This window comes from Oryza sativa, chromosome 2 (assembly GCF_034140825.1).
Source record: "Oryza sativa Japonica Group chromosome 2, ASM3414082v1".
Lineage (NCBI taxonomy): Eukaryota > Viridiplantae > Streptophyta > Magnoliopsida > Poales > Poaceae > Oryza > Oryza sativa.
In genome coordinates, this window is record NC_089036.1 from 35,180,306 (window position 1) to 35,302,500 (window position 122,195).

Below are 122,195 nucleotides of genomic sequence, written 5' to 3' on the forward strand. Positions count from 1 at the left end.
GTAGTGGAGTACACATACACGACTGCAGTATACTGTACGTTAGGATCGGAGTAAATGAAGGGAGAGCGGGGTAGGTACAGTACGGTGGAAATGAATTGAATGACATCGCCAACAGTGGCCCTTTGTCCTGGACACAAACGCCACAGATCTATCCCGCGGCTAAATTTTTCTGATCCATGGACGATTACTCTCATGGAGTTTTCTACGATCGATCGAGCAGCAGCTAGCTAGCAGTGTAGTAGTATTTTTTCTACACTCTCTTTCTTCTTCTTCTTCTTCCTCCTTCGCATTGCTGATCAGAGCGATTCAGAGCTAGGGTGTGTTTCGTTCACACGTCAAAATTAAAAGTTTTGTTGAAATTGGAACGATGTGACGGAAAAGTTGGAAATTTGTGTGTATAGACAAGTTTTGATGTGATGGAAAAGTTGAAAGTTTGAAGAAAAAATTTGAAACTAAACTCGTCCCTAGTTGATGCCTCTCACCTATCAGTCTCAGCTGCATGCATCAGAAGCTGCAAAGGAGCCTGCAAACTGAGTTGCTGCTGCTGCTGCTAGATATACATTTCTCCTCTCAGATTACGACACATCAGCGTACGTGCGAGTTTGTTCTTCTGTGCGATTGGGCCACCTTAATTTCAGTAGCCTCTTCGGCCCTGCACTAGCTAGACGTACTCTTCGTCAATCATGGGTACATGCAAAGTAGTATCAGTAGAGCAGGCAACATGAACCAATAGAACGCGAGCCAGGGATTTTTCATTTATTAGGGGGGAATTTGTTTCGCCAAATTTTGGCGCCCACCCGTTCCAGTTTCTATCTACTTCTTTCAATGAACAGATCCCCATGCTTAAATACTTCTACTCCCTGCCTCCCATTTTAAACGCAGCTGTGTGTATCTGTATCCAACGTTTGATTATTGTCCGTCTTATTTGAAGTAGAAGCCAAAGTAGTATAATGCATATATAGCTCTATCGCTATATGCAATGTAAGAATAAATCCCTGTTAATTGCTCCAAGGTGTGTGTTAATTTGGTCAGCATCGATCGTGTGTGTGTATATATATATATACCCCGCAAAATATAAGATATGAATAACTAGAATGACTAGTAGAGGTTTCAGGTACCTTCATTTTTCATGTACAATTCATGCACATGGATATATATGCTTGTATTAGATCTATTCTTATATTTCATTTTCTATAATAATGTGGACAAGAGATGTGCCATGGCCAATATTCACTTCAACAGAAGATATGGGAATTAAAGGCCAAAATTAAGCATACATGCATCCAAGGGAGGACTAAAGATCGCTTTAAACCCTATACTAGTTACAACAAGGTATACCGAGATGATTAATTGATCAAGAAGTTCATGGAGGCATAGTAAGGAATTTAATTGAGGGACAACAAAACACTTGTCGTTGATCAGGTTCCCATGCATTAATCCAAGGAGTTTCAGCAACAACAATCTAAACTACAATTAAGAAAATGTTCCATCGCCATGATCTGCTAAATTTATTTGTGGATGCTAATCTATGCATGGATAACATGTCTTTTATGTCATATATATAGTTCTTTTGTGATAATTAATCCTGGTGTGTACGTCATGATTAACGCTAGCTATGATAAACATCTATCTCTCAATACCTCCCAAAATGACGGTAAAAAAACATCCATACGTGTTGTGAGTGTGATGCGTGTCGAAAGTGTGAAATTAAACTAGCCTTTACATTTAAATACCACCTTTATCTATCAAGTGTTGTATTAAATTAGTTGATTACTTGACTTGTAGCAAAAAAAATGAACGAAATAATTTTCTAATTTATAATAAATGTATTAGATGTCTTGTTGATTGACATTTTTTAAGACACTATGTTGGGAGGAAGTGTCCATGCTTATGTTTAGTTAAGAAATTTGACATAATTCTATGGGTTGTTAGCTGCTGAAAATTAAGAAAACCATGGATAGATAAAAGCATGAGTGCCCCCTTTTATTTTCAGGAAACCTACATGAATGGTTTTTGTGATGTATAATGCAGTTTTGGGATAAAATTAAAGGTGCATGTAATCAACATATTTTTTTAACATTTATTGTTGCTATAGTTAAATGGGTTATGATTGTTTGAGCTATATGGCTGATAAATCACGAAAAAAAATAAATGAAGTAAGAAAAAAAATTCATGGACAAGTTTTCATATCTATGAGCGGTTTAAGGGCAAATGCTGGAAAATAGAATATAATGAAAAAACATAAAATTAAGCTTAAGAAAATAAACAATGATGAAAAACACACACCTAATATGGTGTTTTATGGTGAGTAACTGTTTACCATTGATATTGATATTATTTTTTTCAATAGACATTATGTGGATAACTATATTTGCATTTAGACAACACAATGTTTAGTATTTGTTATTACCTATATATTTGGAATCAAAGAAACAAAAAACAATCATATTGCATTAAAAGAGCATAAATTTTATCACACACATATATAAGCTAAAACATATTTTTATACACCTTTGCAGAAACCAAATGTATAAAATTAGAGCCAATATTGTGGCTTGTTTTCATGAATATAAGCACTCATAAAAATGTATTGATCAAACTAAGTGGAGCGCACATATATATAGGCAATGCAACGAAGGAAATTTAGTAATTGTCGTATTCCAAAGGAGGCCTAGGGGTCAAATAAAACACTGACGATACTGTGATACCTAATCAATATACAGTATATATACTAGCTCAATTAGGTAGAAAAACTCATCACGCATGCATGCAAGGTATGCAACCACAATCAAGCAAGCTGTGGCTACAGAGAGTCAGTCAGTACATATATATCAATCAGACATATCACTCACATAAAGATTGAAGCCGGCCATGTGCTAAAAATTCTTTTGAATCCCCCAAAAAAGAGAAGCAGATTGAGTTGCACGCAAAGTTGTCGAATAAATTAAATAGAAGCAATACATAGAACAGTCGACTTTAATTTGTCTGTTCCATATATATATGAAAGAAAAAGTTTTCTCAACTACACATATATATGCATTGAAAGGACAAGCAAAATCTAAGATAGTGATAGATGCATCAACTGTGTGAAAACAGGAACTTGAATGCCCTCCTGCTAAGCTGGTAGCAATGCCATATCATATAGTATACATATATATACATGGGGACAGCAGAGATGAAGTGAAAGAACATGTGTGTGGCACTGTTGCATTGATAGGGACACAAAAGACTTTAGAAGTGAATAGTTTTCATGCAAAAAGAATGATCTGATCAGGTTCTAACAAAGGTGGTAAACTAACTTTAACCACAAAGAGAATTGTAGTTTTACTGCTGTCTGCTAGCTACCTGAACATGCATTCTCCCTTCTTTCTCTTTTTTTGAAAAAACCTCTGATCATTGATCATTTGAGTTGTTACAGAAACATATATATATGTGCAGGTCAGTTCTACTATATATACTCATCATCAGGAATAATAAACAAGTGAAGACAAATTAAATCAAGTCAAATCCAGCAATTCAAACTTGAACAAGGAAAGGAATCAGAAGCATCAAAGCATGGGCAAAAATAGGGATCACCCAATCGTACTAGTGCACACCCAATTGAACCCTTTATATATTTTTGGTGCCTGGCTGCCTTCTTTTCTCTCCTTTTTTGAAAAGACTCCTATCTTTCTTTCTTCTTTTGTTTGGTTTGTTTGTTTCTTCATCTGTTACCACTTTGCACATATTGTAAAAGTGAAAGAAGGTAGTATCCAGTACTGTAAACCATTCAAAAACTGGCACTACACAACAAAACATTGTTCAAAGCAAAGAACAAAAGCAACATATTTTTGTATAAAGTCTAGCTACCAGCACACACATGATGACCAAAGGGAGCACTTGATCATGAATATATCAAGAACATTGCATTGCACACAGATCATAGCCCAAATTAAAGCATTTGGCATATATATGGAATCTGTTCCCAGGACAAGTACACATAACACATGTTGTTTCTGTCTTAATTAAGCTACCAATTGAAATCACTCATCATCTCATCAGCTAGTCGATCTCTCCCTTTTTGCCCTTTTGCTCAACCAAGAAAGGAAGACCAAGACATCATCACTAGTACATGATAGATAGAAGGAAGCATTGCTGACGCCACTGCACTTGGCTAGCTTGGCGACAAGCTATTACAAGAACAAATTCTACAGATACTAACACTAGCTAGCTTGCTATGCCTACAGCTTCTGCTACTTTTGTTCTTGCAAATCCCCCAGACTAAAACAAATATTACAACTCCTAATTAGGCTAGCTAGCTTGAGATTCTCATCAAATTTACTCCAGTTCTTGCATCAAAATAATTAAACCAAACGGGACGAGATCGATCGAAGACAGCAGCTACCAATTAATTGACGTCCCAAAGCTAAGGAAAAAAACAAGAATTAAACTAAGTACTCACTCATGCATGACCTTCGTCCTAGCTTAGAAAGCGAGACAGAGATGAAATTAAAAAGAGGAGAAATCTTTTTTTGCAAAATGGGAGAGATCGAAACCAATTCAGGAGGAAAGAAGAGATATGATGCCTTGTACTGGCAAAGCAAGATGGCATTTCTGCCAAGGAGATTGGAATTTCTTGCTGCGAGGCTCGATCGATCAATGGAGATGCGGAGATGGCGATGGGGATCGAGAAGAACTCACGGGATGATGAACTGCGGCGACGCCGACGTGTCGCCGCCGCCGCTGGCCGAGCCGCCGGGTGGCGGCGGGCTCCCCTCGGACGAGGGCCCGGCTCCGGCGCCGGCGGACGAGGGCTTCTTGCGCTTCTTCTTCTCGTAGCTGATCCCCCTCGCCCTGGCCTGCGTCTCGCGCACCTCGCGCAGGTAGAGGCGGACGGCGCGGGCGCCGAAGGGGTTCATCTCCGGCGTGCCGCCGTTCTCCTCGTAGGCGGCGCGGAGGCGGCCGATGAGCGCGTCGAGGGAGCCCCAGGCTTGGCGGAGCGGGCACGGGCATGGCGCCGGCGGGTTGGGGTGGCCGTAGAAGGGGCACACCGGCGTGTGCACCTTCGTCTTCCCGAACTGGTCCATGTACTTGAGGAACTCCAGCACGTGCGCGCCGCTGCACCGCGACAGGGACAGCGGCGGCCGGTGGTTCCGCAGGTACTGCCCGAACGTGTTCCAGTCCCGCCGCTTCTGCGACTCGTACCGGCTCAGCGACGGCGACGAGCTGGACGGCGATGGCCCGCCGCCGCCGCCTCCCGCCGACGTCCCCGCGCCCGACGACGACGACCCGGCGCCGGAGAACATGGCGGCCGCGGCCGGGCCGAGGAAGAAGCTGTCCTGCGTGGCGCCGCCGGCGCCGCCGTCCCCCGCCGCCGGGTCTTGCCCGCCGCCCGACATCATGTGATGGTGGTGGTGGTGGTGGTGGTGATGGTGACGATCCATCCTCGCCCTCGCCTCGCCGCCGTAATGCAACCTGAATCACAAGAAGCAAGCATCATTTCTTGCTCCGACGAAATCAAACAAGAAGAGAAGAACCTAAGCAACGATCTATATCTATATATAACATGTACCGGATGAATCTGCTTCCCGATCTAGGTCAGGTAGCAGCCGATCTCCTCCTCCACTGCTCCACTCGCAGCAGCAGCTGGGATCGATCGATCTTGGCATGCACGAGCACGAGACGAGGAGAGGTGTCCGTGGATCCGGGCGACCTAGCTAGCGATCCTCCAATCATCCATGAGGAATTGAACAGCAGCTAGCCAAGTACTACGCTATGCTCTCCTCGCTCTCAGGTGGTCAAGCCATGCTTGACAGCAAGCAAGGCAGCAGCAGCAGCAGCAAGAACCTGCAGGGATCGATGGAGAGAGAGAGAGAGAGAGAGAGAGAGAGAGATGGAGTGGATGAACAGTGGATGATGGCGATGCTGGAGGAGTGGGGGGAAGAGATGGATAGGTCTAGCCTTTTAGGCAGGCAGCCTGGGAGGAGTAGTGTGGGTGTGGAGTGAGAGAGCCTACTTGCTAGCTAGGTGTGTGAGGTAGAAATGGGTGTAGTAGAGCCTAGTAGGGTATAGGAAGGCTAGACAGCTTGGTGCTAGCTACTCAGGGGGTGAGAAAATGACAGGAAAGTTAATTAAAGAGAAATTAATATTCGAAATACAATACAGATGCACACGTCGTCGTCTGTACATACTCTGTGACTTCGGCAATTTCAGACATGTTAGCCATAATTTCTGTAAAGTGTGTATGGTGGGTGTGTGCATATTTATAGCTAGCTTTCTGGGAGGTGTAATATACAAACTCACCATACACACTTACCAGAAATTACAGCTAATATGTCTTGAGATTGCTGAAGTCACAAAGTGTCTCACTATTGGTGATGTCACCTACCAGTTAAAGATGTTTCTTTTTTGTTTTATCCCATTTACCTTTCACTCTCTTAATTCCAAAGTTTGAACAATATAAAGTTAGGATGTTTGTATAAATATATTTCATTTTCAAGTATATATTCCATCCATGTACTAGCAATAATATTATCTTTGCAATTCCTTCCATGCCTTGAGGCCTGCAGGGAGGGGAGAAGCATGACATGACTGCAGGATAATCTGGAGGGGATGGCCTCTTGTTTCTCTCCTGCTGCTGCTTTTCTTGTCGATTTTTGACCGACCCTAACTTGTTTTTTGTGTTTTTAAATTCTATCATTTTGCAGATTTGCAGTGTGGCCGCCGGATAGGATCATATGATGGGATGGATGGGTGCATCGGTGTTGCACGGGCACACAACTGATAGAAAAATATGCACACTATGTAGCTAGAGTGAACAGGCCACTTATGTTACTACTGTAGACGACATGAAATATGGTATGTGGTGCACAAATATATTGTTGGATGCTTATTATATATGTGCATCCCTTATATGTACACGTATTGTAGGTGTAGTGTTTTGCTGTAGACCATTGACTGGTGTGGTCAGGGCTGCATGTTCCCATCCACCTGAATGCTGAATCATCCTCTCTCTCTCTCTCTCTCTCTCTCTCTCTCTCTCTCTCATGCATGATATGCCCCTGCCCTTAATTATTTTTCATATATACCGTATAAATTGTTTCCTAGATTATCTATATCTGCTTAATTCGGGAAACTATGTCGTATCTGAATTTTATTTTTTCCCGCAAATACTAGCGTTTAATAAGTATTAAAAAATGAGAAACATATCAAGGGAAAATTTATTATTTGAGAAACTATATCGTATCTGACTTTTTTTTGCAAATATATCGTGTTTAGGTATTGAAATAAAAATGAGATACATGCAGGGGAAATTTATTATATATTGCCTGCAATATGTGTGCAGTCAAAATGTGCTCTAACCAAAACTTGCCTAGAAAGTATGTTTGGCTATATGAAAATGATAGGAGTAAACTCTTCATAAAATGCTTTAATTAATCTCTCAATATTATAATTTGATAGCTAGTATACTGATACATAATATTAAAAATATAGTGATCAAATTAAGTTATGGATGCATGTTAACCATAAAAGATCAATTTTTTTTTCAAAATTTATGACTAGCTAGTTTAGCCAATATCAAAAATTACGTTTTCTCCTATATTTTGTCTGGATATGACCAATAAACATATATATAAGTTAGATCTGCTTATTGTTATTCTAAAAAAGATTTATAAGAGATATATAGCCGAACATATCTTGTGGCAGAATCGAGTCCATTTGTGTGCATCGATCTGGCCAAAAAAATGGGGGATCGAATAGTAAATTAGCTTTGAGCACATACATGCAGGAGACAAGCGCATATGAATGCTCAGTACTGATTGAGCATGTACAGTACAGACATGCATGCCCAATAATACTAAGCTAGAATGTACACAACTAGAAAATAGCTAGCCAATTAATCTTCGACAACTAATCTCTAACGATTCTCACAGAAACCGTTTGAAATCAAGTGATATATAACGATTCCATAAGATATATGCAACCGTTACTGGGTTTGTACTTCATGCTAATCCCTAATGGGGTGATCCAGAACTATTAGAGGACATATACGACATGAAACTAGTTATCATAAAATGTGTGGACCCCCGATATGGTAGCTGGTCTTGTACAAAGCTCCTGAGGGCTCCTTTAAAACGTAGGAATTGAGAAACATAGGAATAATAACAATATAGGAATTGGAGTGGCATGCCAATGTGATCCCAAGGAATTGCTCAATTGTATTGTTTGGATACTTCATATAAAAACAATATATGAATTTAGAGAGAGGATGGCATAAAGTTAATTTTCCAAGAGCTTAATTAGAGCTCATGTTAGATTTCCTCCAAAATCCTTATGAACTTGGCCATATTCCAGGAATTTGAAAGGGTCCATTCCATTTATCCAAAGGAGCATATATATAGGAAAATATTCCAAAGGATTCATATCTACAAAATTCCTTTAATAAAACCTTTGTTTCAAAGGATCCCACAGAGATTACAAGTCATCATGCCACGTGAGCCGCTGCCATCCCGTGGGCCGAATTTGGCCACTCCTAGCTCGGGGTCACTGGATCTAGACCCCACCTCGCCAGCTGTCTCCTATCCTCCTCACTTACCACACCAGCTGCCTACGACATGGGAGAGGGAGGGAAGATAGACCTCAACCTGGACTTGGGAGAGAGAAAGGGAGAGAAGGGGGAGGGGGAGAGGGCTCGATATAGGGAAGGGAGAGGTACACAGGGAGGAAGAGAGCTAGCGTGGTGCGGTTGGCACCATGGTCAGATTAGGAGGGAAGGAAGAAGAGGGAAACTATGAGAGAAGAAGAGGGGATTTTGTTGACGTGGGGTGGGGTGGGGTGGGTGGCGACTGATAGGCTACCAACAACTTATGTTTTCAGCCGTGGAGCCTTAGGAAATTTTTAACCTCTCCTAGCTCTGGTCAAATGTTGGTCAACCAGTTTTCTCTATCGGTTCATGGCATAAGCTGGCAATGATACAAACACTATCAGTTTGTGATAAAAGCCGACAATAATACTCAGTATAACTGCTGGATTATGTGATCAGTTTGGACCATAAATCACGGTGGATCGACAATGATACGCTATCGCTGTCGGTTCACACTGAACCGACAATGATGAGGCGACATGGATGATCATTTATGTGGCAATGTTAAGTGGATAATACTGAGAGGTATCACACTCTTTGAAATCTAAATTTTGATAGATAGCTCTCAAGTATCTCAGATACTATAAGATACCAATTATTTTTATCTCTTATAGATAGTAAAATTTCTTTACCGCAGTGTCCTTAAATGAACGATTAGATATTACTATTTTGAATTATCAATGATTAGGCTCCGTGTAGCCGTGCATGGTTGCAGAACATAAAAGAAATTTATACCAGGCAAGGAAATTAATTGAACAGGTCGCTGGCTGCTTCACAACGGCCACCGTCTCTCTTCGATTCGGCACAGTAGGGCCATGAATGTACGCGCCCACAACCCATGTACAAACACACGAACTTTTTAGAGAGAGTGAAGGGGTGTAGCATGCATGAACAGTGCCTTTTCAGAAGGAAGAGTTTGAAATTAAAGTTGTTTGGAGCGACGATGGAGAAGGAGCTGAGGTAGGAGGACGACAGTGACAAGTAGTGAAAGTTAGTTTGCATATGGTAATTTTTTTTTCTTTTCGGAAATCAACACAACGCAGAGTACAGGGCGCTCTAGTACTTGCAAACATATATATAAGCCTATGAGGAGATAGATCATAGATCTGGCATCCCACTCATTGCAATTTACGAAACCCTAATCCTTTCTTCAAGCACCCCCTTAATGCTCCATGCAGCTACTTACCCACAAGCTAATTAATTAATTCGACACAATTCATATATGGCATTGGCGCCTACCAGGGTTTACAAAACCGCCGGTAACCGCGGTTACCACGCTTACTGTGGGGGTACGGTAAAAAGAAAACCACGGTAACCTCCTTAAATTCAAATAAATTTAAAAAGTAATTTGAAATTTTGATAAATTTTACACGGTTTCGTACGGTTTGCCACGGTTACCGTGGTTACCGCGCGGTAACCGTGCTTACCGCCGGGGCGCGATAACTCCGGCCCCAGTGGTTTGGGATACCTTGGCGCCTACTCCCTCCGTCCCAAATAAAACAAATCTAGAACACAAATCTGAATAAAGATATATCTAGATTCATAGTACTAGCTAGGATGTGTCACATCCAGTATCCTATATAGATCTATAAAGTTCATCCCGAGTAAGTGTAGTTAATGCTAATTCTCTCCTCTCTCATAAAGCCACATCACCTTAATTGTTTTTAGCCTTTGGATGATTCATCAAGGGTATAAATTGCATCTTTTCCCCCAAAAGGCATACCATACAACCCAATTATTTATAACATTTGAATAATTGATAAAAGTATAAAAAATAGATAAACACATGAAAAAAACCGTATAGTAGATAAGGAAGAAAATTTTAGAACTCATATATACTACCTCCATTCCATAATATAAGGTACAACCACTTTTTTTTATGTTCAATAATATAAGTCATGCATGCATGCATACCATTAACTATGATATATTTTCCATTAAATTACTACTTTTTTAAATCCTCCACTCTCACATTCTCTAACTCGGATGATTCAAACTACAAGATGATAATAATTATTTCTTGGTGTTTGTGTTAAGGGTGGTTGTGCCTTCTATTATCACACAATTCTCCTGCAACATTGTGCGGGGTATTTATCTAGTTAGATTGGTTTTTTATGGGACGGGGAAAGTAAATCACATGCAGTGACAGTAATCAGTGTTGCAGATTGCATGTATTAATTGCAGTACGGCACGATTTACTAGCAAGAACAGTCTTAAAATAAATACTAGAAATAATAAACATCTAATTAATTCATGCCGTGCAAGAATAGCTACTTGATCGCCCTAGCTAGAGGTCTTAACAAAAATTATAAAAATATATCTGCTATCAGCATATTTGTAACTTTGGATAAATTTATTACAATCGGAATGCAGAAAATATAGTTTAATACTACCTTCATTTCAGGTTATAATTAAGACTTTCTAGCATTGCTAACATTTATATAGATATTAATGAATCTAGCCACACATATATGTCTAGATTCATTAGCATATATATGAATGTGGGCAATGCTAGAAAGTCTTATAATATGAAACGGAGGAAGTACACAAATATTTTGTGGATCGATAAATTTTATAAATACATCAACGTCCACCTTTAAAAAAATTCTAGAATTGTTCAAAGCCATTTATTAATTTTCTAAATTCAAATAATGCTTTTGAGTTATAAAACTTATTAAGTGCACTCAAGAAATTGCTAAAGAAAAGTTACATATATATAGCAGTATCAACAGGCTAGATAAATTATATATAGTGTTGAATGGATTGCAATTATTCCACTAAAGATTATTTTGTTTAATTTGAAACATTGTTTTTTGTGGTGCAAACGAGAAAACTTGCAAAATCTTGTAAGTTATCAATTGAACTAAAATTGTTTTTCGGTTTGAGCCACATAATTAAATTGCCAATTGACACAAAAAAACTCAAAATATAGGTGAATTTGGGAGTGACGGATTTCTTTGTTTACGTTATTGAATAGTATCCGGTTTCAAATTTTGAGGGGTTTTTAGACTCAAAAGTTTAAAGTAGAAAAATGGACTCTCTCTCTCTCTCTCTCTCTCTCCTTCTTCTAAATAAGTAGAATCCAGGTGAGATTTTACCCATACACAGATGTTCCACATGGGTGTTTAGACATTGTGTGGATTTTATTGTCGCGCGGTGTACCACAATTGACACGATCAGTGTGGATTATTTTTGGTTGTCGCATGGTGTGTTACAAGTGGTAACAGAGTATCGACTCTTGCTAAATGGGCACCATTTACTGTACGTGGCCCTATAGCGCGGCACACGACACAAGACGTTCATGGCCTACCCATGTCTTGGCTTGCATCGACCTTTGAGGCCATATGTTTCACTACAAATGGTACTAGCATAGCATCAACATTCGAGCACATCGTTTAAACGATAACACTCCAAGTTTAAACACCACATTCGCAGTGTGCAGACCATATAATCGTTCACGTCTCAAAGCATAAAGTTTCTAGAGTCAAAACCTTGTAGAAAAAAGCAAGAACAAAACCTCAGGTTAGCTTCTATGCATGATGCATATGCATATGTGCATGGCTCGTCCCATCTGGAGGGGCTAAGCATTTAGGGGAACTTTCAAAGAATGTACATATGCATTTATAATACCCGGGCCCATTAGTGGTTGCCAACTGTAAGACCCATGTGTAGTAGCTAATTTGTCCGAAATATAATGGAGATTTTGAATAGGTTGGACAGGTAAACCATACATTTAAACCACGGTAACTACATGTTAAACCTTTTACACAGATCAATCGTCAAAATTTAGGACCGCTTTTTGGTAAAAAAAAAGGGTTTACGGCTGCTATATGCACATATATATCGCCATGCTTCTATGAAACATCATGCCATAATACGGGTTATGAAGGTGGAGTGTAATTTTTTTTTTATAATAGCATTATTTTTTCCCATTACTCCATAGAAGTTACAACCAACTATTATAGAGTCTACACGATGAATAATTATGAATTACAATTATGGCTTGATTAGAAACAACAATAGCACCCTAAAAAGGTCCAAGTATAAATAACCGTTGTTTCTACCAACGGCTTGTATTAGTTCATGTCTTTATCAAACCATAAAAACAACATCATTTGTTGATTGAATTTCGCTCCCATCGCTATCAGCAAACTAACGTCAAACCAAAGAGGAAGTCAACATCAAAGAGTAGTTAACAATCATCCGCCCAGATTACCACCACAATTACCATCGTATACGAATCGACGGGGACACCATCATAAGGACATCACACTAACAAGAAACCTCCAATGCTATGACTTCAAGAAGGTTGCGACATCTTAAATATCACCATCGCTATTTCAGACATCTAGAACATCATCTCCACCGGGACAGTTCATCGCATAGCATGGATGTCCACCGGGAAGGGCATCGCGGCAACGCTTATAGGAAGGTGTGACTCCCATAGGCGTCACCGATATTAGTACTTGAAAGACAACACAACTGCAACGGTAACAACCACCTACACCCACCGCTACTACCAAAAAGTGAGTGGAAGACTTGGTGGCCAGTGTCGAGCGGCGACCGGTAGCAAAGTGCGGCTGGCGGACAGCACAACGTTCGTCCCACCACTACCACGTCCGTCACTGCCGCACGCCACCTCCCAGGCCCTATGAGATTTCGGGACGATGTGCTACTACCGTGATCCCCATCGCTACCACCTCAAGGAATGCCGAAATCCGACACTTCCCTCTGCCTTATGCCTCACTATACCTCCCGCTTCTATTTCGTCGCCTCCTACTATGCCATAGCTTGCGGTACGCCGCCGCCAACATATCACAATCTCATGTTGCTGCCTCCCTCAAGGACCATCGGATTTTCGATACTCCCCCTCCAACGAAGTTCGCCTTTTTTCTCTTCTCTTCCTCAGATCCATAAAATACAGATCGCTAGTTTCTATGAATGTGGAGCGTAATACTATTGGTGAACTGTTTGTTTGTTGGATCTACTTTTGACCTATAAGTCCTGGTGCACACACATGATTCACCTTTTGAAGTAAAAAAGCGAGCATGTAGCATATTACGGTAAGGAACTGATCGATTGTATATTAATGTCATTTTCAGAGCGTCGCCATCGATCAAATTAATCATGGGTGGAAGACGCAGAACCAAACAATAATATACAGAAAAATGACTTTTCCCTCCATCCTAAAAAATAGCAATTTGTATTGTCTAAAATTTGTTCCATGATATAGCAACTTCTCCATCTACCTTTTCATTACAAACGATCGTAATCATCTCTCATCTTAATCTAACCGTCTAAGCATAATTAATTTAATTTTATCTACTTTTATAATTACTTATAAAACTCAGAAATCCTTATATTTTAGGATGGGTAGTGTACTTCACTGCAATTCTTATGCAGCCATGAGAGGGAGCAATCGATGGCACTGTTGCGCCCGCACGAGGGGCCCGCGAGCGCGAGATGCTCGGATGATCAATCGATCGATAACGCAGTGCAACGACGGCGACGACACGTCCTAATCAGTCAAAAAGCCCTGCAGATCGCTGAGGAAAATCATTAGTTCCCATCGACCGGCTATTGGCTACTGATGAGAATTCGAGAGTGGCAATATTTAAGCTAGATGGGTAGAGATGGACAAGATAATGTGATACTACAACTTGCACATAGCTGCTCTAGAAAGAAAGAGAAAGTGATCGATCGAGAGCAAGCATGGGCAACGTTCGTCTCAATCCTATATTTCTTACTACCTTACCCATACACGCGTTTTGGTACATAAATAGTATACATACAACTCCAACCATTAAGATTCAAACTATTACAAAGGGGATTGAATTCTTCTCTGTTCACCACCTCTCGAGCTTGCTACTAGCTAGCTTTGTCCCTAGCTGCCCTCTTTTTTTTCAGGCACGATATATTACAAGGTAACTTATAAGAAAAAAGTCCAAACCTAAATAAATAGGCAAATTTTTCGTTTAGCTTTTATAAAGGCACAAGTCACCCTTATACTGTTAAGCTAAAACTAAGTTGGAGTAACTTTTTTTTCGCTTGTATAAAGTGGAAAAGTGACACCACCACAATGCTATAGATTTGATTTTTGCGGACAATGCCCTTTCCAGGCTACAGACAGGCCGTAACTGCCTCCGCATGTAAAAATCACTTTATCGGGGTAGTTTAAGGCCCGTCTGTGGTAACACATTATCACAGGGCCCCCCTTAAGAGACCCGCCTGCGATAATGGGTGCATTATCACATGAGGGCATCTTAAAGGGCCGCTTGCGATAATGCGGTTATTGCAAGCGGGCCCTTAAGAGTCCTGCCCGCGATGATATGCCCATATATTTGATCCCAACCCGAGCTAACCCCATTTCAACCAAAAGTTTATCTCTTCAAAACAAGCAACAAATAGGGTGGGGGAGGTTTTGAACTTTAAATTGATATACAAGGTTATATACTTCCTTACCTCCTCCATTTGCCGCCATTTTTTTAAAAAATATTTCATCGGTGCAATGCGGAGAATTTTGCAGTTTTAGAAGACGACTCTTATGAGCTATTTTTGCAAATTTTAACTATAATAGAATATTTAGATGAGCAAAATTACTATTGTAAGCACTAGTTTTCATGCTAGTTCAATGTAATGGTGCATTATTTTCGAGGAGATGCGTGTATTTTTCATGTTTTGGTGGAAAACACCTATAGTTTAATTTTATTCGTGTCGTGATTATTTACAGATGGATCAGACATGGATGTACGAGATGCGAAGAATTCATTCATCATATTGATGATTATTTACAGATGGACGAGAACAGTTCTACTCGTATTGATGATTTTAAAGCTCTTTCTGGTCTGGGGGATATGCCACGTCACGCTAAACCAAAGGTGCTAATGGGTTCAGCGAGAGGATTAGATAATTAGGAGACGTTAGTTTAGTCAGCGAAGGATCTTCTTTACGACGAATCCAAGGGATGTGAGAAAGATTTTACGATATTGCCTTCGATGCTTGAACTTCTCAGATTGAAGACCAGACACAAATGATCCGATAGTAGCTTCAATGGTTTGTTGGGTCTCTTAAGTGTTTTGCTTCCTAAACCTAACTAATTGCCATCTAACACGTATCAAGCGAAGAAACTCATATGTCCAAAAGATACATACATGTGTAAATCATTGTGTATTGTACTACAAGGAATATGTAGACTTGAACAGTTACCTAACCTGTGGGGCTAGTCGGTACAGAACAGGTAATGGGTCCTCTAATAGAGAGGTTGTCGACCTTGATTCATCGGTGCATACAAAGAAAAATATTCCGACCATGGTGATATGGTATCTGCCAGTGAAAGATGTCATGAAGCGCTTGTTCTCAAATCCTAATGACGATGAGTTGATGAGATAGTATCGAGAAAACCGCAAGACATATGGTATGATTCGACAATCCACCAATGCTCTTTAGTGGAAGACCTTTGATACACTATATCAAGAATTTGCTAAGGAGCTGAGAAATGTAATATTTACATTTAAGAATGAACACTTCAGTGACTTAACCAGCTCACATAGCTCATCGGCCTGCAACAATGAATCTCCCCAAGCAGTTGGGCCTCCCGCATGCGAAAATGCTGATTTCCGCAGACATTTGCGTGCATGCGGTCCGCCAGCCACTTGCGAAGATCAATTCTGACCACATACAAAAATCTTTTTTTAAGTAGCGCCATTACACTTGAGGGCTTAAAAGCCACCAGCTCATAAACCATATAAGAAAAAATAGTTGCTTACGAGTTTAATCCAATAAACCTAAGCCCGAATATAGGTTCTCCTCATCTTATTGGCTTATCGACAGTCAAAATTTAAATTTTAAAACTTAAATTTATACTTATGTATTAACTTTGGTTGCTTTCTTCATAATTTGACTTGTCAAACGTAGCAGCTCGACTGCTCGACCGATCAGAGCCGTATATAACTCCATATACAAATTATTGACACAATGACAAGGCCTACATCACTATCCAAAGGGATGAAGTAGACACCTCGAGTAGATATGATGTATGCGAGGCTGCAAGCGCTTGTACGTGACTACGTACGTACATACACACATTCAATCAGTGTATATGGCTGATTCGGACGGTTCGTGTAGTGCTACCTACCATCAATATCTCCGTGCATACGTCAGCTCATAAACAGAAACTGCTTGCTAATCTCTCCATCTCCAGTGCAACATCCAACACTCAACTATAACCAGCTGACCGATTACTATCAAGGCCGGTGGGCAAACAATTAAATGTCAGAACGATCGACATGGATGCACGACAGTCGCCTCGGCCAAAGAGGCGCGCGCACCGGTCGATCATGATTGTACTCGTCCTTGCCTCAGAACATAAATGTACTAAAATTTGCCTGAGTGCTACTAGAGAATAATCAATACTACCCCTGGTCATAATAAATTAATCTAATAGCGAGCGTGACACATTTTAATACTATGAATTTGAAGTTATCCAAATTCATAGTAAAATTAATGTGTCATATCCAGTATAGATTAACTTATTTCTCCTATTTAGATTTATGGTACTATCTACTAGATTAACTTATTTTGGGACGGAGAGAGTACTCGCGTAGCTTGGACTGCAGTACAGGTGATGATATATGTACATTTCGTTTGTCCTTTTTCTTAAAAGAAAGTGTTGGGTTAAAATTTAGTTTTCAGCTACATATATCTATAGAATTAATATTAATAAAAGCTATTTGTAACACACCATCATGGGACAACCAAATCTGCATAATGCATGCTACATTAGTACACGACCTTGTACGGGTGAAAACGGAACAGATTCGGATGGATAGTGGTCATACCAAATCCTAAAGCATTTTTTAAGCGAATTTGGAGTGGATGCGGATGCAGAGCTGATTGTTTCGGATGTCCAAAATGGTGCGGAGTTGGTGTGGACTCGGTTTGGAAACAGATTAAATTTATCGGATGTTATGTGTGTATGCAAAAAATACACCATCGAGTTAGTAATGCAAGGGACAACAATGCAATAATCAATGAACGACCCATCTTAATAATTATGTACTTAAGTACCAAACAATATGAATACATGATATTCATAATATAAAAATACAACTAAACAAGTGTGATATAGATGGTGAAAGCCTCAAACTAAGAAATTTAGGTTAATTGGTAAATTAGGCCATTAGATGCGCCATCTCATGTTATATGCAACAGATAGAGTGGTTATATGGGTTAATAATTTCGAATTATCCGGGAAACGACCTATCGGATAATCTAGCAGAAATGTTGGACAATCCACGTCCGTAGGATTTTAGAGATATCATATCCGCAACCGCATCCATATTCACTAGATTTCTAAAAACCTATACCATATCCGATCAAATTCAGAGCGGATCAGATAATATCCGATCAGTTTTCACTCCTACGACCATGTGACTATGGCAAAAATTTTAACGGGAAATTTTTTAAGTCTAAACTAGATGCCAACTGCTAGCTCCCTTCAATTCGTTCACAAATAAGTGTCGTTCTAGAATCTGTATAGTCAAAATAAGTTAACTTTGCCAAAATTATTATTAGAATATATGTTTTGGGCATACGAAAATGACATAGAAATGAGGAACTAACTAGAAATTAGATGGATGAGCATACACATGGATCGGTGGCTGCTAGCTAGCTATAAGATGAACATGGGCATGCAGAGGGATCGAGGAGAGGATGATGATAAATGAGCAGTGGAGTTAGGGGAGCCATAGAATGTCTGTCCAAATAAAGGAAGGCAGCTAAAGTGCGAGACTGAGAAGAAGACTGTAGACTAAAGGGGGTTGCTAGTTACCCTTGCCTGCTGTGTGTGGTCTTGCTAGCTAGCTATATCATGCATCATCTGCAAGCATACGAACCAATGGTCATTCGCAAAATTTTGGAGTTTTGGCTGGTGCATTGCCTGAAGTAAAGCTTGGGCACACTGAACCGTGATCTAACATGTACTGCTCCTGTATATTGTGATCACCACGAATCCTGTGCACTGCATGCGCATTTTCTCGATCGATCTGCATTTGCATTGTATTGCATGCATGCAACACTGCATGTCTATATATTAACAGTAACAGCTAGCTGGTTCTTGGCTGCATTTTGTGTGTGATGGGTTAGATGGAGGCTTCTAATTGGTGATAATATTAATTAGTACTCCTAGCTATAGCACAAATGCATGCATATGGTGCGGAAAGAAGGAGGATTGTATATGTGCATCTACAGTTTATGCCCTGGGCACATTGACCAGCACCCATCAACTACATACAATAAATCTCTATGGCTACATGGAAATGGGGCGCAGTGCGCTAGTACAAAGTAGGCTTCCCAATCGTCGTTCCGTGGGCTGGGAGCAGGGTAAAGTACCCTCAGAACCTATGCACATTGGTGAATATATGCAAGTACGCTGCCCCCCTCATCGCTGCCGCTGCAACGACGAAAACGAGGGAGCTGTACGCCTCTGGTACTACGTTACTGCATGCCCGAGGACCGAGAGGCAGTCAGGCACACATAAGGTAGGCAGAAGGGCCAGCTGATTGACACTGTGTGGACACATGTACGTACAGCGATCAGCTAGCTAAGCTTAGCTAGCAGCACTGCATATGTGCAGCTGCTGCTGCCTGGTTCATGGCATGCAACAGCACCATCTCTGATTCAGATTCTGATTCTCATGACTTGACAGCAATTGCACGGTCTATCTCATCACTAGATCGAACGACACACATACTATACTGCCACTACTACTAGATCGCTCGATCGATCGATCGAGACAGGCGGGCATGATATGATGGTTTATATGCTACATGCTCATATATAGCTAGGGCGGTCAAAAGGCCGTGGTTTTGGTCGAGACCATGATCAAATATGCACATTAACTAAGCATGCAATGCGTGCAAACACTGTACTAGCTAGCACATACTCCCTCCATCCGTCCCTAAATATTTGACGCTATTGACTTTTTTAAACATATTTGACCGTTTGTCTTATTTAAAAATTTAAATAATTATTAATTATTTGATTCATGGTTAAATATACTTTTATGTATATATATAGTTTTACATATTTTATAAAAGTTTTTGAATAAGACAAACGGACAAATATGTTTAGAAAAGTTAACGGCGTAAAACATTTAGAGAATGGAGTATATGCTTACATATGTACATCGGGGCCGAGGCCGGGGCCATGCATGCACACACACCGGTGATGGTCGGTCGGTGTATGTGGGGGAAGGCACGCGGGCGCGCGGCCGGGTGCCCCACCGGCGATACGCCGGCCGGCGGGGCCCAGGATTAAGGCAGCGGCCGGGAATCCGGCATGCCGGCCGCCGGTCAGCAACGAGGGAGCGGCCCTGTACATGGACTGGTTGCTCCCTGCATACGATGCACGCAACGTGGGACTAGCCAGCTGCACCTGCACATCTCATCTATATGCATTCCAGTAGTAATGCAACTAGCTAGCTAGCTAAGCTTTTGTCCTAGCTTGAGAAAGAGATCGATAGGTACAGCGTACGTACCTGTGTATTTCTACATCCACTGATAGTGGAATCTTGACGGCGACCTCAGCTCCCAGATAGACGCCCTCCCCATCTTCTAGCTTCTTTTCCTGTTCGATCCACACCGGCCGTCAATCTTGTTCAGTTTTACCATCTCACAGTACAATGTTTGGAACTTTCTAGCTTGGATTGCATGTAAAAACTACACGTGACTACATATCGTAGGACGTGCATGTGTGTGTGCTCCCGGAATGAAAACATGCATGTCGTTTGTTATGATATATCAATACTTACTTCCACAAACATTATGATTGCATCCTATTTTATGAGTCGCAATCTACTACATGATCGAGTTCTAAGCCCTGATTCTAAAATTATAATCTAGCAACTAACAGAAGAAGAGAGCATGCTCGTTAGGATGGGAGAAGATTATGAGCATGGCACAACATTTTGGAACAAGTTTAATACTCCCTACCTTCTGTATTATAAATCTCTTTGACTTTTCTAAAGTCAAACTTCTTAAAAATTTAACCAAATTTATAGAAAAATACAGCAACATTTGTAGCACCAAATTAATTTTATTAAATCTAAAAATGAATATATTTTGATAGTTGTTATGTTTTATGTTGAAAATATTGTCATATTTTTCTATAAATTTAGTCAAAACTAAATAAATTTAACTTAGAAAAAATCAAAGTGACTTATAATATGAAATAGATATAGTAAATCGATATATCAACTAGTAGCTATATGTAATCACATATATAGCTATAATCCACTCACTTTACCATTTTGTCTTTATAATATTAAAATATACCTATGATATCTACTTAACTTTTTGGAGCTACAAGGTGTATACACACTTTACCATTTTGTCTTAATCTCACATATCTATTTAATTTGTTTTTCTAAGAGCACATGCTAAGATAGCTCTTGCATGATAGCCAGCTCTTATATTTTCATGTTATCTCTCTCCGTCACATGTGCAAAGTGTGATGTAAGCAGGAAATAAGCTCACCAAAAATTCACAAACTCCATGTGTATGGTCTAAGGTCCACGTACATATATATGCACGGGCGCTGTATGATGTGGACTGGTCATCCTCAGTTTTGAACTGTCTGTATGCATGCAAGCCATTGGCATGCGACGACGACGCCATGGCAGCATGGCTGACTCGTGCACTGGCACTGACCTATACGAACAGTATTGGCCGGGTTCCAGTAACCCAGCTAGAAGCTAGCTTGCTAGCCTGGCCTCGTCGTGCTTTAATTCCAACTTCCAAGCCGAGTTCGAACAGTTCACTTCTTCATCTCCATGCATATACATGGACCAGCTGCGCTTCTACTATCCCTACGGAGTACATGCCAACAGCCATGCACCTACATTTGTATCTTGCTTCTGTTCTAGACTTCTAATCGTGTGACTCGTGCCTACGGCATGTGCATATGATCAGTATTCATGTTTATTAAGGGCTCATTTGGTTTGATGCCCTACCAAATCATTAGTAGTGCTAAATCATGGATAATATTTGGCACTACCAATATTTTGGTAAAGTTGGTTTATAGGAATTATATTACCGTTGGTAAATTTTGGCATCAAACCAAATATCTACAAGGTACTATTTAAAGTGCCAACTATTTGGTAGGGAAAATTTTGGCATCAAACCAAAACAGCCCTAATTAACAATCTATTTAATTAGGCCTTCCTTTGGAAGGCCATGAATTTGCGCAAAAAAAAGAATTACTAGAAGTTTAATTAATTACTAGTGATGACGGAAAGCAAAAGAAAGAAAGCAAGCTATGCATAAAAGTTATATAGGTATGCATGCTGATCGAGTGGCTGCAAAAGTGAGGCGACCAGACAAAGAAAGTAGTTCTACACAAGTTCGAGAGGAGAGGAGTAGAGGATTACCTTTATTTTTTCTTTTTACTTCTCTCTAGTGATTGATGACTGAATCCTTTTTCTTTTTCTGAAAGAGTCGCGACTGGAAATTTGTTGCTAGTACTGATCTGCAATCGTATCAAAACGAACGAGGGGATGCAGCTTTAATCAGGGTTCCAACAGACAATATACAGGCAGGCAAAGAGGGCCAGGGGAGGAGGACAGCAGGGGCAGAGGCACGTGAGACGGGGGAACTAACCGTCCAATCGCTCAGATCTGACGGCTCCCAGAAATCAAGAGGGGAGGGCCCCGGCCACGGCCAAGAGACGCCGCGTGCGTGGATCACGAGAGATTGATTAGCAGCAGGATGCAACACACAAGCAAAGCTCTTGGACTGGACGAGAAGACAGAGGCCGAACAATAATGCAGCCAGGAATTCTGCCGTCTGCAATCCACTGGGCCGCTTTCATTCTTCGCTTCACGAGCAAAGCTGCAGCCGCAGTCAATAACAGAACTGTATAGATACACCTTTATTTGCCTGCATTATAGAAAAAGAATATTAGGCGATACCATTCATATATCTTTTTGTATTGGTAAAGAAAATGGCGCAAACCTGACAGATAGAGCACCAACAGATCAGAACAATGTAAGCAGGACCTCCCAGGTTAATAGAGCTAGCTTTACAAGTTCGCCAAGTAAAACAATGCAATCAAGGGTCAACAGCACTACAGTAGAGGGAAGACAAGAAATGCAGCTGTTTCATTAAGAAGCTTAAATTGGTAGAAAAAAGTAGGTCTGCACATGATCAACACAGAACAGCGTAAAGTTGTTAAACTTACTAATTTACATTGTTAATCTATCTAAATGGATTGGTATTGACAAAACAAACGTGGCACACATGTCCAGGACATAGTTGAGCAGAATGGCTCAAATACAAGGTCAGACTCTGTCGTTAATGGATCAGAAGCAGACCATGTTGCTCAACAGTTCAACCAATTTATTTTTACTCGTTTTTTAATAGCCCTTGATTCCTCAAGATTTCGCAAGTTCTCTTAGCTCCAGAACCTTGAAAGAGCTTATTTATATCAGAGCTTCTGCACAAGAAAATTCCATGATCTTATCATGAGATACATTGCTACCAGTAACATCAGAAAGTTCCATCGTAAGGTTTAGTATCCGAAGAATCAGATTAATCATCATCTGGAATAATGCCAAAGTCATCCAAAGACATGTTTTCTGGTCATATTTCGTATGGAAAAACATGCCTGGTGATATCTTACCTTTTAGATCAGCATCAACCATGCTATCTGTGATTTTCAATCATTGCCATTGTCAATCAACCATTGCAATAATCAATCATGCTATCTGCGACAGACTTGTCATTATCAACCATGCTATCTGTGATAGACTTGGCATCTGCAACTGCATATCGCCATTGGTAACAACAGGCTGGAACCTCACTCCACGAACAAGAGACCTTCGCCTGCAATTTGGAGTTGGCCTTGTATGCAGTAGGACGTTCGCTCTTCCTAAATGTCATTTTTCACACCAAAGATCCTTGAGTTCTGTTAATTCCCAGAATCATTGCCTCTCCACGTTTCATCAGAACTCAGTTCTTTCCCATCGTTGATCTTCCTTTTGAGTTCCATGAGTGTTTCCTTAGCAAATTAAGGATTGGATCAACACTGCCCCTCTCCCACTGATCTTCTGTAGGTTCAGGCCTTTTGTGCTCCGGATGTTGACCTCGCTCACAGTTGTGCCTGGATCATTTCAAATAGCTCTACAATCTTCTACCTTATCCCTGGAGTTGATGTTGCCAGCGGGCGTGAATTGCTTGCCCCAGAGGACAGAGATGGCTGGACCACCTTTGGAGAACACTATATAACAATCAAAATCATAAATGTTCTCACAGTCATATATATTTCTTGGTAAAGCTTTTTTTTTCCCAAAAAGCAGGCCATCTTTTTGTTGCCTCGATATATCTGAATTCCTTGGCCTATTATTGCTTGGGTTGGCACAACATACCAAAGATGCATTCATTGAACCCAGCATTGGTGATTTACTCAGGAAACAAGCTTCTGGAGGGAACCTGCAATATCTATGATGTTGGTGTGTATTGCTCAGCCAGAAACACCTGGACAGAAAAATCACTGTACATTAGTTATTACTTTCTATGAAGCTTGTTGGGTAATGGAAAATACACATAATACTGGTAAATTGAACAGAAAATTGCATGCTTACAAAGAAAACTTTGGATCAAACTGGTCAAAAGTTCAGGTCAAGGTTTGCATGCAAAAAAAGACCAAATTGATGCACGCACAAAAGCAACTTGTGATAATTCAATGTAATAACTGGGCCATTTGATAGTAGAAGGAAAAAGAAAGTCTAGTATAGAGTTATCTCGTACAAGTCAAATTACCACACATGCCCTCAATTACCTTCAATTCAGACAAGTCGCAAGTGAGAAAGAAACATACTACGAAATGAACTCCACCCGACAAGGTAGTGGTGGATCCTGAATAGACGCATGTGATGGGCTTAAAGATTACAAGACAATCAATGTTGCCCATCTGTTCATCTGCAATATATGTACAGTATAACGTATATAGTTCTGCATGTATTCATGATTCAGCGAGTAAATGATCCCAATTCAAGACAACACATTTACTGACAAGAAGAAGAAATGGGTGAACAACAATTAAATTTCACATGAGAAAATCAGGACTGAAAATGGCTGACAGTTCCACTATGCAAAGCCAGCTTTGGTATCACATAAATTGCAAAACATAAAGCTGGCAGGGTTCTAACAGATCCAAAAAATGTGGATTGAGGGAAATTAAACAGTACATGGCATCAAAAGGATAAGAGAAATGGACTAGCTCACCAAAAACAGAGGCAGTAAAATGGTATGGCAGATGAGATTAGCGTGCCATGAATTGCATACATACTCGGATGTGATAGTTTGCGAAACTGATCCATTTAACAAATTTGCTGTTGAATACAAACCACGATGTTAAACGCATGGGGATACAATTCTCTGTTGTTAAGGACTACAATGCAACATTGTCATTAAACTGCTCAGTTGAAAGGCACAAGCTGGAATAGTGGCAGATCCAATAGTTTTGTGAGGTAGACCAAGCTTAACTACAGTGATTTTTTCGGCGAAATCTCTGTCATCAACCACCTATGGCCCTATGGTAGCACAAAAGAAGAGACCAAGCTGCTGCAACACAGTTCTTCCTCTACGAAAGCCCAATTATAGCCCTTACTAAGTAAGGAACACAGGGTCCCTTCAAAATTTCACAATCTACAGAACTATTGACTAGTGCTACTAAACAGGCGCCTACCAGGGATTGAAATTTCGAAAACCTAACTAAAATTGGACACCGCCGCGGCCCCTCCGCATTTGTATGTTCCTAACCGCAAACAGCAGCGAAGGAGAGGGGGGAGAAGGTGGAGCTGGCGACGCCGTACCATGGCAATGGACGAGGATGTGGAGGTCGTCGCGCCGGCGGCCGAGGCGGTGACCCCCCCGCACTTCCGCAGCTGCGTCCCCGCCGCCGCGCGAATAGGCGGAGGCGGCGATTTTGGCGAGGGTTTTGGGATTCCGGCATGGGAGGGGAGCAATTTCGCCGTGCGCCGCGGGGACGTGGGCTGGCAGCCGAGCAGTTCTCGAGTTGGGCCGGGACGGGATTGCGTGCGCGTCTAGTTGGGCCGTATACGTATGTACGTACGCGAGTAGTTGGGCCGAGCTCCCGCATTTGCGGGCCGGCCGGTATAGCGCGAGTTCGTGCGGTCGTCATCGTCAACGCAGCTTTGTGTTTGGTCTTCTCTAACCTAATCTAGCGGATCCTTTGCTCTACATTTTGTCTTCGTCCGATAGTCCTCAATACACAACACAACTTGCCATGTCAATTTACGCAAGGTAGGTTTTCGGTAGGACAATAAAAAAATTTCATTTTTGGGGTGAACACGAATTTTCATCGCTGCTGAAACATTGGAACGAAACAATAGCTTACAAGGACACAAGCATTACTGCACTAACCGAAGACCGCGCTTGTATAATCTTCTGGCTTTCATCTTTCAACCACGAAACCGTCAATCCATCCAGAGAGCAACGTTGCTTTACATGGTACTCCCTCTCCCCTAAATATTTTGACAACATTATTTTTTAAGCATATGTTTGACCATAAATCTTATTCAAAAATTTTATGAAATATGTAAAACTATATGTATACATAAAAGTATATTTATCAATGAATCAAATGATAGGAAAAGAATTAATGATTACTTAATTTTTTAAAATAAAATAAACGGTAAAACATGTTTAAAAAAGTCAACGGTGTCAAATATTTAGAGACGGAGGGAGTACATATGTTGTTGGATGAAGCTTAATTCAACTCGAGGAGCGAGGAAAAGTGAAAGCCTGTTGCAAAGACTTCTTTGGTTTGTAGGATTTTCAAAACGTAGAAATAGGGAAAATGGAGGAATAGTATGGGAATACATGTGTAACCTAAGGATTGAAAACATAGGAAACTTCCCTATGGTTGTGTAGCAAACAATCCAAAGGATTGAAAACATTGAATTGGAGTGGATTATTCTTTCCTTTGTTTTCCCTCTAAAAGTGGAGGGATAAAAATTTTTTTCTTAGGAACATATCCTATGCATACAAGCTTTATATGCACACTCCGTGCACATCAACTAGCAAATATCATAAAAAAAATTCTAGAAAAAATTAGAGATGTACTCCTAATAGTATTACACTATCTACAAAGTCTCATATTCAAATTCATTATATTTTAGCCGTAACAAATAAGTGAAAATCTGACAGTTTTAAGGCCCTCTTAGTTTAGGCTTATAAGCCAAAAAATCTAAGCCTAAACAAACAAGCAGCTTTTTCGTTTGGCTTTTTGAAGCCATAAACCACTCTAACACTATTAAGCCAAAAGCTATATTGGAGAAGCTTTAATTTTTGACTTATATGAGATAGATGTATGACTCCACCACTAAATTTAGGACATTAAATCCACCGGCTTATAAATTATATAAGCCAATAAGTTGACTTAAAAGTCTAAGCCAATAAAACTTAAACCTAAATAAAGAAGGCCTAAGAGATAAAATTTGTCAGAATTTTGTCTTTTTTGTCACGGCTAAAATATAATAAATTTAAATATGAGAGTTTGTAGATATGTGTAATACTATTAAGAGTACATCTTTAGTTTTTTTTTCTAGAATTTTTTGTGACATTTGCTAGTTGGTGTGCACGAAAATTTTTTTATGTGCTTAGGATATGTTCCCTTTTTTCTTTGGTGCATTTCTTTGAAACAAATGTCAATACAGTGTTCATTTCAAAGGATTGCATAGTCCTGCACTTTTCCTTTACAATTCGTTTGAAACGAATAAGCCTTTTGAAAGGAACCGAGGCCCTGATGACCTTCCACCAGAGAAACTAGTACGAAGCGTGTACGATTTTGTACAGTACTAGTTTGGGTTTTTTTGTTTACGTAAAAAAAAATTTGACGCAATTTTTTTGGAATAATCACAGGAGGGAGAGGTTCCCACCTGAATTTCCATTACCATTTGAAGAGGTTTACAAGTATAGAGTTCAGACGTAACCAGCGGCACGCATTACATGTGTAGAGAATTAATTGCGATGTTGAAAATACATTTCCAGGTTATAGCAACTAGGCGATCGTCGCGCAGAAGAAGTCGTTCTGTCCACAGAGTAGTCTCATCCTTACAGCGGAGAAGAAGCCGATGTAAGGATGATTGCTGGTCAGAGAAGACAACTTCTTGTCGGTGATTCCAAATACTCCCTCCGTCTCAAAAAAAAAAGACAAACCATGGGTTTCCGTATCCAACTTTGACTGTCCGTCTTATATGAAATTTTTTATAATTCGTATTTTTATTGTTGTTAGATGATAAAACATGATTAATATTTTATGCGTGACTTGTCTTTTTAATTTTTTTCATATTTTTTTCAAATAAGACGGACAGTCAAACGTTGGGCACGGAAACCAGGGTTTGTCTTTTTTTTTTTTAAGGACGGAGAGAGTACTCCATAGGCAAAGCAGATAGAAGGTTTTGAAATGTGCCTGCGGCAGATTGTTTGGTAGAGCAATCAAGTGCAGGTCATGAGTGTGCACGCCTCCAGGATATCTGTGGATTGAATTCCAGAAGCTGACCACAAACGGGCATAGGAAGCAAAGGTGGCTTGAAGTTTCATCAGCAGACTGACAAATAGCGCACAACGGCAATTGGATGATTGTTTTCTTGTGAAGGTTCTTGCATGTGGGTAGCCTATCCTTTGTCAGTAGCCAAGCAAAAAATTGGACCTTGGGGAGTGCCGAGTTTTTCCATATAAATTGTTCGTTGATGTCCATCTGTAGAGGCTGATGTAGAGCAGACTAGTTTGGTTTTGAAAGGCTCAAAGGTTGATTTCTTCCGTTGACTGTGGACACCGGGTTGTGAAGTACGTATGCTTTATAGGAAGTCTTGTATGTGTGCTTGTTTTGTTATTCTGATGTTCGTGTTGCTGTATGCTGTGTGCTATAAGATTGTTTTGTGCTATAAGATCGATCTGTTGATGACTGATACAAACAGTGCCCAGCACGCAACTTTTATTGGAAAACTAAGCATCAGGGTTCACAATTCCAACGAAAACCGGTCGAATTCTACGAAATTTCGACGTTTTGACATGGCTCGGAATTAATTTTCGATTGGAATTTCGAAGGGTAAACAGTAAATTTGGTCGAAATTCAGTCAAAATTTATCAAAAACCGGTCGAAATTTGTCGAAAACTGTGTTATCAATGGAACTCAAAATTTAGTAGTCAACCAATAGTATACACCCTGCTAAGCATCTTATTTGTCGACGAAGCGCGTGCGTCAAAACTCAAACAAACAACCTCTTCAACGAAAGCACCTAGCATGCAATTTTTAACCCCCCTCCCCCCTCCCAAAGAAAAATCTCCAATCAATTAATTAATTATGAGCGTGTACAAATCTAGATACGTCATTTTCATTTTGAGAAAAAAAATCCTAGATATTTCACCTGCCAGCTATAGTCTATTTATAAAATGAGTAAATTACACTAGCGGTACTTAAACTTGTAACGAAGTTTCACTTAGGTCCACGAACTTGCAAAACGTGCATCGAGATCTCTAAACTTGGTTTAATATGTGTCACGCCCAGAAATTTAGCCCAAATTTCCAGACTATTTTGTGTATTAAATCCCTGTCCAGGACCAGCCAGGGTACACAAAACGACAAGTAATATACAGTTCCAAACGTAAATAAAGCGTAAAATACTTACAGAAGAGGCGCTTAGTCCTCACACCGAAACAAAAGCAGCAGCAGCGGGGCTTCAGCTCCACTCCACAGGCAAAACTCAACTGGGGTCTGAGCCTTGGTCCTCTAACTTCGTCTTCAGCCCAGAAGCACTACGCTTCTGAAAAAGGGGGAATAATAGCAAGATTGAGTACAACCACCGTACTCAGCAAGCCACACCAACGATGCAGACGTGCAAGGGGATCCAAGGATGGTTTGTGGCTATTTGCATAAAGGCGGTTGTAAAACATTTTATTGAGCAAAACAGTAAAACTGTTGAGTAATTAAAGTAACATTAAATCTCCACTGATCAACGCTACACCACGTTGAACAGGCCCAACCAACCCACCTGAACTACAGTGCATTGGGTCGATTTATTAGGGGTGAGACTAATCACGGTGAATCTGGTCGATCGCCCATAACCGCGGGCACGGCTATTCGAATAGTTTTACTCTGGCCAGAGGTGCACAACTGTACCCACAAGACACAACCCACCGACATGTCACCGCGTCATCATGTGCCCATGATGCACACGTCACCATGTCGAGTGATTGTGACGAGACCCTTCGCATAACCCTCCCCTAACCATCCACACCACGCTAAGGTTTCACCCCCACCCCTCAAAAGGCAGTGGGCGGTCCCCTCTTGCGCCGCGGTGAATCCGGCAGCTGGACAACCGGACACCCCGGCCGACCCAACTCCATCACGCCCACCCTCGCCACCGGTGCCTAGGAAAGGGTCGAGCTATACTTCAGATCAAGCAGTTACCCATTCCCGCTTGTGGTAAGCACTGTAAGTCTTCCAGGGTTTCCCGTGAACCGGTCCTTAATTGCCATGGGTGCGACTCACAAAACCATGCACCCACAGCCCACCATTCAGTCGCATTTTAGTTGGATAATTACGACCATAAAACATGGCCAGATGTCTCGAGCACGCGGCTCAACAAGATACTAGAATGTCTAATACTGCAATTATCCCATCGACTGAGCTAGTGGTAATTAAGCATGGCTAAGCATATAGTTCTAGCTAGGTCACATAAGTAACACAAGCTAGTCAATTTATTACCCAAGGTTGACAAAGGATAGATATCAAGTAAACATGGCACAAGCGAGCAGATAGGTAATACCCGGATCCCATGTAATTAGCAAAACATGCATATTTATTTGTAAACGGTAAAACATTTATAAATTGGGATCAACATGCTCAAGGGGAATGTGTGACTTGCCTTGCTTCTTCACTTTGATCTTCCGAACTCTTTTCCTCGCGACCGCGGACTTCCGAAACGACGGAAACTACACGCTGGCACGCAAAACGAGGAAAAACTCTAATAAAAACCAAGGAAACAGTACATAAAAAGTAAACAAACATGTAGAGCTCAATTTTAGATGAATTTTGCAAGTTGAATGGCTCAATTCGGAGTTCGAATGAATTAGATATGAATTTTAGAAGTTTTGAGCCATTTAAATGAATTTCTAGAATTAAACTCGATTTATTGCGCAATTATTAATTATTTTTACAAAGGAAAAAGGACCTCGCTGACGTCAGCAAGGGGCAGCCGGCGCCGACACGCGGGCCCCACACGTCAGCGGGTCAAGGAGCTCGGTGCACCGTGGACCGGGACCACAAGGACGGTCCACCGCCGGTCCACGGGATGGACGGCCCAGATCGGGCCAAGCCGATCGGGCAGCTGAGGGGAGTGGTGGCAGGGCACGGGCACAGCCAGGGCTGGCCCGACCGACCACAGAGGGCGGCGGCTAGAGGCGACCGGAGCTCGCCGGAGAGCGGCGGCGCGCGGGAGCGGCGTGGGGAGAGCGGGAGAAGGCGAGGGAAGCGCCGGCGAGGAGGGGAAACGAGAGAAGGGAGCCCGGGGATGGATTTTATAAGCTCGGGGAGGGAAAACCGTTGCCGGGCGTGGCGGATTTGGGGCGGCAATGACCCGCGACGTGGGTGACATCGTGGGCGAAGTGGAGCTCGATCCCGGCACAATTTTTGGGGGAAACATGGGGAGAGTGTAGAGGAGGTGGATGGGAACCGATTTCATGCGGTTTGGGCGCGAGGGCGCGAGCGGAAGAGGCCGGAATCGTGGGCGACGTGGGCGGCAATGGCGGCACAGCGGTTTGGATGAGGGAGGCTGGAGGTAGAGGAAGGGTCTGACAAGCGGGTCCCACGGCCCCACTTGTCGGCCTGAGGGGAGGGAGGAGGCGCGCAGGGACGCAAAGCAGACTTGGGGAGGGGAGGCGCGCTGGGCCGGCGGCCCGAGGAGAGAAGGAAGGAGGGGGAGGAATTTGGGCCGAGCCCGAAAGGGAGGAAGGGGAAGAAAGGAGAATTAAATTTGTTTTCTTTTTATTTAATTGGTTAAATGATCTTTGTGACTTTAAAACTATTTCTCGAGCTCCGAAAATTCACGGAAAATTCCGGAGAGTATTTTAGGGCACAAAGAATATTGCAAAATATTCCCGGCCAATGATTTTTAAGGGAAAATTTTAATTCTCCCATTATTTCACTTGGATAAATTGATTTAACTTTTATTTAATTTCTAGAAAATGCATTATTTAATGATTTTTAATCCCGAACGAAAATCGGGGCGTTACAAATCTACCCCCCTTACAGGAATCTCGTCCCGAGATTCTGGGATGGCTAGAAAGAAAGCTGGTGCTGGTCGGCGGTCTGACTGATCTGCACATTGAACTGCCACATCCTGCTTCGAACTGATTGATTGACTGGTTGATCAAACCTGCACGATTGAACTGGCTGGATTCGACCTTTCTGTTCCTTTGCTTTGCCAAAACTGGACCGACTGGTTCTGCTTGAACTGACCCAGACTAGGACTGCGGATGCTCCTGAAACTTACTTATCTTGGACTGAACTGTTGAGGTTGGCAATTTTGGTAGAATTCACCACGCTGGCTATAAGAGGATGAAAATTGAATCTGGCATTTGTAAATCATTTACCCTATGTCCGCTTCGACTGGTCCCAATTCAAATGACAAGTAATTCCAGGAAAACCTGCTTGACCTGCCTTTCGTCTGTACTACAACTGTCCTCGCTGTTGCTTTTCTAAGCTAAACTGTTGACATGCTTCACAGGTGTACCTTAGAATCGAACCTGTCGACCTGAGATTGGGGTGACTCTGCTGACACCTTGCAACTGGCTTCTTCAAGTACTACCCGGATTGTTGCACTGGGTTGAACCTTCAACTAAAACAGCGACGAAGTGAGCCAAAACTCATCTCCGAGACCTACCCCCTTACAGGGAGTAGTCTTACTTTCTCCTGACTAGGAACAATTGGACTATTGTCCTTGAAAAATAACCAACACTTCTCTTGCTTACAAAGGCCCTCACTTTGAAAACTGAAACTTCACCGATTCATCAAAATAGAGTAATGACGGCGCACTTTCATCCCAGCAAGATTTGGAACTTAATCCTCAGTTGCTGATGGGAGATTCCACATAAAAGTGACTCTCATTTAGCTCAGGGACACATTGACTCTTGACTAACTTTCCCATAAGTTCTAACTACTGGCATGACTGTCCTGCTTCTAGCTTGACTTCGGTGTCGAGTTGCATAGTTGATTCCTCAAAACTGAACTGATCGACTCTGCATTGGAACTGACACAACTTGAGGAGTTAGGGATGTGATGACGCTGACGTCTTACCGGGGAACAACCCTCTAAGATGTGCCCTGTCATACATCTTCCATGGACACTTTGCAAAAACTGCGCTTGAAAACCATAACCACAATAGGTAGCATATATTACTCCTGGGATTGGTGGTGGCTTAGCTGTGCTGATTTGCTGAGGACTTGGTGGCGTACTATCTGAGGTTGCGGGTGCTTCCTCTTTGAAAACAAACTGACTATCGCTCTGATCCTGATTCCGGCTTGCATCTGAGCTTGTACTTGTTGTTGGAGACACTGTTGTTGCATCTGTTGCATCGGACTTTGCATCTCCCGCATCAATACATCCATCATCTAATCTTGGACACCAAATGTTGATCACGAGCAGGGTTCTTCTGGCACTGGGATACCTTGTAGCTTTCAACTGAACCATTGATTGGTGACTTTAATACACCGTCGTTGCTCTTCTCTCTAACACTGACTATCTTCTGCCAGGGCGGAAGAGAGGAGGAAGAGAGGGGTTGCTAAAGATAAGGTACTAAACCACTTGCCTACTGATCTGTCGTGAGTAGACTTTTATTCTTCAAGTTGCTTAAGCAAACAACCTAGTATGGTCGCATCCCCACCAATGATGCAAACCATACCCCTACACACAAGCAAACAACACACGATCTAGAAAGCTAACGGAACTACTCTTCTGGGAAAGATTGGGTTTAGGTCATCTCCGAGAAAACATCACTTGATCTTCGCAGAACGACGACTCTGAACTGATCTTCTCGCTCCTTGCACGAAGCTTGAGGCTCGAATTGACTTGACTTCCGAACAGACATGAAGCTGACAGCTGGTCCTCTAGGTTTGACAACTAAAAGAATTGGAGAGACTGGGAGGAGAATTTTGAAAAACTGTTTGACAAAGAATTGCCGAAGGGCGAGAGGAGACAATTTGCAAATAGGGTTTTCAGAAAACTTGTCCTTAGGGTTTGACCATTTGGCTCAACCTACAGTCGAGTTGGCTCTGATACCACTTTGTCACGCCCAGAAATTTAGCCCAAATTTCCAGACTATTTTGTGTATTAAATCCCTGTCCAGGACCAGCCAGGGTACACAAAACAACAAGTATCTCGCCGCGCCGCCGTCCGCCGTCCATCTCGGCCTCCCCTTCTTCCTCCTCCCGCCGGCCCGCGTGGCTGCCACGAAGGCGCCACGTCGGCGCCAGCTCGGCCGGACCGGGTCAAGCTGACCCCGGTAAGCCGCTCCCTCCGTCTCCCGCTCGCGCGCGCGGTCCACCGCGAGCCGTGAGGCTGCGCGTGGGCCCGACGCGTCTCGGTCCATCCGGCGCACCGCCCGTGCGCCATCCCCACCGAACCCTAGCGCCGCCCTCACGTGCGCCCATCCCACCGTGGGCCGTGTCACCGACAAGCGGGCCCCACCTGGGACCCGCGAGGTGCACTCGGTCCACCGGACCGCTCCCTCTCTCTTCCGCGCGCCCTAATGGGCCGCCTTCCCCGCGCCCACGCCGGCCCAAATGGCTCGGCCGAGCCTCCTTCAACACTCGGGCTGCGCCCTTGCCGCCCGAAAAAGTCTAATATACATCCCTCGTCCATTTCCTTTTCCATAAATCAATTCCTTATTATTCCGAAATTCCATAAATCAATTCCTTTGGTCCCACACATCAGTGAATGTCAATAATATTCTTGAGAATATTATTTCTATAAATTCCATAAACCATTCCTTACATTCCAGAAAATTCTGATAAATCATTTCCTAGTCTGGAAAATCCCATTCGAGCTTCCAAAATTCATATCTCTCAATCCGTAGCTCCGATTGACTCCGTTCAACTTCCGGTACTGCCGTAAAATTGAGATATATTTAATGGCACTATTAATTAGTCTAAATAGGGTCTTTCTTTTGGTCTTTCGTTTAGGTTTTGATTGTTTGCGTATAGCCGCGGTTACCGGATTTTCGTCGATCAGGGATTTCTCGTAGATTCGTGAAGCTTCGTGAAGACCTTGAGCAAGGAAAGTCACCCTTTGATCAATTTCTCCTATAATTGGAAAATCATTATTATTTTGTTTGCAACTTGCATTTTTAGAGTCACACACATATAACATGCTTGGCCTCGGTTTGCGTGACAAACCGACGGACCTACCCAGTAGTCGCACTAATTCCTGTAGGTTGTACTACCCTGATTCCTTGTCGCTCCATCCTTGTGGTACTTCGGTATTCGTGCTCTCTGAGTGCGTATACCAAATATTCCACATACACCGTCGATTGTCGAAAATTTGGGAAATGGGTTTGAGAAGCCTTGAAAACCCGACATGTGGTGTCGGTGTGTTTGAAAATAAAATGAATTGTGAAAATTCGCGATGCGGGTGCCGTGCCTATGTGGCACTGTCTCGTATTTGCATATAAGGACCAATTCCTGTGGGAAACTCATCAAGCATAACAAAGTGCAACCACAAGGTGGAATGGGACACCCTGGCTAAGTAACTAGTCGGTTCAGGGAAACCTCGCATGCCAATAGTTGGGAACGCCGGGGCGGGGTCGATTGGAGCCAAACCGGGTTCCTGGTAAGCAAGAAAGAGAAGCTTGCTGAATTACCGATCGAGGTGGTTGGAGTTTGATTTGTGAAAACTAAAATGGCCTATATTTATGTGAGGATTTGATCCTTCTATGTGGCATGAGGTATCCCTGGGTCGGCTTGGGAAAGGCTTTGTTGCGAACCTCCGATACCGACGGGTGTTCGGAATAAGTTCGTATCTTGTGGGTAAAGTGTACCCCTCTGCAGAGGTTAACTAACTGTTCGAACAGCCGTGCCCACGGTCATGGGCGGATGTGAGGTGGTTCCCGTTGCGTAGATTTGTTTGCCTGTGCTTTGTGAAAAGTTGTTGTGGGATAGGAATCGTAACCAGAATCAGCCTATGTGGCAGATGGATGGCCTGAGTGGTCAGAAACGAATCTGTGTGATTCGGGATGTCTACGGGCATCATAGACTAGGCTTCCCGAGTGGAAGCGGAATGTTGTGCTGCTGGGCAGCTGGACTCTGGGAGTCCGAGAAAATGAATAAGGCTCTGGGAGCCGCTTAATCAAGTGAAATGGCTCTGGGAGCCGAGAAGTAATGATCTGACCCGGGAGGTCGGTCATTATCAATTGAGTTGTTGAAAAACATCTCTTAAAGTTGAATCGAGACGCAAGTCTCTTTTCGACCCAAACCTGAAAAGAAATAAATCACTTAGTGGTTTCAAAATGGATTTCAAATAAAAGATTTGCAAAACAACCTTGCCTCTCTTCCAAGCTTGCATTAAACACCTAAATTCCCGTGGCTTGTTGAGTACGAAAGTACTCACCCTTGCTCTATATATGTATATATAGTTCCTCCGTCGTGAAGTGAAGATGAAGTGAAGTGAAGATTAGGGTTTCGTCCTGGTTCCCAGCCGTCGCCTGTGGCGTTGGGTGTTAGTCCGTTGGTTCCACTGCTGCTGCTGTTGGTGTTTCCTCATCCGTGACGTCGGTTGCATTCTCGGGCTGCTCTTGGTTCCGCTGCTGCTGCTGTTGTTGGTGTTTCCTCGTCCGTGACGTCGGTTGCATTCTCGGGCTGTTCTAAGCTGCAACCTAAGTTAAGGTAAATAAGTCCTCTATTTATTTTAAGGATTTGCAATGATTCATATTTGTCACCGTGGGTACCAGCACTATGTCCTGGGACTGGTAACGAGATCGCGGTTTCGTAGGAAGCGGTTCGCGCCGTTATTCCTACGACACGCTCCTATCAGGTGCCGTTGTACGGCGGTGCCGGATTGGGGTGTGACACATGCTGCGTGAACGATGACATGAATTTTTTTTATTTTTTCTTCCTTCTTCCCTCTTTTTTCCCCCTTCTTATCTTTTTTTTCTCCACTTTGCCTCCTTCCTCTCCCTTCCGCAGTATTTTTCTCCACACGAGGTGAGGAAGGAGAAAAAAGATGGGAAGAAAAAAAAGGGAAAAAATTTAGCTATGTCATCGTCCACGTGGCATGTCACATAGAGAAGACCACGGTTAAACTAGGCTTTGGACCGGGATGATACATTAAACCAAGTTTAAGAATCTCGATACGTGTTTTGCAAGTTCGTGGATCTAAGTGAAACTTCGTTGCAAGTTTAATGACCGCTAATGTAATTAACTCTTATAAAATTGTAGCATCCGGACATTAAGCAAGCCATTTCAGAAATGGCTACCAATACCCTGCACCTGCAGGCGATTGCATTAGCAGCAGTCTTGCTCATCTGTCGCCTTTCGCCGGTGACACCAGCAGCGTCGGCTCAGCAGCTGACAGGCTGCCGCGACAAGTGCGGAAACATCAACGTTCCCTACCCCTTCGGCATCGGCGCCCGCTGCGCCCGCGATGAAGGCTTCCAGCTCAACTGCGACGACAGCGCGTCGCCACCGCGCCTACTCACGCTTCAGTTCGAGCAACACCCGCAGCTCGTCAGCCTGTCCCTGGCCGATGGCGAGGCCCGGGTCCTCCTCAAACCGGAAAGCAAGTGCTACCCTCCTCCAGAAGAGAGGTCCTCCGACGTCCCCACCTCCTCGTACACGTCCATCAACGGCAGCACCACCTACCGCTACTCGCCGGAGAAGAACCGCCTCGTCGCGCTCGGCTGCCCCAACCTCGGCTACATCGTCGACGGCTCCGGCAACTACGTCAGCGGCTGCATGTCCGCGTGCCGCCGCCCGTCGCTGGGCAATGATACAGTGCCGCGGTTGCCGGGGCGGTGCACCGGCGAGCGGTGCTGCCAGAGCATCATACCACCTACCCTCAACTTCTACGTGCCGCGGATGTTCAACTTCGAGAACGGGACGGCGGCGGTGGACAACGAGCTCCGCGGCGGCACGACGCCGTGCAGGTACGTGTTCCTGGTGGAGCACACCTGGATCAACACCGTGTACAACGACACGAAGGATTTCAACCGGAGCGACTTCGAGGCCGTGCCCGTCGTGCTCGACTGGGCAATCCGGAACGTCTACAACTGCAGCGCCGCCAAGCGCAACGCGACGGACTACGCGTGCCGGAGCACGAACAGTGAGTGCTTCGACACCATCGACGGCCAGGGCTACCGGTGCAACTGCTGCCAGGGCTACGAGGGCAACCCCTACCTCGACGGTGGATGCACAGGTAGCAGTCATCTTAATTAACTCTGTCAATTAATTTCCATAGATTAATTTGGCTGATGATCAAATATGACGAAATTAATTGCTTTGTGAATGGAAGATATCAACGAGTGCTTACGTCCGGAAAAGTACGGATGCTACGGAGACTGCACAAACATGTTAGGAAGTCACACTTGCGTGTGCCCTCCTGGGACTAGTGGAAATTGGACCGACAGGAACGGTTGCCGCCCAAAGGACAACTTCCCTTTAGCTCTTAAAGTAGTTACAGGTAAAAAAAATTATAACTGTCGTCCATCATGAAAAATTACATTCAGTCTCAAAAATGGAAATCTAACGGAGTAATATTGGGTATACAATGGCGTCGTGTTCAGGGGTTAGCGTCGGTGTCTTCTTGTCAGTGTTCATGTGCTTCTGGCTCTACTTGGGGCTCCAGAAGAGGAAGCTCATCAGAACGAAGCAGAAGTTCTTCGAGCATAACGGTGGAGTGATCCTCCGGCAGCAGATGCACTCCGGCGGAGGCACCCATGGGTTCAGGATATTCTCGACAGAAGAACTCAAGAGGGCGACCCACAACTTCGCCTCTGACCGTGTTCTGGGTCGTGGTGGTCACGGTGTTGTCTATAAGGGCGTCCTCGAAGACAAGACAGTAGTGGCCATCAAGAAGTCGAAGATGATGGAGGAGGCCGAGACCAAGGAGTTTGCGAGAGAAATGTTCATCCTCTCCCAAATCAACCATCGGAATGTCGTCAAGCTGCTTGGTTGCTGCCTCGAAGTTGAAGTGCCCATGTTGGTCTATGAATTCGTCTCAAATGGCACCCTCTACCACTACATCCATGGCAAGGAACCCAAAGCTGACATACCACTTGATACTCGTCTTCGGATAGCGGCAGAGTCAGCCGAGGCACTCTCCTACATGCACTCATCGGCTTCACCCCCAATCCTCCATGGAGATGTCAAGACGGCAAACATCTTGCTTGATGACAAGTTTAACGCCAAAGTTTCTGATTTTGGGGCATCAAAGCTAGCACCAACTGATGAGGCCGAGATTGCAACGTTGGTGCAGGGAACTTGCGGGTACTTGGACCCCGAATACCTTATGACATGCCAGTTGACTGATAAGAGCGATGTTTACAGTTTTGGTGTCGTCATGCTAGAGCTTCTGACAAGGAAGAAAGCATTGTACTTGGACGGGCCAGAGGAAAACAGGAGCCTGGTGTCATGCTTCACCACAGCAATGAAAGTTGGTCGCCATCAAGAGCTACTAGATAGCCAAGTAAGGAATGAGATGAGCGCTGAAATGCTAGAAGAGATCACATACCTCCTGATGCGATGCATAAGCATGAATGGAGAAGAACGGCCAACGATGAAAGAGGTTGCTGAGAGGCTGGAGATGTTAAGGAGATACCAGCAGCACCCATGGGCTGAAGCTGAAGACAATGCAGAGGAGATTGAGAGCTTGCTCGGCAGGGAACAACAGAATGCAAATTACCAACTCGAGCAACAAAATGTCTTGTATTTGGAAGAAGGCCGTAACTATACATTTAGCATGTAGATCACGCTGTTTTGAATTATGTTTTATAAATCAATCAACACAGATATGACTTCTTTTTCTATGAACATGAAAAAGCAAATTTATGGCCATTGCAGAAAGGACAAAGAGTTTGCAAATGAAATCTTAACATGTAAATCTTTCTTGGACAATTAATATAGCTCCCATGCATAATAAATTGCAATGAAAGAACCATGTAGAAATTCATGTGGGATGTAATAAGATTGCAGGAAATCACAAAATGATATAGACCAACGATGTTAGGAAATAAACCTGACCTTGTGTGTCAGGTCAGTCCGCGCGTGCGTCGTGTGTGTGTGTTTGTTGTTAACGCGTTCGTCGCATGGAGCCGGGTCGTGCGGGTAGTGCGAGCAAAGGTCGGGGATGGAGTTCGTGCTCCGTTGTGCGTCGCGCTGGGCCTATAAAAGCACATGTTCATCGTATTGTTGGCCACCGAGTTAAATACAAAAAAGGCGGCATTTGTTGCCATTGTCAAGCATTTCAAGCTCTGCCACTTGCTCTCGCGTTCGTGTGTGTTCCAACGATCCTTGTGTGATTCCAACAAACGATATGTAACTGTGTAACGTTAAATGGCACATGTACATTCTTTCTTGAAGAAAAAAGGTGAAAGAGACATGGTATAAAGACAAATCCTGACCATTTGTAGAAGGCTAGAATAGATACATTTAAATAAGAACATAAGGGATTTGAAAACCATCTCTATGTATTTCAGATTTATCAGCCACTAGAATAAACATATTTAATGAGATAGTCAAGTTAAATATGACTAAATAAGAAGGTAAGTTGTGCATTCATGGCGCATTAAACATAAAACACACACGTATATTCCACAAATATTTCTTTACGTACCTTTAAATTGGAGAGGTGTGCAATGAACTTCCTTGACAGATGCCTAATTCAAGCCTCCCATCATGGGCCTGTTGACGAAAAAATCGAACACACCGGCCTGGGAGATCTGCTTAGCTCCAGTGCAGGTCCAAAGGTTGTTGAGATGCGGGCGTGCCAGTCAGTTTGATCCTGCAACTGATAAGATATGCAAATAGTATATCAAAATAGCCGATTGGCTGACAAGCTGATGGAGCAATCTCAGCCGATGCCGATACCAGCCGATAGCGATAGGGTTTTAGCAATCGGCTATATGTCCAATGATATAAAGGCAATCGGCTGATGATGGTGTAATAAAATAACAATATAATCCAATATAAACCAATCGGCAAATAATTATATGATAAATAAGCATCGATCCGAAGGTTAAAGCACACATCAGCTGGAGGTCCGATGTCATGAAATCCACAAGATTAGATTGAACAGTGAAACCTTTGTTGTCATCGGCTAAATCCAACTTATATGTATACGCTATCCTTATAAGCCGATGCAACGTCCAGATAACTCACCGGCTGAAACCCCGATGAAACCCTTATTGGCAATCAAGAAGCAGGCTAGGGATTATGGTTCTAAGCACGACTTAGTAGATCAAACTCAACTGATGCAGCACTAAGTATGAAAAGAAACATAATATCTAGACAATCAAGCCGTTGACTGAGTTTTCAGGGTGGTAGATATCTAAGCTAATCTAACCTAGCAACACGATTTAGCCGATACCGGCAGAAACCCTAAAACGAGAAGCAGCCGATAGAGCTAAATTGATATGCTAAGACTAGATTAACATAAACATATGATAAATAGGTAGGCAAATATATCATCCAAACCAGAGCAATCCAAGAGGTCGAATGCACTGATGCAGCCTTGAACGACACCGACGTAAACGATACAATTGCCTGGGCCGACGGAACATTGGACTTACCCCTTCGCCGGAGATCGAACACCGATGCAGCCCTACGTCAGGTGCCAAGTCCCGTCGGACGATAAAATAAAGTAGAAAAGGTAAAAGGTGGCGATGCGCCGAATTGTATTGATCGTGAAGATAGATTACATAGACCCTGGGTGTACATATTTATACCTATGGGTTGATACAAGTCCTTGTCGGACAAGAAAGAAACTTTCCTAAAGATAAAAGGAAAAGATAAAGTCCTTATAGGACACTGTCGGTGACATGGGATCGGGAGTATCATGACTAGAGGTTTGAGGCAGATACAATCGCCCACGTGGCCTGGCACCCTCGGGGGACGTCGGGCCCGAGGGTGATGTGTTCGCCCTCCTCTTAGTCCCCCCGAGGGGGTCGGGCTGCACCCCCCTCGGCCCCGAGGGCCGAGGCGCCCCGACCCCTCGTGGGTTTTCGCTCCGCGTGTATGGGGTAGGTGAGCACAGTGGGGCTCACCTAACCACATTTATTGCGGTTTGGCTGAGCGTGTCACGACGCATGTAACGTAGTGCATTGCACTCATTTATCCGGTCTGTGACCAGTCACAGACCGGTCAGATCGCGGGTTAGGTGGCGACAGGCGGTCTGACGCACGCCTCGCCCCATCCCGTCAGGACGAGGGCTTCTAGGCGCTCGTCCCCAGCTGGAGCTAGCGTGTTACCTCCCAGAGATGGCACGTTAGTCCTGACCAGATATATGCCAGGCTTCATCCTAACCATTACAAGCAAAATGTTGTCTGAAGAAGGGCGAACATTTTGATTGCTAAGCTGACACGTGGTGGACAAGAATGACCGACGTGACTGGTCTGACTCCGGTCATGTCGTCAGCAGGCGGCCACAATTCCACGACGCGTCTGCTCCCGGCGAAAGTGGAGGTAGTTGTGGGCCGTCCCATCAGAAGGTGACTCGGACGGCAACCATGCAAATCTCCGTCCATTTATGAAAAGGTAGGGTAAGTCCCCAATGAGAAGGGGGGATGGTGCATGTGGTATCCCCTTAAGATATAAAAGGAGGACCTTGCCCACTGAGAGAGGAAGAGAGCTTTTTCTTGGACTGGACCTTTCCAGATTAGGAACCCAGAACAAGGGAGAGGCTGGCTGATACTTTGTAGCTCTTTCATACACAGATCTCCCAAAACACAGGAGTAGGGTATTACGCTTCTCAGCGGCCCGAACCTGTATACATCGCCGGTGTCTTCTGTGCTTCCTGTCTCGCGAACCTTCCACATACAGATTGAGAGCTTAGAATCTCACCCAGGGTCCCCGGCCGAACCGGCAAAGGAGGGCCAGCGCGGTCTCCCGGTGAGGAGCCCCACGCTCCGTCATCTGGCGCGCCAGGTAGGGGACTCTGCGAGTGATCTTCTGAGCTCTTGCACTCTTTCGTGTGCACCAAGCTTTTCCTGTTTAGCCTTATGGCTGAGCAAGCAAAGGCGCACGACCTCTCTCCGAGTGTGAGTGGCGACGACGGGGAGCCGAACCCACGCCGTCGAGCTCGTACTCCACCGCCCCCTCCACGCCAAAGTCCTAAGCAGGGGGAGGCGCTCGAGAGGGCCGAAGGATCCGCGACTTCGACATCCACAGGAGGTGGAAAGGGGCGGCGAGATGGGGACCGTCGCCTCCTCGTCTACGGCGACGGCAGCACGCCCCAGGGCGCGCTCCAAGCTGCGGGTGCGCTCCTGTGTCACCCGCCTGTCGCCCATGACCCGGAGTCTCCAGCCCAACGTTGGCTGGACGATGTGGCCAAATTGGTCATGACTGCACGGCAGCGCCTAGATACTGGTGGGCGGTCCTCCGCCACCAAGGCCTCTGGTGCTGCTACCACCGGCTCCGCGTCGTCAAGACGGAGGGCACGACGAGCGGCAGCCGCTGTTCGCCATTCGGCCGCCACTCCTTCGTCGACTCCTTCGACCCGGGAAGATCTGCGTGGGGGGCCGGACGCCCGCGCCAGCATCGAGCGCCGGCGTAATGACCGACGTGCTGCCCACGCAACGGAGGGCGCTTCCTCGTCTAGAGTGTCACCTCAACACGGACGCGGGGACCAGCCCTCCGTGCCCCCGGTTGGTGGTGTCGGCTGTAGAGCCTTTGTGGCGAGTCTTCGGAATGTCCGTTGGCCCCCAAGGTTCCGGCCCACCATCGCCGAAAAATATGATGGCAGCGTCAACCCCGCCGAGTTTCTCCAGGTCTACACGACCGGGATTGAGGCCGCCGGGGGTGACGACAGGGTCATGGCGAATTTCTTTCCCATGGCCCTGAAGGGGCAGGCGCGGGGTTGGCTAATGAACTTGCCACCCGCGTCAGTCCACTCCTGGGAGGATTTGTGCCAACAGTTCACCATGAACTTTCAGGGCTCATATCCGCGCCCAGGTGAAGAAGCGGACTTACACGCAGTACAGCGAAGGGATGATGAGTCACTTCGCTCGTACATTCAGCGGTTCTGTCAAGTCCGCAACACCATACCATGCATCCCTGCACACGCGGTAATCTACGCGTTCAGGGGGGGCGTGCGGCACAACCGCATGCTCGAAAAGATCGCCTCCAAGGAGCCCCAGACTACCGCGGAGTTTTTTCAGCTCGCGGACCGAGTGGCTCGCAAGGAGGAGGCCTGGACTTGGAACCCTTCCGGTTCCGGTGTGGCAGCTTCGGCCGCCCCCGGATCCGCCGCTCAGACAGGGCGGCGTGACAGGAGGAGGAAGAAGAGGTCAGTCCATTCAGACGACGAGGGTCATGTCCTCGCCGTCGAGGGCGCTCCGCGGGCCACCCGAAAGGGGAGGCCTGCGGGAGACAAAAAGAAGGAGGCCGGCGCTCCCAGCAGGGAGCGCCCAACCGGCAAGTGGTGCACCGTCCACAACACTTCCCTTCACGACCTCGCGGACTGCCGTGCAGTCAAAAGTTTGGCTGAGCGGACGAGGAAGTGGGAGGAGGAGAGGAGGCAGGAGCGCCGAGAGGGCAAGTCCCCGGCGGTTCCTTCCGGCAATCGGCGAAGTGAGGCCAAGCAGAAGGCCCCCGCTGAGGACATCGATGACGGCGATGATGACCTAGGTTTCCAAGAGCCTGGGGCCACCATTGCCACTGTCGATGGGGGAGCGTGTGCTCACGTTTCTCGCCGGAGCCTCAAGGCCATGAAGCGAGAGCTTCTGGCCGCGGCCCCGACTCATGAGGCGACGCGCCGGGCGCGGTGGTCGGAGGTTGCCCTCACCTTCGACCAGACCGACCACCCACCGTGCGTTGCCCGGGGAGGACAGATCGCAATGGTGGTTTCCCCCACTGTTTGCAACGTGAAGCTGGGGCGTGTCCTCATTGATGGAGGAGCAGCCCTCAACATCCTTTCCCCCGCAGCCTTTGACGCCATCAAGGCCCCGGGGATGATGCTCCGGCCGTCCCAGCCGATCATTGGAGTGACGCCGGGGCACACTTGGCCGCTAGGTCATATCGACCTCCCGGTCACCTTCGGTGGACCCGCCAATTTCCGCACGGAGCGGGTGAACTTCGATGTGGCGGACCTCAGTCTGCCCTACAACGCGGTCCTGGAGAGGCCCGCGTTGGTGAAGTTCATGGCGGCGGTCCACTACGCCTACCTCCAGATGAAGATGCCGGGCCCCGATGGCCCCATCTCTGTCCATGGCGACCTCAAAGTCGCGCTCGCTTGTATGGAGCAGCGCGCGGACCGCCTCGCCGTCGTGTCCAAGCCCGAGGGTGGCGACGAGAGGCTTGGCACATCCGCCCCCGCCGCCCCGAGGCAGCGGATAGTCACGTGCGATGAGGTCCCGGTCAAGGAGGTTGCCCTGGGCGACGGCCCGTCCAAGACCACACGGATTGGTGGTCTTCTGGACGGCAAATAGGAAGGCGCGCTCGTCTCTTTCCTGCGGGCAAACGCTGACGTCTTCACATGGAGACCGGCGGATATGCCCGGGGTCCCCAGGGAGGTGATTGAGCACCGTCTCGCCGTACGGCCGGGCGCAAGGCCGGTCCGGCAGAAAGTGCGGCGCCAGGCCCCGGAACGTCAAGCCTTCATCCGCGAGGAGGTGGCGCGACTTCTGGAGGCCGGATTCATCCGCGAGGTCATCCATCCGGAGTGGCTGGCGAACCCGGTGGTCGTTCCCAAGGCGAACGGCAAGCTTCGGATGTGCATCGACTACACCGACCTTAACAAGGCATGTCCTAAGGATCCTTACCCCCTGCCTCGCATAGATCAGATTGTCGACTCCACAGCGGGGTGCGACCTTTTGTGTTTTCTAGATGCATACTCTGGTTACCATCAGATTCGCATGGCTAGGGAGGATGAGGAAAAAACTGCGTTCATTACCCCCATAGGAACTTATTGTTATACGACGATGCCCTTCGGGTTAAAGAATTCAGGTCCTACTTTTCAACGTACTACTCGAATTTCTTTGGGTAGCCAATTAGGACGTAATGTTGAGGCTTATGTCGATGACTTGGTTGTAAAGACGCGCAACCAGGAAACGTTACTTTCAGATCTAGCGGAAACTTTTGAGAGCCTCCGCTCCGCCCGCATAAAACTGAACCCAGATAAGTGCGTGTTCGGTGTACCTGCGGGCAAGCTTCTCGGGTTCTTGGTCTCTGCCCGAGGCATCGAGGCCAACCCCGAGAAGATACGAGCTATAGAGCGGATGCGCCCCCCCAGCAAGCTTAGGGATGTGCAATGCGTCACCGGTTGTATGGCCGCCCTAAGTCGGTTCATATCGAGGCTGGGAGAGAAGGCGCTACCCTTATTTAAGCTCCTCAAACGCTCCGGGCCGTTTACTTGGACGGAGGAAGCTGAACGTGCCCTCACTCAGTTGAAGGCGTATCTCAGCTCTCCCCCCAGTTCTGGTCGCCCCGGAGCCAAATGAACCCTTGCTACTCTACTTAGCGGCGACCCCGCAAGTGGTTAGTGCGGCGTTGGTCGTGGAGCGCGATGAGGACAATCCTCATTCCGCGCACCCCCACCTTGTGCAGACTTGGCCCGGGAGAGAGCAGGGAGAAGAGGCCCCCGAGCCGGACGGTGGCCTAAGGCCCCCGACGACCGGAGCAGGCCCTCTCCCCGCTTGTCAGACGGTGTCAGGTGCCCCCGACTCCCAGGACAGCCCCGAGGCCACTGCGGGAAGGCCGCACCTATCGCCCTCTGACCCCGAGGCTAACCCTGTGCCGATTCGACCCAGGAGAGAGCAGGGAGAAGAGGCCCCCGAGCCGAACGGAATGCCGCTGAGAAGCGTAATACCCTACTCCTGTGTTTTGGGAGATCTGTGTATGAAAGAGCTACAAAGTATCAGCCAGCCTCTCCCTTGTTCTGGGTTCCTAATCTGGAAAGGTCCAGTCCAAGAAAAAGCTCTCCCCCTCTCTCAGTGGGCAAGGTCCTCCTTTTATATCTTAAGGGGATACCACATGCACCATCCCCCCTTCTCACTGGGGACTTACCCTACCTTTTCATAAATGGACGGAGATTTGCATGGTTGCCGTCCGAGTCACCTTCTGATGGGACGGCCCACAACTACCTCCACTTTCGCCAGGAGCAGACGCGTCGTGGAATTGTGGCCGCCTGCTGACGACATGACCGGAGTCAGACCAGTCACGTCGGTCATTCTGGGCGCCGGTGCAGGGGTCACGTTGACCTCTCCGAGTGGAGACGTCCTCAGATACTTGGTTCGCCTCGACTTTCGAGCGACCAATAATATGGCAGAGTACGAGGGACTCCTTGCCGGACTCAGAGTGGCAGCTGGACTGGGGATCCGCCGCCTCCTGGTGTTAGGCGACTCCCAGCTGGTCGTTAACCAAGTCGGTAAGGAGTACCGGTGCTCTGACCCGCAAATGGACGCCTACGTGCGCCAAGTACGGCGTATGGAGCGCCATTTTGACGGGATTGAGCTTCGGCACGTGCCCAGACGGGATAACGTCATGGCCGACGAACTCTCACGGCTCGCATCCTCGCGAGCCCAGACCCCACCGGGCGCCTTTGAAGAAAGGCTTACCCAGCCGTCGGCGCGACCCGACCCCTTAGGGGAGACGGATGCGCCTGACCGGCCCCCGAGGCCCGTCGGAGTCCAGGCCTCGGGACCCGAGGGGAGTGCTCCCAGCTCCCTTAGATTGATTGCTTGGATCGCCGAGATCCAAGCATACCTCAGAAATAAGACTCTACCCGAGGACCGCGAGGGGAGTGAACGCGTCCATCGCATCTCCAAACGCTACGTGCTGGTAGAAGGGACCCTCTATCGGCGCGCGGCTAATGGAATCCTCCTGAAGTGCATTCCTCGGGAACAAGGCGTTGTGCTTCTTGCCGATATCCATGAAGGCGAATGCGGGGCCCACTCCGCCTCGCGCACCTTGGTTGGTAAAGCTTTTCGCCAAGGTTTCTATTGGCCGACAGCTCTCAATGATGCGGTCGACCTGGTCCGCCGATGTAGAGCGTGTCAATTCCACGCCAAGCAAATCCATCAGCCGGCCCAGGCCCTGCAGACCATACCACTTTCGTGGCCATTTGCTGTCTGGGGACTCGATATCCTGGGACCGTTTAGGCGGGCCCCGGGCGGGTTTGAGTATCTGTATGTCGCGATCGATAAGTTCACTAAGTGGCCCGAGGCTTATCCGGTCGTCAAGATCGATAAGCACTCCGCACTTAAATTCATTAAGGGCATCACGGCCCGGTTTGGAGTGCCTAACCGTATTATTACGGATAATGGCACCCAATTCACTAGTGAACTCTTCGGCGACTACTGCGAAGACATGGGCATCAAGCTCTGCTTCGCCTCACCTGCCCACCCCAGAAGCAATGGCCAAGTGGAGCGCGCCAATGCGGAAATCCTCAAAGGTCTTAAAACCAAGACCTTTAACATACTCAAGAAGCACGGCGATTCATGGATCGAGGAGTTGCCAGCGGTGCTCTGGGCAAACCGAACTACACCAAGCCGAGCAACCGGGGAAACACCTTTCTTCCTCGTCTACGGCGCGGAAGTGGTTCTCCCATCTGAGCTCACCCTGAAGTCTCCTCGGGCCACCATGTACTGCGAGGCTGATCAAGATCAGCTTCGCAGAGATGACCTCGACTACTTGGAAGAGCGAAGGCGGCGCGCGGCCCTCCGAGCCGCGCGCTACCAGCAGAGCCTGCGGCGCTACCATCAGTGTCACGTCCGGGCCCGATCACTCTGCGTCGACGACCTCGTCCTACGCCGCGTCCAAACGCGTGCTGGATTGAGCAAGCTCTCACCAATGTGGGAGGGTCCGTATCGAGTGGTCGGCGTCCCCCGGCCGGGCTCCATACGGCTGGCCACGGGCGACGGCACTGAGCTGCCTAACCCGTGGAACATCGAACACCTTCGTCGCTTCTACCCCTGAGGGGGGGTCGGGTGTCAGGTTTCGGGCTCGGGCCAACCCCGCACCCCCTCGGGCGAGCAGGGTTGGCCGGGGGCTGCCACACATGCACTTTCTTATTTCTCTTATTTCAGAATTTCAATAAAAGCAGTTTCAATTTCCTAAAGGTTGTATCTGTGCTGTTTTTTCCTTTTGAAGAATCTTGACTTGAAATAGGTCACTCGCGCTCAATCCTGCCCTCGGGGGCTCGGGTCGGCTAAAATCGCCAAACGGGGCCCAGAACCGAGCCGTGCCCCGGGGCGTGGTGAACTCCGGGGGGGAATCGGCAAAAACCCACAATCGGGTCACCCATAACCCTCGGTCACCACGTTCCCGGCCTGGCCAGTCTCGACATGTGGATCTCCCCAGGCACTAGCCCCGACCCGCGCCTTTTGAGGACCAGAACCTGGGCACGAGCCCTTATTCAAGCTAAGACACAAAAGGACCACGGCACAGATCATCCTCATCTCATACTTACAGCAAGATGAAATTAACACAAAAATTTCTTCATTTTTGATTACAGATTAAGTTGATCTATACAAAGCCCGAAGGCCTTAGAAGAAAGAAAAGAAGAAAAAACAGAAGGATGGCGGGGGTCTGGGGGCTCAATCCGATGCGCCCGGATAGCCGGCCTCGACGTCATTGTCGTCTGCACCTCCGGCATTGCCCTCCTCGTCGGAGTTGGGGGCAAACGCAAGCCGAGGGGCCGAGCCCTCGAAGCTGTCGACGATATAGTCGGCGGCATCCCGGACTTGCGCGCGCGCGCGGTCCTCGGTCCCAGGAGGGAACTCATCCAGCGCCATCCATGGAGAGAAATTGGGGTCCCTGGCCTGGTAACTCGCCAGGACGAGCTCCACCGCTCCTTGGGCGAGGTCCCTCGAGGATGACTTAATTGTCTTCTCGAGCTCCTCGGGGAGCCGTTGGAGAGCCCCGGCCATCTTCGAGAGGTGCTGGGCGAGGCCTCCCTGGTTGTCGGCGTACTTTACGGTCCGCCCTCTCCAGAGGCCCACTTGCCGACCGGCGCGATCTAGGCGGGAGACGGCGTCCCAAAGCATGCCGGGCCCGACCTCGCCTGCCAAGCGGAGGGCTTCGACCTCCCCGGCGGACGAGTCCAGCGCGCCCTGCAGATCGGCGATGGTGTGTTCGGCATCTGCGAGGCGGGCGGCTAAGTCGCTTTCGCCCGCGGCCGCCCCGCCGCTGCGCGCCCTCGCGTCCAGCTCCTTCGCCCGCGCCTCGAGCTCAGCGGCCCGTTGGTTCAGTGCGGCCCTCTCGGCGCGGGCACCTTCCAGATTGCGGCGCGCCTGCTCCTCCTGCGCTGCCTCGCGGAGGGACAGGCTGTCCGCCAGCTGTTGCGCCGCGGCCTCGGCCCCCTCGAGAGCTCGCTCCCGCTCGGTGAGCGCGTCCTCGCGGAGGCGGAGCGCGATCTCTTCTTCGGCGCAGGCAGCCTCGTGCGCCGCCAGCGTTGCTTCCCGGATGGTGACAGCGGCCTCGCGGTCCGCCAGATCCCTCTCCACGACGCAGGCGTGCTCTTCCAGCGCCATGGCGCGCGCCTCAAGGGCCTCTTCGCGCCGCCATGACGCCGCTTCGGTCTCTGCCGCCCGCTGTTCTCGGGCAGCGGCAGCGTCAAGCACCCCCTGGGCGGCGTCGAGCTTCTTCCCTAGCTCCACTTCCCAGCTCCCGTATTGAAGGCGGAGGGTGTCCTGCGCCTCGTTCATCACGGTGGTGGCAATGAGGGCAGCCCCCCGCTCCTCCTCCACTTCCTTGGCGATCTCCGCCAGCACCTTCTTACGGGTTTCAAGCTCCGAGACATGCCGGCGGTGAGCCTTACGGCCCACCTCCACCATGGCCTCCACCGAGCGTCGCCCCTCTTCGACACGCGCCCACGCGGCGTCGAGCTCCGCCCGCTCTGCCTGCAGGGCCTCCACCTAGGCACTTAACCCATCCAACATCGTGGTGTTTGCGGCGGTCAAAGCCTGCAGAAGGGGCTCTGTGTTCAGTGGGGCGATAGAAGGCGTGGGGAAGAGCCGCCTTGGAAAGGATGCCACGCGGCTCGGGCCGCCGATGGAAGTGCCGGACTCGGGGATGTCTCCCGGACCCGTTTGGTCCTGAGCGTCGCCCGAGGGAGTGGGCCCAAGCGACGCGCCCGCAGCCTCGTCGCCAGCTGCCCCGGAAGTTGTCGCCTGAGCGTCGCCCGAGGGAGTGGGCCCAAGCGACACGCCCGCAGCCTCGTCGCCAGCTGCCCCGGAAGTTGTCGCCTGAGCGTCGCCCGAGGGAGTGGGCCCGAGCGACGCGCCCGCGGCCTCGTCGCGAGCTGCCTCGGAAGTCGCCATCGCCTCGTCCTGGCGAAATCCGGCTTCCTCCCGAGCGGCTTCCTTGGCCTTGTGGGCTCGGACAGCCTCCTCCCGAGCGGCTTCCTCGGCCTGGTGGGCTCGGGCGGCCTCCTCCCGAGCAGCTTCCTCGGCCTGGCGGGCCCGGGCGGCTCCCTCCCAAGCAGTTTCCTCGGCCTGGCGAGCCCGGGCGGCCTCCTGGGCGGCCTCCTCGGCTTCCCGTAGGCGATCTGCGGCCTCTCGCCGGTCAGATTCCCGCCTCCGGGCCTCTGCGGCCGCCGGATCCTCGGCCTCAGACTGGCCGGACTTGGAATGGCGGGAGGGACGCGACGGGATCTCGCTAAAACAAAAGAAAAGACCAGAAGACGAACAAGATGGGTGAGTAAAAACTCGCGTTGAGAGAATGAATACAGCCACGATGGGTGAGAGACGAACCTGCGAGGGGGTCGGTTAAACGACCACTTTGGAGGGGAAATGAGGTTTCCCCGAGATGGTTCCGTCTCCCCCATCTTGCGGGGCCGCTTCTTCATGCGCTCCCCCTCGGGCTGCGATGTTGGCGCGGCCCCCTCCGGGCGCCTGCTGCTGGCACGCGCCGCCCCGCCCCCTCGGGGAGGAGATGGGGGAGGTGTTCCTCCCTGCTTCCTCTTCCCCCGGGTGTTGGCAGGGCGGCTGCTCCCCGGACCCCTGTCGCGGGACCCAGAAGCACGACCCCCTCTCGGGGTAGATTGTTCCCCCCGGCGGCTCCCGCCTGCGCCGTCGTGGCCCTTTGGAGCTCGCTCCTCTGAGGCCCCGACCGCCATCATAATGGTCAGGATGGAGGCGCGGTCTGGATCGCTGCAGAGGGGGAGGATTCCTTGGGGAATGAGGGCCGCCTCCACGGAGTTGAGATTCAGCACCCGTTGGACCAATATCTTGAAGTCCTCAGGAGCCCAGTCCCATCACACTCCCTGGTGGGTCCTCATGAAGTCTTCGGACCCGGTGTACTCCCAGGCGCCCCGAGCGCGCCGCTGGAGCGGCGCAATCCGACGACGGAGGTAGTCGCCATACACCATGGCCCCTGTGAGCCCCTGGGATCGCAGGCCCGCCAGGCGGTCGAGGACGGCGTCATAGCCATCCCCCAGATCTACCGGCGCCCGCCAGCTGGAGGCCTGCACCGGGGGCTGGCTCGGAAGTAGGAGGCGCGCTTCGTCGGCGAGGGGAGTGTAGAACCAGTCGCTCTTCCAGTCGTCCCACTTCTTGCGGAGGGCGCAGGGGATGTAGCGGTTCAGCACCGGCCCCCGTGGCTGGAAGTAGCAGCCACCAACTACCGATGGCGGCGACACCGACTGCACAGTGAAGAACCACCGGAACAGCCGAAGAGATGGGCGCACCCCAATAAACATCTCGCACAGATGCGCGAAGATGGCCAATGTCATCACCGCGTTGGGGGTGAGGTGCGCCATCTGGAGATCGTAGAACTCCAGAACATCCATGAAGAAAGAAGAAAATGGCGGAACTAGCCCTGCCATTGCAAAGGGGAGAAAGAAGACGGACCGCCCCGGGTAGTCTGGCGCCGGGCGTCCCTCGCCCAGCGTAACTATCTCCCGGCCGGTGGCAGATTCCGGCATGAAGCGGCGCGGCAGCCCAGCCTGCCTCTCGCTCACGATGCGGGAAGGCGGCAGCACGCTACCATCGAGCAGAGCGGAGCCCCGTGCCATGACGCCGGAGGAAGAGAAGATTAAGAGCGAGCGCGTGTGGCGAGGGTAGGGCGCAGGAAAGAAGGAGTTAGGGCGCAAGCGGCGAAGACAAGGGGAATAATGGCGAAAGGAAGGAAACAAATCCCTTCCTCAGTGCCTTTATACCCTTGCCAACGCTGTGCCCGGCTCCTCGCTTCTCGCGCCCACTATTTCGCCCCCTCGTTTCTCGCGCCCACGCTTCCACTAATCCCATTCGCCCGCTTGCGGCGCATGAGGTGGATATGCGGTTGTGGCAGTCGAGGTAGATCATATCGTGCGCGCGTTAATTACGCTCGCCAACCGAAGCGACGTTACCATATCTCCAGATGAAACGAATCGCCATGTCCAGATTCGTGTGCTACTCGAGTAATGTGGCAGTCTTGAAGAGACCGCTCATTATTGACAGCCGAGTTACCATTGCCGATGTGCGTGATTTTTGACCGTTGGGTTTCTGCCCAATTGTGGAGACCGGTCCCACCTGTCACCGGGCCTTAGGAGTGGCGTCACGCCCGACCGCTTCCCTTAAGGAGGGCGAACGCCCTGGCATAACGCCGAGGGCTACTGTCGGTGACATGGGATCGGGAGTATCATGACTAGAGGTTTGAGGCAGACATAATCGCCAACGTGGCCTGGCACCCTCGGGGGACGTTGGGCCCGAGGGTGATGTGTTCGCCCTCCTCTTAGTCCCCCCGAGGGGGTCGGGCTGCACCCCCCTCGGCCCCGAGGGCCGAGGCGCCCCGACCCCTCGTGGGTTTTCGCTCCGCGTGTATGGGGTAGGTGAGCACAGTGGGGCTCACCTAACCACATTTATTGCGGTTTGGCTGAGCGTGTCACGACGCATGTAACGTAGTGCATTGCACTCATTTATCCGGTCTGTGACCAGTCACAGACCGGTCAGATCGCGGGTTAGGTGGCGACAGGCGGTCTGACGCACGCCTCGCCCCATCCCGTCAGGACGAGGGCTTCTAGGCGCTCGTCCCCAGCTGGAGCTAGCGTGTTACCTCCCAGAGATGGCACGTTAGTCCTGACCAGATATATGCCAGGCTTCATCCTAACCATTACAAGCAAAATGTTGTCTGAAGAAGGGCGAACATTTTGATTGCTAAGCTGACACGTGGTGGACAAGAATGACCGACGTGACTGGTCTGACTCCGGTCATGTCGTCAGCAGGCGGCCACAATTCCACGACGCGTCTGCTCCCGGCGAAAGTGGAGGTAGTTGTGGGCCGTCCCATCAGAAGGTGACTCGGACGGCAACCATGCAAATCTCCGTCCATTTATGAAAAGGTAGGGTAAGTCCCCAGTGAGAAGGGGGGATGGTGCATGTGGTATCCCCTTAAGATATAAAAGGAGGACCTTGCCCACTGAGAGAGGAAGAGAGCTTTTTCTTGGACTGGACCTTTCCAGATTAGGAACCCAGAACAAGGGAGAGGCTGGCTGATACTTTGTAGCTCTTTCATACACAGATCTCCCAAAACACAGGAGTAGGGTATTACGCTTCTCAGCGGCCCGAACCTGTATACATCGCCGGTGTCTTCTGTGCTTCCTGTCTCGCGAACCTTCCACATACAGATTGAGAGCTTAGAATCTCACCCAGGGTCCCCGGCCGAACCGGCAAAGGGGGGCCAGCGCGGTCTCCCGGTAAGGAGCCCCACGCTCCGTCAGACACTAAACACAATTTCCTAAAGATAAAAGGAAACTAACAAACTATTCCTAATTAATAGATAACTTGTCATGCCGCATTCTCTTTAAACTCGGTCTCTTCTGGATAAGTTTTATTTAGTAGATCAATTTCCTTAACCGAATATAGCAAGAATCCGACAACTGATGACTTGACAACTCTCATCGGCTAATCTCAGGACTTCGAAGCCGATGCTGACTCTAAACCGATGACTACTCCGGACTTACCAAATTTCACTGTTAACAAGGCCATAGTGATAAACCAATAAATCTTTCAACCAACACCTTTTGTCAGCATCCTTCAGTGTCTTGATCTTGGCCTTGAGTTCTTCAGGTAAATTAAGCAGGTAAAATATCTATCTCCTCCCACTAGCACCTCTGCATGAATCTAGGGATATAAAAGGCTTAAGTTAGCGGCAAGTTCCATTTTGCACACGCCAGCTTTGGTTTAGAATAAAACATTAAGCTGAGAGGCCTCAGATTTTATAAATGCGATATCATCTTCTAAAAATTTGCATTGAGGGCATTGGCATCACAGATTACAATAATAAGACAAGATGACTACTTCCTCCGTTTTACAATGTAAGTCATTCTAGTATTTCCCATATTCATATATATATATATATATATATATATATATATATATATATATATATATATATATATATATATATATATATATATATATATATATATATATATATATATATATATATATATATATATATATATATATATATATATATATATATATATATATATATATATTCATTAACATCAATATAAATATGGGAAATGCTAGAATGACTTACATATAAATATGGGAAATGCTAGAATGACTTACATTGTGAAACGGAGGTAGTAACTCCGAAAAAATGCAGTACAATTGTACTGCAGGTGAAGTAGGCATGACATTTATTGTGTACATATTCGAGTAGAGTAGTTTATGAAACTCTGATCCATTTAATTAGCAATCAATTGGTTCTCAAATTTAAACGATGGTGCTAAACAGGGATAAAATTCAGTGTTAGGCCTTCAATTGAATGGCATGGGCTGGAATAGTAGCAGACCCGAGAAATTTTAGAGTTGGTCAGGCCTAACTACGGTGAGTTTGTTTTTTTATGTGAAAACTTCATCCTCAACACCTATGGAAGCGTTTCTTTAAAAAAAAAAAACAAACACCTATAGAAGCACAAAATTCCATTGTCGACGATTGCTCAACATCCATCAATTGGCTGGAAGACCATCAAAAGTTCAACACCACTATGATTAGTTTAGAAGCCCATAACTTGCTTACTTATGCTCCAAAAGAGGTGGCATGTACGTTTGTGGATTGTTCATCACATCATCACCGAAAATAATTTGAGACTTATGCTCCAAACAACAAGAAATGCGGAAGACAGCAAGCAGTTAGTCTGCATCAAGCCAGGCTGCAACACAGTTCCTCCCAACTACCTAACATTGGAAGCCACCGCGGCCTAGTTGAGCCGGACGAGCGGCAAAGGGGAGGGAGTGAGAAGGTCAAAGTGGACGAGGAATCGACGACGTACCATGGTAATGGACGAGGCCCGTGACGGCGCTGGACATGCCTAAAGTCGTCGCCGGAGGCCGAGCGTCCGGGTAGATCGAAGACGGCAAGGCGGTGGATCCTGCCGACGCTGCTGCAGCCGCGATGAGCGGTCTCAAAGCCAAGCGGAGATGGGGCGAGGGTTTTGGGAGTCCGGCTCCGGCAGCAGTAGCATCGGAGGAGAACCGGGTCGTCTCCGTAGCCGACGGTGGTGAGTTGGGCCGGATAGGTACAAAGGACGTTTGCAACGAATTGGGCTGGAATGAAATCCCCACGTATTATGTACTCCACACTCTTTGAATAAGTCTATTTGATCTCCCTCGTCCTCTTGATCCTGAATGAATATCTCCCTTGGCTACAGAACGGGATATAGCACGTCTCCTCCATCTTTAAAAACTGATACAAATAAACTACTTCGGTGTTTTTGAAAATGATTTTTTTGTTGACGTGGCCAGTTAACCATGGTTGTCTCGTTAACAAATGAGAACCACGTGTCAGCGACTTCCTTCTTATGTACGCGTAAGTGCATAACTTAACCGAGTAGCGTGAATACAAGCACCGGTACAACACAAAAACTAACTGGCGGAGACACGCCAACTCGCTTGCTGGCGCACACACCTGTGTGACCCGTGGGTCTGCGCCCTCGTGGGACTTTTTCTTTCACCTTTTTTTTAAAAAAAGAAATGAATCTTTCATCTTTAATTTCGGTTGAAAGTTTTAAATTTGAGTTAAATGTTTTGAATTTTGAGATGAAAGTTTGTAAACCTGAGTTGACTGTTTTCAAATTTTCACTTGGATTTTTTTTCAAATCTGAGTTGAAAGCTTTTAAATCTTAGTTAAAAATTTTAAGTCTTTGAGTTAAATATTAATGATTTCACTTGAAAGTTTTTAAATATGAGTTGAAAGTTTTAAATTTTTTAACTTAAAAATTTTCAAATCTTAACTTAAAAATTTGTAAATCTGAGTTAAAAGTTAAAAAAAAAAGAAAAGAGAATGAATATAAGCCCCCGTCGGTTCAGCCGGTATTGGGGGTGAAGTTGGGATTAGAGCAGGTACAATAGCAGACTATTAGCTAGCTATAAACATATTTTAATGATATAAAAGATGAAAGAGAAAAGCAGCGGGCTACAAATCTGTAGGTAGCTGCAGCATAGACTCCAAGAGACGGTGTGTGTATGACAGATGGGACCATATATTAATAGTATAGTAAGCAACTATTATATGAATTGGCTATTAAATTGACTATAGATAAATTGGAGCTTGTAGTGGGCTATACTGTTAAACTTGCTCTTAGAGTTGCTCCCGATCGGCTGGCGCTCGCCCACCGGGTGACGCAAGCAGGCAGCAGCCGACACGAGCCGTCAAAAAGGTTGGCGTTGCCAAGCTCACCTCCTCCCTTGGAGTCTCAAACATGGGGCTTCCCGTAAACAGATACCAGGTGGGTTCTGTTAACTCCGACCGTGCCGTGCCGTTCGGTTTCAAAAGCCGCGAGTCGTGCAGCCAACACGCGCCGGATCTTAGTTTCAACGGCCGACTGAATTCTTCGGTTGGTTTAGTCCACTTAAGTACTCCAGTTTTGATACTTGAGCACGGCGGATTCAGCTTAAGGGCCTGTTTGTCACAGCTCCAACTCTGGAGTGGAGTTGTGGAGCTGCCTAAACCCAGCTCCACAACTCTATTACATTTTGTGAGAGAGCTCCACCCAACTCCACTCCTAGTTTTGGTGGAGCTAAAACTGTTTGGCTGAGCTCCAGCTCCAGGAGGGGTGGAGTTGGAGCTGGAGCTGTGCCAAACAGGCCCTAAGTGTTCTAAGTAAACAAAGCATCTTAATATAAATATGTTTGTTTTACGGTCTTATATGCTATTTTCACGTTCCATTAATTATGTCATAAACTGTTGTTGATTTGTGCCAGTTTTCTCCTATTTCAGTTAGTAGTATCGTATTTTGCACTACGTCGGTATTTTACTTACCTTTGGAAATTGTAATCGCGGAACTTGTAACCACAATATACCGAATTTGCCATTGTTCATTGGTTTTCTCTCGTATCTCTAAGACAATCATAATTAGCATGTGTAGCTCACGCTAAAATTAAAAGTTTAGTTAAAATTGAAACGATGTGATGGAAAAGTTGAAAGTTTGTGTGTAGGTAAGTTTTGATGTGATGAAAAAGTTGAAAGTTTAAAGAAAAAAATTAGGAACTAAATAAGACTTAGCGTAAAAAATCGTCAAATTCACTCGAACGTACTACTATAGTACTATTTCCGTCAAGGTTTCAAAAAGACATTAGTCGATCGTACCAGTCTGACTCGAATCGTCGGTCGTTCCAGCAGCAGATGCAATTGTTTAGTACAAGTTGCATCCTAGTACAGTAGAAGATTCGCCAGGTTCAGCGAAAACCTCGCACGGTTTACGTGCCAGAGTTGGCTTCGTGATCCTCTCGTCCAGAAAGGCAATGGAATATACTCTACTGCTCGTACGCGCCCGTGAGATGAGCCCACGCGCACGCCCAACCCATCGGCAATTCGGCCTTGTGCTGCCCAGTTTTTGCGCGCGCGCCGCTGAATCCTCAAAAATGGACGACAAGGCGACGGCATTCCGTTTCGCGTGGTCGCAGTTGCGCCTCCCCCACCCCTCACCCGATGACCACCCTACGCTAGCAATCTTCCTCTTGTCGTCGTCCTCCTCGTGCTCCGTGGCATGGCGGCGCAGGTGCTCGCAGCTCGCGTATAAATAGCGGCCATGTCCATACACGGCAGACTCACACAACCAACATTCAGAGTTCGAGTGAAAGTTCTCTCACAAGTTCAGAGTAGCATTTGGCTAGTGACAGTAACTGGTCAGTGTCTCTCACCATGTCGTCCAATTTTGAGGCCAACAACAACAATGGCGAGAAGCAGCTGGTCTGTGTGACCGGAGCAGGTGGCTTCATTGGGTCGTGGGTGGTGAAGGAGCTCCTCATCCGTGGCTACCACGTCAGGGGAACAGCCAGAGATCCTGGTAAGTTACTAACTAGTAGTTCACGGTGTTACCATTAATTTGCTGCATTTTGTGCTTGATTTATTGATCGGTTCTTGCACGCGCGTATCTGTAGCTGACAGCAAGAATGCTCACCTGCTTGAGCTGGAGGGAGCCGACCAGAGGCTCTCCCTCTGCCGTGCCGACGTCCTCGACGCCGCCAGCCTCCGCGCCGCCTTCAGCGGGTGCCACGGCGTCTTCCATGTCGCCTCCCCGGTGTCCAACGACCCTGTAAGTTCACTAGCCTGGTTCTTGAGCCCAAAAGAGACGACAATGGCGCCTTTAACCTCCTCCAACTTTTACTAACGCTGCTCCGTGCTGCAGGACCTGGTTCCGGTTGCAGTGGAGGGGACGAGGAACGTGATCAACGCGGCGGCGGACATGGGCGTGCGGCGCGTGGTGTTCACGTCGTCCTACGGCGCCGTGCACATGAACCCCAGCAGGAGCCCCGACGCCGTCCTCGACGAGACCTGCTGGAGCGACTACGAATTCTGCCGCCAAACCGACGTAAGCACATTACTCTGCTGCGTTTCTACCAACTCCAACCGCGTTGCTTGCATGAACAGTAAATTGATCATCTCGGCAAAATTTTCTCGTCGTACGTGCAGAACCTGTACTGCTGCGCCAAGATGATGGCAGAGATGACGGCGACGGAGGAGGCGGCGAAGAGGGGGCTGGAGCTGGCGGTGGTGGTGCCGTCGATGACGATGGGTCCCATGCTGCAGCAGACGCTCAACTTCAGCAGCAACCACGTCGCCCGCTACCTCATGGGCACCAAGAAGTCGTACCCCAACGCCGTCGCCGCCTACGTCGACGTCCGCGACGTCGCCCGCGCGCACGTCCTCGTCTACGAGCGCCCCGACGCACGCGGCCGCTACCTCTGCATCGGCACCGTGCTCCACCGCGCCGAGCTCCTCCGGATGCTCAGGGACCTCTTCCCCCAGTACCCTGCCACTGCAAAGTACGCAACTATTAGACATTGATTTGCTTGTGTGCGTTGCTGAAATAGTCTTCTGAGATGTAATCGATCGATCTCAAATTTTTCATGCGTGTGTTTCTTGGATTTTTCAGGTGTGAAGATGACGGGAAGCCGATGGCGAAGCCGTACAAGTTCTCGAACCAGAGGCTCAAGGATTTGGGGTTGGAATTCACTCCACTGAGGAAGAGTTTGCATGAGGCGGTCTTATGCATGCAGCAGAAGAGTCACCTGCCTCTGATTTATCCCGTTCCAAAACGTGCTTACCTATAATCGAGATACAAATACTCGGATTTGTCTGTTGTGATGGGAAACAGAGAGCAACAGGGAGAAAAAAAAAACAAGAAAATACAAGGGCTCTGAGAATTCAGTATGAAATTGTTTATTTGAGTAAGTGTAGTAGGCATTTGTATTTTGTTGTTACACATGTAAAACCCTTCTGTAATGAACAATAAGGTCCCATGGAGGGAATTGTAAATGCAAATATGGATTCCATTTATATTCTGGGTTTCAGGATGTAAATTTGAATGGCACTGTATTTATTCCTATTTTGCGAGGCAATTTCCTAGTATACAGTGCAGTACCGAACCTAAATGTCTCTCCCTGCAGATCGCATGGAGTTGAAGTGTTAAATGTGTGTGCAGATCACGTCGAGTTTACAGTGTTTCGGCAGAAATTGGAGAGTTATCTGAACTCCAGAGCACTAAAGTCTGACGACACTTTTCATAGTTTGGACAGGTATCTGAACTCTGACGATGTCATCGATGGTATCTGAACCGTAGAGCGAGCGCTGACATTCTGATCAATCATGAGAGTTGGATAGTATCCGAATTCTGACACTCTTGCAGAGTTTTTGTTCACAGATCAACAGGTCCGTGACCAATTTCATAATAGCGAATTTACGACGAGAGCTATCCGAACTCTTGCAGAGTTTGTGTTCATGGACCACCAATTTCATAGCAAATTAGCGACACCGAACATTCATGGATCACCAATTTCATACTCCCTCCGTCCCAAAATTAGTGCAGTTTTGCACTATTCATGTTCAACATTTGACCGTTCGTCTTATTTGAAAATTTTTTATGATTAGTATTTTTATTACTATTAGATGATAAAACATAAATAATGCTTTATGTGTGATTATATATTTTTAATTTTTTTCATAAATTTTTCAAATAAGACGAACGGTCAAACGTTGAGTACGGATATCCACGGCTGCACTTATTTTGAGACGGAGGTAGTAGCAAATTAGCGACACCGAACATCAGTGACAACTCTTCCTGCAGGAAGATGTGAATGTAAAAGGCGCAGAGGATCATAATTCAGAGCCTAGCCAAGAAGAAATCAAACTTTAAACACATCAACATCAAATTGGATATCATCTATATACAAGAACACTAAGGGTGAGTTTGAGATATAGAGGATTGAGAAGATATGTAAAACGAGATGAGCCATTAGCGCATGATTAATTGAGTATAAACTATTTTAAATTTTAAAAATGGATTAATATGATTTTTTAAAGCAACTTTCCTATAGAAAATTTTTAAAAAAACGCATAGTAGTTTGGAAAACGTGCGCGCGGAAAACGAGGTATTTTCTCACCCTATCTCACACAAACGAACACATCAGGCATCGATACTCCGTCTAGCTATCAGCGCAACTGCATACTTAAAAATTAATCGTTGGTTTGGTTGGGGTGCGCCAGGCCCGGGCAGCAGTGCAACACCTGGGCGACGCGTGAGGGCCCCAGCGGCAAGCCACTGTAGTGGACCCTCCCCCACAAAAAATAAATTTAATATCGAAGTGGGCACATAGCCCATATATCAGATATTAAACTGATAAGAACAGATACTACACTTGATCTTAGCCAAAAGGCCGAGAAAGGTATGAGTTGCTCCGTGCAACCCTGCCTGCTTATATACAGAGCGCCTTGCGCGCCTCAGCTCTGCGTCTCCGAGGTGGTACTAAAAGCTCAAACTCAAATATGGGCCTCAGCTCTCTTCTTGAGACGAACACTGGGCCCTGGGTACTAAAAAGGCCCATCACTGGGTCGCTCTGATCCGTCACACCCACGATCGGTGCAAGCCCAGATATGGGCCTGATTTGCTTCTCTGTTGTTAGTGAAAAAGGCCCAATATTAGTCCCAAAAGGTTGTGCTTCCAAACTGAGCTCAATTGAACGGTGAATCTATGGAAGTATATATAGACGTTCATTTCCATGGACTTTGTTGTCAGAAAGTTACTAGTAAATATATCTGTGGAGATTATGGGTACCCCATACCCACACGGCATGGTTATCCGACTAGTAATAGGGGATAACATATATCTATGGAATATGTAACCGATCATGACTTGGGTATTACGTTTCCTTTTATATTATGGAGCGGCCTAAAGTCCTGATTCGATAATATTGTAAAATAGATTTAGGAAACCGATACCGTATTGGTTAAGGTTTCTATCTTGTAATCCTGCCCCCCATCCTATATAAGGTGGGCAGGAGGCCCTCTAGGGGGCATGAGACAACCTGATCGTCAGATCAATACACACTCGGCGGATTCAAATCCCCAAACAGGAGTAGGGTATTACCTCTCATTGAGAGGGCCTGAACCTGTCTAAATCCTTTGTCTCTGCATCCATCCACTTTAGGTCTCGTCCGCTACCCCCTTTTATTATTGCCGAATTCATGTTTCGACAGTTGGCGCGCCAGGTAGGGGATGCGTCGAATTACCCGTCGAAAAGTGAGATGGAATCCACTTCAGAAGAAACGGCGAGATCAATCTCACCGAATTCGATGGCTCGAACTTTGGACCGGGTTTGTCGTTCCAATCTATTTTTTATTAGATTAATTTTTTTTCTATCATAGATCAATCTTCTGGTATATTTTCCTGTGTCGATCTTGTGTCGGTCGGCGGAGATCAAGCCGAAGCTGTCGACGACGCCCTCACGCATCGAGACTTTCTTCGTGCTTTGCCGGCGGACATGTGGTGGCCATCGCTGGGCACAGTTTACCAGGAGAAAACACTGCATGAGTTGATTCAACTGATCAACATACATGCACGATCCAACCAACATGCACATTACATCTACAGAGTTAATCTGTTTACTAGTTGATTCTAACCAGCAATTATTTTGTTGCTATCTGTCTTGCATGTACACCGCCGGCCGTATCTACTGCCGGCTATATCCGTCAGCGCCGACCGGCTCCACCGTCTCCGTAGTCGGTCGCCTCCGAGCTGTTATCATTAGGCTTTACAGCTGCCCCGGTCGGTCATCTACATGCTGCCGACTCTCCGAGGTCGCAGGGCCGTTGATGGCTTCCGCCGGCTACTGCTGATCGAGGCATTGCGACCCAAGCTGATCGACGCGCACGACGTATCCAAGCCACGCCGTACAACTTGGGTTGGCTGTTCCAATTTAATTTTTATTAGATTGATTATTAATTAATCCCTAATCGCCGGCCGTTTTGATTTCCTGGCAATTTTTGTTGTTTTTCACATGCTGGTTGAGATCACGACACGGCCGCCATCGTCGCCTACTCGGCCACTCGGGTGCCTCTTGCCGTGTCCGAGTGCTCCTCTCTTCCCTTCCATGCAGATGGACGTGCTGCTAGATTGGCACAGGACACAGGAATATACTCGGCCACCAGGAGCAAGCACGTGTATACGTCGATTTAATCTACATGTATGCTGGAGCGATGGTTGTTCGCATGCATTGGATGGCAGTCGAGATCAAACAATCATTCACTGCTTGCGGCCTCGCTGCCACGGTTGGTGTGTGCCGCCGCCGTTGCCGATAGCGACATCGTCTTCACCACTGGCTTGCCTCCGTCGCCGCCGATTGGTGCCTCCGCCTACACGGCTGGTCTATTATGCCGCCGCTGTTGGGCGTCTACGACTTCACCGCCGGCCTGCCTCCGTCGCCGCCGAGTGGTGCCTCCGCCTACACGGCTGGCCTATTATGCCGCCGCTGTTGGGCGTCTACGACTTCACGCCGCCGGCCTGCCTCCGTCGCCGCCGATTGGTGCCTCCGCCTACACGGCTGGCCTGTTATGCCGCCGCTGTTGGGCGTCTACGACTTCACCGCCGGCCTGCCTCCGTCGCCGCCGATTGGTGCCTCCGCCTACACGGCTGGCCTATTATGCCGCCGCTGTTGGGCGTCTACGACTTCACCGCCGGCCTGCCTCCGTCGCCGCCGACTGGTGTCTTTGCCTATATGGTTGGTTGGTCACACCACCGTTGTTGGGCGTCTACGACTTCACCGCCGGCCTGCCTCCGTCGCCGCCGACTGGTGTCTTCGCCTATATGGTTGGTTGGTCACACCACCGTTGTTGGGCGTCTACATCTTCACCGACCGGCCGTCTCGTCCGCCGCCGACTGGTGTTTCCGCCTGCACGGCTGGCCTATTATGCCGCCGCTGTTGGGCGTCTACGACTTCACCGCCGGCCTGCCTCCGTCGCCGCCGAGTGGTGCCTCCGCCTACACGGCTGGCCTATTATGCCGCCGCTGTTGGGCGTCTACGACTTCACCGCCGGCCTGCCTCCGTCGCCGCCGATTGGTGCCTCCGCCTACACGGCTGGCCTGTTATGCCGCCGCTGTTGGGCGTCTACGACTTCACCGCCGGCCTGCCTTCGTCGCCGCCGATTGGTGCCTCCGCCTACACGGCTGGCCTATTATGCCGCCGCTGTTGGGCGTCTACGACTTCACCGCCGGCCTGCCTCCGTCGCCGCCGAGTGGTGTCTTCGCCTATATGGTTGGTTGGTCACACCACCGTTGTTGGGCGTCTACATCTTCACCGACCGGCCGTCTCGTCCGCCGCCGACTGGTGTTTCCGCCTGCACGGCTGGCCTATTATGCCGCCGCTGTTGGGCGTCTACGACTTCACCGCCGGCCTGCCTCCGTCGCCGCCGACTGGTGTCTTCGCCTATATGGTTGGTTGGTCACACCACCGTTGTTGGGCGTCTACGTCTTCACCGACCGGCCGTCTCGTCCGCCGCCGACTGGTGTTTACGCCTGCACGGCTGGCCTATTATGCCGCCGCTGTTGGGCGTCTACGACTTCACCGCCGGCCTGCCTCCGTCGCCGCCGAGTGGTGCCTCCGCCTACACGGCTGGCCTATTATGCCGCCGCTGTTGGGCGTCTACGACTTCACCGCCGGCCTGCCTCCGTCGCCGCCGATTGGTGCCTCCGCCTACACGGCTGGCCTGTTATGCCGCCGCTGTTGGGCGTCTACGACTTCACCGCCGGCCTGCCTCCGTCGCCGCCGATTGGTGCCTCCGCCTACACGGCTGGCCTATTATGCCGCCGCTGTTGGGCGTCTACGACTTCACCGCCGGCCTGCCTCCGTCGCCGCCGAGTGGTGTCTTCGCCTATATGGTTGGTTGGTCACACCACCGTTGTTGGGCGTCTACATCTTCACCGACCGGCCGTCTCGTCCGCCGCCGACTGGTGTTTCCGCCTGCACGGCTGGCCTATTATGCCGCCGCTGTTGGGCGTCTACGACTTCACCGCCGGCCTGCCTCCGTCGCCGCCGACTGGTGTCTTCGCCTATATGGTTGGTTGGTCACACCACCGTTGTTGGGCGTCTACGTCTTCACCGACCGGCCGTCTCGTCCGCCGCCGACTGGTGTTTACGCCTGCACGGCTGGCCTATTATGCCGCCGCTGTTGGGCGTCTACGACTTCACCGCCGGCCTGCCTCCGTCGCCGCCGATTGGTGCCTCCGCCTACACGGCTGGCCTATTATGCCGCCGCTGTTGGGCGTCTACGACTTCACCGCCGGCTTGCCTCCGTCGCCGCCGAGTGGTGCCTCCGCCTACACGGCTGGCCTATTATGCCGCCGCTGTTGGGCGTCTACGACTTCACCGCCGGCTTGCCTCCGTCGCCGCCGAGTGGTGCCTCCGCCTACACGGCTGGCCTATTATGCCGCCGCTGTTGGGCGTCTACGACTTCACCGCCGGCCTGCCTCCGTCGCCGCCGAGTGGTGCCTCCGCCTACACGGCTGGCCTATTATGCCGCCGCTGTTGGGCGTCTACGACTTCACCGCCGGCCTGCCTCCGTCGCCGCCGACTGGTGTCTTCATTGTTATTGATGGACGACTTTGTTCCCACATTGGTCACTTCTGCCATCACCAAGGGGAATATTACAAAGCTAAGTCATCATTTATTTTATTTTTTATATGATATTTTTCCTTTTCCTCTGCCTCACTACACCAATTGGTCTTCCATTGAGTAGTGAGTCGAGGGCTATAGATGTTATATCATATTTTTTATAATATTTATCTTGATTGCTTGCGACATAATCTGAGTACAAAAGTACCTATCGAGTTATGGAGTTCTATCTTCCTATGCTTTCCGTTTGGTTTGCCATTGGATGGTTGCCTTTGGGCCGATTCCTAGCACCCGGGGGCTCGTTCGATGGACCGAGTAACGCAAGGTGCTAAGTATTATTCGGAATAAATCAAAAGCATAGAGACGAGATAAATTTATTTTCTGCTCTTAATAATTGCAAAAGTACCCGAGTAGTAAATTCTGATCCGTGAAACTTTGTTCCATTAATGACGAACTCATATCACTCATATGCATGTTTGGGAAATGCCTAGGCCGACTCCCGATGCTTGTGGGCTATGACTAGTCGGACAGAGTGTTTAAATGTACAGAGTCATCTGCTCGGGGAAATCACAATTGATAAGAGGAGAAATACATATTTATAAATATTTTAAAATACTTGATTTTTTCTCGAGTATTATATTTATATCAGATACTACTCATCCGATATGTTTGTTCTGCAGGATCCAGATCCAGATATGCATAAAAGGGATTCATGGCTTTAAGCTTATCTCTTACGCTCCAGGAATGGATCAGTCAGAACATCACCACCGGCTCGCCTCGACCGCCGCCGACTGGTGTTTCCGCCTGCACGGCTGGCCTATTATGCCGCCGTTGTTGGGCGTCTACGTCTTCACCGACCGGCTTGCCTTCGCCGCCGCCGACTGGTGTTTCCGCCTGCACGGCTGGCCTTTATGCCGCCGTTGTTGGGCGTCTACGTCTTCACCGACCGGCTTGCCTTCGCCGCCGCCGACTGGTGTTTCCGCCTGCACGGCTGGCCTTTATGCCGCCGTTGTTGGGCGTCTACGTCTTCGCCGACCGGCCGCCTCGTCCGCCGCCGACTGGTGCTTCCGCCTGCACGGCTGACTTATTATGCCGCCGTTGTTGGGCGTCTACGTCTTCACCGACCGGCTGCTTCGACCGCCGCCGACTGGTGTTTCCGCCTGCACGGCTGGCCTATTATGCTGCCGTTGTTGGGCGTCTACGTCTTCACCGACCGGCCGCTTCGACCGCCGCCGACTGGTGTTTCCGCCTGCACGGCTGGCCTATTATGCTGCCGTTGTTGGGCGTCTACGTCTTCACCGACCGGCCGCCGCATCCGCCGCTGACTGGTGTCACCGCCTGCACGGCTGGCCTGTTATAACGCCAACTGATGCTATCTTCTTCACGGCTGGCTACATCGCTGTCACTACTAATAGGCATCAGTATCTTCAACACAAGCTGCCTACGTTTGCCATGGCTGCCGACTGGTTTCTTCACTTCCATGGCTGCATGATTCTGCCAGTGTTGATTGGCCTTACCATCTTCATCGCCGGTCGTCTCGTCTGCTGCTGACTAGTGCCCTCGCCTCTACATCTGGTTTATACAGCTACCACTACTGATGGACATCATCATCTTCCGTCGCCGACTGATTATGCCGCCGCCGACTGGTGCTTTTATCTTCACAACTGCGCGTCTTCACTACCGGATTTCTACTTGGACATCTTCAACACATATCTTCAATCAAGCAATGATTACTCGACGACAAGAAGCTATAATTCTCGACTCTATGTTCAGTTGTTTCCCAACTAACCAAAGAGTCGGGGGCTACACAAATACAAGACTCTCAAAATTCGACAAGATGAAGCAATCAATTAATCAGCCAACGAGTCAATTCCAGGAGTCATTATCTTCGTCTTTGCTTTAGAGCAGAGTTATCAACCAATCAGCTCAGTTTCGACGAGTTGGACAACATCATCTACTTTCCTCCAAGTGAAGCATCTGCAACAGCTATAACACCAATTTGATGGATTATTGTCACTGACATCATCACCAGCACCTCTGCTTCATCGACCCTGACATCTCTGCTGTTGCTAATGGATGATTATGTTTTCGCCGACTTATTATTTCACCTTGACGGTTGACCTACTATGCAAATGCTGATGAGCGTCTTTGTCATTATCATTGGTTGCTACACTGCTATTGGCTGGATCACCGACATCGTCATCTTCATCATGTCGGTTGCGTTTGTCGTCGTCAACTATTTTCTTCATCTTCATGATTGGTGGATTTCGCCATCACTGTTGATGCGCGTCTACGTCTTCATCGTCGGTTTGCTTTTGTCATCACCGACTGTTTCTTCGCCTCCATGGTTATGCAACTTCATTACCTTTGATTGGTGTCACTGTTTTTTACTACCACTGACATCTTCCGTTACTTCTGATGAGCAATTTCGTCTTCATGTTGGTCATTTCATCTCCATGCCGACTGCGTCAGCTATTGCCAATAGACAATTTTGACTATGACAGAAGGACAAGCTATATGCTCAGGGGCTCATCAACTCAAGCGTGAGGATTATATCTCCAATTGGGACTTGTTCCGGATACATTCCACATGGATTCATAGTCATGAGTCTATCTTCTATGCTCAAAGACTGGACCAATTATTATTCCCCGTAAAGGCTATCAACTGAATACTTGCGCCAGTCGGGATTCAATTATTATATTTATTTTGGAGTATCCCATAAGGGATAGTCATTCAGATCAGAAGCTATTCATATGAGCTACACTTGGTCTATATTACCCAGAAGATTTGTTACTCGGGAGCATGTCACATGCGTCATCCTTTAAAGGGTGTCGAAGGCATATTTTTTGGCCTAGGCCTAATATGTCTGCAGCCCATATTTTCAGGTGTGGCCTGTCACGTTCTTTTAGGGACTTAGGCACTTTTTGCTTAGGCCAAAGTGCGCGTGATCAAGTGCCCAATACCTTAAAATCCTTTTATACCGCAGTTACTTAACTTTTTAGGAGTTGGTACAATGCATCTTAAAAGGTGTCAAACAGTAAAGCTTTATATAGCTGTCCCGCTGACTTTTTTATATATAAGTCAAGGTGCTGTTTGGGTTTTTAAGCAATTGATTGGATACAATATCATTGCTTTTTGCCACGTAAGTGTGCATTTTTATTGACCAATATTATGGCTTAGGCTGATTATATATTGTGGTCATTTTCTAGGCGGTTGGTAAATCCTTTATGAGTTTATTTATTCGGATTTTACACCACATATGCCATATATTTCCAGGTGTGGTGAAACCATGTGTCTTCTAGGGACTTAAGCACATCTGTTAAAGCAGTGTGCGCATGGCGTATGCCCAATACTTTGGAAATTTCTTTATTCACAATATACAAGCTTCTTTATAGCTATTTTGCTATATCACTCATCATATTTTACAAAGCAGTCGGTATATCACTTGGATCATATTATTCGGGGATTCACACCGCATATGCTATATATTGGTATCAAGTCACTTGGTTGACTACGATTATCAAAACCACTCAGTTGGTGCATCTATTAGATACATCTATTCGATGCACCTGACTTTATTTTTCAGCCCTCCACAGTCTTCATATTTGGTAAAAGTACTCGGGAGATCATGGTGAGGATGATTGAAGCACTCGGCTTTGGAGTAATCTAGTTCGAGAAAAGATTATCTTTCCGACTGTGAAGGTCTCAGGGGCTACTGTGGAGATTATGGGTACCCCATACCCACACGGCATGGTTATCCGACTAGTAATAGGGGATAACATATATCTATGGAATATGTAACCGATCATGACTTGGGTATTACGTTTCCTTTTATATTATGGAGCGGCCTAAAGTCCTGATTCGATAATATTGTAAAATAGATTTAGGAAACCGATACCGTATTGGTTAAGGTTTCTATCTTGTAATCCTGCCCCCCATCCTATATAAGGTGGGCAGGAGGCCCTCTAGGGGGCATGAGACAACCTGATCGTCAGATCAATACACACTCGGCGGATTCAAATCCCCAAACAGGAGTAGGGTATTACCTCTCATTGAGAGGGCCTGAACCTGTCTAAATCCTTTGTCTCTGCATCCATCCACTTTAGGTCTCGTCCGCTACCCCCTTTTATTATTGCCGAATTCATGTTTCGACAATATCGAATATACTAGAAAGTAACCGCAGCTTCGCGCGGAAGTATACATAGGCCAGGCCAATAGGATGCAGTGTGTTCCCTATTAATTATCATACCTTGTCATCAGCTAAATAAGGCATTAATCATATTCTGATTGGCATGCTCATATTGCAAAGCCCCAAAATCCCTCAGTTCCCTTCGAGAAAAAGAAAACTATCGGTTCCATGTTTTACCATCGTGTTGTTCTGCAGAAATGATTATTTTCTGTTTGATGGCCATTTTGAATAGATAGAAATTTACCAAAAGTTATAAATAGATAGAAATGCATATATTATAAATATACCAAAAGTTAGTGTTGTGCATAATCCATATAGCAAAAGTATGCGGTCTTTATCAGATAGGTTATCAAGCAGAGCGACTATTTTGACTGTGTGTTTGAATCAAACGATAATCAGTGTTTTCTTCACTACTACTTCTCTACGATAATAATATTATAAATATTTATGTATTATATTGAATAATTATATGGTCGTCGTGGAACATCTAAAGTAAAACCCTAGAGAATTAAGACACTTAAGAATCAGTGAATCAATAACATCCTTTATAATAGTAAATATTGACAGAAGCAATTATATAAATAATAAGTAAATAGTATCATAAAGCATTTTATTAGATGGATTAGATTTTCTCCGATGTTTCAGAAAACTAATATGTGATTCCAAAGTATATGAATTGTACTGTATATTAAAGTTCTTCAGCATAATATATTTGAGCTATGGACTCAAGGACAACAAGGTCCCGTCAAACATTTAAGTTTCATAATAGTAAAATTATATAAAGAATTATCACAGCTTGCTTAAGCTTCAAATTTGCTTTTAACTACAAAATCATTCCAATGAACATGGCAGGCAAACCCCAAACATCTTCTCTAGTTTGTTACTGTCATATAATTATAGAGAGCATGCAAAGCACACTTGTGGTAAAAAAAAAACTTAACATCATTGATTCAAAGTACAAAGAACTTGTCGAATGAAAATTTTTCTTTAGACCAACAATGCAATTTTTACTCTAGGATATACTTGTATACTCCATCTCGAATAAATGCAATTCTTACTCTAGGCAGTCTATACATTACCCTGCTCAGTCATGACTCAAAATTAGTTCCAAGAATATGTAATTAACGCAGCAATTAATCATGTTTGAGGTGACTCCATTTGTGAAGATGAACTCTGCATTAAAAAAGGAAAGTATTACATATTATGCAATACTAACAGATATATAGGCACTATTCTTCTCATCCCGAAATCTGATGAACTTGTAGATATGATTGCTGCACTGGAGACGGTAATAATTTTTTCAATAACATTTGGAAAAAGAAATCAATAGAACAAGACAATGATGTGAACAAATATTATCGAGAAGCAAGAAAGGGCAAAACTTAAGGAGTGCAGTAAATAATTCATCTACAGAAATCATGACCATATCCATATGGTAATCGAATGATCTTGGATGGGAACACTTTCACTTTCTGCATTGGACACTGAAAGATCATTATCTCGTGGTAGTCCTGGATGAGTTATACAAATCCTTGTAGCAAAATCAGAGCAGCTTTTAAAAGCTTATCGATCTCAGTTTGAGCAGCCAACAGATCAAGCTTTCTCAAGGTTACTTCTCAACCTAGGATCAATCAGCAAAGAACAATTCTAATTATAGGATCAGCTATGGACATCAAACAATAATTGCTTACAACAATTTCACATTTTTCTAGAACCATACAAAATATGCATTGTGTTCATGTCCACTCGCCTGCAGTCCGCTCCCCATCCATCTATGCACTGTCAGGGGAAGGGGAAGGGGAAGTGGACTCACGAGCTGGCGAGGATGACGACCGAGAGAGGGGCAAGAGATTAGAAAGGTAGCGGCAGCGGCTATGTTGACGGCTACGGATGGGATCGACCACTAGGCGGCGGATTGAGCGCCTTAACATCGAAGTCCAGCCCCGGCGCCCGGCCATCGATCCCAGTCGATTGCTGCGCCAAGCTCGACCACTGGCCTGCCGGGTCAAGCACATCAGCAAGGAAGAAAGGGGGCGAGGAGGAGGCGGCGGCGCTCGGCTCGCGAGATGAGAATGCGCGGGAGAGGTAAAGTGAGGGAGGCGCTGTGGGATAGGGTTTCTAGGGGCGACGCTTGACGAATCGGCGAGGTCCGGCACTGATGTGGAGCGGCGGTTGCCCGGCTCGCGACTTGCCGAAGGAGCCGAGGAGGAAGAAGCGAGGCCGCGAGAGGAGACGATTTCTCTGGAAGGGATGTCACCTTTTCCGTTTAACCCCCTGAGAAATCTAAAATTTACAGTTAGATCCTTTGTTCCTTCTATGCCGTTGTTTTGTTATCCAACGGATGCAGGGTGAGAGCCAATTCCATCAATTGCGCGATGCCACGTGGCGGGGCTGTCCGGCCGAGAACGTGCCCGGAATTCGGTATAAGAGATAGTAACAAGTGGTTCTTCACGTTATTTGATACGGAGTAGTACTACTAAGTCTAAGTTCGCATGTTTAAGGTAGCGTCTAAGTCAAACAATGATGGCCGGTCAACGGCCATAACGACACAAGCTAGCTAGCTTGTGCGATGCAATGTTTCGAAGCATCGATTTTTTACCATGAACCACACCCCCTGCTTAAGACCAATGACCACCAACAGTGGCTATCCGAGTTTGACAGTCAACCTTAAACCTTCACATGATGGCGGCATTCTTATTGACAAATTGTTTACTTCTATCTGCCTTTTCAGCTGTGATGTTTAACAATATGCTATCTGGCACATGCACGATATCACTAAGATAATGCTTGGGGGTGGTCAATTTTCATTTGAAATCTCTGGTTCCTGCACAAGCAACTTTCCTGCGCTCAGGTATAGGCGTATAGCTTGACACTCAAATTAAGTACATGTACCACTTGATTTGTGTCTAGTGTAAATCGCATTAGCCATCGATTTCGAATATTAAAGAAAAGATCGCAGTGAAATATTCCTGATTGGAAGATGCTTGACGGAATATATGCAATAACTGACGTGATCTTTTTTAAAAAGGGGAATTTTAGGTACCGCTGATAATAATGAATGAATAAAGACCGTCCATTACTTTTCTAACCCAACGGATTAATATACCAGTTAAATTTAGGGTTGAAGAAATTAAGATGAAATTCTTTTGTTCACAATACTTAAAACCGTGCACAATTTTCAGCAAAATTAGATGGAAAATAGGCCATAACGCATATTAGCGATAAAAAATAATTCGTAAGTAATTTTTTGTGTGTGTTTTAGCGACTCAATAATCAAATGCTATAAGATTCTAGTAAGATGAGAAAAAAGAAGCACCAAAATCAACTCTAAAATTAAATTTACAAGGGTTAATTCGCGAGTAATAACGGTAATAATCTGGGTATCGTATCCAGCACATGTCTCTTCACGCCCGGAGATTCCAATCCGGGTTAACCAACCTTATCGCCGCTGAATGAGACTGACGACCCAACGATCTGCAGCAAGTTAATTAATTTTATGTGCGTCGATGCCGCACTATAAATTAGTCATGCACAGTTGCATCCATGGCTGCCAAGCTCGAACAAGCAATTCTCAGGGATAATCACACGATAGTAGAGCTTAATTAGTATCATCAACCGTGCCACGGTGCCGATCGATCAGCGACACAACAATTAAGCTCTTCAACATGTCGTGCAATTCTGCCGAGGTCGCGGCCAACGACGGCAGCAGCAATGGCGGTGAGAAGCAGCAGCAGCAGGAGGAGGAGGTGGTGTGCGTGACGGGAGCGGGAGGCTTCATCGGATCATGGGTGGTGAAGGAGCACCTCCTCCGTGGCTACCGCGTCAGGGGAACAGCCAGGGATCCCACCAAGAACGCCCACCTGCTCGCGCTCGACGGAGCCGGCGAGAGGCTCACCCTGTGCCGCGCCGACGTCCTGGACTCCGAGAGCCTGCGCGCCGCGTTCGCCGGATGCCATGGCGTCTTCCACGTCGCCTCCCCGGTGTCCAATGACCCTGTGAGTTCACTGTTCAGAAAGACAAATTATATAATTGCTTTGTTTGATCGAGTAGACGAGTACTTACAGATGGCTGCTGCTGCTCCGTTTGCTGCAGAATCTGGTGCCGATCGCGGTGGAGGGGACGAGGAACGTGGTGAACGCGGCGGCGGACATGGGCGTGCGGCGCGTGGTGTTCACGTCGTCGTACGGCGCCGTGCACATGAACCCCAACCGGAGCCCCGACACCGTCCTCGACGAGACCTGCTGGAGCGACCCCAAATTCTGCCGCCAAACCGACGTAAGTTCAGTTCCCTCTCTGCACTGTACCATGCGATTCTCAATTCGGAAATCTGAGACGCACCGTGACATGAACAACGACGACGCAGGTATACTGCTACGCGAAGACGATGGCGGAGAAGGCGGCGGAGGAGGAGGCGGCAAAGCGAGGCGTGCAGCTGGCGGTGGTGCTGCCCTGCGTGACGGTCGGGCCAATCTTGCACCCGGCCATCAACACCAGCATCAACCACGTCGTCCGCTACCTCACGGGCGCCGCGCCCACCTACCCGAACGCCGTCGCGGCCTACGTCGACGTCCGCGACGTCGCCCGCGCGCACGCACTCGTCTACGAGCGCCACGACGCCCGCGGCCGCTACCTCTGCATCGGCGCCGTGCTCCACCGCGCCCATCTCCTCCAGATGCTCAAGGAACTTTTCCCACAGTACCCCGTCACTTCCAAGTACGTAGTTGCATATATAACGTTGCATGAATCCTGTGCCGTCAAAGCCACATAACTTTTTTCTTTGACATATAGGCTCAATAATCATTAGGCTCACATGTCACATGTCAGTGATAAGGCACCGTGCATTTGATTATAGAGGATCTCAATTCTTATGATAGATGCAGTGCCCTTCTCAAATTATCACGTATTGATCATGTTGTGATTTTCATTTCTGGTTATTTTTTTTAGGTGCAAGGACGATGGGAATCCGATGGTGGAACCGTACAAGTTCTCGAACCAGAGGCTCAAGGATTTGGGCTTCGAATTCACACCAATGAGGAAGTGTCTGTATGACGCAGTCGTATGCATGCAACAGAAGGGGCACCTCCCGCTGGTTGGTACCGCCGTACCGGACCAAAATGTGACCTCTAATACGAGCTCGATCGTCTAAGGCAACTGGTAGATTCGAGTAATCTTCTGATGTTATCACAATAGCAGAAATGGACTGTAGTCTAGGTTATAACGGTTTATGTTAACCCAAGGAGTTTCCACAGAAATACTACTCGAAAATATCTGAAATTACTAGCGAAATGTCTATGCTTTGCTACGGATAATATAAAATGTATTGTAATGAAATATGTAAATATATGTTATTGGCAAATATGTATTAGGAATGACCAGTGTAAAAATACAATGTATAAATATCCAAAATTACATCCAACAATAATTAATTTTCAGTAAAGAAAAGGATGATCAAGAATATTTGATTTTAACACATGTTCTATAGTATAATCAGATATCACTAAAATTTGAAACAAAAAAAAACTTAAGACTCTTGTCAAATATCATACAAGAGCACCTTTTATAATGAATGATAAGGTCCCATGAAGGTAATGGTGAATGGAAATCTGGATTTCATTTGAATTGAGTACTAACCAGAGCTCTAACGTCTGATGAAGGTCTCTATTATTCAGAGGTGGAGATTTATTTGAAGTCTGATGAAAGTATAATATTGAGACGTTGTTGGAAAGGTATAACTCTAGAGTAACTAGTAAGAGAAGTGGAGTCGGGTATCTAAACTCTGGAGCAGATTCAAATTGTATTGTTTTCAAATTGTTTAAAACCTTAAAAGAGTATTCAAACTGTTTTTCCTTGGTTGCAAATCCTGTATGGTTTTCAAATAATGTTTAACAAGTTCTAACGAAGGTATGTCTGAAGCTTTAGTTTTTAATAATCTGAATGATCAATTTCAGATTAGTATTTTTCTATATCCTATAATCATAAGACCAAATAAAAATTTAAACAATGTATTGGTTGGGGTGCGCCAGGCCCGGGCAGCAGTGCAACGCCTGGGCGACGCATGAGGGCCCCAGTGGCAAGCCACTGTAGTGGGCCCTCCCCCACAAAAAATAAATTTAATATCAAAGTGGACACATGGCCCACATATCAGATATTAAACTGATAAGAACAGATACTACACTTGATCTTAGCCAAAAGGCCGAGAAAGGTATGAGTTGCTTAGTCCAACCCTGCCTGCTTGTATACAGAGCGCAGCGCCATCTACTACCCTCCGTCTCCGAGGTGGTACTAAACCGAGTGCCATCCATCCATCTGCCCGGTGCAAGCGCGGATATGGGCTGGCATTTCCCTTTTAGGGCCGAAATATGGGCTGGATTTACTGCTGTTGCGTGTTACTAGTGGTAAAGGCCCAATACTAGAACTGGGCTGTCTATATCCGTCACGGTCCACGGTGGTAAATGGGCCGGCCCAGCAAGGGCTGGCTCTTCTAGAAGAGAAACGGACTGCTCTCTCGCCCTGGCGTCGCAGCCATGGCTAGCGCCCACAATTGAAGGCGAGGACGAAGACGTCAAGAAGTTGTTGTTCTAAACTGAGTCAAGTGAACGGTGAATCTATTTGGTTAGCTCTTCTATTTCGGCGGAATTTGTTGTCATGAGGTCACTATTGCCGCAAATATAAGTGGTTCTTTTACGTGTGTTTTGGCACCATTCATTGTTTAACTGTGTGCTGGTAGTGTCCGAGTCAATTAGTTAGTCAAACATGATGGTCGGCTAAATGGCCATTGGCCATGACAGTATGACACTAGCTTCTGCCGTGCGAGGTTTTGAAGATTTTCCCAAAAAATCTTTATCCCCTGCTTGAGACCAGTTACCAGCAGTTATCCGAATCTATCTATCTATCTATTATTATTATATTATTATTAAAGGAATAGAAAAATGAGCCTCCACGTTCGCTCTCATGGCCTAGAAATTCTCACATTAATCGAAGAAAAAGAAAAAGCAGAGTCCATAGAAATACAATTTAGAAATAGCTGAAAATCGGAATTAAAAAATAAGGAATATTAGAAGAGGAGACTAGAGTCCATATAGAAATACAATTTAAAAATAGCTGAAATTCGGAATTAAAAAATAAGAAATATTAGAAGAGGAGAGTAGAGTCCATATAGAAATACAATTTAGAAATAGCTGAAATTCGGAATTAAAAAATAAGGAATATTATAAAAGGAGACTAGAGTCCATATAGAAATACAATTTAGAAATAACTGAAATTCTGAATTAAAAAATAAGGAATATTAGAAGAGGAGACTAGAGTCCATATAGAAATACACTTTAGAAATAGTTGAAATTCAGAATTAAAAAATAAGGAATATTAGAAGAGGAGACTAGAGTCCATATAGAAATACAATAAGGAAATAACTGAAATTCGGAATTAAAAATAAGGAATATTAGAAGTAGAGTATAGAGTCCATATATAAAATACAATTAGGTAATAACAGAAATTCGGAATTAAAAATAAGGAATATTAGAAGTAGAGTATAGAGTCCATATAGAAATACAATTAAGAAAAAAAATAGAAATTTAGAATTAAAAAATAAGGAATATTATAAGTAGAGTATAGAGTTCATATTGGAATTTAGAACCAACTAAAATTCGAAATAAAAAGGAGCCTCCACGTTCGCTCTCATGGCCTAGAAATTCTCACATTAATCAGAGAAAAAGAAAATGCAGAGTCTATATAGAAATACAATTTAGAAATAGCTGAAATTCAGAATTAAAAAATAAGGAATATTAGAAAAGGAGACTAGAGTAGTTATTACACATTAGTAGTTTTAAAAAGTTATTGCAAAATTTAAAATTATATTGTCATTGTAATATATTTTAATAATATAGTGAGAAAACATATATGCTATTATATGAGAGAAAATATAATGATGCTAGCCGCGCAGATTGTGCGGGCCACCATGCTAGTTATTTAACAGTCAATTTGTAAATTCAAGTCTTCTTTTGCTTCAGATGATAGTAATTTGTCTATTGTCAATTTTTATTGTAACTTCAAATATTTTTCTAAGAGTGAAGTGCACCAGCGGTCCCTAAACTTATGCGGGTGTGTCATCTAGGTCCCTGAACTCTCAAAATATATTTTTGGATCCCCGAACTTGTCTTGTGTGTCGTATAGGTCCATCCGATGACATGGCATGCCACGGTGACGCCTACGTGTCGGTGAGGACCCCACATGTCAGTCATATGTATAAAAATAAAATTAAAAACCATATTTTCTCCTCTCTACCTCCGCGTCGAACTCCACTGCCTCCGCTCACCGGCATGCGCGCGCCGGCCTACGTGCGTAGGCTCCGTCGGCTCCGCCACACTGGCCTCCTCGCTGCGGGCGAAGCCGTACCCACCTCGGCCCGGCCAGGCAGCCTCAGCCGGCTCTCCGCGTCAAGCTCCGCCGCCTCCGCCTCCGTGCCGCAAGCGACGCCGCACTCGCCTCGCCCGAGGCCGCTTCCTCGGCACCCTCCGCGCCGCAAGCGACGCCGCGGCTTCTGTTCAATTAGCCCGCATAGTTATGGTTGCATGCACGGGCGGCATGCATTGGATTCCCATGCTGCGTGCATATGTAGCATGCATGGGCGCACGCTACGCGCATGGCGGCTAGCTCCGCCTAGCACTCCGCTGGCTTCAGCCGAGTAACCCGCATGCCGCTCCACGACCTCCACTCTCGCCTCTCGCCACGGCCAAGGCCGTTCCGCCTCAGCTTGAGCTCCGGCTCGCCGCAAGCGCCGTCGAGGGACCAACTCCGCGCGGGCCACGGAGTCACCTCCGCGTCGGCAAGCCTCCGCGTCCGCGCGCGGCTCCATCGCCTCCGCGGCCACGCGCGACTCTGCCAACGCCGAGGGGCTCCGGCCGTTGTGGTTGTCCGCCTCGGCGTTGAGCCACGGCTCCGTCACCTCAGCGATCACGCGCAACTCCTATGCTGTCAACGTTGCGACCTCGCGCGGCTCGCCGTCACTGCCGCCACGTGCGACTCCGCCGGCCGCGCGCGGCTACGTCGCCTCCCCACCCAGGCGCGACACGGCAAACCCCTCCACGCGACACGGCGGCCAGACCGCCGCAGCTACTCGCTGGCCTCCGCTCGGTAGCACGTGTGGATAGATGCATGCAGTGCACGGCTCTATTCACGTGGCAAGGTGCAGGAGCGTGGCAATCTGCAGCCATGCCTGCGTTCGGGGACCTATATGACACGCAAGACAAGTTCGGGGACTTAAAAATGCATTTTGAGAGTTCAGGGACCTAGATGACACGCCCGCACAAGTTTAGGGACCGCTGGTGCACTTCACTCTTTTTCTAATATCGAATGATGGTGATATTTTTGTTGTTAATTGTTGAGCTTTTCTTGATTCGTTAGAAGTGATATTATGGGACACGCATGATATTAATAAGAAGATGTCTATAACAATCTTGTCTCAAACAATCCGATATCTATACTACTATAAAAAATAAAAAATAGTACCGGTGGTGGTCACCACCACCCTCAACTATCACGTGGGAAAAATATGATAGCCGAATATTCTCATTATGAAATTTTTCGTTACCCTAAACAATAGAAATACTTTTTTTAGAGGCTTAAAAATATATACAATGAACTATTTTATAAAATAAGCTGTTGCAATGTACGGCCATTATGCTAGTAAAAGCAAAATTGGCCGGCATATGGAAATAGAGAATGCAGTACTGGTGATTGGAATACCTGACCGCATATGCAGACGTCATCCCTAACGTCATCTTGTTAAAAGGAGGGAACAGATAGCCCACAATGATATTCGCCTTGTCTGGAAGATACCTTGTAATCTAGGTACAGTACTAAATCGTTACTACCTCCGTCCCAAAATAAAAATATTTGGATCTTGATACGGTCTCCGAGATATTATTTTAACTAATAATATATATAAAAATAAGATGTTTTAAATAAAAAGAGTGGTATATTATGATAGTTTGTTTAGTAATAAATCTACCAACATTAATTTTATATGATTGTTTTTTTTTATATTTTTACTATTAATAGTTAAAGTTAAAAATGTTAGATATTTTAGGAGGAGGAGGGAGTAGATTCTTTAGATTTTTGCATCTCCTGTAAAGGCAGCTTACGTATCGAATTTTGAAACTAACCATGTTTCTATGCCGGTGTAGTGCAGACTGGAGCAACGGCGGGCGATCGCGCCGCTGAATTAATCGGATTACTAATTGACAGCCCAATGATTTTGCAGCTGCGCCTCCCTCACCAACCCACGACCCGCTGAATATGTTAGCCACTCCATGGCTGATGCCGCACTATAAATAAGCCACACGCCCTCCATGTATGCCTCACTCGAGCTCGAACAATCTATATATTGTCAGAGACGCACACTTTACTGATCAGCTAGTTAGTCCCAGTTCTGAAGAACAACTGGAAAAAGAAAATCGAGCTGTAAAAATATTAGTACCAGTGATCAGTGACAGTTCAGAGCATCAACCATGTCGTCCAACAATTCCATGGAGGCCAACAATGGCGATGATGAGAAGAAGCAAGAGCAGGTGGTGTGCGTGACGGGAGCGGGAGGCTTCATCGGGTCGTGGGTGGTGAAGGAGCTCCTCCTCCGCGGCTACCGCGTGAGGGGAACAGCCAGGGATCCCCGCAAGAACGCCCACCTGCTTGATCTTGAGGGAGCCAAGGAGAGGCTGACACTGTGCCGCGCCGACGTCCTGGACTTCGCCAGCCTACGCGCCGCGTTCGCCGGGTGCCATGGCGTCTTCCACATCGCCTCCCCGGTGTCCAAGGACCCTGTAAGCTACTCTTGGCTTGCTTGTTTCGTCGAGTATTTTACCAATGCCGTGGCCGACGACTGAGCTGCTTGTCCGTTTTTGCTGCAGAATCTGGTGCCGGTCGCGATTGAGGGGACGAGGAACGTGATGAAGGCGGCGGCGGACATGGGCGTGCGGCGCGTGGTGTTCACGTCGTCGTACGGCGCCGTGCACATGAACCCCAACCGGAGCCCCGACGCCGTCCTCGACGAGTCCTGCTGGAGCGACCCCGAATTCTGCCAGCGAGAGGACGTACGTAAACATATGAGTATTTGACTGTACAAATGTTTATCAGTTCAGAAATCTGAAACGCACCGTACTTGACATGACGAATGCAGATATACTGCTACGCCAAGATGATGGCGGAGAAGACGGCGACGGAGGAGGCGTCGAGGCGTCGGCTGCAGCTCGCGGTGGTGGTGCCGTGCGTGACGGTGGGTCCCATCCTGCAGCCGTCCGTCAACTTCAGCTGCCACCACGTCGTCCGCTACCTCACCGGCGCCGCGGCCACCTACCCCAACGCCGTCGCCGCCTACGCCGACGTCCGCGACGTCGCCCGCGCCCACGTCCTCGTCTACGAGCACCACGGCGCGCGCGGCCGCTACCTCTGCATCGGCACCGTCATCCACCGCGCCGAGCTCCTCCGGATGCTCAAGGAGCTCTTCCCCCAGTACCCCGTCACTTCAAAGTACGTACTCCCTCCGTCTTAAAATATAACAAGGTTATACTAGATGGAGTCTGGATGAGATATATTCTAGTACATCAAATCTAGACATGGGTATCCTCTGTCTCAAAACCTTATATTGGATGAGATATATTCTAGCACAACGAATCTAGACATATCCATATCTAGATTTGTTGTACTATGATGGAGAGAGTAACAATTTTTACACTACTCCAACCATCCTATAAAAAACCAATCTGTTAGACTAGTAGAACACATCCTATTACTACGAATCCGGACATACATATATTAAGATTTATAGTATTAGGGCTGTCTTTAGATCCAAACTTTGGATCTAAATTTCTAACTTTTTCCATCACATCAACCTGTCATACATACACAACTTTTCAGTCATATCGCACCAATTTCAACCCAAACTTCTAACTTTGGGAGGAACTTAACACAGCTTAGAATGTGTCACATCTGATTCTAGATTCATTTTTAATGTGATGAAGAGAATACGATTATTGCCATGACAAGATCGATCTGAATTGTTACAATTAATCTTACAATTTGCAGGTGTGAGGATGAGGGGAATCAGATGGTGAAGCCGTACAAGTTCTCGAACCAGAGGCTCAGGGATTTGGGTTTGGAGTTTACTCCACTGAGGAAGAGCTTGCATGAGGCGATCGAATGTCTGCAGCGCAAGGGTCACCTGCCTGTTGTCACGGTGGCACAACAGCGTGCATGTTTGTAGAACCAAGATTTTATACACGGTGAACTTCCAAGTTCCAAAGATAATAAAAGCAGAGACATGACAGCGGCGGCATATGCATAACAAATTTATATTTTGGCGGCGGCTTAAATTTGAAATTTTGTCTACCTGAAGAATAAAGTAGGAGTACCATATAAAGGGAAGTTCAGCGTGGAAGAACCCGTACTACTACTACTCCTAGCTAGCCAGTTCATATCGTAAATCTGCATGTGTAACACAAGTTCTTTCTTTGGTATGAATTACATCTGTATCTCTACTTTGTTCATACTTCTACGATATAAAATGAAAAAAAATATTATATAATACCGATCGAGAATGTATCTAAGAAACAGGAATGAAATTAAGGGAGGAATAGCGCACCTCTCCTCTACTCTACATGCATCGAAAGGATTCTGCAATGAACACTCTCTGATACAAAGCATTCTGCAATAGTAGTACAATGAGATTTATTTGGAGAGTGGGAGAACACAAACCAATTTATCTTTGGATCTTCTAACAACTTGCCTTCCACTTGGCTCATCATCACTTTGTTCGGTCCATACAAACTGCGTGCGTGCTTGGGCCGCATACAAACTGCAAGGGGTGGGTGCCCACGTACAGGGAGAGCAACGCAGGAGAACAACAAACAAATTGGGAAAAAAAATGGGGATCTGTGGGGTTCGGAGAAGAAAACTCCGACCCCTTTGGATATATTTGTATTCGCCTCGATCAACATCTACGGGAGCGTGTGATTAGTTCCGTTTAGCAACTCACACATTCAGAGCGTACGCAGACTGTCGAGTCTGTGGTTCCAACCATAAACCACGTCTGCGATCGGCAGCTAGCAAGCATGTGCATGCTTGCTTCTATGCTCTCCAGCATTCAGGTACATATTTTTTAGATAATGGAATATAATATCCCGGCCTTTGCTAAAAAGAACTACAGCCAATTATTACAAAGATCCACTCCAGAAGAGAGTGTAGTTCAAGACAAGTTGAACACACAAAACAAGAGAAGAGATGACCCAAACTGAGAAAAGCAAAACAAAATGTGGAGCTAGAAGGCCTCATCAAAGCCTAGGACTGAAGTTTGCCAATGCATAGACCAATGGCAATATCCTTGCACGAAGAGGTTTTTCCAAAGCGGTGCCCCCAAGGAGGATGCGACGTGGATCGCCGCCACCGCTTGTTCGGAATCGAAGCAAGGTTTTCACCCGGAGAATATGGTAGGGAAAGAAAATGGGTATGCTAAAACAACGCCTCTAAGGAGGGGAACGACGCCAAACGGCGTCGCCGTTGTCAGCCGGCCAAATGGCTCGGCAAGGCTTTCGCCCGCGATTCCCTGTCCAAACCCACACCACCAATCCGCACAAGAAGAATCGTCGTCGGTCAACAACATTGTCCCTTCAGCGATTCGGCCAAGACCACCGCCCACAGTTCTTCCCGCCGTCGACGACGCGCCCGCACCCGGACTCCTCCTTCCCCGCCTCCACATATCACCTCCGCCGATGACGCACCGTCAGTCGGATGATGGCCTTCAACCATCGCCGCCATAGGTAACATCGTCGATAGCCGCCACCGTCACTGCCACAGCCACCACCGTCAGCCACCATCGCCATCGCCACCGCCACCGCCACCGCCACCCCCGTCCAGCCGCCACCGTCGCTAGCCAGGGCCACCAGACGCCAGACGTCCAGATCCGGCCGGGGTGACGCGGATCGGAGGTGCAGCGCGACGCGCGGGTCGCTGGCATCATGGAGGAAGGCGTCACGGGCACGGCGTTCACATCCGGAGCAATGACGAGGGCCGGCGTCGCGGCACGAGCCGCAGTCCGCCGCCGTCGTCGCCAACTTCGTCTCCACCACATCCGCCACCACCGCCGCCGCTAGCCACCCCCCGGCGTCGACCGACGTCGCCGGTCACCCCGGCCAAGCGGGGAGACCAGATCGTCGCCCGTCGCTGGAGCCGCATAGCCCCACCGCCACGCCGCCCGTGGAGCGCCCCCCTCCCCCCCGCTGCGCTGTCGCCGCGCCGTCCCGCCACCATCGTCGCCACGCCCGCGCCGGGGCGAGGTGGAGCCGAGGAGGATGGCCCCGCCGCCGCCATCCCAGCGCGTCGCCCGGCTTTGCCGGCGACTAGCTCCGGCGGCGGCGAAGCACGGAGGAGGGAGGAGGAGGGGCGGCGGCAGCGGCGGCTAGGGTTTCGCCTCCGCCGAGGGGCTGGGTTGGGGCGATCAGGTACATATACGTACTGAACATGGCAAAGGCATTTTGCAGAACTTGAAGCTTCAAAAATCACATGTTTAAGAATTAAGAGAAAACTATCCAAGGAAAACTAGGCCTAGTTTAATTAGGGGGGGAGGGATAATCGAGCAAGGAAACAGCGCAGTCTCTGACTCTGAGAACTAAGGAACGAATGGAAGAAAAAAGAGTGCGATATATAGGCAGGTACATCCGAGGGGACACGACAGCCAAGCCAAGGCTGTGTTTAATTTTTGAAAAAAGTTAAAAGTTTGGAGAAAGTTGAAAGTTTAAAAAAAAGTTATAAGTTTATGTGTGTAGAAAAGTTTTGGATGTGATGTGATGTGATGGAAAGTTGGAAGTTAGGGGTGAACTAAACACGGTCCAAGCATGGAAGCTAATTTCATGTCCCCTTCAGTTCAATGGCTACGTTCATTTGATCATTTCATCTATTAGCATCGATTCTATTGCTAGCTGCAGGTGGCCAGAGAGAGGAAGAGAGGAGGGGAAGCGGACGGGCTAGGAAGAATGGGAACTAATGGGCCGGATTGACTACTTTGCTACATTGGATTTAGATGGGCTGAATTTACCTTGGGTTGAAGAAATTGGAAAATTGGCGGTCCAACGGGGTTTGGAAAAGAAAACTCCGAACCCCTCCGATCACACTGCTACCGTCCGATTCATGCTTAATTAGATTCAACGGTTTCGTTGAGAACAGGGCTGTCCAGCTTCGTTGTACTAGGTCCTTTTAGATTATTTTTTTTATGGAGGGAGTATTTTTCTTCTCCTCTGAGACACGCGTGACGTGAGTTTGTGACGGTTGATGGTGATGCGGTGGATTGCGTTGTCTACCTTGCCACTCAAACGTTACTTAAAAACAGGTAAAGAAAAAAAAATCACCTGTACCCGTATTCATGATGCGTCGTGATTCACGCACATACATTTGACTTGCACGACACATTCAAATTAAATTTGACTTGCACGATACTTTCGAGTCATTGCATTCCTTGTTAAGAGAAGGTAAACATGGAACCCACCCACTCCAACATTGGAAGATGGAAGCAAGGTAAAAATAATACTCGCAAGTCAAATTGCTCGATCTTCACATGAGCGATCGATACCGGCCGGTGTATAAATACATGATGGCAGTGGCTGCAGGCTTATACACAAAATTAAAACCTCGATCGATCGAACAACGACAATCTTTCAACTAGCTCTAGCTCGGCATCACCATCACCATCACCATGTCGTCCATTTCCAACGACAACAATGGTGATCAGAAGCGACAGCAGCAGCAGCAGCTGGTGTGCGTGACCGGAGCAGGTGGCTTCATCGGGTCATGGGTGGTGCGGGAGCTCCTCCTCCGTGGCTACCGCGTCAGGGCCACCGTCAGGGACCCCGCGGACCGCAAGAACGCCCACCTGCTCGCGCTGGAGGGAGCCCACGAGAGGCTCTCCCTGCGCCGCGCCGATGTCCTCGACTTCGCCGGCCTCCTCGCCGCGTTCGCCGGGTGCCATGGCGTCTTCCACGTCGCCTGCCCGCTGTCCAACCGCGATCCAGTAAGCTCGCTACCTTTTCCCCTGCTTCTTGCATATATATCTTTTCTTATTTGAACCGGTACTAAAGATAGCGATTTTTGGTTCCGTATTCGTAGCCCCGATTTATTATCTAGGATTATAGAAGGTTACAAACCGGGACTACAAAGGGTTTGTACAGCAGTTGAGCTAGCTAAAACAAGCTGCTCTGTGCCGCATGCAGGAGCTGATGGCGGTCGCGGTGGATGGGACGAGGAACGTGATGAACGCGGCGGCGGACATGGGCGTGCGGCGCGTGGTGTTCACGTCGTCCTACGGCGCCGTGCACATGAACCCCAACCGGAGCCCCGACGCCGTCCTCGACGAGTCCTGCTGGAGCGACCCCGAATTCTGCCGGCAAAAAGACGTCAGTCTATTACACGTATACGCTAGTAGCTTGTTTGATATGCAATCCAGTTTATATGGTTACAGAAAAAATAAAACGTACGAAATGTATGTAGATGTACTGCTACGCAAAGACGATGGCGGAGATGGCGGCGACGGAGGAGGCGGCGAAGAGGGGGCTGGAGCTGGCGGTGGTGGTGCCGTCGATGACGATGGGCCCCATGCTGCAGCGTGCGCTCAACCTCAGCAGCACGCACGTCGCCAACTACCTCACCGGCGCCAAGAAGTCGTACCCGAACGCCGTCGCGGCCTACGTCGACGTCCGCGACGTCGCCCGCGCGCACGCCCTCGTCTACGAGCGCCACGACGCGCGCGGCCGCTACCTCTGCATCGGCGCCGTGCTGCACCGCGCCCAGCTCCTCCAGATGCTCATGGACCTCTTCCCCCAGTACACCATCGCTTCAAAGTAAGCAATCCCAATGCTTGTTCTACTAATTAATTAGAGATGCAATCGATGGATCTCCCATTCTCACGTGTATATACATGCATGTGTTTTCTTGGCTTGGCAGGTGTGATGACAAGGGGAAGCCGATGGTGAAGCCGTATGAGTTTTCGAACCAGAGGCTCAAGGATTTGGGCTTGGAATTCACCCCGTTGAGGAAGAGTTTGTACGACGCAGTCATGTGCATGCAACGAAACGGTCACCTGCCTGTCGTCTTGCCATAGCAGGAGTGTAGATCCAAGATATATATAAAAGACGAATTTATGAAGATATTGTTTGATAGCTAAATTTGGCAATAGAGTCAAGTTTATAGTAAGTTTGAGCCAAATTCGTAAAATACCAGAGCTTTCCCGCGAAGGCCGGTCTGGCCAAACAATCCACTACAGTTAGATCGCAGGTGTTTGGGTACGGTGGTCAAACTTTTTGCACGAAGTCCGAGTCCCATTTAGGTATTTCCTATGTTTTCTTGTTTTAGACCGGATTTCTCGAGTCCTAATTGATTTCTAAACCTAATTAGATGTGGGAAAGACTCTATGAAACAAGTCCACCCCTCCAACAAAATATATGGGGGCTAAGACCAATTGAAACAACAACCAATCAATCGGAAAAATTAATTTATCGTCCAAACCTCTTTCTTATTACCTATCCCAAAGTCTATTCTCCTCCAATCCTCTAATTGCTCGTCGTCTCTTGAATCTACAATGTTAGAGAATGTCCTAACTGGTCTACCGAATATAGAATAAACCGGTGCACGTCCGCCATGACGGTGTCCCCCTCGGGTATTCGTTCGGCGACATTTACCCACTCCCTAGAGCAGCATGTCTCCAGGTGCCGCCGCGGGTTGCACATAACATGCTCGAGGTGTGGTGGCAAGATTCTATGTTAACGGATCTACAATAAGAAAATTTCTCATAAATTAAAGAAAACCTTAATTACCGGAACTTGTACACCAACCTCCTTCTAAGTTCTAACTAGACAGTATACTCTTTGCTTAGAGTTACGCGACTTATTCCCAGTTGTGTTTTAGATTCTTAAATAAATAAGAAGTATAGTTACCTCTTGAGAAAACCTCTATCCGTTTTTTTTTCACCTAAAAACTCATTAAGAAATTTGATAGGTGTATCAATATATAACGTATCGCTCTATAAACACGTAAATTCAAATTCGACATACATAAGCAGAGACAAAAAATAATAAATTTGACTACGAATAGTATGCACTCTATTTATATTTAATTTTTTTAGTTTTCACAGTTAAATGTGTAAATTCGAGTGCAAATAGCAAACATTATTCACCGTTGCTCACTGTTCAAAATAGAAAACAACCAGGGTTCTCAAATGGCCAGTTCAGATTGTAGCCAAAATAAACCTTACCAAATTTTGGCAATTTGCTAAAAAATTTGCAGGATTTCTTATGTATTTACCAAATCTAGCAATAAACTAAACGCAAACATTTTTTTAGGAACTATAAAAAAATATATGGTTGAAAATGACATCAATCTGAACAACCCCATAGCAAACACGACACTTTTTAATTGAAAGTGCATAGGGGAACATAAGCAAATATTTCTTTTTTTTTTTGAAATCAGGTAATTTTCATTACCCAGCTTGTAAACCAAGCCCAGAACAGAGTCTTACACAAAGTTAATAGTTCTTTTCATGGGAGCATAGGATAGATGAGAAAATCCTTCAAAGGGTGAAAGTGAAAAAGGGCAGGTACGTGCCACATGTTTGCTCTTTTGGACGCGTGGCCTCCCGAGTCCCGGTCATCAGAGCTGCTGCCGCGCGTCGTTCTCCCTCTCTGTCTCTCCCCCTTCCCATTCCCTCCCGTTTCCGTACGGCGGGCGGGCGGCGGCTTCTCGCTATCTCCGACGACAGCCGAGGTGCAAACCCCCACCGGAAGCTAACGGAATTTCACCTTCCCCTCCCTGAGTCTCCCCCTTTGCTAGCTTGCGCGCAATTCGCATCACTAATCCAGTAATCCCCGAGGGATTAGTGCGGTGCGGGGGTTTTGCTTCTTCAACCTCCACGGCGGCACGCGCGCAATAGGCAACCTTATCATTCTTGAGAAGTTATCGGGAGGTGGTATCATTTTTTTCCGTGTAAAACTTACATCGTCATATTTTCTCAAGATATAACTGTAAAATTTCATGCTAATAACATTCGCTTTGACATTACCATTTTTTGGTACACATTACCTTATTTTGGTGCGCATTGTATCATTTGTATGTATGATTGCGTGACTTCCTTTCCCAATGCTCCCAATTAAAGTTTTCATCAGCTTATATAATAATTGATAATCTGTGCGTGTTTATGTATCCATGGTGCATTGGTTTCATGCAGAGGAGATGGCCCCAACACGTGCGATGGGGTGCTCCAGAAGGATCCATGTGGTGGTCATAGACACAGGAGACAGGCTAAGCTCGTTACCAGATGACATCCTTCACACCATCATGTCGTTCCTCCCGGCGTGGCAGGCCGTGCAGACGTGCGTGCTGTCGCGGAGGTGGGAGCGCCTCTGGTGCTCCATGCCATGTCTCAACATTCGTGGAGATTATGGGTACCCCATACCTACATGGCATAGTTATCTGACTGGCTATAGGGGATAACTTATATCTATGGAATATGTAACAGATCATGACTTGGGTATTACGTTTCCCTGTATATTATGGAACGGCCTAAAGTCCTGGTTTGAGAAGATTGTAAAGTAGATTTAGGAAACCGATACCGTATTGGTTAAGGTTTCTATCTTGTAACCCTGCCCCCCAACCTATATAAGGAGGGCAGGGAGCCCCTCTAGGGGCATGAGACAACCTGATCGTCAGATCAATACATACTCGGCGGATTCAAATCCCCAAACAGGAGTAGGGTATTACCTCTCATTGAGAGGGCCTGAACCTGTCTAAATCCTTTGTCTCCACATCCATCCACTTTTAGGTCTCGTGCGCTACCCCGTTTTATTATTGCCGAATTCATGTTTCGACAGTTGGCGCGCCAGGTAGGGGTAAACGCCGAGTTTCCTGACGACGAGTGCGATGGAATCAACTTTATGAGTCGCCGGCTTCGTCTTCGCTTTGGGAGCTCCTTGATTCCTCGCCGCCGACGACTTCAACAAGACGAATCGTTGCTGCTATTCTCTGCCTGATCTTGTTAGCATCAGCACGATGGCAACGACGGGGCAACGACAGTTCGACGGATTTGATGGTCGTCCTCGTCCACCACCAAACCTACTGGTCCAATTTACCCAACGAGGATGCCATGGTGTTGCAAGATGGATCTACAAACACGAAGCATGCCAAAACCGATCTAATCGGATGCATAGGAGACGGCTGCAGCCACGCCGATGCCTTCCTGCCGTCCTGCGTCGTGCTGATGGACACCAACGCCGCCCGCGACTGCGACCTCCGCCTCCTCCGCTCCGTCTCGGAGTCAGTCGAAGAGATCAATCTCGGCGAGTTTTTTCCTTTTAATCTCTGACTTCGCCGGGTTTTTTCCTTTTCAACTTATTGTTGTTTATTAGATTGATCTCTAAATGTCAGATTAATCTCTCTTAGTATTTTCTGCTGTTTGCATGTAACGCCGCGGCACTACTCTTGCCGACTGGTGTTTCCGTCTGCATGGCTGGCCTATTAAGCCGCCGCTGTTGGGCGTCTACGACTTCACCGCCGGCCTGCCTCCGTCGCCGCCGATTGGTGCCTCCGCCTACACGGCTGATCTATTATGCCGCCGCTGTTGGGCGTCTACGACTTCACCGCCGGCTTGCCTCCGTCGCCGCCAATTGGTGCCTCCGCCTACACGGTTGATCTATTATGCCGCCGCTGTTGGGCGTCTACGACTTCACCGCCGGCTTGCCTCCGTCGCCGCCGAGTGGTGCCTCCGCCTACACGGCTGGCCTATTATGCCGCCGCTGTTGGGCGTCTACGACTTCACCGCCGGTTTGCCTCCGTCGCCGCCGAGTGGTGCCTCCGCCTACACGGCTGGCCTATTAAGCCGCCGCTGTTGGGCGTCTACGACTTCACCACCGGCCTGCCTCCGTCGCCGCCGAGTGGTGCCTCCGCCTACACGGCTGGCCTATTATGCCGCCGCTGTTGGGCGTCTACGACTTCACCGCCGGCCTGCCTCCGTCGCCGCCGCTGTTGGGCGTCTACGACTTCACCGCCGGTTTGCCTCCGTCGCCGCCGAGTGGTGCCTCCGCCTACACGGCTGGCCTATTAAGCCGCCGCTGTTGGGCGTCTACGACTTCACCACCGGCTTGCCTCCGTCGCCGCCGACTGGTGTCCTCGCCTATACGGTTGGTTGGTCACACCACCGTTCATGGGCGTCCACGTCTTCGCCGACCGGCTGGCCTTCGCCGCCGCCGACTGGTGTTTCTGCCTACACGGCTGGCCTATTATGCCACCGCTGTTGGGCGTCTACGACTTCACCACCGGCTTGCCTCCGTCGCCGCCGACTGGTGTCCTCGCCTATACGGTTGGTTGGTCACACCACCGTTCATGGGCGTCCACGTCTTCGCCGACCGGCTGGCCTTCGCCGCCGCCGACTGGTGTTTCTGCCTACACGGTTGGCCTATTATGCCACCGCTGTTGGGCGTCTACGACTTCACCGCCGGCCTGCCTCCGTCGCCGCCGATTGGTGCCTCCGCCTACACGGGTGGCCTATTATGCCGCCGCTGTTGGGCGTCTACGACTTCACCGCCGGCCTGCCTTCGCCGCCGCCGACTGGTGTTTCCGTCTGCACGGCTGGCCTATTATGCCGCCGCTGTTGGGCGTCTACGACTTCACCGCCGGCCTGTCTCCGTCGCCGCCGAGTGGTGCCTCCGCCTACACGGCTGGCCTATTATGCCGCCGCTGTTGGGCGTCTACGACTTCACCGCCGGCCTACCTCCGTCGCCGCCGAGTGGTGCCTCCGCCTACACGGCTGGCCTATTATGCCGCCGCTGTTGGGCGTCTACGACTTCACCGCCGGCCTGCCTCCGTCGCCGCCGAGTGGTGCCTCCGCCTACACGGCTGGCCTATTATGCCGCCGCTGTTGGGCGTCTACGACTTCACCGCCGGCCTGCCTCCGTCGCCGCCGAGTGGTGCCTCCGCCTACACGGCTGGCCTATTATGCCGCCGTTGTTGGATGTCTACGTCCTCACTGTTGGCTCACCTTCGTTGCCGTCGACTGGTATTTCCGCTTACACGGCTGACCTATTATGCCGCCATTAGTGGGCATCTTCGCTTTCACCGTCGACCGCCTTCGTCGCCGCCGACTGGTGTCTTCATTGTTATTGATGGACGACTTTGTTCCCACATTGGCCACTTCTGCCATCACCAAGGGGAATATTACAAAGCTAAGTCATCATTTATTTTATTCTTTATATGATATTTTTCCTTTTCCTCTGCCTCACTACACCAATTGGTCTTCCATTGAGTAGTGAGTCGGGGGCTACAGATGTTATATCATATTTTTCATAGTATTTATCTTGATTGCTTGCGACATAATCTGAGTACAAAAGTACCTATCGAGTTATGGAGTTCTATCTTCCTATGCTTTCCGTTTGGTTTGCCAATGGATGGTTGCCTTTGGGCCGATTCCTAGCACCCGGGGGCTCGTTGGATGGACCGAGTAACGCAAGGTGCTAAGTATTATTCGGAATAAATCAAAAGCATAGAGATGAGATAAATTTATTTTCTGCTCTTAATAATTGCAAAAGTACCCGAGTAGTAAATTCTGATCCGTGAAACTTTGTTCCATTAATGACGAACTCATGTCACTCATATGCATGTTTGGGAAGTGCCTAGGCCGACTCCCGGTGCTTGATGGTCATGACTAGTCGGACAGAGTGTTTAAACGTACAGAGTCATCTGCTCGGGGAAATCAAAATTGACAAGAGGAGAAATACATATTTATAAATATTTTAAAATACTTGCATTTTTCTCGAGTATTATATTTATATCAGATACTACTCATCCTATATGTTTGTTCTGCAGGATCCAGATCCAGATATGCATAAAAGGGATTCATGGCTTTAAGCTTATCTCTTACGCTCCAGGAATGGATCAGTCAGAACATCACCCCCGGCTCGCCTCGACCGCCGCCGACTGGTGTTTCCGCCTGCACGGCTGGCCTTTATGCCACCGTTGTTGGGCGTCTACGTCTTCACCGACCGGCTTGCCTTCGCCGCCGCCGACTGGTGTTTCCGCCTGCACGGCTGGCCTTTATGCCGCCGTTGTTGGGCGTCTACGTCTTCACCGACCGGCCGCCTCGTCCGCCGCCGACTGGTGCTTCCGCCTGCACGGCTGGCCTATTATGCCGCCGTTGTTGGGCGTCTACGTCTTCACCGACCGGCCGCCTCGTCCGCCGCCGACTGGTGCTTCCGCCTGCACGGCTGGCCTATTATGCCGCCGTTGTTGGGCGTCTACGTCTTCACTGACCGGCTTGCCTTCGCCGCCGCCGACTGGTGTTTCCGCCTGCACGGCTGGCCTATTATGCCGCCGTTGTTGGGCGTTTACGTCTTCACCGACCGGCCGCCTCGTCCGCCGCCGACTGGTGCTTCCGCCTGCACGGCTGGCCTATTATGCCGCCGTTGTTGGGCGTCTACGTCTTCACCAACCGGCTTGCCTTCACCGCCGCCGACTGGTGTTTCCGCCTGCACGGCTGGCCTTTATGCCACCGTTGTTGGGCGTCTACGTCTTCACCGACTAGCTTGCCTTCGCCGCTGCCGACTGGTGTTTCCGCCTGCACGGCTGGCCTTTATGCCGCCATTGTTGGGCGTCTACGTCTTCACCGACCGGCTTGCCTTCGCCGCCGCCGACTGGTGTTTCCGCCTGCATGGCTGGCCTTTATGCCGCCGTTGTTGGGCGTCTACGTCTTCACCGACCGGTTTGCCTTCGCCGCCGCCGACTGGTGTTTCCGCCTGCACGGCTGGCCTATTATGCCGCCGTTGTTGGGCGTCTACGTCTTCACCGACCGGCCGCCTCGTCCGCCGCCGACTGGTGCTTCCGCCTGCACGGCTGGCCTATTATGCCGCCGTTGTTGGGCGTATACGTCTTCACCGACCGGCTTGCCTTCGCCGCTGCCGACTGGTGTTTCCGCCTGCACGGCTGGCCTTTATGCCGCCATTGTTGGGCGTCTACGTCTTCACCGACCGGCTTGCCTTCGCCGCCGCCGACTGGTGTTTCCGCCTGCACGGCTGGCCTTTATGCCACCGTTGTTGGGCGTCTACGTCTTCACCGACGGGCTTGCCTTCGCCGCCGCCGACTGGTGTTTCCGCCTGCACGGCTGGCCTTTATGCCGCCGTTGTTGGGCGTCTACGTCTTCACCGACCGGCTTGCCTTCGCCGCCGCCGACTGGTGTTTCCGCCTGCACGGCTGGCCTTTATGCCGCCGTTGTTGGGCGTCTACGTCTTCACCGACCGGCTTGCCTTCGCCGCTGCCGACTGGTGTTTCCGCCTGCACGGCTGGCCTATTATGCTGCCGTTGTTGGGCGTCTACGTCTTCACCGGCCGGCCGCCGCATCCGCCACTGACTGATGTCACCGCTAGCACGGCTGGCCTGTTATAACGCCAACTGATGCTATCTTCTTTACGGCTGGCTACATCGCTGTCACTACTAATAGGCATCAGTATCTTCAACACAAGCTGCCTACGTTTGCCATGGCTGCCGACTGGTTTCTTCACTTCCATGGCTGCATGATTCTGCCAGTGTTGATGGGCCTATTATGCCGCTGTTGTTGGGCATCTACATCTTCATCGTCGGTCGTCTCGTCTGCTGCTGACTAGTGCCCTTACCTCTACGTCTGGTTTATACAGCTACCACTACTGATGGACATCATCATCTTCCGTCGCCAACTGATTATGCTGCCGCCGATTGGTGCTTTTATCTTCACAACTACGCGTCTTCACTACCGGTTTGCTTCTGTTGCCGCCGACTTGTGTTCACTTCATTACGGCAATACAACTTTGTCATCATGGTGGAGCGACTTCATCTTTATTATCTTCGGCACCGGCAAACTCTATTGCTGCTACTTCGCAAGTTTTACTACTTCACCAACCACGACGTCTTTGTGAACCTCGACATCTCGGCATGCAATGCCATGATATTTTACTACAACAAGTGACTCTCCAATATTCAGGATTTCTACTTGGACACCTTCAACACATATCTTCAATCAAGCAATGACTACTCGACGACAAGAAGCTATAATTCTCGACTCTATGTTCAGTTGTTTCTCAACTAACCAAAGAGTCGGGGGCTATACAAATATAAGGCTCAAAATTTGACAAATTTTATGTCAAGCTGAAGAAATCAATTAATCAACCAATGAGTCAACTCCAGGAGTCATTATCTTCATCTTTGCTTCGGAACAGACATTCTACTTCAACAACTTCAAATATTTCGGTTTAGACGAGTTGGGCAACAACATCAACTCTCCTCCAATTATTTGTCTTCACGGTTGGCCTACTACGCAACTGCCGATAGAGGATCTCATCGTTATCATCGGCTGCTACATCGCTATTGACTGGATCACCGACATCGTCATCTTCATCAACATCTTGTCAAGCCTCATCAACATAGCCAACTCTGCTGCCGTTGATGGGAAACTTCGTCATCATAGTCGGCTATCTCTGTTGCCGCTAATCATCATTACCGTCGGATGCGTTTGTCGCCGCCGATTATTTTCTTCATCTTCATGATTGGTGGATTTCGCCATCACCGTTGATGCGCGTCTACGTCTTCATCGTCAGTTTGCTTTTGTCACCACCGACTGTTCTTTCGTTGTTGTTGGGCGCCTACATCTTCACTGCTAGCTGACCTGACTGTTGCCGACTGGTTTCTTCACCTCCATGGTTATGCAACTTCATTACATTTGATTGGTGGCATCTTTACTACCACTGACATCTTCCGTTACTTATGATGAGCAATTTCGTCTTCATGTTGGTCATTTCATCTCCATGACGACTGCGTCAGTTATTGCCAATAGACAATTTTGACTATGACAGAAGGACAAGCTATATGCTCAGGGGCTCATCAACTCAAGCGTGAGGATTATATCTCCAATTTGGACTTGTTCCGGATACATTCCACATGGATTCATAGTCATGAGTCTATTTTCTATGCTCAAAGACTGGACCAATTATTATTCCCCGTAAGGGCTATCAACCGAATACTTGCGCCAGTCGGGATTCAATTATTATATTTATTTTGGAGTATCCCATAAGGGATAATCATTCAGATCAGAAGCTATTCATATGAGCTACACTTGGTCTATATTACCCGGAAGATTTATTACTCGGGAGCATGTTACACGCGTCATCCTTTAAAGGGTGTCGAAGGCATATTTTTTGGCCTAGGCCTAATATGTCTGCAGCCCATATTTTCAGGTGTGGCCTGTCACGTTCTTTTAGGGACTTAGGCACTTTTTGCTTAGGCCAAAGTGCGCGTGATCAAGTGCCCAATACCTTAAAATCCTTTTATACCGCAGTTACTCAACTTTTTAGGAGTTGGTACGATGCATCTTAAAAGGTGTCAAACAGTAAAGCTTTATATAGCTGGCCCGCTGACTTTTTTATATATAAGTCAAGGTGCTGTTTGGGTTTTTAAGCAATTGATTAGATACAATATCATTGCTTTTCGCCACGTAAGTGTGTATTTTTATTGACCAATATTATGGCTTAGGCTGATTATATATTGTGGTCATTTTTCAGGCGGTTGGTAAATCCTTTATGAGTTTATTTACTTGGATTTTATACCACATATGCCATATATTTCCGGGTGTGGTGAAACCATGTGTCTTTTAGGGACTTAAGCACATCTGTTAAAGCAGTGTGCGCATGGCGTATGCCCAATACTTTGGAAATTTCTTTATTCACAATATATAAGCTTCTTTATAGCTGTTTTGCTATGTGAATTTTCAATGATGTAACCAACTTTAGGTTACACTCATCATATTTTACAAAGCAGTCGGTATATCACTTGGATCATGTTATTCAGGGATTCACACCGCATATGCTACATATTAATATCAGGTCGCTTGGTTGACTATAATTATTAAAACCACTCGGTTGGTTGGATTATTTATTCCTTGACTATATGCTTGGTTTGTTCAATTAACCACATAGTCGGGGGCTACACCTATTAGGTGCATCTAGTCGATGCACCTGACTTTATTTTTCAGCCCTCCACAGTCTTCGTATTTGGTAAAAGTACTTCGGAGACCATGGCGAAGATGATTGAAGCACTCAGCTTTGGAGTAATCTAGTTCGAGAGAAGATTATCTTTTCGACTGTGAAGGTCTCAGGGGCTACTGTGGAGATTATGGGTACCCCATACCTACATGGCATAGTTATCCGACTGGCTATAGGGGATAACTTATATCTATGGAATATGTAACAGATCATGACTTGGGTATTACGTTTCCCTGTATATTATGGAACGGCCTAAAGTCCTGGTTTGAGAAGATTGTAAAGTAGATTTAGGAAACCGATACCGTATTGGTTAAGGTTTCTATCTTGTAACCCTGCCCCCCAACCTATATAAGGAGGGCAGGGAGCCCCTCTAGGGGCATGAGACAACCTGATCGTCAGATCAATACATACTCGGCGGATTCAAATCCCCAAACAGGAGTAGGGTATTACCTCTCATTGAGAGGGCCTGAACCTGTCTAAATCCTTTGTCTCCACATCCATCCACTTTTAGGTCTCGTGCGCTACCCCGTTTTATTATTGCCGAATTCATGTTTCGACAACATTGATCAGCAGGAGTTCGAGGATTGTGGAAGGGACAGGGAAGGTGGCGGGTTTGAGGAATTCGTTAACAACATGTTGATGTTTCACAGTGCCCCATCGTTGGATATGTTTAAGTTTCATGTTACACACAATTACGACTATAAAGTAGTCGACCGATGGATTCGCCGTGGAATCAAGTGCTGCCCTGCAGTGGTGGATATATGTAATTCTTCCAATGCTCACATGTATGAACTACCTAATTTAGGTTCCGGTGCTCGTCGCCTCAAGAAGTTGCATCTTGTTGTGATTGCTTTGGTCAAGGGTTTCACGCAGCACCTCCCTTCTGCCTGTCCTGTCCTTGAAGACTTGGAGCTTGACAAATGCTGTCTTGACCATCCGGAAATCACATCTCTCTCTGAAGAATTTGATACTCATTGATTGTACAACTTACTGTGGTAAAGTGCTGACCATCACAACTCCGGCTCTCGTTTCTGCATCACTTTGTTTAATATATCCCCCCCCCCCCCCCCCCCGGGGACTAGAAGAAACTTACCAGAAGGACCATGCAAGATTCTTCGCAACGTAAGCAACTTGAGAAATTTAGAGCTATCTGGGTCAAAAACATTGGTATGTTTTTTTTCCTGTTAGTATTATGGCATTGTTTGACATACTGCTCATTCTCATGAATTGTCGATTAGCACAAATTATTAAACTGTATTTACTATTTAGTACCTATATTAATTTCTATAAACTCTTATGCTTCATTTAAGAAGGGAACTGATGTTCGATATCTGTGATACTGTGCTAAGAATCAACGTGTACATCTGGTACAAGCAAAACATAGTAAATTTACATATTGCTAATGAATTCAAGAGGATAAAAACATTCCTTAAAAATGATGATAACTATATGCTGTTTCTATATTCTTCTATGTAGTCGGTACTTCATGGAGTGTTGGATATTTTCCCAACATTTTATAATCTCAGAACCTTGCTGTTCAATGGATGCGATCTGAGTGACGACTTCCAGATACTAGGATGCTTTCTGAACAATGCCCCTAGATTGGAGAAGCTTACTCTGCAATACTGCAAGGTACTTTGCGTTTTCCTTAATCTACCATGCAAATCTCATATTTTTGCTATACTATCTTCTGACTACTTGCATGAGCACTGTTTATTGCCAAAAGCTTCCAGAAGGTTCCAGGAAAAGGAATAGAACGGAAAATCCGAAGAGGATAACTATAAAATGTCAGGACACGCTAACTTTGCGGTGTCCAAACTTGAAGTTGACTGAAATCATGTACGGAGAAGATGATGTTCACCAGCTGTTTGGCCTTTTGTCTGGCATTTGGAGGAACCTACAGAAGACTACCATCGTCCTTACAAAAGCTTGAAGTATCTAAATCTTCAGTACCTTTTGCAATGCTTCCTGATATTAGCTCCTTCGAAATGTAGCATGCCTTATGCCCTTCCTGTTACTTGTTTGCGTTTAGTATCTGTAGATGTGGAAAAGACAACCGAACTTACCACCTATATATTCGGGGGAACTGAACCCATAGTTCTGGATATTGCATATGTTGCATGACATGAAAATTATCTTGTGGAATATCGTCGGAAACACCTTTGGTAATGAATGAATGTTGGCCTAAGATATGATTGTACTGATGGCTAATAGCCTATGGCCATAAGCAAATCTTACGAACAGGTTTGCAGACTCTGCGCTACTCTGTTTTGATGTTTGAACATCTGGATAATTTAGAAATAACATGGCTTGGGAGTGTAGCGTGGCTTTACCCCTTCCTGCCGTTTGGAGTTGCGTTTAGCTGCTGTAGTAGTTTTTTTCCTAGTTTCAGTTTTTGTTTTGCTTTTTTTCTTTTCCCCTGGTATAAGCCGGTCTGGCTGATTGTGTTGTTGTAACAAAAACTTTTTTTCTTTCCAATATATTGATGATTAATCCTTTTGCGTGTTCGTGAAAAAGAAACAAAATGATATGAGCCATAGAGCCTGTCATTTGGTCTTTCAAGAGTAATTCTTGGAATAAAACAAGGACGTCCAATCCTGCGTGGAGTAATTTATTTCAAGCGCAACAGGGCATTTGCCACATGCAAAACAGAAAAAGGATGTTGCAACTTGCAACGAATGGAATCGCTTAATATTCGGGGCTTTATGCGACAAGCGGAAACACCAACTTGTCTTTCTCTCTGTCCAGCACTTCATTTTAGAACTTTCTGATATAGCCCTTTTAATATATTTTATAAACTAAAAATAATTGCTTCAAAGTAAGTGTGTGCGTGTAGATGAGTGGACTTGTGAGCGCTTACGTTTGCATTGTGTTTCTAAACAAAATCCTTAATTTGTTTGGCTGAGTGGCTTTACATTCATTTCTCTATACGAGCATGGGCCGCACTATAAGGGCCATTTTGAGAGAAAGCCCACTAACAGAGTAACCCAACAGCCCAACTGATTTTGATATACACGGCCCATCACGGAAGCCCAAGCCTCACAAGGTCCAGCTACCATCCGCCGCTCCTCCTACCACGCTACCACCACACTTGCCGAACCCACGGCGGCGGCGACGACGGCGCGAGCGACCCAAACCTAAACCTCCCAACCCCTCCTCCTCCGCCGCCGACGCCGCCGCAGCTGCCATGTCGAAGAAATCACGCGGCGGGGGCGGGGGCGCCGCCGCCGGCGAGGATCCCGAGGACCTCTCCCGCTCGCCCCTCCAGGCCGTCCTCCTCGCCGACAGCTTCACGCTCAAGTTCCGCCCCATCACCCTCGAGCGCCCCAAGGTACCCTCAAACCCTACCTCCGGTGGGCACCTCCGCCCCCTCCCTCCCCTCGCGCGCGCGCGCTTGAGTTCATCCCGCTGCCTCGCAGGTGCTGCTGCCGCTGGTGAATGTCCCGATGATCGAGTACACGCTCTCGTGGCTGGAATCGGCGGGGGTAGAGGAGTGCTTCGTCTTCTGCTGCGCGCACGCACAGCAGGTCAAGGAGCACCTGGGGAAGGCGGGGTGGACCGGGAAGCCTGCGGCGAGGGAGATGACCGTCACGGCTGTGGAATCGCACGACGCGATCAGCGCGGGCGACGCGCTGCGCGTCATGTACGGCCGTGGAGTTGTGAGTGTTCAATCCCTATCCTTACAGTGGATCTCTATGAACAATTCTAGTGCTAGGATTTTGGTGCTGTTATGACCCAACAATATTGTCTCGTGGTAGACATTTGTTTAGAAGCTAGAACTGATAACTGATGTGTAGATTGCTGCACAGTGGATGTTTTTGTTTGTGCTATTTGGATTCATTTAAGGAATAGAAGTAGGAAAAAGCTATACTGGTTCTGTCTAAATATTTCTCTCTCTAGTTGAGTTCATCTTAGAAATCAACTTTACCACTCGATTCTGTGAATACTTCTAGTTTGCCAATCTAGTAATAATGTCTTGCATCTAGATTATTGTTGTCCCAAGTTGCTAGTTGCTACATGCTGCAGCCTCTGCTTAACTGTTTTGACATGTTCTGTTCTCCTCCTTCAATGTAGATACATGGAGATTTTGTTCTAATCAGTGGTGATACCATCAGCAACATGAATTTGAAAGACGCTCTCCAGGAACATAAGGATAGAAGGAAAAAGGACCCACTTGCTGTCATGACTATGGTTATAAAGCATTCAAAACCTTCGATCCTAACGAACCAAACACGGTTAGGTAATGACGAAATTGTTATGGCGATAGATCCTGAGACTAAAGAACTACTGTATTACGAGGACAGGGCAGATGTCTCAAACCTGTATGTGACAATTGATAAGGACATACTGGCCAGTAATCCTACTCTCCAATTGCATAATAACATGGAGGTCTGCTTTTAAACTTCAACACATAATGTCTTCTTCTTTTTTTCTTTTTGTAATAACTGTTTCTGTTATGTGTTGCAAGATCACGCCTAACATTCTTCATTACTTCAAATCTACCTACTTTTCACAGATCTTCTTTTACTTATGTTCGCAGGACTGCTATATTGATATATGCTCACCAGAAGTTCTTAGTCTTTTTACGGATAACTTTGATTACCAACATCTTCGGCGCCATTTCGTTAAGGGTTTACTAGTTGATGATGTAAGTCCATTCACTTCTGTTGAACATCTATAATACTACAGATTATGCTGTCTGTTCTTATATTTCTCTTGTAACGAATGACCTGCTTCCTGATCCTTTCAGATTATGGGGTATAAAATATATACCCATGAAATACGCTCAAGTTATGCTGCCAGAATAGATAATTTTAGGAGCTATGATACTGTGAGTAAGGATATAATTCAAAGGTGGACTTACCCTATGGTGCCTGATGTCCTGTCTTTCGGTGATCGTCAAGAAATCAAACTTCATCGGCAGGGAATCTATAAGGCATCAGGTATATGGAATGAAAATAAATTTCCACAATGTTGATTGATTTTCACTTGCTCCTAGATTCATTGTTCTGAAATTCTAGATTTTTTCTCTCATGTTATTTATAGAGTACTCTTATTTAAAATTGTTTAGTTTGGTATCTGGTTTTACAAAATTTCTTGTGCTGATGTGTGATTTCTTGCTAACTAGTCATCAAATAGCCTAAATTAGTATATTTATTTCGTGTAAACTAATGGAAATTGCTTCTAGGTATATATGTATGTTCCAAAGATGCTTAGTTTGCAGGTCATCATGTTTATCTGTTACGCAAATCATTCAGTGAACAATGAAAGTTATGGTTGCATAGTGAGTGTAACGATTCATATCTAACTTCTATGTTATGCTTCTTTAGTATTTTGTGGGGCTGTTGTTGAATTTTTATTTTTATTTGTTTTAAAATATCTTGGGTATGCCACCCTGAACCCCACCCACCCATCATTTATGACTATATATGAAAGTTCCTCCTGGTGAAGTAAATACAATTATCTATCTATATATCAACTGAGCATGTTTTTTTTCCAGATGTAACACTGTCACATTCTGCACAAATTGGTGCCAATTCTGTTGTTGGCAATGGGACAAGCGTTGGAGAAAACTGCAAGGTATCCAATTCAGTTATAGGACAAGGCTGCAATATTGGGAAAAATGTTTTGATTCATGGATCCTATATATGGGACAATGTCACAATTGAAGATGGATGCAAAGTGAGTAATTCACTAGTCTGTGATGGCGTTCATTTAGGGGCAGGGGCTATTGTTGAACCTGGCTGCATACTGTCATTTAAGGTATGTTAGTAGAGTATACATAGTTATTTTTTAATCGTGAAACAATAGTAGAATATTCCTAGTTAATGATCATCTCCTTATCCTTTGAACAAAAAGATAGCCCTGTGGACAATATGCTCATACTTTCATCATTTAGGTTGAAGTTGGAAAGAATGTTGTTGTTCCTGCCTATTCAAAAGTGGCATTGCTCCCTCAGCCTTCAAATGAAGACAGTGATGAGGAGCTTGAGTATGCTGACACCAATTCTGGAGTTACAGATAGTCCACGTTAGTCATACCTTGGAACTGTTATGTATTCTTAGTACCAGACATTTCCAGTTGCTCTAATGAGGATTTTGACTTGTAATATCCATGTTTTACATTTTAATTTGTGAACTGTGTTTCTTTCCATGCAGCCTTTTCCAGCATGAGGAGTGCTGACCACCCAACTGTATCTGATGATGATGACTTAGAGGCATCGGAGGTATTACTCTACTGTTATTTGGTGACTCAGTGCAATGGTCTTTTATGCATGTTTGAAATTGTTCACTGTGGGTGAGGAATAACCTACAGATACTTTGGTGATACATTTTTTCATTCTCATGATCTCATAATCACTGGGTTTCTGTTTACGATGCTATTGACTAGACTGGAACATGTGGTGTCGTTGGTTACGTATGGGAAAATGTTGATGCTGGAATTCAGGAAGAATGGAGACAATCAATTGCTCCAATTCCTAAAGATAAGCTTGAAGAGTTGCAGCATGCTGCGTCTTTTGATGACGATGATGATGGATCAGAAGATGACTTTAAAAATCGGCCAACTGTACTGGACCAAGATGATGATTCTGATGTTAGCGCGGTTGAGGATGATGATTATTCTAAGTTTGAGAAAGAGGTTATTACTGCATAATCGAAAATTTGACACACACACACACAGCTTTTTCTTGTTCCCTTTTGCTGATTTGTTGACCTTATCTAGGTGGAAGAGACTTTCCAAAGGGCGTTGGATGGTATCCATCAAGATAACTTGATACTAGAAATTAATGCACTCAGGTATAAAATCTTAACTCGTACTTCATGCGTTTCAAAGTTACTAAATATATAAAGCTGCGATACATATAAGTAAGCATGGGCATCATTTTGCGCTCTAGGAGATTTCATTTTGAGAAACCAATGGCAACCGCAAACAGAGAAAAAGCCAATTTTACACAGAAAACATATATTTTATTTGACTTCTTGTATTAGTTTTAAAGCTCAAATATAAAGTAGATTTTTATTCTTTTGCCAAAGATGCTATGATAAAGCGCTCCTTTTCTTATTACTAACCAAATTACCCATGCATTGTGTTGGGTTTAAAACTATATATATTATACAGTTTTTTAGACCAAAGTCGATCACAGATTGATCCAGCTTTATAACAAAGCAAAGACAGGACATTTTCGTTTACAGCCAACAGAGTACTAAAAGGAACAAACAAAAGCAGAACCAGGCTAAAAACTGAGGGTAAAACGCCTGGGAACTCCAGCTTACAAAGCATAGCATCATCTAACAAAAACAAGCAACTTTAGCCCCAGCAACCCGCAGCAACGAACTTCAGATGTCGATAGGCAACACATCAGTTGGTCTTAAGCTTCGAGTCTTCGTTGTTAGCCTGTCAATGATACCTTCCATATTGTCTCGTCCTTCTTGTGTCTGGAGCAACTGTCATATTTGTAACTACCCAATTGCCTTGAAGATCAGCTGTGCAGGAGATATAATCAAAATATTTTCAAACACGAAATCATTCCTTGTGGTCCACAAGGTCCAGCATACAGCTGCCAGGGTCAGCACAGAACAATTTAGCTGTTTACCACTTCTCTTCTCTACCCCTATTAACCTAAAGAAATCCTCCCAGTCCCGTGGAACCATCCCAAAACATCTCTCACCACACTCCAAGTAAAATATGCTACAGGGCAATTATACAAGATATGATGAGTGTTTTCAACCTCCCCAATTCCTCTTCCTAAGTTGCACAGCACTCAGGCTTCTGTCCCAAGAAACCATATACAAAAAATGTTTTATTTTAAAGGGATTTTGGTTTTCCAAATTATCATTGTTCTACTGTCTTTCACCCCTCCAATAGTGATCAATCTATACAGTGATTTTGCTGAATACTCCCCTTCTTTCTTATGTGGCCATATCATTCATCTCTTTGGTTGTTGAACTCAGGTATCCCTATCATCTCTTTCAGCTTCTCAATATCTTATCTTCCTGCCTCAACTTCTTCTAAAGTTACTCCCATTTACCCTCTTTCACCATCTCCTTCACCAGCTTCCCTTTTTGGGTACTTATTGCATGCAAACTCTGAGAAAACACTATATAAAGTGACATGTGCAACACAATTTAGTCGTCTATGTAATATACTACTTCCTCCGTTTCACAATGTAAGACTTTCTAGCATTGTTCACATTCATATAGATGCTAATGAATCTATATATAATAATGTCTAGATTCATTAGCATCTATATGAATATGGGCAATGCTAGAAAGTCTTACATTGTGAAACGGAGAGAGTACAAAACAAAGAGGTGGTGGTGGGATGGCGGACTCACCACTACCATTACCATTAGCTTCTGTTATACAATAGAGACTATTCATCTATCAAAGCTTCTCTCAAAATTTTATGACCTTATGTTTAGTTCTGTCTATGCTGTGTCTATATCCACCATAGTTGATTGATTTTGTGCAATGTCATCCTTACTTTTCAGGTTATCTTATAGCCTTCAACATGCAGACTGTGCTGGAGCTTTGTTCCATTCCGTTATGAGAAGTGCATTAGTGGCTGCACAATCTACTAATGGTATGTATTTATGCTTGTGAAAATTAAGTGAGCAGTAGTTACTTTTATTTTGGCTTTTGGACAAGAATGTTTTATTTAGTCCATATTCAGACCAAACCCATATTAGTTCAATTCCTTGTGCTGGTTTAATCTACAGATTGAGTTTGAAACAGCCACACCCTTTGAAATTAGTTGACTGAGTGAGGTGCTTTAGTTTTTAGGCCAAGGTTTTGGCATTAATTTTGGGAGAAACTGTACTAGTTTCCTTCAAAATCATATGAAATTCCTCTATTCCAAAAATGCCAGTTCCATTCTCATTGTGGAACCCATTGTGCATGCATTCTTAATTTGACCATGCAAGTTATCTATCATATGGTTTCTGCGTGTTTGTAATGAAGTGCTTCTGCACTTATGTTATAGATTTTAGATCCGATGACAGGTAATTAGAGTTTTTCCTCTGCTTGCTCCCCTTCTCTACAGGTAACCTTCTAAAGACAACTGCAGAAGCACTTGGCAAATGGAAGGACCTACTGCGAAATTACACCAAGTCAGTTGATGAGGAGGTATGGCTCAATAACTGAATAAATACCGTGAATACATCAGTAAGATGCGCTGAATCTTTTTAGCATAGTTATGGGCCTGTTTGGCACAGCTCCAGCTCTAGCTCCACCCCTCTTGGAGCTGGAGCTCAGCCAAACAGTTTCAGCTCCACCAAAAATGGGAGTGGAGCTGGGTGGAGCTCTCTCACAAAATGAACTAGAGTTGTGGAGCTGGGTTTAGGCAGCTCCACAACTCCACTCCAGACTCAACTCCTAGAGCTAAATTTAGGAGTTGGAGCTGTGCCAAACAGGCCCATATATAGCACATTTATGTTTCCATGTCCTACCACCGGCAGGTTTAATCATTTTGAACTTGTTCCGTACTATTTTGCTGTTTAATTGTTTATTTATTCATTATATTTTTTGGCAAAATTGGTTTGGTAGCGTTGAAAGATCCCAAGTTTTGAAATATACCACTGAAAATTGCTGGTGCATTTAAATGCCATTCAGAGTTTACAATGTTTAGATATATACCATTTTCTGTCATGTCCAATGATCTCATGTCACAAACGTTAACTATACCTTGAATTGCTCTTGCTCCGCTGATTAGAACTTTGGTTTGAGATATTCTTCCCCAACTCATTTCCTTCTCAAGCCTTAGGCACCGTTCGTTCCAGGGTGTTTGGGGAGATTGAGTCTCGTTTTCCGCGCGCACGCTTTTCAAACTACTAAACGGTGCGTTTTTTGCAAAAAATTTCTATAGGAAAGTTGCTTTAAAAAACCATATTAATCCATTTTTGAAATTTAAAATAGTTAATACTTAATTAATCATGAGCTAATGGCTCACCTCGTTTTGCGTATCTTCTCAATCTCCTCAATCCCCTTCCCCTCAAACACACCCTTAGTGCCTTACCTAGTTCCTTCTTGTTGATTCTACTGTGTCGACACTGAAGTCGATTCATGCCGCTAACTTGATTGGTCACTGCCGATAGTCAATCCGCCGTTGCTGCCACTGGTGAAGTTGTTGATTTGGTCCCACCTGCTGCTGATCCTGTGCCAGTGACACATCTATTTCTCCTCTCCTCTACTGATCTTCTGGTGGTGATGGCCTATCGCATCACCCATGGGCTCAGCTAAGTTCTTGGTTAGCACACAGATGCAGTATACTTTTACTGCAGGCTGCCAGAGTCTGTAGCAGGCCGGAGGATGGTGCACAAGCTCCTAGTGGGGTGGTGCTGGTGGATGATAGTGCAGCAAGAGCTGTAGGGAGAAACTGACTGGTGAGCAGTGGCCACAGGACATCGGCCTCCCATCAGCGCCAGAGGTGACTCCCATGGTGACAACACATGGGTCACGCACAGTGTCAATAGAAAGGAAAGAGAGCATCGATCCAATCCAGGATCCATTGTTGGAGCAGTTGATTCATTTTTAGCGGTGTGTATGGTACTGTGATTCTAGTTATCCTTATTCCAAGTTTCTGTCCACATAATCCTGCTTCAAGGATCTCTCTCGCTATCTTGCAACATGAAACTAGTATTTTCCATAGTTTTTGAGGGAAGGAAAACATGTGGTCTGATCGGTTGTTTCTTTAATTTTGAAATTTCTGGCTTAATTGGGATGTTTATATTTTATAATTTCATGGGCTAAATAAATCATCCTTTTGGTGCTTCTGTAGATGGAAATATTATTGAAGTTCGAGGAAATGTGCCAAGAAAATACAAAAGAATTTTCTCCACTATTTTCAAAGGTAAACAACTTATCATTGTACTCTTGTTTTGTTGTGTTTTTTTTTTGGGTGTGTGTGGAGCACATATATCCTATTTGCTTGCACACTCCTTGTCCATTGAATGTCCTTGTGATTCTCTTTTGGTTTTGATAATACGCTATTGAACACAGATCTTGCCTTACCTCTATGATAAGGAGGTAGTAAGTGAAGACGCAATTTTGAGATGGGCGGAGGAGAAAGAAAATGCCGATGAATCTGATAAGGTTTTCGTCAAACAATCTGAAGCTTTCATTCAGGTATATTAAATTTGAGTTGCCCTTCAATTTTGTTTGTGAACAAGGTCAACAGTACCAATAGAGTTTATTGAGTCATCGTATTGCAAGTCTTCAGTTACCATATCTTCAGCTCTGATCTCTGAGGATATATTGCTTGAGTTGCTCTCTGCTGGTACCAGGTCTTCCATCCAATGAGAAGAGTTTAATTTGCATCACCCGAACTTTTACTATTGTATTTAAATTTAGCTCGTTCTGTCTATGTAATACTGGCTGATTGGATTTTCACTTATCTTGACGAAAGTATGCTAATTTCCCTCCATTTTATGTATTCAGTGGCTTAAGGAAGCTGAAGAGGAAGATGAAGAAGAGGAGTAGAGCTGGAGCTTATGCTTGCATTCCTTTGAGCTCTTGGAGAAATGCAGCATTTGCCTTGTTTGAATGGTCTGCCGGTGAGTTTGCAAGCGGCAAGTTTTGAAAACCTAATTGTTTGTACATTAATTTAATGGCATTTTTGTTCCTAACCAATCTGGTAAAAGAAAGGAGCAACATTGCCCACGAGCCATGGGTTAAAACGACTGTAGAGTGTAGATAAGTTAAAACCCTTTTTCCTATGTTTGCTTCGCTGATGCTTCCATGAAGTTATTTTTTCCTTCTGATGAATTTGTTTAACTGCCCATCTGTTTCTTTGCACCCAGCACTTGCTCAAATCTTTAACAAAAGCTTAGTTAGATATGGCTCCTTTGGTTCTCTCATCTTTCTGCTGAGAGATGTAGTGGGGAAGAAAGCAATGGAGGGTTCTTGTCCAAAAGGCGCCAATGGATCATGTGGGTTGCGTAGATCCGGCACTAATCTTACCTCAAAAGGGGCACGGTTTGTTTAAAGTACGTTCTTTTTTCTCCCCAATCCTTTTAATTTTCTTCAGTTCCCTAAAAGCCTTCTATGATTTGTGCAACAACTGAACAAGAGGCTGCAAAATCAAAGGTCGATATAAAAAGAGTGAAAAAAAAACAGAACGTCCTTGAGAGCCAAAAGTGGAAAAGCTTGTGAGAATGAGCAGGGCCTGCGCTAAGCAACCTCTCTGTTCGGGCTTCCTTTGGCCCTGTTCTTCGTCGCATGTGCACTTGTAATTTATCCACTTCTAATACGGGCTGGTTGGTGGTGCTGGATCGGCATTGTTTAATGTTCAGAAGATTTTACTTTGACCATAAGAAACTTCGGAAAATGCCGTCTTTGTTAGGTTTTATCCTTTCACCTAAAATAATCTGACTCGGTTTATTCTTGCTGACCGTATCGTGATGTGTTCAAGATTACCGCCGAACAAACATCACCTTGTCTTTTACCGTGGGCTCGTACAACTGCAGAGTTGAATCCCAAATTACAATCTGGACAAATGATGTTCTTGACCCTGAATCCATTGTCAGTAATTCTAAAAATTCAGAGACAACACTGCATGGTTGTGTACCATGTCTTCGCTACCAGTGAGCGGTGAGCCGCACATATGCATCTCAAAATATAGTTACTTGAAGGATTTGAATTTATGTTAAAATATATGTATATAAATATTTTTTACCCCATCCCCTCATCTCAATAGTACTCTATTTACTTTTTTTCATCTACTTTCTTATTTTAACCCATCGTAACCATTAAGAAGTCATATTTTAAGATGAAGGGAGCAGCGATCGTTCTCGTACACGACGTTGCCATTTGAGAATTTGAGGAGTAAGCTGAGCTGGTGTGCCTCAGGATAAACTGAACCGCATCTGCATCTGAATGGAAAGATAGCCGTTGTTGGCAGCATACTACTACAGGATAAGCTGTCTGTCGACCAAAAGGAGTCCCGCCGAAGCGTGGCGTGGGCCACACACGAGAGATCCCGGAGCCTAGAAAGGGAGTCGCATGCGTTTATTATGTTCTTAACAAAACCGTCGTCCGAGTCAGCCAATCTCCCCTCTGACGCCGTGAGCCTTAGCCCTTAAGCTTTGCTTGCCACAGCCCACAGCCACCACCTCCTCGTTCTCTCCGTCTCGTCGTCTCCCCTCCCTTATAAAACACATCCAACCCATGCAGCCGCCACCGTACCCCGCACTCCCGCCGCCGCCGTCGTCTACGTGAGCGATCACGTCATCACATCGTCGTCGACCAAATTAACACGCGTACGTACTAGCAGCTAAGCTGTATACATACGTGCATGGATTGCGAGGGGGCGGCGGCGGCGGAGATCTACCGGCTGCCGGAGGAGTGCGTGGCGTACGCCATCTCGATGACGACGCCGGGCGACGCGTGCCACTCGTCGGCCGTGTCGCCGGCGTTCCGGGCCGCCGCCGACTCCGACGCCGTCTGGGACAGCTTCCTCCCCCCCGACCACGCCGCCATCCTCGCCCGCGCCGACGACGGTATCGCCGCCGCCGGCGAATGCGCCTCCAAGAAGGACCTCTTCGCCCGCCTCTGCGGCCGCCCCGTCCTCCTCGACGACGCCACCATGGTTCGTACGTTTAAGTAACTAACAGTAATTTATCAATGTAAATCAATTAGAAATCTGAATGAATTCTGAAATGGTGGTTGATTAGTTGGTCGATTAAGATAAAACCAGCTGCTAATTACTAATCTGCTACTTGCTTAAAGTGATTAGTGAGATTGAATTGTTGTATATCGATTTGTGTGTTGATATGATAGAGCTTTGGGTTGGATCGACGGAGCGGCGCGAAATGCGTGATGCTGTCGGCGAGGGCGCTGAGCATCGCGTGGGGAGACGATCCCTCGCGCTGGAGATGGACTCCTGGCCTCCCCGGATCAAGGTAAATACAACTTACATACAGGGTCAACTATTTGTACAGAGTCATGTCTTGCAGAGAACAAGTAGCTACATTAATTAATTAGTCTTCAACTGCCAGCTTGCTTGCCTCGTAAAAAGTATTATTGCACCAACACAATATAATTAGCATAATATAATGCCGGCATTTTCTAAACATAATAAAAATGGTGGCACACACCACACAGCCGAGTTGATGGGACTGCAAAACTTGGTCGTCGTCGTTACCTTTCAATAGATTAAGGCTGGTTAATTGATTAAACCTATATACACTCCGTTCCATCAATATGTGCGTGCGCACAACATGCATACACGGAGAATATAATGGAGTAGTATATGTTTTGTCAAACCGACCGAACAAAGAGAACATGCATACACTTGTCAGCTCATGCATGCAGTTTCTTCAGCACGTGTGAAAACCTTTTCCAGGCATGCACGAAGAGCTAGACACGTAAGCTCAGCACATCTTGTTGCATTGACAACGACAACACAACATGATAGCTAGCTTATCGATTGATCACGTCGTCATGCAAATTTATTAAGCTAGACATACATTAATCCAGATATTTGATCACACATTATTATCGATGAATATATCTATAGATTAATCATAACTTCTCATGTCCATTAATAATACATATGTTTGCTTAATTTTGATCGTCAGGTTCCCTGAGGTGGCGGAGCTCTTGGACGTGTGCTGGCTGGAGATCACCGGCAAGCTGCAGCTCTCGCTCCTCTCTCCGGCGACGACGTACGCCGCCTACCTCGTCTACTCCTTCGCCGACTACACCACCGGCCTCGAGTGCAACATCGGCATGCCGACTCCCATGGCCACGGTGACCGTCGTCTCCGGCGCCGGCGGGACGACGAGCAGGCCGCCGGCGGCGCCGGCGACCACGACGACGACGGAGCAGCACAAGATCTGCCTGCAGCACATGGGGGAGGAGGAGACGATCATGCACCGGCAGGAGCTGGTGATCCGCCTCCGCAAGGCCTTCGGCCGGACGGTGAGGTTCGATCCCGACATGGACATCAGGTGCCCGCGGCCGAGGGACGGCGGCGGCGGCGGCGGCGGGTGGAGGGAGGTCGAGCTGGGCGAGTTCGCTGTGCCGGCCGCCGGCGGCGAGGATGGCGTGGTGGAGGTGAGCTTCAAGGAGGAGACTGGGCGGTGGAAGACGGGGCTCATCGTGCAAGGCATCGAGCTAAGGCCCAAATGCACCAGCAAATTAATTAAACTCGATAGCTAGCTAACTCGATTATTGATCGATCATTGCATTGCATGTAAATGTTCCTAAATTTTTTTTCCCGGGGGAGAATTCGATCGATCAGTGAGAGAGCAAACCAATAACGCATCAATTAAGCATATGTGATTGATTAAGAAGCTGCTTCAATCTGATCATATATCAGGCTAGACGAGCATTTGATCGATCAAGCACTAGCTAGCTGCAGCTGTTTTGCGTTGTGACGTGTTAGCTTTTATGCATATGCATGTCGTTTTATCGTACATGTACACGCATGACAGCATATAAGCATGGCTCATCTAGGTGGTGCCAGAAGCTCAGAGAGAACTTGATTGACAGTGTGCATGCTGCACGCTCGTGTCATCAGTAGTGTAGAAAGTGTTATTTGCTGTACTCCTACAATTAATTTGTTCCGCATATATTTCTAGTGTGTGTGTGTGATTGTTGTCCATCAATTGTATTTCCATTACATGGAACACTGTACCTCATTCCTCAAAGTTGATAGTTATTTGTTTCAAATCAAACGGACTTAATTTGTGCGCGCAATTACTACTCCTTCCATCTTAAAATATACCCCTTTGTTTCATATTATAAAACGATTTGATTTTTTTTCTAATCAAACTTTTTTAAGTTTGACTAAGTTATAGAAAAGTTAACAACACCTACAATACTAAATTGATTTTATTAAATCTAACATTGAATATATATTTGATAGAATGCTTATTTTATATATTACATATGTTGCAATTACTAGGCACTGCACTATCTTAAGTAGTACTCTCTCCTTCCCAAATTGATCATCATATAATTTTATGTACCAAGACCAACGACAATTTAAATCACATCAATCAAGACACCATGCACACATTTTCCCATAATGCATGCATCAATTAAAATCCCATGCCAATTACACCTTAACATGCACATATTATCATATATTGCATTAATTACATTCTGATGAAATCCGTATCCATGCAGTTGTATGATGATCAATTTGAGAAATTTTGAATTATATTACATGATGATCAATTTGGGAAGGAGTGAGTACTAAATTACGAATTTATGTAGACCTTTTTTTTGGATAGGGACCCAATCATATTTTGTGATGGAAGAAGTACTTTTTTTCATTTTTTACTATTTATGTATATATGTAGTGTGATGTAGCATCGGTACTTGTGTAGTTGTGTGCACATATATACTCCCTATGTCTAAAAAAAAAAACTCAACTTCTTGAGTTTGAATTTTGTTCCATAAAAAACCAACTTCTACCATCCTACCTAACCTCAGCACATAAAACAAAAAGTTTTATTTCTTCAATCCCCTTTACCTACCTATTACAATTACTACTTTTTTTTAATAATGAAGGTTTTTTAATAATGAAGAGCATTTTGGTCATTTTCACTCTCCGGTATTTTTTATTGGGATGCTAGGGTTTGATTTTATAGAATTTTTTTCATTTTTATTTTTTAATATTTACAGCAATATGGTACCGGCGAAAATATTTACAGAAGTAGGGAGGGCGGCAGGGTGACGTGAGGGACGTACAAGATGAAAAATAACTAGAAAAATGCATTTTTGGTAGGGCGAAATTTGCATTTGCCCTCTTTAGCCCTTGTAGAGGGCGGCAAGGGACCTTAATGCAAAATACGCGCACCTTGCCGCCCTCCACTTGGGCGGCAGGAGCCATTTCTGTAAATATTTTGGATAGTATAATATTTCTGTAAATATTAAAAAATATAAATAAAAATTCTGATTTTATATGGGATAGAGGGAGTACATCGCTGGGCCTTGCCAGGCAAGCCCAGGCACGTAAAGTAGCAGGGCCTGGTTGCTCCAGGAAACAAAACAGCGGCCCACATATCTTCTCCTGGCCCCACACGTCAGTTCCCCGGCCGCCACCGCCAAGCCGCCATCGAATCCAACACTTGAATGAATCCAACTCCCTCCCATAATATCCATCTCGAATTCGCGACACGAAACCACGCGCCCCGCGACTCCGCGAGCACCCAGGGTAGCCAAACCACCGATCGAGGAGTCGACGAGTCGTACGTCATCTCATCCATGGAGGAGGAGGCGGCGGCGGCCGCCTGCGAGATCGCGCGCCTGCCGGAGGAGCTCCTGGTGGCGGCGCTCTCCCTCACCTCGCCGCGGGACGCGTGCAGCGCCGCCGCGGTCTGCCGCGACTTCCGCGCCGCCGCCGACTCCGACGCCGTCTGGTCCCGCTTCCTTCCCCGCGACCTCCCGCGCCTCGCCGACGGCGAGCTCTCCCCGCCGCCGCCGTCCACGAAGGGGCTCTTCCTCCGCCTCTCCGCCGCGCCCCTTCTCCTCCCACACGAACTCACGGTGAGATCCCCTGCAGACTCCTGGAAGGCCCAGCCCAACCCGCCAATGTGTGCTCCTCGGTTTTTTCTTCTCCAGTTTCGCGTGCAGATTTCTTCTACACCCACCGGGTGATGGCGAATTGGGTGGCTAATCAGATTGTGTTGTTGTTGCTTGCGTGCAGAGCATGTGGTTGGAGAGGGAGAAGGGCGGCAAGTGCTACATGCTCTCGGCCAGGGCGCTGCAAATTACTTGGGGCGATACACCGCGCTACTGGCGCTGGATCCCTCTCACCGACTCAAGGTTCGCTCGATCATACATACATCGATGATGTCGTTGACTTTTATTTTATTCAATTTTTTATGTAAAAGTATAAGATATAAATTATGCTTAAAGTATTTTGAGTGATAAAAACAGCTTACAACAAAATAAATTATATTTTTGCATAAATTTTTTTTGACTAATGCAAATAGTCAAACGTATAATAAAAAGTCAACGGTGTCATCTATTAAAAAAACGAATGTATTATTTTTCTGCCTCCTTTTCCAATCCTGCTACTCTTTACATCGTGCACTGCTTGCATAAATTAAAAAAAATGCAACTTCGTTTCGAAAGAAAATGGAAAAAAAGGGAAATTCTAAGTATAAATAAATCTTCTTATAACATATTTAATTATATCGAAAGATCAAGAGTCCAATGATCAAGTCTTTTCTATTCTCAATCATGATATCATTATTAAAACCTCTCATTTACCCCTGTTGTTTCACACACGTCCGTGTTCTTCTAGGATCAGAGTAGGTAGCCTTTACTTGCAACTTGAGCCTGTACGATCAATAAATTGAAATACTTTACTTGAAACATATAAATCGATAATGCCTGCATCTTGTTCATCACAACAACACCGGTTTCTTAATCAGCTGTATATTTCATGGTCCTAAGCTATCTCGTGAGCTATTTGGAGCTGAACAGAAGCTGATGACAAATCCTTAGTTGATACGGCAAAATTTATATGGAAGTTGAAATTCGTAAATACTATGTTGTATGGTTTTCTTTGGCTCAATTGTTTGTATTAATTCTTCTGTTACTTTGTCCTGAATTATGCAACAGGTTAGAAGGTGCTGAACTCCTATCTGTTTGCTGGTTGGAAATCCATGGCAAGATACTGAGCAAGATGCTGTCACGAAACACAAATTATGCTGCATACCTTGTGTACAGGATAGCTGATAGATCCTATGGGCTGGATTTCCCATTCCAGGAGGCATCAGTCAGCATCGGAGGAAGCACAACAACCCGCCAAGTTGGCAGCGTTGAACGGAGGCTCAAGCGAAGATGCTCCCATGCGCTTGTTCTTGCAGAGGATATAGAGCACCCTCAGAAAAGGTCTGACGGTTGGATGGAGTTGAAGCTGGGTGAGTTGTACAACGAGGAAGGTGACGATGGTGAGGTGTGCATCAGCTTCAGGGAGACGGAAGGCCACTGGAAGAGGGGTCTTGTTGTTCAGGGCATTGAGATTAGACCTAAGAAAACTCTAACCTCGAACTGTCTTGCTTGCTCCCATGAGAAACCCTCTTACTCACTGTTGACAACGTCGCGGTCGTCCAAGGAGGAAATATTCCTTACAGACGGGCTCACAGTAAGACCCTTAGCTTCTTTAATTTTCACGTTCTAGATCTGTGTATGTTTCTTGATTGATCGATCTAATAAGGTGATGTGTGCTTCTGTATGCAGAGTATGTGGTTAGACATGGAGACTGGGTTTAAGTGCTACATGCTGTCGGCCAGGGCGCTGCAGCTTGCAAATTCGACGGACACCTGGCGCTTGATCTCTCTCACTGGTGCCTCCAGGTTGTTCAACTATGCCCCTACTTTGTTTGCGGAGCTCAGTTTCATAAAATTTACAAAGCTATTATACTCTAAATCTCTAATGCTTTTGAAAGGTATTCCATGGTAGGCGAAATTGCCATATGAGTTTGAGTTGTGATGATAGATGAAATTACTTTTTTTCTTTGCGGGGAGATGAAATTACTTTTTAACAAAAAAATATAAGAACTTGTGCGTCTTTACATCAACATATGGAAGAGGGTTACGAATGGTATTTTTAGTATGCACACAATCTTTGTTGAAGTGATTCTGATTACATGGTCGAGACCAAAGTTGAAGTTGTTTTAGTTTGGAAAGTGGGATTCTGCTGTACTGTCGCTGCTGATCCTCTCCTGATAGTTCCTGTTGCACATATTTGAGTGTTTCTTTCCTTTTGTCTGGAGAGCAAAGACATGTTCCTTACAACTCTGATTTTGTAAACTGAGTAATACGCCACTTTACATAGAAGAGACCTTATAATACAGCTTTCATGTATCTTGTTGATCACAATGGACTTCTTGAACAATATCTATTGCCAGTCTTAAAGAAAAAGTTATATCTCTTGCCAGTTGCCAATCATACAGAGCTAAGCAAAATTAGTGGACAGAAGCTTGGTGACTGGCAAGTTATATGGAAATTAATTACTGTGTCCTATGGTTTTCTACCTGTGTGTGTGTGTGTTTTGGAACGAACCTACCTGTGTGTATTGAGTTTATATATATCGATTTGTTACATGTGTTTGCACCAGGTTCTCAGAAGTTATCGAGCTCCCAGCTTGTTATGAATTGGTGATCTGTGGCAAGATACCTTGCAAGATGCTGCCTGGAAACACAAATTACGCTGCTTACATCGTGTTCGTGGTAGTTGACGATTCATTCGGGCTGGCTACGATCCTGGATGCATCAGTCAGCGTTGGGGGAAGCCTATGCACAACTCGCCAAGTTTGCTTCGACAGCACCAGCAGCCTGAGCGCTGATGAGCATTTTGTTGAAGACAACATTGAGGTGCCTCAGGATGGGAGTGTGATTCTCCCTCAGGAGAGGGATGACGGTTTGGATGGAGCTGGAGGTGGGTGAGTTCTTCCACAACGAGGAGTGTAATGGCGATGTATGCTTCAGCGTCTTGGAGGCGGAAGATGGCAGGTGGCTGAGTAAGAGAGGCCTTGTTGTTCAGGGCATCGAGATTAGGCCTAAGAAATCCGGCTGTTGATGATGACATCCAAAGTAGCATCGTGACCAATGTGTAAGTATATAACAAAAAACATAAATCTGTGATCAATGTACTGCCGCTTTTTTTATCTGCTGCATGAAATGATTTGTATTATGGTTGGAGTTTCTGCTGCTACTGTCCATGCCTGTTCACGATCTGCTGGCATTTGTGAACCATATGCGTGTGAAACCGAGACGAAGATATGAGGTCAATATAACATACGATCACTTCTTTATGTGGATATTCGCCTGCAGCAAAACTACCAAATAACTTAATTATAGAGTACAAGAAAAACTATGGGCGCGGTCCATAGTTTATTAGTTTCATCGTTAGGGTTGGCCAGCGAACGTCTCCTAACCAAACGCGGTTGGCGAACGAATCGATATATCATGCTCATGCTCGATATTTTCTCCTTCTCTCTGTAGGTCGAATTGTATTTGAGAGAGAGAGAGATGGAGAGAGAGAGGAAGGAAAACGATGGAGGAGGCATGGATCGATCGCCTGCCGCAGGATGTCCTCCAGAGAGTGATCCCCCTCGAGACGCCGCGGGACGCATGCCGCGCCGCCGCCGTCTCCCCGGCCTTCCGCGCCATCGCCGACTCCGACGTCGTCTGGGGCAAGTTCCAGCCAGACGATTCGTCCCTGCAGCTCGCCGACGGTGAGCTCTTTCCGCCGCCGCGTTCCAAGAAGGAGCGCTTCCTCGCCTCTCCGCCGGCCTACTCCTCCTTCCAGATAGGCTCAGGGTGCATACTTATTTGCTTCGTCGATCCCTTCTCGTCTTCAAAACTGCAGCTATCTCTTCGTCGATTCACTCCTGTGTTGTGGCGCAGGGCATGTGGTTGGACAGGGGGACCGGGGCCAGGTGCTATATGCTCTCGGCCAGAGCGCTGGTGATTATCACTGGTGGAGAAACCCTTTGTAGTCCCGGTTCGTAACCCCCCTTTAGTCCCGGTTTCCAAACCGGGAGTACCAATCCGGGACTAAAGATCGCTATCTTTAGTCCCGGGTGAAATAACCGGGAGTAAAGATCGATCTTTAGTCCCGGTTGGTAACACCAACCGGGACTAAAGATCGAGCTGACCTTTTTTTTTTTTTGCATGCCCCTGTTGCTGCATGGTTTATATATATATATATATATATATATATATATATATATTTATATATATATATATATTATATGTATATACATGCATAATATATATGTATTTATACATATATATGTTATGCAAATGCATATGTATATAGATATATATATGAACAAAATATATTTACATTATAGAAAATGTGTACACATGCATATAGAAACATATGTAGTCATGTATTAATTACAATCCATTATATGTCCTAGCTAGCTACGATTTCGACGTAGTAGTACTCGCTGCTAGCTCAGAAGCTAAGGACCGGTGAATTGTGTTTCCGTCGTAGTAGAATTCACCCTTGGGATCAAGGATTTCTTCGTTGATGAATCCCATGAGTTGTTCTTGAACCGCCGCGATAAATTCCTTGTGTGTGGTCAGATTATCCCTCATGCGAATAAACTATATGAATGTATGAAATTGATTAGTAATTAAACAAGAAATCGCTACGTAATGAAATTTTGAATTTATTTGTACGTACATCGAGCTCTCTTGTGGTGATGATTTGGTCTGCAAGGCAGTGGCAATACTCGCACACGTAATAGCCGCACAAGTTAGTTCCCTGCTTTTGCTTTGCGCACTACAAATAAATGACAAACAACGAGAGATCTAATTAATATACACTTGTATGTATTTGAATCGGAGAAATATAAATGTAGAGCATGTGTACTCACAGGAAATTTGAACTTCCGCCTAAGTCTTTCTCTCCATTTGCCGCGGACCAAATGACGGAACCGATACCAAGCCCTACATGGAGTTTAAAGCTATGATTCGTAGTAGCAATTAATATAACAAGATTTTCTTAATTAACAAAGGAACTTATGACGGTACCTGTCTATAAGTTCGAAAACCTTGTCAAACGTAGACTCTTTTTTATCCATTGAGTCATATACGTTGACGGTGCAGGCCTCCAGGTCGATGAGTAAAAGCACCCAGTGGAATCTGCAATGTGCGTGGGATGCATTACATATGAAACACTTAGCAAGTTCGTACGGGAATGAAATTTGGTATGTAGGAAGACAGTAAAATTAAACTAACTCTGTGTTGTATGGCAACAGTATGAACGTCTTGTAATGCTGCGCCTTCAGGAGATGGACGAGATTGTCCTCTGTTTCTTGTGGATATTGGTCGAGCATTGCGACGTTTACTTTCCGAGGGTTGATGAATCCAGTATCGAAAACCCTCCGCCGTCGGGCCCTTTGAATCTCCATTCTACAACAATAAAAGGGAGTATATTATTTTCTATGGTCTACTTATATACAAGGACCTAATTAATTAAAGGAGACGTATAGTAAGAAATCTAACTGAACGATATACTTACAAAATCCAGCAACTCATAATAGAGACGTCGAGGGCGTCCAGCTGGTATAGTTCGTAGATTCCCCTGAAATTGATCCAGAGAATGTCATCTCCTTGCAAGAAGTCCGTGTCCCTGATCCTCACTCCGATCATCTCTCTACCGGTGGCGCTCATCTCCATGTACAGCTGATGGAACTTGTACATTTGTGTGGGTAGGGACTGCAGCAGCTCAGGCTTGACAAGCGGTTTACCGAGTTCGTACATGTATTTCACTTCCGCCTTTTCGATTGGTGCGACTCCTAGCAATTGATCCGTAGTTAGACCGGTGTCAGTAATAAATTGTTCTATCGTCATTTCTTTACCGGTCACCAACGGCTCGATCTCCTGGTTTGGTTGCTCTCCAAGCTGAGGGACTGGTTTGGACTTTCCAGAAGATGCTTTCTTCAGCGTTCGCTCATAGTCCGATAGCTTGATGGCCTCCTTGACAGATGCAGACATACCCCTGAAGAAGTTCCTGACACTGGGGTCTATAGGAATCTTCTTTTCTAGACTTCGAGGCTTGAATTGTCTCTTGACTTCTGATGCAACGTAAGCGTCAAGCTCCTCTTGCGTGCAATCGTACCCCGGGTCCTTGTTCTTGGCGGCGTCAACTTTCGCCTTCTTTGTTGCCCTTGTGTGGGCAAGCGGTGGAGCTGGGGGGGCCCTTGACTTTGAAGGTGCCGGAAGAGGAGCTTGCGGGGGAGTAGGTGTAGGAGCACGAGGAGGAGTCGGTGCAGGATCCTGAGGAGGAGTCGATGCTGGAGCCTGCGGTGGAGACGGTGCTGGCGGAGCATGAGGAGGAGACGGTGCAGGATCCTGAGGAGGAGATGGCGGAGCCGGAGGAGATGGTGCACGAGACGCCGCTTGTCGCCCAGGGAGGATGATGTACCGCCTGCGCCATAGAATAATGGCATGGCATGTGTCTCGTAGATGCGTCTCACCGTCTCCTGCAGGGTAATCCAGCTCGAGGTCCTCGTACGCGCCTTCGACCAACTCAACTTCGACCTTGGAGTATCCTGCTGGAATCGGCCTGCAGTGGTAAGTACCTGAAGGGTCCGTTGGGATGGCCATGCCCGACGCCACCTTCATGTTGTGAGAGATTATTTATTAGTAATCAACATATATAAGCAGCAACTAGCGGAATGGCTAAATCTTACCTTTATTGATAAGTTCTTGAAAGGAATATGCAGCTCACATGGTGTCCGCTGAGTGATGTCATCAACGGGACAGGTCGATTCGTCCTGTGTTTGCATGGCGTCCATGCTCTGTGATCCTACCTGCCCCGTTGAGGCGCAGCTGCTACGGTTTCCTGACGGGCTCACCATTGCAGGAGGAATGGTCGGCTGGGGATCATGGGACCGATGTGCGGCCATGCGTTCATCAACCTTCCTTGCCACCTCCTCTTGCATGTTGAGTTCTTAGCTCGATACCCGGAACTCTAGGTCTGCAATCTTCGCCTCGGTATCTCTCTTGCTCCTCATCCGACTCCTGTACGTGTGGATGTCCTCCTTGAAACCAATCTTCCAAGGAATCACCCCTTTCCCTCGAGTTCGTCCTGGATGCTCTGGAGTCTGCAGGGCGAGTGTCAGCTCGTCCCTATCTCTGTCTGGTCGGAACGTGCCCTGAGAGGAGGCTTCCACTGCATCTGTTAGTCGTCGCGCAGCCTCTTGTATCTGATAGCCGAAGACCAGTGAGCCA

The 122,195-nt window shown here is 46.6% G+C and overlaps 9 protein-coding genes, 1 long non-coding RNA gene, 2 other non-coding genes and 1 pseudogene across 12 annotated transcripts; 9 read left to right on the forward strand and 4 right to left on the reverse strand.

Annotated features, from left to right (window-relative positions):
• Positions 1–3,892: 3,892 nt before the first annotated feature.
• Positions 3,893–6,116, reverse strand: LOC4331099 (protein G1-like6). The gene is made up of 2 exons (NM_001417043.1): positions 5,552–6,116; positions 3,893–5,454 (listed from the first exon to the last, which is right to left on the reverse strand). The coding sequence occupies exon 2, from the start codon at positions 5,421–5,423 to the stop codon at positions 4,677–4,679; it is 747 nt and encodes a 248-aa protein (NP_001403972.1). The 5' UTR covers positions 5,424–5,454; positions 5,552–6,116; the 3' UTR covers positions 3,893–4,676.
• Positions 6,117–22,759: 16,643 nt separating this feature from the next.
• Positions 22,760–25,660, reverse strand: LOC9266779 (SAP-like protein BP-73; annotated as a pseudogene).
• An 11,503-nt stretch (positions 25,661–37,163) lies between these two features.
• LOC4331100 (wall-associated receptor kinase 2) lies at positions 37,164–39,657 on the forward strand. Its single transcript, XM_015769330.3, has 3 exons — positions 37,164–38,109; positions 38,206–38,373; positions 38,477–39,657. The coding sequence occupies exons 1-3, from the start codon at positions 37,164–37,166 to the stop codon at positions 39,655–39,657; spliced, it is 2,295 nt and encodes a 764-aa protein (XP_015624816.1).
• Positions 39,658–58,860: 19,203 nt separating this feature from the next.
• Positions 58,861–60,637, forward strand: LOC4331101 (cinnamoyl-CoA reductase 1-like). Its single transcript, XM_015769275.3, has 5 exons — positions 58,861–59,121; positions 59,216–59,370; positions 59,464–59,646; positions 59,748–60,100; positions 60,211–60,637. Exons 1-5 carry the CDS (start codon positions 58,977–58,979, stop codon positions 60,386–60,388), a joined length of 1,014 nt encoding a protein of 337 aa, XP_015624761.1. The 5' UTR covers positions 58,861–58,976; the 3' UTR covers positions 60,389–60,637.
• Positions 60,638–61,806: 1,169 nt separating this feature from the next.
• On the reverse strand, positions 61,807–62,003 carry LOC112938045 (U2 spliceosomal RNA). Its single transcript, XR_003241094.1, has one exon. It is a non-coding gene; the product is annotated as a U2 spliceosomal RNA (small nuclear RNA).
• Positions 62,004–74,073: 12,070 nt separating this feature from the next.
• LOC112935999 (cinnamoyl-CoA reductase 1-like) lies at positions 74,074–75,873 on the forward strand. Its single transcript, XM_026023061.2, has 4 exons — positions 74,074–74,403; positions 74,501–74,683; positions 74,772–75,121; positions 75,353–75,873. The coding sequence occupies exons 1-4, from the start codon at positions 74,074–74,076 to the stop codon at positions 75,552–75,554; spliced, it is 1,065 nt and encodes a 354-aa protein (XP_025878846.1). The 3' UTR covers positions 75,555–75,873.
• A 544-nt stretch (positions 75,874–76,417) lies between these two features.
• Positions 76,418–76,614, reverse strand: LOC112938084 (U2 spliceosomal RNA). The gene has a single exon (XR_003241134.1). It is a non-coding gene; the product is annotated as a U2 spliceosomal RNA (small nuclear RNA).
• Positions 76,615–80,769: 4,155 nt separating this feature from the next.
• LOC4331103 (uncharacterized) lies at positions 80,770–87,746 on the forward strand. The gene is given in 8 exon segments (XM_015769189.3): positions 80,770–81,222; positions 81,310–81,492; positions 81,579–81,928; positions 82,484–82,649; positions 86,118–86,456; positions 86,656–86,838; positions 86,933–87,282; positions 87,386–87,746. Coding segments are annotated over 8 exon segments (2,100 nt in total). The 5' UTR covers positions 80,770–80,913; the 3' UTR covers positions 87,606–87,746.
• Positions 87,747–89,126: 1,380 nt separating this feature from the next.
• LOC136355446 (uncharacterized) lies at positions 89,127–90,194 on the forward strand. Its single transcript, XR_010739698.1, has 2 exons — positions 89,127–89,399; positions 89,661–90,194. It is a non-coding gene; the product is annotated as an uncharacterized lncRNA (long non-coding RNA).
• A 10,334-nt stretch (positions 90,195–100,528) lies between these two features.
• On the forward strand, positions 100,529–109,260 carry LOC4331104 (uncharacterized). The gene is made up of 15 exons (XM_015771492.3): positions 100,529–100,816; positions 100,905–101,144; positions 101,560–101,874; positions 102,026–102,133; positions 102,236–102,428; positions 102,986–103,248; positions 103,385–103,514; positions 103,643–103,710; positions 103,875–104,123; positions 104,208–104,281; positions 105,976–106,067; positions 106,527–106,609; positions 108,261–108,332; positions 108,482–108,607; positions 108,920–109,260. Exons 1-15 carry the CDS (start codon positions 100,673–100,675, stop codon positions 108,959–108,961), a joined length of 2,199 nt encoding a protein of 732 aa, XP_015626978.1. The 5' UTR covers positions 100,529–100,672; the 3' UTR covers positions 108,962–109,260.
• Positions 109,261–110,602: 1,342 nt separating this feature from the next.
• On the forward strand, positions 110,603–113,160 carry LOC4331105 (putative F-box protein PP2-B12). Its single transcript, XM_026022982.2, has 3 exons — positions 110,603–111,068; positions 111,260–111,381; positions 112,060–113,160. The coding sequence occupies exons 1-3, from the start codon at positions 110,775–110,777 to the stop codon at positions 112,640–112,642; spliced, it is 999 nt and encodes a 332-aa protein (XP_025878767.1). The 5' UTR covers positions 110,603–110,774; the 3' UTR covers positions 112,643–113,160.
• Positions 113,161–114,595: 1,435 nt separating this feature from the next.
• Positions 114,596–118,123, forward strand: LOC112937920 (F-box protein PP2-B11-like). Its single transcript, XM_026023111.2, has 5 exons — positions 114,596–114,979; positions 115,140–115,258; positions 116,063–116,588; positions 116,684–116,901; positions 117,563–118,123. The coding sequence occupies exons 1-5, from the start codon at positions 114,698–114,700 to the stop codon at positions 117,888–117,890; spliced, it is 1,473 nt and encodes a 490-aa protein (XP_025878896.2). The 5' UTR covers positions 114,596–114,697; the 3' UTR covers positions 117,891–118,123.
• A 321-nt stretch (positions 118,124–118,444) lies between these two features.
• Positions 118,445–119,306, forward strand: LOC9268084 (F-box protein PP2-B3). The gene is made up of 2 exons (XM_066308006.1): positions 118,445–118,681; positions 118,854–119,306. The coding sequence occupies exons 1-2, from the start codon at positions 118,501–118,503 to the stop codon at positions 118,943–118,945; spliced, it is 273 nt and encodes a 90-aa protein (XP_066164103.1). The 5' UTR covers positions 118,445–118,500; the 3' UTR covers positions 118,946–119,306.
• Positions 119,307–122,195: the final 2,889 nt, after the last annotated feature.

Coding starts and splice junctions, on each gene's coding strand:
- LOC4331104 (XM_015771492.3), top strand. CDS start 100,673: ATGTCGAAGAAATCACGCGGCGGGGGCGGGGGCGCCGCCGCCGGCGAG. Junction 102,429..102,985: donor GGGAATCTATAAGGCATCAG/GTATATGGAATG, acceptor TTTTTTTTCCAG/ATGTAACACTGTCACATTCT. Junction 104,282..105,975: donor CTAGAAATTAATGCACTCAG/GTATAAAATCTT, acceptor CTTACTTTTCAG/GTTATCTTATAGCCTTCAAC.
- LOC4331105 (XM_026022982.2), top strand. CDS start 110,775: ATGGATTGCGAGGGGGCGGCGGCGGCGGAGATCTACCGGCTGCCGGAG. Junction 111,069..111,259: donor TCCTCGACGACGCCACCATG/GTTCGTACGTTT, acceptor TTGATATGATAG/AGCTTTGGGTTGGATCGACG. Junction 111,382..112,059: donor CCTGGCCTCCCCGGATCAAG/GTAAATACAACT, acceptor TTTGATCGTCAG/GTTCCCTGAGGTGGCGGAGC.
- LOC4331100 (XM_015769330.3), top strand. CDS start 37,164: ATGGCTACCAATACCCTGCACCTGCAGGCGATTGCATTAGCAGCAGTC. Junction 38,110..38,205: donor CCTCGACGGTGGATGCACAG/GTAGCAGTCATC, acceptor TGTGAATGGAAG/ATATCAACGAGTGCTTACGT. Junction 38,374..38,476: donor AGCTCTTAAAGTAGTTACAG/GTAAAAAAAATT, acceptor CGTCGTGTTCAG/GGGTTAGCGTCGGTGTCTTC.
- LOC112935999 (XM_026023061.2), top strand. CDS start 74,074: ATGTCGTGCAATTCTGCCGAGGTCGCGGCCAACGACGGCAGCAGCAAT. Junction 74,404..74,500: donor CCCCGGTGTCCAATGACCCT/GTGAGTTCACTG, acceptor CGTTTGCTGCAG/AATCTGGTGCCGATCGCGGT. Junction 74,684..74,771: donor AATTCTGCCGCCAAACCGAC/GTAAGTTCAGTT, acceptor ACGACGACGCAG/GTATACTGCTACGCGAAGAC.
- LOC4331101 (XM_015769275.3), top strand. CDS start 58,977: ATGTCGTCCAATTTTGAGGCCAACAACAACAATGGCGAGAAGCAGCTG. Junction 59,371..59,463: donor CCCCGGTGTCCAACGACCCT/GTAAGTTCACTA, acceptor TCCGTGCTGCAG/GACCTGGTTCCGGTTGCAGT. Junction 59,647..59,747: donor AATTCTGCCGCCAAACCGAC/GTAAGCACATTA, acceptor TCGTACGTGCAG/AACCTGTACTGCTGCGCCAA.
- LOC112937920 (XM_026023111.2), top strand. CDS start 114,698: ATGGAGGAGGAGGCGGCGGCGGCCGCCTGCGAGATCGCGCGCCTGCCG. Junction 114,980..115,139: donor TCCTCCCACACGAACTCACG/GTGAGATCCCCT, acceptor GCTTGCGTGCAG/AGCATGTGGTTGGAGAGGGA. Junction 115,259..116,062: donor ATCCCTCTCACCGACTCAAG/GTTCGCTCGATC, acceptor ATTATGCAACAG/GTTAGAAGGTGCTGAACTCC.
- LOC4331099 (NM_001417043.1), bottom strand. CDS start 5,423: ATGGATCGTCACCATCACCACCACCACCACCACCACCATCACATGATG.
- LOC9268084 (XM_066308006.1), top strand. CDS start 118,501: ATGGAGGAGGCATGGATCGATCGCCTGCCGCAGGATGTCCTCCAGAGA. Junction 118,682..118,853: donor GTCCCTGCAGCTCGCCGACG/GTGAGCTCTTTC, acceptor GTTGTGGCGCAG/GGCATGTGGTTGGACAGGGG.